At 45.9% G+C, this 109,030-nt stretch overlaps 3 protein-coding genes across 10 annotated transcripts; all 3 read left to right on the plus strand.

Annotated features, from left to right (window-relative positions):
• The first annotated feature begins 3,366 nt into the window (after positions 1–3,366).
• On the plus strand, positions 3,367–27,502 carry RAPGEF3 (Rap guanine nucleotide exchange factor 3). Of its 4 annotated transcripts, none has more exons than XM_047741702.1 (28): positions 3,367–4,553; positions 4,893–5,240; positions 10,945–10,998; positions 11,084–11,190; positions 11,355–11,476; positions 11,630–11,798; positions 12,344–12,428; positions 12,763–12,823; positions 12,934–13,010; positions 13,185–13,331; positions 13,866–13,978; positions 14,219–14,343; positions 14,645–14,723; positions 14,932–15,082; positions 15,168–15,250; positions 16,076–16,115; positions 18,624–18,705; positions 19,006–19,152; positions 21,081–21,178; positions 21,640–21,765; positions 21,859–22,040; positions 22,302–22,392; positions 22,495–22,545; positions 23,435–23,522; positions 23,869–23,933; positions 24,330–24,384; positions 24,510–24,581; positions 25,393–27,502. In XM_047741702.1, the coding sequence occupies exons 2-28, from the start codon at positions 5,148–5,150 to the stop codon at positions 25,509–25,511; spliced, it is 2,682 nt and encodes an 893-aa protein (XP_047597658.1). In that variant the 5' UTR covers positions 3,367–4,553; positions 4,893–5,147; the 3' UTR covers positions 25,512–27,502. The 4 variants fall into 4 exon arrangements, with proteins under 4 accessions (XP_047597658.1, XP_047597655.1, XP_047597657.1 ...); XM_047741699.1 differs by having other exon boundaries at positions 5,028–5,240; XM_047741701.1 differs by having other exon boundaries at positions 3,370–4,553; positions 5,028–5,240; positions 14,255–14,343.
• A 9,903-nt stretch (positions 27,503–37,405) lies between these two features.
• Positions 37,406–53,958, plus strand: ENDOU (endonuclease, poly(U) specific). 2 transcript variants are annotated; one of them, XM_047741708.1, is made up of 10 exons: positions 37,406–37,670; positions 42,211–42,333; positions 44,656–44,727; positions 45,172–45,306; positions 45,744–45,915; positions 46,312–46,511; positions 48,696–48,809; positions 49,435–49,541; positions 50,343–50,485; positions 51,108–53,958. In XM_047741708.1, the coding sequence occupies exons 1-10, from the start codon at positions 37,616–37,618 to the stop codon at positions 51,226–51,228; spliced, it is 1,242 nt and encodes a 413-aa protein (XP_047597664.1). In that variant the 5' UTR covers positions 37,406–37,615; the 3' UTR covers positions 51,229–53,958. The 2 variants fall into 2 exon arrangements, with proteins under 2 accessions (XP_047597664.1, XP_047597665.1); XM_047741709.1 differs by lacking the exon at positions 42,211–42,333 and having other exon boundaries at positions 37,411–37,670; positions 51,108–53,957.
• A 5,560-nt stretch (positions 53,959–59,518) lies between these two features.
• On the plus strand, positions 59,519–105,468 carry RPAP3 (RNA polymerase II associated protein 3). 4 transcript variants are annotated; one of them, XM_047741705.1, is made up of 17 exons: positions 59,519–59,605; positions 62,476–62,659; positions 63,823–63,963; positions 66,857–66,979; positions 67,811–67,938; positions 78,240–78,361; positions 79,325–79,395; positions 80,757–80,882; positions 81,865–81,992; positions 84,690–84,811; positions 86,530–86,600; positions 86,720–86,821; positions 92,402–92,637; positions 100,757–100,943; positions 101,748–101,845; positions 102,460–102,560; positions 105,163–105,468. In XM_047741705.1, the coding sequence occupies exons 2-17, from the start codon at positions 62,507–62,509 to the stop codon at positions 105,246–105,248; spliced, it is 1,995 nt and encodes a 664-aa protein (XP_047597661.1). In that variant the 5' UTR covers positions 59,519–59,605; positions 62,476–62,506; the 3' UTR covers positions 105,249–105,468. The 4 variants fall into 4 exon arrangements, with proteins under 4 accessions (XP_047597661.1, XP_047597663.1, XP_047597660.1 ...); XM_047741707.1 differs by lacking the exon at positions 59,519–59,605 and adding an exon at positions 59,676–59,819 and having other exon boundaries at positions 102,460–102,564; XM_047741704.1 differs by lacking the exon at positions 59,519–59,605 and adding an exon at positions 59,676–59,819.
• Positions 105,469–109,030: the final 3,562 nt, after the last annotated feature.

The following is a 109,030-nucleotide window of genomic DNA, read 5'->3' on the forward strand; positions in this document are numbered from 1 at the left end:
AAGTTCCTCTCCCTTGTCAATCAGCCACGGCCCAGGTAGAATCCCAGCGATGCGGAGGGAGGCTGCCGCAGGCCCAGGGTCCCAGGCAGAGCCCTTCCATCCCCTGGTTTCCAACCTGGCCCTTTCCTGCAGTCCCACGGAGGGCCATTAGTTAAAACTTCCTCTAACCTCCCGCTGCCCATCCCCCCCACCAACCTCAGATGACAGAGCTGAGCCTGTGAGTGAAGTCTGCTGCACAGGACAGGAGGACAGAGTAGATGGCAGGGAAGCAGTGAGGAGGGAGGGAGATGGAACTAGATGCCCCGGAAGCTAGACCACTGGCAGGGGAGAAAAGCAGCCCCTCCCCCTGCCCTGGCCCCAGGGATTGGGGGGGGGGTACAGGCCCTTGGTGGGCACCAGCTGGTCTCCCACAGTTCCCATTCATTTCATTTCCACTGTTAATCTCTACATCAGATACTGTGCTGGGCGAGGGAGGCCTGACCAGATGGGTGTGTTAAGGAGATAAAGAAAATTCGACTTGGCCCTGTGCCCCCACAACCCAGGGGCCTTGTGCCCTGCAGCCTGGGGTCTGCTCCCTTCTGGGTTCCTAGCTTAGAGCAGCGTTCCTGGCCCTTGGGTAAATGTGGCAGAATGATCTGAGGATTCGCAGCCCGGCACAGGACAGTGAGGAGGGTGAGGCTGAGAGCCACAGTGGGGAGGCAGTCCCCAAGAGTGGTGGAGTGAACGCTCGGCAGTCTGGCTGCCTGGGTCTGGCTCTACAGAACTCCGCTGTGGGGCTGCAGGTGGCTTACTGCACCTCTCTCAGTGTCCTCAGTGTCCTCACTTGCAAGTAGAGAGTGCTCTGATGATGAAAAATGACCTAGCACCCTGCATGTAGTGAGTGCTGGAAGAGGCCACTCTGGGCCAGAACACTAGTAGCAGGCCCCAGGGCAAAAGGGCTGAATGTAACAGAGTAGTCTTCCCTTGGCTCAGCCAGAGCTGGTAGCATGGCTGATTGGATGTGGAAGCAGAGAGGGAGGAATCTAGTTGGTGGCTTAGGCAGTGGTGGGGCTCTCGGAGCAGGGAGCTATGGGGGGAGATGCAGAGCAGGAGGAAGGAGTCCAGACATGCCTACCATGAGGCACCTGGGAAGATCCAGGAAGCTGTGGGCTCAGAGAGTAGACAGCTCAGCAGAGAAACCTCGGTGGGTGGGAGAGAGCCAAGTCCAAACCAGGGGGCCAGAAGCTCTCCTGACCCGTGCACCCTCCTCCATTATTCCTGGGGGCCTCTGCAGCCCTCTGCCATCCTCCTGAAGGGAACCGGGGCAGAGCTGGAGGAGGCTCAGACCCCGGAGGAGAGTTCCTTATATGGGGAGACTGCGACAAGGGGCCTGCCCTTCAGCTTCCATCATATGCCTCTCCTTCCCCTTCCCTCTGGAGCCCATGCACCCAGCTATGTGGGGAGTGACTCTGGGTAAAGGCTTTTCCCCCATTGTGGGAACTGGCAATGTATTTGAGAGGCAGGATTGCAGAATGACAGAGCATACAGGATTCCTGCTGGCTTGGGTAGAACCCACTGCTCTCCATTTTCCTAGTCAGGGGGGAGCTTGGGTAGGCCATCTAACCTTCTTGTGTCTCAACTTCCTCATCTGTGAAATGGGATGACAATAAGACCTATCTCATAGGTCTGTTGTAATGATTAAAAATGTGCATGTATATAATGGATCAAGAGCAGGGCCTGAGGTAGGGCAACTGTTATCATTTATCTGTCCTAACACACCTCCAGGCATCTGATGACAGTCAGGGGAGGGTGAAGGCTGCCCCGGGGCGGGGCACGATGGTTCCCCAAGATGTCTCACTGTCTGTCTTGGGATGTCTTCCTCAGACACACTCCCCTTGTCCCCTGCCCCCTGCAGGCCTCAGTCCTGATTAAACATCTGTTGAGTGGTCATTCTACCAGGCAGCCCTCACTCAGGAATCCGGAGAAGGAAAAACCAGGAAAAACCTGGGCCCATCAGTTGCCTGGGGGTGGGGCAGGAGGGGGCAGGAGGCTTTGCCTTCAGGTAATGAGAATGGGACCAGTGGGAGGTCCAGTGAACAGGCAATCACCCCAGCCATCCTCTAGGTCTCCCAGGAGAGGGGAAATGAGAAAGAACCCAGAGAAAAGAAAAACAAGGAAAGAGTAGTGTTGAAGGAGAACATAGCTAGGGGGAAAGTGGGTCTGAGACACTTCCATTTGCATCCATCTGAATGACTTTCTTTGGACCTCGCATCCCCCACCCCAACTCCTGCAGACATGCTCAATTTCTCCTTCCATAGCTTTCTCTTTTAGGCATAGAGTCCAGATTAGGAGAACGAATATAATGGATACACAATGCAGAACAACATGGGGGTCACGTGGGTTCTGGCAACCTGGATTGAAGCCCCAGCTCATCATTTGCTAGCTGTGTCACCTTGGCCAGTCACTTAATACCTCGGAGCCTCAGTTTCCCCATGCATATAAAGTGGGAATAAGGGTAGTGTGGGTTCACAGGGTAGCGAGTGGCAGAGATTATGTACATGAAGCACTTGGAAGGCTTCCAGGCACCTACAGGCTCTCATGGCTTCCTGAAAGGTCTGCAGCTACGTAGATGTCCAGCTCCACTTCCCAGCTCCTTTTCCACCTGCCCATATAAGGGCAGGTATAAAGACAAAATGGGGGACCCCTTTCTGACCTCACTGCCAATCCCTTGGAACTCCTCTGTAAGACCTTCTAGATCAGGTCACTAGCCCCAGCAACCTAAAACTTCCACTCCCCTCAACTCACTTCAGCATGCACCCCTGTTCCCCCGGCCTATTATTCTTTCCTGCCAACAGCTAAGCTGTTCTCCCTTCTCTCAAATTCCCAGAACATGACGGGGATGCCAGGGGTGGTGGTGGTGGTGGTGGTGGTGGTGGTGGTGGTGGTGGTGGCTGGGTTTCAGTGTGGGGCAAAACTTATTCTCAGGCTCCCCACATTCCCTGAAAAACTCCACCATCATTTCTGAAAATGTGAACCCAGCAGACAACCTTGGGGTATTTGCTCAAAATACAGATTTTCCACTTCATGCCAATAGAACGGAATCTGAATGGGGGGAGGTGGGGAGGATAAAACTTACATTTTGATAAGCTCCTGGGTGGATTTTAAAATACATACTAAAATTGAGATTTTAATCACCATTATAAACTGTCTTCGAGAAAATAATCGCGGGTGGGAGATGGGAGCTCAGCATTCCAAACAGGAGGGATGGCTAGCGTCTTCCCCAATTCAGGCAGGCTCAGCAGCAAAGTGCAAAGGACAGAGACTGGGCCAAAAACCTGAGTCCTAGGAGGCTGGGGGCGGGGTGTGAGACTCCTTTCAAAACCCTCATCCCTGTCCTGACCAATTACTGGACGCTGCGGGTGTCGCGGTGAGTGGCCACTGTCTCCCCTCCCTCTCCGAAGCTGGAGTGGGGCGAAGAGGGCGGCTCTGGGCCATCTGCGCGGTGGTGGACACTGAAGCCCAGGAAGGCGACGGGCCTCTAGTCCAGAGCCTGCAGAGGACTCTGGAATCCCGAGGCTCAGCCTCCAGCCGCCCGGCAGCAGCCGGGGAGAGCGCTGCGGGCGTGGTTCTCGAAAATCCCCTCTTTTCCACAGCTCTGCCACACCTCTGGCCCCCATCCCTCCTGGAGAGCAGCCCTTCTTCTCCGGCCTCAATTTCCCCACCCGCGTCCGTGCGTGTGTGTGCGTGTGTGTGTCTTGGGGAGGGGAGGCTCGGCAGCGGGATTCCCCCACGGGAAAGCAGCCCAGTCCCTCCCCCGGGCTGTTCGAGACCCTGAACCGAAACAGGAGCCAGGACGCCCCTGGCCGGGAAGCGGCCCCAGCCCGGATTTCCCTCCCGGGTGGGGCCGCAATGACTCACTCCCCTCCCCCTTCACCCCGGTTTCCTTGTTTGCATTTCTCCTCCCGGCCACGTGGCGGCCGGTGCCGCCACTCACGACCCGTACCCCGGCACCGCGGCCGCGGCGGCCCTGGCACACAAGCCCGGGCCGCTCCTGCCCCCTGGGGTTTCTCGGGTCTCTGGCTGGCCCCCGCCCTACTACCCCCGAGTCCTGACTCCACCCCCGGCCCATGCCCGCTCCCTTCCCTGCACCCTCCCCCACCGTCAGTCCCCGCGCCTCCTCCCTGCCCTCTCAGCCGGTCCCGGGGAGGGGAAGGGGGCGGGGAGCGCAGGGGGGTGTGACAGCTCCCGCCCGGACCAGTGCCAGCTGCAGCCTCGCTTCAGTGCCCGGTGCCAGCTGGCTCATTCGTCTGGGACGGAGGTGGAGGTTTGGGGCTCCTTGACGCAGGGGGGGGCTCCCCCCCACGCCCCCTGCCCTCTACGCACCTAAAAGGAGCTTCTCCACCCCGCCCGTTGCCCTGGCGGCGGGTCCAGCTAGGAATTACCCTGGTCACTTCGCCTGGGGCTTCCAACCCACACCCTTCTAGGAGCAATCGGGGTCTCGCTGAGGGTCTCCCCCCGCCCCAGCCTTTCGCTAGAGCCTGCAGGGCTGTGCGAGCTTGAGCAGGAACATGAAGGTGGGTAAGGTGGGGGTCAGGGTGGGGAGGAACAGAAGAGGAAGCTGACGGTGCGTGGGGTGTTTGGGTGGGAGAGAGAGGGCTGGCCAGGGGTGAAGGAGAAGGGGAGAAGAAGGGTTTGAGCTAGAGCTGTGTTTCTGGGGGATCCAGTGAGTCCGTAGCCTCATACTGGGAGGTGGCGGAGATCCCTTCAGGGCCATGGGCTGTGGGGTGGGGCAGAAGTCCAAAGGAGACAGGGAAGAAAGGCCTGATCTCCGGCCGCCAGCTGGAGACCCCGAAGCGCGCCAGACCGGCAGGCCCCAGTGAAGGTCTTCCTGTCCCTCCCCCGGCTCCTGGCAGGGTTGCAGCACCTCCGCCTGACCAGTCCAGAGGACTCAAAGGAAGTGGTTCTGCCTGGGGCAATTGCGCCCTGGTCCAGCTGCCCCGGTCCCAGCCCCAGTCCCATGGCTCTCTGCCTTCCTCCCTGCGTCACAGGTGGGCTGGCCAGGTGAGAGCCGCTGGCAGGTGGGCCTGGCTGTGGACGACACCCCCTCTCTAGGAGCGGCACAGGTGGGAGGCCTCCCGGACGTGGTGCCGGAGGGGACCCTGTTCAACATGGTACTGAAGAGGGTGCACCGGCCCCGAAGCTGTTCTTACCAGCTGCTGCTGGAGCACCAGCGTCCCAGCCGCATCCAGGGGCTCCGCTGGGTGAGTGCCTATCAGCTGCTGAGCTAGGGCCGGGCGGTGGGACCGGAGGGCCTGGACTTCGAGAAGGAGTACGCCACGGGGGGTGGAGGGGGCTGCACGGTGCGGTGAACAGCTGGGCTGCTGTGCGTGTGGGTGGCGTACACAGCCGCCCCATGTGTGTCTGCGTGCGAGTGGTACTCACCCCTGCCCGTGCTGGCGTGGCGGAAGGGGATTTGTCATCTACCTGTCACTTCTGTGCACCCCGAGTTAGGCAGCTCGTGTGTTCCCCAGGTGGTGGTGGGAGGCATGTGGGAGATGCGGGCAGGTCAAGGGGGAGGGTTAGGTAAGCTTCGTTGCTCTTCTGGATCTCTCACCGTGGCAACATTCTCCTATGGCGAGCCGCCGAACTGCGCCAATTCTGCTGGATCTTGGGGTGAAGTGGTCATGTGAACACTGCCTGGTGTCTGGCTCTGAGGTCTCAAGGGAGGCTTTGGTGAAGTTTGGAGACAGGAGCTGGAGTCTGCCTTTGCTAAGGAGCCTCCTGGAGCTGTAAGAATGAAGGAGAGGGCAGGAGTGGGCAGAGCTGTGGGGCGCAGGGTGGGCGACGGAATTCAGATCAGCAGAGAAGCTCTCTCCGACCACCCAGAGTCCCTAGAGTTCCTTCCCCTGAGATTTCGCGTGTGTCTATTGTGTGGGTCACGGGACAGCTTTGGTGGGGGGTGTGGGATGCCAGGAGGGTAACCTGGGCGAAGGGGTAGAGGGAAAGCAGGAGCAGGTGACAGAATTGGGAGAGCTTGTCACCTACGTCTTTTATCAGCAAGTCCCTTTGAGTAGGATGACCACCACCTTCTGCCTCTTTTCCTCCTACCACTTGCCCAACTGCCACTTATATTTATCAAAATATGAGGCTGAGTGAGAAAAAATGAGGTCTGCCAAGGTGATGGGACCTCCTCCCCCAAAACGGAATTGAGAGGATAATCTAGGTGCCAGTCCCTAGCTCTCCCCCAACCCCTCCCTCCCTCCCTGGGTCTTCCTGATCAGTTGTCTCTTGGGCCTGGGTCCAGGTCAAGCTGGGGCTCCAGAGGGAGCAGGGGAGCGGCCCCTTCTGGGCCAAGCCGCCTCCCTACCCCTCCAGGTCACTGGCGGTAGCTAAGCTTGGAGCCTGAGGGCTAGAACCCTCCCTCCTTCCTTCTCAGGCTATAATTACTTGTGCATTTCCGGTCCCCTTCCCAGCTAGTAGAGGCAAGATGGGGAGTGGGGGAAAGGGCAGGTGCCTGGGACAGTGAGGTCACTGGAGGATCCCTGGGGACTCAAAGACTCAGGAGGGGGAATGGGGGGGCGGGGGAAGTGGAAGAGGCCACAGGCTGTCTCCTGACTCTCCCAGCCCCCAGAATTGAAGAACTGGGGTGTGTGGGGAGGCCAGAAGGGTGTTGTGAGGGTTGCTGGAGTAGAAATGGGGTGAAAGTCACTGAAACACAGCCCCCACCCCCCCACCGCCAGGTGTGTGGGGGGTAGGTGGGAATGGGTGATTAAAGGGAACTTAGATTTTTAGGGCTGGGGCAAGGGCTACACCCTCTCCTGATGACTGCCTCTGGGCAATGGGGGGATGGTGGTCTCAGCCCACTGCCACTGTGTTTAAGAAGCCACACCTCTCACCTGTAGATGATGCATTTGGCCTAGGAGGGGCTCACCTGAAGGAACCAGGGGCTGCTTACAGTGGGTAAAGGGTGGATGTTTTAAAGGAGTGGAGGCTAGGAGGACAGTGCTGGCAGTCATTCAGGCAGTGACAGCCTCTTAGAAAACCAGGGGGAAACCCATCAACCTCCTGAGGCCTGAAGAGAGCACTTTGTGTTGTGACAAAATCAGGACAAGAGAAAATGAAAGCAAGAGCAGAACGGCCTGAGGTTAGATAGAGACCAGACTTACCAACTATAGCGAAAGTGACACTGGAATGGGATGGAAGGACATCTCCTTTGGAACACTGGAGAGGGAGAGGAGATCTTGTCTGATGTCTGGGAGCCAGAGAAGGATCAATTTATCTAGAGGCAGAGGCAAGGTCAGGATACATCTGGTGGGTCTCACAAGCTCAGAGAAGCCTGGGATGCTTCCCTTTGAGTGGTTGTTTTGGGGGAGGTGGCTCTGTTCTCTAATTCTGAAAACATGCTTTCATCCAACCTGTCGAAACAATGGTAGTAGCTAATAGTTGTTTAATACTTAGGTCCCAGGCACAATTTTTTTTTTTTAAAGATCTTATTTATTTGTTTGAGAGAGAGAGGAAGCACAAGCCAGGGGGAGAGGCAGAGGGAGAAGCCATCTCCCTGCTGAGCAGGAGGAGCCCGATGTGGGGCTCTATCCCAAGATCCTGGGATCATGACCTGAGCGGAAGACAGAGGCTTCACTGACTGAACCACCCAGCTGCCCAGGTCCTAGGCACTATTATAAGAGCTTTCCCTTATCATATCAGATAATCTGACAATAGCCCTGCGAGACGGATACTAATGTCGTCATCTCATTTTATAGAGAGGAAAACAGAGGCACGGGGTGGCTAAGTGACAAATCCAAGAGGCTCGGATTCGTCTCTGCTAAGAGACAAAGTGAGGCTTCTGTCCCAGGTGGTCTGGCTATGATGGCCGTACATGGCGTGCTTTCTTTGGCTACAGATGGTAACACTGACCCCCAAAGCATCACCCCTCCCCTTGCGTCCTCCCCTGTCCCAACACACACAGCCCTGGCCTGAGACCCTAGCCATGGCCTAAGGGAACTGGTCTGACAGGTCTCCACGAGGCTCTCTGGCTCAGTACTGGCCTCTCCAGTGTGGCTCTGACACCAAGTGACAGGGAGGGAGGGTGGAGCTGGCTTGTGGTGCTGGTGCCCGGAAGCTCCTCTTCTACCCTAAGTCCCTCCTGTCTGGGCAGGAGGGTATGCCGTGGGCAAGGGCCTTTACCCCTACCCAGACCAGCCACTTCTTTCCAACTGAGAACCCCTATGGTGACACTCAGGGTTATCAGATCAGGGACAGGGTTGGCCAAGGTACACAATATTTTTTGCATTGTGTCCGGGTAATAGACGCCCATCGTGAAATAATGGTTTAATCAAGTTACTTAACACTTACTAAGCAGTTACCATAAGCCAAGCATCACTTCGAGTGTTTTACGTTATTAACTCATTTGACCCTCATAATTCCCTTATAAGATGAGTACTATTATCACAAACTCTATTTACAGATGAGGAACCTAAAGCCCACAGAGTTTAATAAGCAGCCAAGATCACACAACTGGCTGGTACTGGGGATCCGAGATTTGACCTGGGCGTCTAAATTGGGAGACCCTAGCCTTAATCGTATCTCCTGAATAGTACCGCCGCTAGCCCACCCCTATCCTAAGATGTTCCCAGAGCACAGGCACAGGGTAGGGACCCAGAGGGACTATGATAACAAACCCGGGCAACTTCATTTAACGCAAGGTTTTCTAAATTTACTTGCCCATGGAATATTCCTGAGGGCCGAATTTATCTGTCCATAACACAAGGTGGGGGAAGCCCCAGGCCGTGGAGGTGCCTGGGAGACAGTGGTGTGGAGGTGGTGTGGAGGGGCTGAGGACCTGTGCTTTGGAACCAGACAAGTACAGCGTGAATCCCAGAGCCCCTCTTCACCAACTCTCAAGTGAGGTTGTGTCACCTCTGAGCCTCCTCCTCCCCAGCTGCTAAGCAGGAGACAGACACCTCCCTCCAGGCTTAGCTCAGGCTGTTCAGTATGCTCTTGAATTTCTGAGCAGCTGTGAAACTCTGGGTCCATCACCTCGTCTCTCTGGGCTCCTTTTGTCCTTGGCAGACTGAGAGGGAGGTCTTCAGGAACCTTCCTCAGCTCTGATGGGCCAGAGCCCACTTCTCCTGACCCTCGTGCTTATTCCCTGAGGCTGGGCTGGAAATGGCTTCAACAAGGCTTGGGGATCTGGGATCTGGGGTGTGCCCTGCCTGGCCCTACAGGAGCGGACACATCCCTTCCTAACGTGCCCTCCAGGGTCAGAATAATACCAGGAAGGGAGCACAGGCTAGGGCACAGAGGAGAGCTGGGGCAGGGACAGGGCCACCTGGGCATTTTGACATGAACAACAAGTCATTAGCACTCAGCACTGTTTGTTCCGACACAGGGGGGTGGCTTGGTAGCATTCCTGCCCTTCCTCCTTCCCCGACTCCTCCTCCTCCTCCTCCTCCTCATTTCCTGTTGCTAAGTCTCCAAGGCTCTGTGTCTGGCACCAGGCTGGGCCCCATGACCCGGGCAGGGATACCCTAGGGACACCTAGCGACTTCTACCCAGCCCCAGACCAGGCGCCTGTGCTTGCCAGACCTCGGGCCTCTGCATGGCACACAGTGGGAAGATGCCAGGACCAGGCCAGGGGGTTCTGGCCCTGGGCCTGCTTGCTCCCCAGGTCCCCAGCCAGGTCCTTTTCAGGGTCCTGAGGGCATCTGGGAAAGCAGGAGACAGAGCTGGTGAGAAGGGGGAAGAGGGGAAGGGGAAGGAGCCAGGCAGGTGCGGTGGGTGGGGTGAGACCAAGAATGTGAGCACTTTGGAGCTTATGCACAGCTGTCTGGCTAAGTAGTCACTCATACTTGAGTGACTGAGTTACACCGGCTCTTCACCCCGACTTCCGAAGTCAGAGAGGACAGACCATCCCTGCTCCGCCTACTTTCCGTCTGGTCCTCTTCTGTGTAGGATCAGAGGAAATCATGAAGCAAGACGTGCTTTGTAAACTGTAAAGTATTCTGCCTTTGGGAGGGCCCATGGAGGGTCAGGAATCCTGTCCAGAGATGTCCACAAATTCCAGTTTTCCCTTTGACAGAGAAAGAAGGGTTGTAAGGGGCTATTGTAGCCCACGTCCCGGGACCTATGGGCCCTGGGGTCCTGGATGGCTCAGGTGACACCAAAGGCATGGAAGCCTTGTTAACCAGTGTTTCTACATAAATCCCGTCTTCCAGAGCCGGTGGGGCCCCGCCAAGACTTCCTCCCTCTTGCAGAGTTATGGGCTAGCAGCTGCATCTCAGAGAGCATAGGGCCTTTCCAGCAAGGAGCCTGCCCTCTGCTTCACAGATGAGTAATAATAGCCAACATGTACGTACAGCCCTGTGTGAAGCTGGGCTTCAAACATTCAATCCACACTAACTCACAGGACCCTGCCCAGAGCCTCTGTACTGCTATTATGAGTGTTTCATAGGTTTTATAGACAAGGAAACCGAGGCAGGGAGGAGTTAGGCCATATATTTAGGGTCATACTGCTAGTACACGGAGGAGCAGGGATTTGAATCCAGGAGTCCCCAGGTCTTGTGGCTGGGGACGAACCCCGGCTCGGGATTAGGCTTGTGTGACCCCAGGCTAGGAGCAAAGATGCTCACTTCCTGACCTGTCATGGGCCTTTCTTCCCTCCCATCCTCACGCTCTCTCAGCAATGTCCCCCACACGGGTGTGGTTCACCTGGGAGCCTGGGCACACCTGGGCCCTGCGTAAGCAGAACAGGGATCACATCTCTTGGGGTGCAGTGCTCGTGTCGAGAAGGAAGACAAGGGTCTGGTTGTAGGGTGGGGAGAGGTGGATGCCTGGTGGACGGGGGTGGCCGAGTAGCTCAGGTGCATGTGTTTAGAGCTGGGGATGGCGCAAGGGGTGCGAGAGAAATGGGGAGGGCTGAGGTCCATGAGCTGGCATTGACACGCAGACCCTCCCCCCTGCCCTTAGACGCCACTCACTGACAGTGAGGAGTCCCTGGATTTCAGCGTGAGCCTGGAGCAGGTACCACCCGCAGGGGGTGGAGCCGGGAGGGGACAGCAAGCCAGGGCTTCAGGGCCTGAGCCAGCTGTGGCCCTCCCCGTACTAGGCGTCCACGGAACGGGTGCTCAGGGCTGGGAAGCAGCTGCATCGACATCTCCTCGTCACCTGCCCGACCCTTATCCGAGACCGAAAGTACCACCTTCGGCTTTATCGGTGAGTGGAGGCCTGGGCTGTCTCCTTGCCCGCCCCCTGTGTCTCTCCCTGTTGCTCTGTTTCTGGCCTCTGGGCCTCACCCTGCTGCCAGCCTAGTTCCCCCATCTGCCCTCTACCCTCCTGCCTTTTCATTCTCCCTCTTCCTCTCCCCTTACCTCTCATAGGCAATGCTGCTCTGGCCGGGAGCTGGTGGATGGCATTTTGGCCCTGGGCCTGGGGGTCCAATCCCGGAGCCAAGCTGTGGGAATCTGCCAGGTGCTGCTGGATGAAGGTGCCCTTTGCCATGGTGAGCCTGAACCCAGGGTGGGGCCCTCCGGGCTGGGCAGTCCTGGGGGGCAGGCATCTGGGGGCGGAGCCTCGGCGGGCCTTACTGTGAGGGCCTCATACCCACGTGGCCTCAATTTGTTGCCTCCCTCACACCTGGGCCTCTGCCCTGCAGTGAAACACGACTGGACCTTCCAGGACCGAGATACCCAATTCTACCGTTTCCCCGGGCCGGAGCCAGAGCCCGCAGGTGTCCGGGAGTTGGAAGAGGAGCTGGTGGAGGCCGTGGCCCTGCTGTCCCAGCGGGGGCCTGACGCCCTGCTCACTGTGGCACTCCGCAAGCCGTGAGTCGGGTGCCCTGCCGCCCGCACCCGGCCTCGCATGGCTCTAAGACTCTCTAGTCTCTCCGTTTCATCTCTGAGAGGTTCCCTTTCCTTTCGCTGTGTGATCTGGAGCCCCCCTTCTCCACCTCTGAACCTGTTTCTTCCTTTGTAACTGGGGTGGGAGGCATGGGGTCTACAAGGAGCAGGTGCGCTCAGGGGCGGTGGTGGCTGGGAGGGGGTGGGCAGGCAGGTCCTGGTTCAGGTTCCAGTTCCGCGGGCGACTTTCTGGGTAGCCTTGGACCTCTCCACGCCGGCTTCCTCCTCTGTCAAAGGAGGAGCGCCGTGCCCACATCACAGGGTTGTCATGAGGGCAGGTGGGATTGACACATGCGAAGCACTTGCCCCTTGTCCAGCACGTGGTGCACACGCAGTAGTGGCCGGCCTGGTCCGGTCACCACCACTGCTGCGGCCAGCTGGCCCCGGGCCCGAGCTTGGTGGGCGGAGTGGCTCCCATGCGCTGAGGCCCGCAGTCCATTGTTTGCTTCTCTACCATCTTATGCCTGCAGCCCTGGTCAGCGCACAGACGAGGAGCTGGACATCATCTTTGAGGAGCTCCTGCACATCAAGGCTGTGGCCCACCTCTCCAACTCGGTCAGTACGCCTGCCTCCACCCTTCCCCCAGCACCTCCTCTCCCTGCAAACCCCTGTGGCCCCTATGGCTGGGCCAGCAGGTGCTTCCCTCCCCTTCAGCCTCTGGCTTGGAAATGTCCATCAAATTTCTGGCTCCCAACATCCTTGTCCAAAAATCCCTCTGCTCCTCCTGGCTTGTTTCCTTCCCTTGCGTTGTCTCCTGCTGAATCCCCGGCACCTGACCTAGCCCCATCTCTGCCCCCAGGTGCTTGTGTCCTTGAACCTAACCTCCCCGCTAACCTGGCCTTTCTTACCCTGGACTCGCTCCACTGACCCTCCTCTCCCCGCCTCATAGGTAAAGCGGGAATTAGCAGCAGTTCTTCTCTTTGAACCACACAGCAAAGCGGGGACCGTGTGTAAGTCAGATGGGGTGCAGGACATTGGGACCAGGGGTCTGGACGTGGCAGAGGCCATGGTCCAGAAGTGGAGGGTGACCCCAGGTGTGTCTAATGGGTTCTTCTCTCAGTGTTCAGCCAGGGAGACAAGGGCACCTCATGGTACATTATCTGGAAAGGATCTGTCAATGTGGTGACCCATGGCAAGGTGAGTTCTCCCTCTCTCTCCAGCCTCCTTGGTGGTATCTGCTTCCCTGGCCCTAGCCCTCGAGGCAAGACCTTGAATGGACCCAAGATTACCAATCTCCCGGGTCTCCTCCTGCCCAGAGGTTCTCCCACCATGGATCTGCTCTGACAAGGGTTGGGGGGGCGCTGGCTGCAGGGGCTGGTGACCACACTGCATGAGGGAGATGACTTTGGACAGCTGGCGCTGGTCAATGACGCACCCCGGGCAGCCACTATCATCCTGAGAGAAGACAACTGTCATTTTCTCCGCGTGGACAAGCAGGACTTCAACCGTATCATCAAGGTGCCGTTACTGGGGGTGGTAAGGGCAGGGGACGTGGCAAAGACCCTCCTCTGGAGAAGTGGTAGGGGGTAAGGGGCAGGGACCAGAGAAGGCCTATAAGGAGCATGGAGAGGTAGGAGCTGGAGAAGCTTAGAGGTGATGGCTGGTGCATGGGAGAGGTCCATAGCACGCTGAGGAGGCTCCGTGAAACTGGAGAACCCCAGCTCAGTGTGGGAGACCGTGGGGGTGGGTGGCTACAGAGGGGTGGCAGGGCACAGAAGGGTGGGAGACTAGGGCATGAGGGGAGGCAGCGTAATGGAGAGTGGGAGCCACAGAAGGAGGTGGGGGAGGGAAGGGTGGAAGAGGTGGCTCAGGCTGCATGATGAGGACTGGGAGTAGGGAAGATCCAAGGTCATGGGCATTGAATGGGGTGGGAGAAGGGCTGAATGACCTTGTGGGAGCCTGGTGGGGCCCAGGGAGGTGGAGAGAGATGTCCTGGAACAGGGGAAAGGACCTGCGGTGTGTACTGAGCACTGGGTGTGGCTTGTTCTCCAGGATGTAGAGGCGAAGACCATGAGGCTAGAAGAACATGGCAAAGTGGTGTTGGTCCTGGAGAGAGCCTCTCAGGGAGCTGGCCCTTCTCGCCCTCCAACCCCAGGCAGGAACCGGTAACACATCTGCCATACTCCTTCTGCACACCTTCTCTCTTGCCCACCTTCTCTCCTTCCATTTTCCAGGCTTTACTCCCTTCCCCCATGTCTTACCCCTGCTCGCTGGCCTCCCCGGGGTGGGAGGGGAGGGGCATTCGGGGATCAGATGCACCCCCAGAGCCAGCTTTTCCTTAAACTCCAAGGTGGGGCAGAGCTGGCGGATAGGGAAGGGTGATGTGATTCTTGATGTCTGTCCAGATGTGGGAAGTGCTATGGATTGGCTGTTTCTGCTAGGTATACCGTGATGTCTGGCACCCCAGAGAAGATCCTGGAACTACTGTTGGAGGCCATGCGACCTGATTCCAGCGCTCATGACCCAACAGGTAGGGGCAAGAGACGCCCCGTCTACTGTGTGACTCATTGGGTGGTCAGCATTGTCTGGGAGAGGGCCAGGCACCCTGAGTGTGATGTCAGTGGGTGCTGGGTTGGCCCATTTGGACAGTCAGCAGGAAGTCCTCATTCCTGTGCTCTTGGCTTGGGTGGGGAATGCCATCACAGGGGCTGGGCCTTGCTGGGACACTGACGCTATGGGACTAGGAGAAGGGAACCCCAGTTCTGTCTGTATCTGTGCTTGGCAGACTTGATCTCTGAGGTTCCTCCTGTTCCCCTGTTCCTGCCCTACAGAGACTTTCCTCAGTGACTTCCTCCTGACCTACAGCGTCTTCATGCCCAGTGCCCAGCTCTGTGCCGCCCTCCTGCACCAATATCCTTCCAGCCCCAGGGGGGATAAGGAGGTTGTACAGAACAGGGAGAAGGGGTCTCTCCCCACAGGGCTGCGCTGAGCTCTCCGAAGGACCAGGCTGGTGCCGAGACCAGCTTGTCCGCGGGCCCCGGACGTCCTTGCCCGTCCTTTGCCTGAGCTGTGGTGGGTGGCCTGGCCAGCCGTTGTGGTTCCCTTGACTGGCACCCACCTTCCACGCGGAGCCCTCGGTGGGCAGTGAGCAGGAGCACAGCACCTACATCTGTAACAAGAGGCAGCAGATCCTGCGGCTGGTCAGCCAGTGGATGGCCCTCTATGGCCCCATGCTCCACGCAGACCCGGTGGCCACCAGCTTTCTCCAGGTACCTGGGGGTGAGGCAGGGCCAGAGTGGGCAGCCGGGGGGAGGCGAGACTACCTCTGAGCCAATGCATCTTGGCTCCTCCCAGAAACTCTCAGACCTGGTGAGCAGAGACACGCGGCTTTGCCTCCTGCTGCGGGAGCAGTGGCCGGAGAGGCGGCGACACCACAGGTGATGCTCAGGCTCTAAGTTAACTTTCCACATGTGTGGCGGGTGGTGCATGGGGAATGGAGAACCCCACGCTGATTCTGGACACTGACACAAACACGTCGCTTGCCATCCAGGCTGCACTGCCTGTGGCTCTGTTGTTCTAGGCATGGTCCCCATCTCAGGGCTTCGGGCTCTCGTCCCTAACACCGGGACGGCGCCCATCTACTGAGGATGGCGTGTTCCCATGCCTTAGCTGAGCAGCACCTGCAGGTGCCGTGAGCCCTGGGAGTGTCAGCTGGGATTGCTCATTTGACTCCTTATTACAGTTAGCCCTTCCTACCAGTGGCTTGCTGTTCACCCTCACGCCATGCCTGCGCATTCTCCCTCGCACCTTCTCCCAAGTGCACCTGCCATTCCCACTTCCTCCATTCTGCACGTACTTACCCCAGAGCATCCTCAGTGCCCAGTCCTGCCGGCCCCACCCGGTGCATTTCCTAGAGCTTCTCTTGGTCTTCCCAGACATTCCCGTGGGACCAGGTGAGATTTAGGGAGGGTTCACCTGCCCAGATGGACCCCTGGGGCACATTGCTTCCTGGAACTCTCTTTCCTTCCTGTGCTAGCCTGCGAAAATCCCAGCATACAGGGGCTGAGTTTCAAGCCCTGGCTTTGCCCCCTCTGGCTGGAACTTAGCAAGTCTGCAAAGCTCTGAGCCTCTGCTGAGGGCAGATGGAATCCAGAGCCAGGCCCCCTACCCCCACTCCTTGCCCCTACCCTCCTGTCTCACCCACAGGGGTCCGTTGCTCCGTCCCTCGCCACATCTCACTGCCCTTCTCACTTGCTCCCCAGGTTGGAAAATGGCTGTGGGAATGCATCTCCTCAGATGAAGGTGTCTGCATGGACCAGCTCCTCTCACCTCTGTCTGGCCCCAGCTTCTTCCCTCTGCCCCTCCTTCAGCCCCCACCCCAGGGGCTCAGCCTGGGAAGGATTCCCACGCACAGACACACCCCTGGGGCCGGGATAGGTGTTCACAGAGCAGGAACTCCCCAATGGGCCTGGAGAGGCACAGAGGTCTAGGGCCACCCCTCCACCCCTACCTCACCCCAAGGGGTTTCTGTTGCATTTGGGAGGTAATCCGTGTTCATAGAACCAGTTAGCAGTTCTGGGGATGGGGGGACGGTGCCTGAAGGCAGCCTCTGAAGCGTGAAGGTTCCTGGGAATCAGAGGTGGCCAGTGCCATCCCCGGCAGGGGACCACAGGCAGCAAAGGGGGATGAGAACGTGTGGCTGGAGCTGAGATTTCTTGAGGAATAGTAGGAGATAGGGCTGGAAAGGTAGGATGGGGCCAGTTCTAGGGAGTGCTGCCCTGGGAAAATAAACACCAGGCTCTCTGTGCCCGGTGGCCTGTCTTCCCCCTGCCCCCAGACTCTCACAGGCTCCTTCTCTTCTATAGGCAAAGTTTGTTTCTACCTCAGGGCCTGGAAATTTTTATCTCTGGCTCTGGGCCCACCTAGATCCTTATCTTTATGATCTCAGCGAAAATGTTGGGTTCTCAGAGAGGCTCCCCCATCTCCTTATTCAGAGCACCCCCACCCTCTCCCTTGCCAAGGTGTCTTCTGTGATTCTCCTCAAAGCCTTAGCACCATGTGGGGTACTTCTTTATCATCTGTTAGTGCCTGTCCCACCAAGCTGGAGTGCTGGCTTTGAGAGTGAGGGGCCCGGACCTCTGCTTCCCCAGGGCTCCCAGGCTGCCTTGCTCATGGCGGGTGCTCAGGAACTAGTGTGGAATTGCCCTCACAGGCCCTCTGCTAGGTGCTGTTGCTGCAGAAGTGGGGGTGGTCATGTGGGGCTCACATCACAGACAGGCGAGGGACAGAGCGGCTGAACAGTGTCGTGATGCCTAACAGCAAAGGCAGGAGTCTCTGGAGACAGAGAAGGGACGGGCTGATTCGGGGTCAGAATCGGGGAGCGTGACCGCAGGAGCTGAGAGCTACAGAGCAGGAGGGTCAAGGCAGAAGAGGCCCCACAGTCCGGTTTGACGGGGAGGGAAATCTACCTGTTTGGGACCCTGCAGGAGGGAGTGTGAGAGGGAGCCACCAGAGGAGGCCATGCTGAGGGGTTTGGTCCTTGTCCTCTGAACAGTGTGATGCCTTGGAGGTGTGGGAACCATGGGTTGACAAGGCCAAGTGTGTGTTTTGAGTAGGTCAGCTAAAGAGCTGGTGATTTATCCAGCAGACAGTGATGGCCTTGAAGCTGCATTAGGAAGCTTGATCTGGCTCTGGTCAGGCAGACGGGTTGGGGGGTAGGTGGGGGCTGTGGGGGGAGGGGCAGGAGGCACCCAAGGGCTGATGGAGGAGAATAATCCTGCCACTGTAGCACATGAGGAGGGAAGCAACTGAGCAGGTGGATCTGAGGTTTGGCCTGGGCTGGGAGGAGGGGCTCAGAGGAACCCCCAGAACAAGATGATAAGCTTTAGGGAAACCAGAGTGGGGCGGCAGGTCAAGGGCTGGAGAAAGGTTGGGAGGCAGGATGAGAGCGTCTGGGGGGGATGGAGCACAGATATGGAAGGATCCAGGAGGTGTTTGGAAGAGAAGGTGATGCTAGAGGCTGCGACCTCCCCATGTAGGTGGTGCGAGACGGTGTGGAACTCTGGGGAGAGCTCTGAGACGTGAAACATAGAGAAGACCCGCAGGCCAGGGTCTGAGCTCAGAGGATTGGCCCCATTCAGAGCTGGGAGGGGAAGAGTCAGTACAGGAGTGGGAAGAACAGTCCGGTGGACGGAGGCACTGTGTGGTGGAAGCCTCCACTCCTTGCCCTGTGCTGGGGCCACATGAAGAAGGGCTGTGGGGCCTGATAGGGCAGTAGCGTGTGGGGAGGTAACAGCGCAAAGGGAGGGAGGAGCAGGTTAAGATTCTGGCTGTGCTACTTAGCAGCTGTGTGGCCTTGGGCCCGTAATTAATCTCTCTGAGCCTCATTTCTATTACCTATAAAATGGGAATAATATGAATATTTTTGTTAAAGGGCTACTGTGACTATTTAGATATTTAGAATAATCCTGTCCTTAGCGTGGCACACAGCAAACAGCCAGCTAGCAAATGGTCGCCAGAGGAGGAAGAGGAGGAGAAAACCAGGGCCAAGGGCTGAGGTGTGCTCATATTAGGATCACTCGGGGCCCATTTGGCAAAAGGGGTGACACGCAGGCACAGGAGCACTGACTTGTCTCTCCTCGGGGAGCCTTGGTGCCTCATGCCTACCCGGCTCAGGTCCACGCAGCAAGCAGAGCCTGCCGGTGGTGTGCGTCCAGTGCAGGTCTCACGCTCCCGGGGACAGAAGCCTCTGCTCTGCCTGTTCTCCCCTGTGCCCCCTGTGACCCAGGGCTTACTTTCTCTCCCTCTCAGACCAGGAACATGCCCGTTTGGCTCCCCGCACAGGACCAGCCCCTCCCCAGCAGGAACTGTGCCATTCGAGCTGGGGACAAAGGTTGGTGGTCCCTGCCAGCCTGCACCCTGCTGTCGTTATCCTGGACCTTAGTATGCCTGGCCGAGGAGGGCACACTGTACTCCTCAGGGTCTCTGTTCCAGGCTGCCAGACAGGGTGTGTCCCCCCAACTCAGGACCTCCCTACCGCCCCCTCCCAGGGCAGCATATCCACCCAGGCTTCCCCTCACCACCCACCCTGCCTCCTCGGGACCCTCCCACTGCTGCATCTGCTGCACGCTCACTTCTGGCTGGGGGGACCAAGAAGCCTCTTCCTCCAGCTCAGCCTGGTCTTCCTCTCCAGTCCCCTATGACATTTGCCGACCGGACCACTCCGTGCTGACCCTGAAGCTGCCTGTGACGGCCTCCGTGAGAGAGGTGATGGCAGCGTTGGCCCAGGAGGATGGCTGGACCAAGGGGCAGGTGCTGGTGAAGGTCAACTCTGCGGGTGGTGAGTTTGTGTCTCTGGGCGGGATGGCCCTGAGGGAGGGACCCCTCTGTCCGTGCCTGCCCAGATTCCTGCCCTTGAATTAAGATAATCATTTTGATCACCTTCATCAATGTTAGTGATGGTTAGCATTTAAGGGCGGTTTATTAGGTCTCCAAAGGGCTTCGCGCGTCATGCTTGAGAGCATGTGCTTGGGGCCAGCTGTCTGCAGTTGGGCCCAGCCCTTTAGCTCCCTGTCTGTGTGTCCTTGGGCAGGATTCTTCTTGATCTTTCTGTGCTCTTTTCAGCATCTGTAAAATGGGGCTGATAGGAGTGCCGACTTCACAGAGGAACTGTGAGGACTGAATGAGCCTATTTTAGGGTTTAGAACGGTGGCTGGCCCAGCACTTTGTACATTAATTTTATTATTATCGTCCTCATATATTCATGGAATTCTAATAACCACCTTATGAGATAGGTACTTTCATCCTATTTTCATTCAAGGAAACTGAAGCTCAAGGGGATGAGGCAATTTCCCCGAGTCATTGAGAGTGTCTGGCTTTTGAATTTAGGTAGTCTTCATTCATTATGTCAGTTGGCACACATATTTGAGAGGCAGCTATGGGGCAGCAATGTGTTAGGAGCTGGAGACAGCGTGGCAGGTGAGGCAGAGAAGCTTGGTGGTTAAGAGCATCCACAGAACCCCCGGGCCTGTGTTGGGACCCCAGGACCCACTGCCGACGAACTGTGTGATCCTGATCTGAACAGAGTGCTTAACCTCTCTGAGCCTCTGATTCCTCACCTGTCCCATGAGCTCTAAAACTGTACCCATCACACAGGACGGCTGTGGCCATTAAATGAGGTCACATTAAGAAAACACTTAGCCCGGGGCTGGCACAAAGTTAGTGCTTGGAACATGGAAGCATGAGAATTACTTAGACCTCCTTTCAGGGACCTTGGGCCATCAGAAACCCCTCTTCAGTCTCTGTGAAGGACACAGCCCAGGCCTGACATCTGGAGTCTAGAGTAGACAAGAATTAGGGGCACCCAGGGAAAAATGGCAAGGAGCGGGGGCCAGAAAAGCAAACACTTCTCCTCCTTCAGGAAGTGGGGCTTCAGGATGAAGTCCCGCGCACCTGTGTTCTGCTCTGGGAAGCACCTCCCCCTGGTGGCGACTCAGAGAGTTGCAGCTGCCCCGGAACCAGAGACCCTACTATGTGACAGGAACTGTTCAGAGCACTGACCTTCCTTCAGATCTTTTAGATCCCCTCCCATGTCAGTAAACGCTATTTTTACTACAAACCCGCTGTTATCTGTGTATTTGCTCAGAAGTCATATACATATACTCCCACACTAACATTATATAATTCTAAAGCTACCCACAAAGTAAAACTGCAAAACAGATGAGAAAAATAAATATAAGGAGAAGAGTTGATATTTTTTGGACACATGATGGTCTTACTTTGGAGGCTACCGGCCTAGAGAGTGGGGATTCACACATGACTAAGAACACGGGCTCGTTCAGTAGTTGCTGATGAAAATCAACACTAAGTAAGGCCCACTTTCCACTTTTCAAAGGCCATTACATGCCTCATCTACTTATTGCCATTGCTTACATAAATTAACTTGTTGGACCTGTGAGTTGTCAGGGTTGGTCTTGCTGTCTCCATTTGACAACAGAGGAAACTCTCGGAGACTTCAGTGTTGCCCGAATATTGCCTATGTCACTGACAATCCTTTCTTGTCTTCCTCGGTGTGCTGACCTGTCCACAACCTGGGCAGTGTGGATGTTGTGGGCAAGAGCACCTGCCCAGGACTCTAGCCTGGCCACTGGGAGAAGGGGCCTCCAAGCCTCCCAACTGGGGCCCCGACACTGCCTTTGGTGGCTCCCAGGCCTCCGTCTTTGTCCACCACTTCCCCACCCCCCAGCCCAGCCTCTGCTTTCTTTGCAGATGCCATTGGCCTGCAGCCAGAGGCCCGTGGTGTGGCCACATCCCTGGGGCTCAATGAGCGGCTCTTTGTCGTCAACCCACAGGAAGTACACGAGCTGGTAGGAACAGACAGGGGGGCAGGGAGGAGCTGGGTTTTGGGAGTGGCAGAGATGGGTGCAGGGGAGGGTCACAAAGAGGGGAGACGAGGCCCTGGCTCTGACTGCTGCTGGGTCTTAAGGATGAAGTGGAAGGAGTGGGCCTCAGCTGATGGAAGGTTCCAGAAGCAGGGGAAGGGAGAGAGCTGGTTGAGAGCTTTCAAGGAGAAAGAAGACCTCCTCCCACTGGAGATTCCCCAGGAGATAGGAGCCCTACAAGGAGGGGGGGTCTCAGCACTGGGGAGCTGGCAGAAGGATAGACGTCTCCTTGGGAAGCCTTATCCTTCAGAGGCCTACTCCTGGTAGCACCCTTCTCCTCCCCGACATCCCTTTGACCATAGGCATGGAGTCTTTGCCCCAAACTCTCTCCTCCTACCCCGCATCTGTCCCCTGGATTCCCCTCCTGAGCTCTCTTGTACCCACAGACCCCACACCCCGAGCAGCTGGGGCCTACTGTGGGCTCTGCGGAGGGGCTGGACCTGGTGAGTGCCAAGGACCTGGCGGGCCAGCTGACAGACCACGACTGGAGCCTCTTCAACAGTATCCACCAGGTGCGGGGAGCAGAGCTGAGGGGAGGCATGCAGCCGGCTGGCAGGGGCACCCCACCTTGTGTGGGCTCATCTCTCCTGCTCTCTCCTCCCCAGGTAGAGCTGATCCACTACGTGCTGGGCCCCCAGCACCTGCGGGACGTCACCACGGCCAACCTGGAGCGTTTCATGCGCCGCTTCAACGAGCTCCAGTATTGGGTGGCTACGGAGTTGTGTCTCTGCCCTGTGCCGGGCCTGCGGGCCCAGCTGCTCAGGAAGTTCATCAAGCTGGCCGCCCAGTGAGTGTCTGTGGGCTGGAGCGGGGGTGTGTGTGGCCGAGTCCTGAGGCGTCTCTGTCCCCAGTTGCCTAATCTGCCATCCCCTTGCTTCCCTGGGTCTCCTAGAGTCTTTGCCTCCCCAACCCCATTTGGCCCCAGGCCCCACAGAGGCAGCGCTGGCCTGGCCGGGCCTGATCCTGGGCCCCAGGCTTGCTGTTGTCTGGGTAGGAACTTTGTGGGCATGGCTGTTTCCCCTGAGATCTCTGGATCTTCTATCCATAGCCTCAAGGAGCAAAAGAATCTCAATTCCTTCTTTGCCGTCATGTTTGGCCTCAGCAACTCGGCCATCAGCCGCCTGGCCCACACCTGGGAGGTAGGTGTGATCTGGAGGGCCTGTGCCCATCCTGGGAGTGTGGGTTGGGGCTAGGGCTCCCATCCCGGAGCAGTGAGAGCTCCATCTGCCTCTCCTCTATAGCGGCTGCCCCACAAAGTCCGGAAGCTGTACTCTGCCCTCGAGAGGTTGCTGGTGAGTGCTGGGCCTTGGCTCCTCTTTCCAGAAACCCTGATTCTGAGCTTCCCAGCAGTCCCTCTACCTTTCCCTGGCCACTTCCAGAGTTCCCAGCCCTGGACCAGAGTCGGATTCCTTCTGGGCTGTGTGTTTGGGGTGCTGGCTGCGGCATGAAGTGTTAGCAGAATGAGGGGGGCACAGAGCGTATTGTGTCCTGTGTGGCAGGGGTGGGAGAACCTTAGCTGTGGCCGTGAGGTCCTGTGTGAGGACCAGGACAGGACACATGTGGTGTCTGGCCTTGGGCTCTGAAGCACCAGGGGGGAACATCCGGGGAACACGGGTCTCCTGCCGACCTGTCCCAGGCCCAGGAAGCAGGTCCTGGCACCAGACCCATGGTGGGCCAGAGTCTGTCAGTGGCCCCTCAGGAGATGCTAGAGGAGGCCAGAGACGAGGGAAGAGTTGAGGAGCTGGCTGCCCTTCCCACCCCCCTGCCAGGAATTCTTGGCGGTTAAGAGGTCTTGGGAGTGTTCAAGAGAGCTCACACAAAGGGTTTTTATCAGCCTGGCTATGAGCGCTCAAGAAAAAAATGTACCTTGCGGCCTCAAGAGATTCAGAGGAATTTACCCACTAGAGAGGGACAGACAGAGACAAAACAAGAGGAGGGACAGAGAGAGAGAGGGTTTTCCATAAAACCCCTGGGCCCCTGAAGTGTGTTTGAGGGGCTAAGACCAGGAAGCCTCACACACAGATGACCGACGGTGCTTCAGGTCCCCTCCTGCCTGCTGCAGAGCCCGCCACGGGGAGACCTGGGGCCCAGAGGAAGCTGAGCTCCGAGCAGGTGGTGTTTGGTTGTGTCATGGTGTGTTGTGGTCAGGTCCCTCCCTCACTGAGGCTTCTCCCCTCTCAGGACCCTTCATGGAACCACCGAGTCTATCGCTTGGCCCTCACCAAGCTCTCTCCTCCCATCATCCCCTTCATGCCTCTTCTTCTCAAAGGTAATTGGACCAGTGCTTACCTTCTCACCTCCACCCATCCGTTCCCGCGTCTGTCCGCATCTGTCTGTATGTCCACCTGACCCTTGGGGTGCTGATGCCTTGGGGGACACAGATGAATCAGGAGTTCTCAGGCTAAAAGCAGCGTTGAGACAAGTGCTGGTGACATCAGATGGCCTCTGATACGAGGCCTGAGAGATACAAGGAAATTGCTCCGAGGGGTCAGAGGAAGAGGGCAGTGTGGGGCTGGGACAGGCCCAAGGCTCCCATGATTGGCCCGTCACCTTTCCTGGGCTGTAGGAGGGGGTAAGAGTTTGGGGATCTTGAAGCAAAACCCATCTCTCTGCAGACATGACCTTCATCCATGAAGGAAACCACACATTGGTAGAGAATCTCATCAACTTTGAAAAGATGGTGAGTTCAAGGAGAGTGGGCATCTGCTCCTAGAGTGGGTTTGAGATATGGCTGTGTCCTTGGAAGGGAGTGGGGGGCGGGAGGTGACCTAAAGTCATTATTAATAATACAAGGATGAATACTTCTTTTAACGTATTCACTCCCTTGCGTGCTGGGGAAGACAGCCTTAATGACCTCACCCGGCAAACAGAGCCCGAAGCCCTCCCTGATCTCTGTTCTTTCTCCCACTGCCTGGTCACCTGGCAGTTAGGGTTAGGATCAGGGCAAAGCAGATACAGCCCCATCTAGTTCCTAGGAACACCCCCACTCAAAGGGGTCTTGGTTTGCAGCCGCCCCATTGGCCATGCCAGGGTCCTGCCCCTCAGGCCTGGTCTTGTGTCCTTACTTTGCCCACAGAGAATGATGGCCAGAGCCGTGCGGATGTTGCAACACTGCCGAAGCCACAGCAATGGTGAGGGGCTGGTCCCCTGCCCCCGCCCCTCTGGAATCCACATTCCCACCCCCCACCCCCACCCCTGCCCCTCCAGGCTCTGGTTGGGCCCTGTCTCCCTGACTCCTGCCTCTCGCCCCGCCCAGTGCCACTGTCGCCTCTCAGAAGCCGAGTATCCCACCTCCACGAGGACAGCCAGGTGGCGAGGATGTCCACGTGTAAGTGGGGCAGGGCTGGGCGCTGATAGGGTAGCCTTGGCTGGTGTTTCCCTGCACCTGCGTGTAGGATGCTGTGAAATCTTCACCCCACCGCTCTGAGGAAGCTAGAACCTTCTCCCAACTTAAAGACACGTGAACAGGCTTGAGCCCTGAAGTCACCTGTGGAAGGCTGGGGCAGAGTGATAGAGCTGGGCCCCAGACCAGGGGTCCGCTTACCCCAGACCCGATTTTTTTTTTTTTAATTGGTCTGCAGTCGCGTGAAGTGGGATTAATCAGAGTCCATGGTTTATCCAGCGCTGTCATTGTTTGCCCTTTATTTTATGTATGTATCTATTGGGATCATAGAACGAACACTGCTGGACCCATGCCAAGCGTGTGCACAGACGATAGCTCCCTCTCCCTACGTACTCCTCTGTCCTCGTGGGCCGCCATAATACAGTGACACAGCTAAATTTATATGGACAGACACGCATACACCTAGAGCTTTTAAAATGCTTCATAGATTTATGATGACCACAAAATTCTTCAGTTGCCGTTGCTTTTGAATTCAGTGAAAGGGGTGTTATGCAGTACGAAATCTTGGGGACCTGTTTTTCGGAGTCTGAGCCCTTCCCCACACCTCTGCCCCAGACCGGAGGGCAGACTGGCCACTAGCTGGGCTGTGGGAACTGGCAGGGTGGGGGGGCGGAGGGTGGCAAGGCTCATCTGCTCCTTTTTGCCGGGGAGTGGGGGTGGGGGGGTGGGCAGGCATGGGCGCTACAAAGCGGCGGCTGTCCTCCCCTGACCACTCTCCCTCCCATCTTCCCAGCAGGCTCTGAGCAGTCCCTGAGCACCCGCAGTCCGGCCAGCCCCTGGGCTTATGTCCAGCAGCTGAAGGTCATCGACAACCAGCGGGAACTGTCCCGCCTCTCCCGGGAGCTGGAGCCGTGAGGCAGCTGGGGCTGGAGCAGGCACTTCCGGTCAGGAAAGCCAGGGCCCGCCCGGGGCCAGGAGGCCCGCAGGCCGGTGGCAGCTGGGCAGGGCTCTCCCGAGTGGACTCACGGCCCTGGAGTGGGCGGCATGGAGGCGGCTGTCCCCCGTGATGACAGACGGCCAAGGAGGACCTCGGAGTGGAATGAGCTGGGGCCCAAGGCCAAGGAATGGGGGGCAGAGATGCCCTGGAGCGGGCGGGAGAGCAGAGCAGGCGCTGGAACTCGGTTCAATAGAGAGCTCTCCACACCACGTTTTTCCCAGATTCTGTGCATCTGTGGCTTTGTCCTCAGGCCATCTCCAGGCGCTTTGTTTTCATGGTGGACAGAGGGAGCAGGTCCCATCTGTATGGCGGGTGTGCAGGCCCGGGGCAGGGCCGGTGTGGCCCGGGGAGGGGTGAGGGAGGAGGGCCCCTGCTGGTCTTCCCAGAGCACAGGAACAGGAGATAAACAGTTGGGTGTGGCAGGGCCTGTTTGTATGGGAGGGGTGGCCCCTGAGGAGCCTTACCGTTAACAGAAATGACCGGGGATGCTGTGTTCTGAGGCCAGCCCTGTGGGGTGTGTCAGTGAAGAGCTGGGGCGGAGGTGTTGTCTCTGGAGTGGACCCAGGGAGGCTGACAAGCGTTCCCACTGCTGTAGGGGGCTCTGGGAACCAGGCGGAGCGCCAAGACCGCTGACGGCCGGCCCCTGGCCGCAGCAGCTGCTGGGGCCTGGAGCCCCCGTCAGTGGCCAGCAGGGGTGACCCTCGGTTCTCCACTGTGGCCTGAGAGCTCCATTACAGACCAGCCGCCACTGGCTCCTTCCACCCTCCCCTCCTGGCTGCGCTTGCTATCCCTCTGCCTGCAGCGCGCCTCAGCCTGGTGGGTGGTCCTCTCCACAAACCCGAGGCCTCTAAGAAATGGCCACTTTGTGGACGGTGAGAGAAAGAGCACTGAGGCGGAGGCCTCTGAGGGGAGCCATCCCTTTCCCAGGCCTAGCAGGCTCCCAGGAAATCCAGTTTCTTGAGAATGGTCCCAGCCAGCTCTGCCCACATTCAGTCCTTCCTCCCCTGCCCCTTCAGCACTCCTGTCCCACCCAGGGAGCTCCTCTGACGAAGTCCCAGGCAGGGCTTCCCTCCTCTCTCAGCTTCCTATGGTCCTGAACGTGGTAGGGGGAGGTTCACTGTCTGGTCTAGAGAGAGGGAAACCTCTTGGTCTTGGGGAATGACCTCAGAGTAGGCATTGAGCGTCAGGGCCTGAGGGCTTCTGGAGGAAGTGGGCCCCTTCCTGGAGGCCAAGGAGGTAGCTGGTATGACCCCGTACCGGCTCAAGTCCACCTCCTCTAACCCCTGCTTTGCCAGACCTCTTATCCTAGTGGTCAGGGACACACATACAAACTATTCCCAGAGAGAATTAGAGCCTTTTGCAGGAAGCAGCACAGCTGGGATTACACCTCAGGTTTCTGAGAATCCCAGCAAGTTAAGGAACAGTTCCCTGCCTCCATTTCTCTATCTGTAAAATGGGTATGATGATCTCAGTCCAGCCCTTTGTGACAAGTCAAACCATAGCTCGGCCTCCAGAGCCACAGAGACAGTCTTGGCAGTCTGGTGTCCTCGGCCTGTCGGGGTGGGTAGAGAGCACCCAAACCCAGCCTTGAGTGAAGCTGGGCAGAACCCACTCCTCCAGGGAGAGCCTGAGTAGAGCAGATGACAGGGTAACCAAGCCAGTTCCCTTGCCTATGGGTGGAGATGCAAGGCCACGGGGCATGGAAGCTTCCAGAGCTGAGCAATCATGACATGAGGCCCAAGCCTTGGTGAGTCAGGACTCCCAGGGGCTCTCTTCCGTCTGAAACCCATTGTCTGATGAGGTTTTGGCCAAGAGCAGACCAGCCCGCCGGCCATAGCCCTTCACCATCCTTTCAGACTCCAGAGTGAGACATGCCTTCCAACAATAAAATGGAAGCCAAGCGTGGTCAGGACCGGTATCCTCCGTCAGCATTTCCATTTTCCTTCTCTGTGGTCACACCTATGTCCTGAAGGAACTTTGGCAGCACACACACCTTCCTTGTGCCTTGGACCGCCCTACAACCTCCCAGCTGCCTCAGTCTCTGGGGTATAGCTTCTGAGCCTACTGGGAGAGGCCCGGCCAGGAAAACAGTGCCCAGGACGGGCAGGAGGACACAGGTTGGGCACCGGAGACGCTGCTGACTGGGCTGGGTCACCACAGAGGAGGGAAAGGTTCTGGGTCATGGTGGCTTCTTGCTCTGAGGGCCACGTCAGCTTCTATCTGCCTGACAGCCGAGGCATGGGGTGGGTGGGAGGCATCTTCCCGTGCCATGTCCCAGCAGCCCAGGCTGCCTGTAGGGGACTCCCAGTTAGTGTCCCAACTTCAGGACAGCTGTGACGGGAGAAGGAACTCATGGCACTGCTGGGAGAAGAAAGTGTAAGATGAGGCCTTAAATAAGTCTCTTACCTAAGAAGAGGGAAAGCAGGGAAGAAAGTATGTGTGTGTGTGCGTGAATGTGCGTGAGTGTGCGTGGGCACCTGTGCCCCACGCACGAGGGATAACAGAACGGAGCAGGTGATTCCTCCTCTCAGATACACACACATACTTACTCATCCCTACTCCCCTACCCCTTGTCCTTAGCTTCCCTGGGAAAGCCAGGATGCTAATTGTGAGGTAGACACCAGGGAGGGTCATGCCTCTCCAGCAGGCTGAGCAGGATCTGGTGAGAGGGGAGGGCAGCCTGGGAGCCCGACTGTCTGACCCTCTGGCTGCCCCAGCTCTCTCCTCCCTGGGAGCCAGCCTCCCCCACCAGCCCTGGGCCTCTGGCCGCCAGGCTTCCCAAGCTGCAAAGATAAGTCTTTTTAATATTGCTGTTATTCATAGTACTTATCATGCTGATAGGCTTCGATGTGAATAGTTTCCATCCTTTCCAGCATACTTCAGCCTCTATTATTTTTATATGGAGAGTAGCGCACATATTTTTACCCCCGTCCCCATTTTATAGTCAAACTGAGGCCCAAAATGATTTGCCTGAGGTGGCGTAGCTGGCTAATAAGCAGGTGGACTGGTGAGGACTGGGGTGTGTACCCGCTGGTCCCGTGCTGTGGTCCTTTGCTCACCCCTGCCCTTTCCTCGTGCCCCCGGCGCTCCAGGTACAATCTCCCCGAACCCAGGCATTTTCTTCTCTTAGAGAAATAGGTCCAGGCATGTACGTTCCCCCACAACTGCACACCCCCACAACTTCATTCTCAAAATCTTATGTAGTAGGGGCTCTGTGAATGGGACAGGACAGGTCCAGGCTCTGTGAATGAGATCCTGGCCTTCCTGGAGCAGACCTCCCCGCCTCGCAGACAGGTCCAGAGCCAGGCTGTCAGAGGGAGCGGATGCCACAGAGCACAAGCCCACGGAGGAGTGGATCCCCACGGGATCTTACTGCTCGCCCCTAAACATTTAGGCATCGCTCGGCCTCCCGGTGTTGGGACTGCTCTCCCCTCAGCAGGGGTGCAAGCCCCCTGAGGATCCTGAGTATCAGACAGCTAGCGTGGCCAGCGGCTGGGCAGACTCTGACGGGGCAGTTGGCTCCCCCTTCCCTTCCATGGATGGATAGGCCAGAGCGTAAATGCATTTCCAAAATGTATCCTGGTACCCTGCCTCATACAGGAGTGCTAGGCTTCTCACACAGTGGCCAGGGCCGGGGGATGGACCCAAGGTCCCAGCCTGTCCAGTTGCCCCACCCAATCCAGGCACCCCTCTCTGAGATTCTGAACTCTCCAAGCCCCAAGCCCCAAGCCCCGCTGGACAGGACACCTGAGGACAAAGGGGCTTGTAGCCCTGGTGATGAGTGACTATCGGTTCCTCCCAGTGATGATGAAAGCTGATCCTCTGAGAAGCCAAGTCTGACTCAGCTATGCTTTGAGAGTATCTTCTTGGCCATGCTGGGGGCCTTCCTGGAGCAGGTGGCCTTGCCGGGGCCAGAAGGACTGCTGTTGCTGGTGGTAGGTGGCACACTGGGGAAGAGGCATGGACCCAGTGACCCCCAGAGGAAGAGGAAGTCTGAGCTCAGAGCCCAGATCCACTTTCTTTTTTTTTTTTTTTAAGATTTTTAATTTATTTATTTGACAGAGAGAGATCACAAGTAGACAGAGAGGCAGGCAGAGAGAGAGAGGGAAGCAGGCTTCTTGCTGAGCAGAGAGCCCGATGCGGGACTCGATCCCAGGACCCTGAGATCATGACCTGAGCCAAAGGCAGCGGCTTAACCCACTGAGCCACCCAGGCGCCCCCCAGATCCACTTTCTATTGGAAAGTGTGGAATTTCAGTTGTTCGTTCAGTTGTTCAGCCTTTGACCCATGTGGACCCTGGGTGAAGAGCCCTATGCTTACGGCCTCGTCTGACTCTGCCTGACACATTCTTGGCCCTTGGGGAGAACTCAGGGCCTCTGTTTTCTTGCTGGTGTGAGTCGTGGGCAGACAGAGCCTTCTCTGGGTTGCCAAGTGGAGGAGAATGCAGGCTTTCCTGGCACTGAGGGGGACTGTAGCCAGCAGGGGGTGGAGAGAGTGTGACTTTTTGCTGGGGTCATGATAGCAAGGCATTTTTAGCTTACTCGGCCTCCCAGAAAAGCGCCCCATCAAGTCGAGTGGGAGGCGTGCAGGTGTGGGTCAGGGCCGTCCTCTGTGAGGGGCAGTGGGTCGAGCCCCCAGGAGCCTGGGCCTCAGCAGCCACATGGCCTCAACCTCGGGCAAGCCTCTTCCTCAAGGGTTTGGGGTGTTCTCCCACTCTCAGTGTCTTGGCGTAAGCTCAAGTCAACCAAAGAGAGGAGGGGGCACCGACCTCTCTCGGTCATAGAGCTGCTGACCCTCGGAGCATCTTCCCAGGACCTCCTGAGGGAGGGAGCGCCAGCTGCAAGTCATTTTATTAGAAGGATTTCCAGAGAGTCCCCTACCCCTAAATATTACAGCCTACAGCCTCTCTGAATTCTAGTTGTCTCTACGCAGTCCTGTTATGTAAGTACGTACTTTGGGAAGATGCTAATGGTCTCATGGCCAAGATCCTCATCCTTCTAATGGCCACTTTAAGGGAGAAAAAGGAAAGGAAAAGCTCGAGACAATGCATTAGGGGAATTTTGTTCCTCACTGAGGCTCCTAGCTCCCCTCTAGATCTGGCTTAGTCCTCTAGGCAGTGGCCCCACTCCCCAAAAATAAGTGGTCCCCTTTGGCAACCAAACCCGGTGAGCCAGACAGTGTGACTCACTGAGAGTCACCCCCCCAAACTGGGAAATACTCAAAAGTGAAATGCTTGAACATACTCAGAAGCACATTATATTCTTAAAATACAAATTTGGTTTTGCACTTATAAAAAGGAATCACATTATGAAGAGTTTAGAGAAACTGCCACTTTCTCATCCTTTGTGTTTGTCTTAAATGTCATTTTTTCACAGAGGCTTCCCTAACCATCCTATCCAAATTAGGTCTTTTGTGGCCCTGCCTTTTTATTTTTAATTGAAGTATAATTAACGTAGAGGGTTATATTAGTTTCAAGTGCACAGTATGATTCAGCAGTTCTATACATTACTCAGTGCTCATGATGGCAAATGTGCTCTTGAGTCCCCATCCTCCACTCTCCCCTTTGCCCCACCCACCTCCCCTCTGGTAACCATCAGTTTGTTCTCTGTATTTAAGAGTCTGGTTTTTTTTTTGTTTGTCTCTTTTTCTTTTGTTTGTTCATTTGCTTTGTTTCTTAAATTCCACCCATGAGTGAAATCATATGGTATTTGTCTTTCTCTGACTTATTTCACTTAACACTAGAGCCTCTAGATCTATCCATGTTGTTGCAAATGGCAGGATTTCATTCTTTTTTCTTTTATGGCTGAGTAATAGTCCACTGCAAACATATGTGTATGTTTATATATGTATATATGTGAGTACTGTGTGTGTGTATATATATATATATATATATATATATATATTAGCGCTGCTTCTTTCTTTATGCATTCATCTCTCAATGGACACTTAGGTTGCTTCCATATGTTGACTATTAAAAACAATACTCCAATAAGCATAAGGGTGCATATATCTTTTTGGGTTAGTTTTTGTTTTCTTTGGGTAGGTACCTCCAGTAGTGGAGCTACTAGAGCACGTGGTAATTTTATTTTAAAAATTTTTCTGAAAACGCTCCACATTGTTTTCCATAGCGACTGCCCCAGATTGCATTCCTACCAACAGTGTACGAAGGTTCCTTTTTCTCCACGATCTTCACCAACACTTATTTCTGGTCATTTTGAGTCTAGACATTCTGACAAGTGTGAGATGATATGTCATTGTGATTTCAGTACGCACTTCCTTGATGATGAGTGATGCTAAGCGTCTTTTCATGTGCCTGTTGGCCATTTTTATGTCTTCTTTGAAAATATGTCTATTTGGGCTCTGCCCATTTTTTTAGTTGGATTTATTTTTATTTTATTTTATTTTTTTTTACAGTATCGAGTTGTAGAAGTTCTTTATATAGTTTGGATGTTAACCCTTTATCAGACATATCACTTGCACATGTCTTCTCTAATGGTTTCCTTCGCTCTGCAAAATCTTTTTATTTTGGCGTAGTCCCAACAGTGTAATTTTGCTTTTGAATCCTTGCCAAGGTCTGGAAAAATGTTCCTATGGCTGATGTCAAAGAGAGCACTGCCTGTGTTTTTTTCTAAGAATTTTATGGTCTCAGGTCTCACATTTAGGTCCTTAACCCATGTTTTAATTTATTTTTGTGTATGGTGTAAGTAGTCCAGTTTCATTCTTTTGCATGTAGCTGACCCGTTTGTCCCAATACCATTTATTGAAGAGACGGTCTATTCCCCATTGTATTTTCTTAGCTCCTTTGTCATAGATTAACTGACCATAGATTTCTGGTTCTCTATTCCTTTCCATTATGTGTCTATTTTGATTACCACAGCTTTGTAGTATATCTTGAAATCTGGGAGTGTGATACCTCCAGCTTTGATCTTCTTTCTCAAGGTTGTCTTGGCTGGCCCTGGTTTTTTTTTTTTTTTTTTTTAAACACACAGTATTCTGTCTTGTTATGTGCCGGGAACTGTTCTAAGAGCTTCACAAGTATTAACTCATTCAATTTTCACAAGAGCCTTGTCAGGTACTCTTACTTGCTCTATTTTACAGTGATGGGGGAAACTAAGGCCCAGAGAGATCAGAAAACCTTCCCCGGGGTTGTAGAGCTGGTGAGTGGTAGAATTGGGATTCGAACTCAGTAGTCTCAGCATTGGGTTCTGCTCCCCCAATCCCAGCTCTCCCTATGCTTTGTCCATTGTCTCCCTTCCCCTTTGGAGGCTGAACTTCTCGTCCTTGCATCCATTCTGCTTAGCAAAGTCAGGCAAATGAATAAAGGCTGAGAAAGAGGGAAATTGGCCATAAGCCAACTACCTTAGACACTAATTATGACAGTTTTGAAAGATGGTAGATCTTCACACCCTGGGTAGGAACCGCTCCTGCCAGTTCCACTGTTGTCTTTGGGAAGCCAGAGCGGCTATAGCTGTGCCGACACACCTGGGGCAAGAGGCTGGTGGGGTGCCTGGTGCCAGTGCCCGGCTCCTGCTTGGCAGCTCCCGGCCCTCCCTCCTGACCTTGCCCTTGCTCACTCCCTCGCTGTCTCTCTGAACCTCCTTATCTTGGTCTGCCTGTCTCACCTGCTTCTTTTTGTTCCCAGCTGTGCCTCCAGAGCCTCCCCCAAAACTATTGGGGTTTGAGGACACGAGACAGAAACTTTATTTTATAAACACCATTGGGTAGTGTAAAACAAACATTAGCACAGCAGCCAAAGCGGGGGAAAAGTGTAGGCAGGTGGTTACTTTGGGATCCTAAAAAGTGGGATAAGGTCGAGTTATCTGTTACATTGTGGATTCAGAAGCTGCTGGAGTCCTAGGTCCTGTCTGATCCCTGTGTTGGTTGCCCCTAGCCATGGTGATGCCAAGGGGTGGCTTGTGGGGAGGGGCATTAGATTTCTATGAGTTCCAAGCAAACCTGCAATATTGCCACAAACGGTGTGTTTGCTATGAAAACATTACACAATGAGTCCCTAGACCCCATTTCCACCCACTGCCCATAAGGCCCCCGAGGAAGCTTCCAGATCTCAAAGAGGGCCCCGTCTGCTCTCTCTGGCTCACCATCTTCCGTCAAGACTTTGTAACAAGTGGGGCTGAAAGGCTCAGTTTGCTCCTTCATTCATTCTTGGCCCCTTGTCCGTGTTGGTGGTTATTTAACAACATTCAATGAAAATACAAGAAAGTAGAGGGGACCCAGGAAGCAGAGGTGAAGAAGCAGCCTGTATGGATGAAAAGTTAAATGGCAGTGCGGGGGTTAACCGATGCCATGCTGGCCACACCACCGGAGGGGCTGGGATATCTCAATGGCGCCCAGGACAAATATCAAGAACTGAGTCCACAGGCAGGAGCGATTCCTCTGGTTGGAGGGCAGAAGTCCGGCTTCGCAGGAGGGTGGGTTTGCCCTGGGCCTGGAGGAGAGTAGGAGGTGGACAGCCCAGGGGAAGGCAATGCAGGCAGAGGACTGGCCTGTGGTTTGGCCAGCAGAACCAGAAGCACAGCCCGGGACTCTGGTGAGTGCCCTCAGTGGCACACGTCTGTCTGACTCATGCATCCACGGAACTTGGGGGGGTGGTGAGTGTGATGCTGAGTATCAGGGCTGCCACAAACTTAAAAAGAAAGGCCTGGAAACCCAACGGTGGGACACAACCTACAAGCCAGTGTGAAAGCAAACCCCACTTGGAGCTATTCTAGAACATGTTCAGCGAGAGGGGACTTCAGACTGAGCTGGGTCACAAGTGACCAGATGTGGGTGACTGTCCAGGTCTCTATCCTGGGGCACTTCCCGGGCCACAGTAGGATGGAACCTGGAGGTCTAGCATCTTCAGGGGCCAGGGGTCTGCTTGGGAGGGGTCTCTAGGCCTCCCCTGAGCTGGGCTAGCTGCAGGACCCATCCAGTTCTGGTCTTGTGCTGAAGTGACTGAGCCTTGGTTTCACAGAGGACAAGGCTGACCTTGGTGTATATCCCCTGGGCCATAGCCTCTGGGTCCTGACGACCCCTCACCACCCCGGTAGCCCAGAGATGTGTGGGATCTAGTTCAAACAGCCATCTAATGCTGAGGCTTCTCTGTGCTCTGTCCCATGGGAAACCAATAGGTTCTAAGAGCTGGTTTTCCAGCCTGGCCTGAATCCTGCCGGTCCGGAAACAGCACAGCATGGGCACCCTAGTGAGTGCTCAGCAAATATTTGCTCATGGAATTCCCATTCCCTATACTGCTGACCGCCTGACCTGCCTGCCTCCTGGATCCTTGCCCACGTGCCTTCACCCTTCGCACCTGGCCTCACTTCCTGATAAGGCATCTCTGTGTGTGCTCTCGCCATGGGAATACCATCCACCATTCACCTGTCACCATCCCCTCCAGGCCCGAGTCTCCAGGACCCCACCTCCTATGACTCCCACCTTGCTGGCTGGCCCCCTGGGAAGAGCTTTGAATGGAGGGTGGAAAGCCCACGTGAGAACCTAACTGGGGGAGAACTTGGAAAGCCAGCCAGGCCAGCCAGCCGACTGGAACACCCTTTCCTGCATTTATCTCTATATACGCATATGTAATCTGATATATGCATCTCTACATACGCATAGATAAATCGGATTTATCTATGAGGCATCTTTGCTGGAGTGTACAGAGGTGTGTTCATACACTGGCTTGCTGGATTGTTCCCAACTGTCCTATCTACTTTCCTCCACGTCAGCATGCATTGGCTTATACAGTCCCGGGGTTGCCCGAGAGGCACAGAGGCATCTGAGTGGAGGCAGGACAGCCTCTTAGGATTGTGCCAGGCTTGCAACTTCATAGGAGCGGAGCCACGTGGCTGCTGAGGTCCCTTTCATTCCACATAATCTGAGTGCAGACCACTGTGCTTTGTAACCCAGACGTGGTTAAGTGGTGTTGATGCATTCTGCGGGACAATGTGGCATCAGAGCTCATTAGGACGGTGTCTGGTTGGAAGTCCTGCCGCATAACTTACCGATGTGCTCCTGGGGATACCTGCCAACCTTTCTGTGCCTCAGTTTCCTCCCCCGTGAATGAGGATAACAATAATACTCTGAAGGGTTGTAGAAGAGGGAAGGAGGGAGGGCGTAGGAGGTTCTGGCATGGGACTCCCCGGCACGTGCTCGGTCAGTGTTGGCTGTTGTCCTTAAAGCTGACATTGTGGTTCTTGTTTCAGACCTGGGTCCTCAGATGGGCCCTCTGGCTCTATGGGGTCAGTGTCGACCACCCCTAAGCTCCCAGCCTTGCTCCTGCCCTAAAATTCCCGTGTTGGAGGGAGGAGGTGCTCCTGCCCGGAAGTTCCTTCCGACAGGCTGCTCAGCTGGACGGTAGGGCTGCCCGGGCCGGACGGACTCCACACCGTCAGTCTCAGTGGGGTGCCTCCAGCCGGGCCCTTGGAAGGCACCGTCCACCCCAAATTCTGAGGGGTTGTTCTCCTGGCCCAGCCAGTGACCATCTCCTTTATTCCCTAAACTAACCAGAGTCTGAAATCCAGGTGTGTGCCGCCACCTGGCACGACCACTGGCCGTGGTTGCAGCCCGCTCTCTACTTGGACTTGGACTTGACTACTGGAGCAGTCCAGGCAGACTTTCTGCTTCTACTCCCTCAACCACCCTCCCTGCTCCATGAAAGGGCCAGGCTGATGTGTCAGTTGTGCTTCTGCTGTGAGTCTCTTGCAAGGCAGCTTGTCACAGCTGTCCTGTGCACCCCTGAGCACCACGTGGGGTCTCATCTCCGCACTGAGGATTCTCCCCACCCCACCACAGCGGCCCACCCTGGGTGTGGGAGGGAAGCCCCGAAATGAACTTGGCAGGGCTCATCAGGTTCGACCCTGTCATTCCAGAGATGGGGAAACTGAGGTCAGAGGGAGGAAGCATCCCATATTTCAAGCATGCTGGCAGAGGAGGATGTGTCCCCTTACTTCACCCCTGGAGAAAAGTCACTATAGAATAGTCTGAATGGTTCATCAGTTTTGCCTTCTTATATGAGGCTTTTCTTTTATTAAGAGGGCAGAATCTCCATGTAGCACTGGAAAGAACAATTTACTTAACAGATTTTGCCTTTAATAGGAGGGGGAACTTGGCAGTCCCACATTGCTGCTCCTGGGACTTGGGGAGGAAGGATTTGGAGAAGCCTCACCTCCCTGGGGAGGGCCCACGGGAAGACGAGTGTAAGTAGGGGATGAAAGGAGTTAGCTCCTAGGCCCCCAGGAGAGGAAGGATGGGTCCTCTGGCTGTCTCTGAACCTCTCGCCCACCACTGACCTCGTAAAGCTGGAACCTGTGAGAACCTGAACTGTGAGAAGTTGAGGTGCTGACTCAGTCAGAGTTAGAGACTATTTGCATATTATTTCTGGGGTCCTTGGGCTACGTGTGGTTTGATGCTAATAAGAGCAGCCCTTATTTCTGACCCACACCTCCTGTATCTCTCCTTGGACTGACCCTAACACTTCCTTGAGCTTCACTGCCGGTCAAATTTGGAACAATCATCTCACTAGGTTTCTCATATTAGCATCAGGAACTCAAAGGTGAAGCCAGCCTGTAGCTCCCTGGAAGGCCAGGACAGTGGCTTGCCAATAGGTGGGTGTTTGGAGGGTATCAGCCATGGACCAGGCCATCAGTCTCCCACTTGGGATGGAGAACTGCACCCTCCCTTCCCCCAAACTAGGCCCATCTTGCTGTGTCTGCTTACATGACCTATTTTCTGGCCACAGCTAGTATTACCTGTTCTAAACATCTGGAATTACCTGCCTGCTTAGTCACCTTCCCTCTGGCTTCAAACAGCTGTCGGGCCCCACCCCCTCTCCACCTCTTGTCCATCTAGGGTCCCTCCCTCCCCTTTTTCTTCCTGGAAGGATCTGGAGGTACCAGATCCACAAGTTCTGATGTCTTTAAAAGGATCAACCTGGGCAATAAGGCTCATTTGAGAGCTGTGACATTCACCTTGACTCTAGTGAAAGCCCAACAGCCCATCCCCTTTTGGCTTCCAACTGGGCACCATGAGGGCTTGTGTGCCCCTAATCGTGGCCGTACTCTTCAGCCTGGCCTGGGCTGGTAAGTCATTATCTGGTGAGGATGCAACGGTCCTGCGTAAAGAAGCGGAGAGTTGGGGAACTTGGTAGAGGTATGAGCAGAGCGGGACGAGGGAAGGTCAGCTCTGTCCTAGAGCCGTGGAGCGCCTTAGAATCCGTCCCTGTCAGAGTATAGGAGTTGTCTTTGGGGTGGAGGGGACTGAGGAGCAGGGCTGAGGGACAAATGTCATGGAAACCCCTTCATGAGTCCTTGGAGGACCAGACCCAGACATCCCTTGCTCCAGTCTGACTTTTGATCTCACCAAGGTTTGTCTGCGGGTTTGCTGTGTGATGTAAAGCTTGCTGGGTTTGAGTGGCCTGGCTGCCCTTGGTCACTCTCTCCACTGCCTGTGGGTGGGTGAGGTTGTTTGGGGTAGGACCCTGCTCTGGGTAAAACCTCAGGAGATGGGCAGTCTCAGCGGGAAACTGGAAAAGGCCCTGGTCCAGAGGTGGGCCATGTGCTCTTAAGGCTATACAAATGGTCAATGGAATGGGCCTCCGACCCAGTGACTGAAGAACTAGAGCACGGAACTGGCCTATAGTTACTAGCGGTGCAGGGAATGGGATTGGCAGAAGGACAGCAATGTTTTCCTTGGTAACTGGGCAGAGTGCTGGTGCTGATGTGTTCATTGGCAGTTGGTTAATGGGTGCGGAGGAACGGCGGCCAAGGGAGGGGCCTGAGCTGAGAGGTGTGGGGAGAACCTTCCTCTGCCCAGAGGAGAAAGAATCAGAGCTTGATGCCCACCCCACCCGACCCAGGTGGTTTCTTAAATTGGACTGTCGTAAGGATGAATTAAGATACTGTATAAAAAGCATCTTATGTGGAGTGAGAGCTCAACCAGCTGAGGTTTGGGTTATGAGTATGCTTGTACCTATTCCTGGCAGAAACCCTCGTTTCCAGTCAGGTTATATATGGAGACCCATGATGGGATTCCCAAACAGAAAAACCTTGGAGGAGAAAGCTGCTCCCAGGCCCCCCTGCACTGGGAGGGATAGGGGACCTCTACTCAGGCACCCGTGGCAGAGCAGCTGGGAATCAGCTCTGTCAGGGGCCCTGGATGGTGGACAGCCAATGGGGAGGGCATGAGAACTTCTAGCTTAGTGTGAGCCAGTGGCCACTCGGTTAGCCCATCCCAGTCTCAGGAGAGGAGAGCAACTTTAGACATTGGGTCCCTGGGCAGCCATCCTCAAGGACAGAGGCCACAGTGGCTTTAGAAACGCAGGTGGAGCCCTTGCTTCTGGGGGAGGAGGGCAATCTGATCTGGATGTGGGATGGACGGGGAGGTGTGAGTCCAATAGGCAATGCTGCCTTCTTTCCTAAGGTGGGCAGGAAGAGGCTTGGCTCTCCTTCCTACTTCCTACATCTCAGAACTTAGATGCAAGACAATGAATCATATGGAGGAGTCACCATCAGCCTTAGGAGCCTGGTTGTTTTGGGTGAACTGGGGCAGGAAGCTGGTCCTGGAAATGAATCTTCTTGGTTGGCTAGGTCTCCAGGAAAATAGCCTCTGGGGCTCCTGGACAGGCACGGATGGAGGATGATGTCCCGATCCTCAGAGCAGCTAAGTGCTGATGTAATAGCGACACCCAGGTTTAGGACCAGGCTCTCTGGGCAGGCAGCATGGATAGGGAGTGGAACTTCTGGCATATTGAAGTTTTGGAGAGTGCAGAGAAATTTAGCATCTCATGAGACAGGGGAGGCCCTAAGCCCTTCCAGGGGAATGGAGGGAAAGTCTGGGTCTGAGTCAGACAAGGCCAGTGTGAAGAAGGCCATGGCTCAGAGAGATGAGGCAGAAGGGCAAGGGGCTGATGGCTGCCGAAGCACTGACTCAGTGCCTGGCCAGGGAGTGAGGCTCGCACAGGGCCCTGTGTGGCCCGCAGGCACAGGGTGGGGACACTGGAGTGAGGAGTTGGAGTGACTTGGTCCATTGAGTGTCCCCAGGACAGCCCAGCAAGGTACCTATGAGGAAAAGAAGTCCCTGCTACCTCTCCTATCCCCCCTCAAATCCCAGGATCGTCTCAAAGCAGACCAAGTTTATGGGGAAGGGAGTTCTCACTGGGGACAAAGTTCTTGAACAGAGATGACAAAGTCCACTCGGCCAGGGCCGTGGGGGGTGTTCTCCTGAGCTCCAGAGAGCTGACTAGTCACGTGGAGCCCTTCTCAGCCTGTGCCAGCTACTGGAATGAAGTGAATTCTTTCCTGGGACTCTGCTGATCGGGCCCATTGTGAATGTTGCCTTGATTTGTCTGAATTTTCTCCCTTTGGATTCTGGGTGTTCTGCCAGGCTGACTGGGCAGGCAGCTGACTGAGTCTTCCTCCTGCCTAAAAATTTCTCCTTAAGGTCTTTGCATTTAGGTTCCAAAGAAGCAACATTTAAGATTCAGAAAGAGTTCCACTGAGCCTGAAAGGACAAGTGGCCTTGGGCCTGGTTGTTTTCAAGGACAGTCCACTGGATCAAAGGCCTGCCACATGGGAGGCCCTGGATCCAACTTGAGGCTGCCTCAGGATGTGGTTAACCTTGACCTGACACCTCTTTGATGTAGAGAATACAGGCTCACAGCAATGACATCAGCTAGGAAACTGTCAGCGACATAAATGCACGGACACCCTGGTCCAGGGGCTGGCCCAGCTGAAAGCCAGGGAGGGAGTCAGCTAGATGACGTGCGTCCACAGGGAGGACTGCTCTAGCCAGTCTGAGCACTTGCCACGTTGGAGCTGGGCGTGGAGTATTATCGCTGTTTATTTATCTAAGCAGCCCATGTTGCTAGTAAGGATAATGTACTGTACTAAGTGCTTTACAAATATCAACTCATTTAATGCTTATAAATATTCTATGAGATGGACTCCATTGTCATGACACTTTCACAGATAAGGAAACCGGGTCACAGAAGGTCAAATAACTTGCCCAAGAGTTTATAGCTCGAAAGCAGCCGAACCAGAATTCCAACCCCATGAAGTTTTGGCCCCAGGGTCCAGGTCAAGTTCTTTGCTCTGCCACCGGCATGAACACCATATAAACCCTAATCCCAGAATCCAAAGTAGTAAATAAACCCACAACCTTCATATTCGCCTCCCACCCAATCCAGGCTTAAATCGAGATACGGTACCTATGTGGAGTCACCACTAGAACCAAAGCCCAAATCTAATCTAAGGCAAAAGTGGGATAATTTCTCTTCTCCTAGTCTTGACACACTCTTCAACCCTGGAGTCGCATTAAACCTATCCCCTTATTCCTCAGCCAAACAGCAATACAAAACTGTTACTTTATCGATAAATTTAACTCAAGCCCAAATCCTGACAGTAGCTTTTAATCCGAACCTAATGCACCGTAACTCTGGTCCAAATTAGGTTTCGGTTTCCACATTCATACAAATTCCGATGCTAATGGCGACTCTGACCCTGATCTTGACATCCTTCCTAGCCCACAGCCGGGCCCCTAAACCCAGCATTCATGAAATCCAAACCTCAGGAACCCCAAGTAGAAACAAAGACCCTGTAATTACCCTTAAGTCTCAGAATGGAAGGAAAGGGCCCCCGAAGCCAGCTGTCACCAAAGACACCTCCCGACACTGTCTTTGTTGGGGTGGGCATGGCGGGGGTTGTGTTTTTAAGAGTGGTAGTGAGCTTGTACCATTTCTTCCAACATTTTTTTGTCTATGCCCCTTGTGACCAAAAATTTGCTTCTGCAGGCCATGTGGCTGGAGTAAAGGATGTGGTCTGTGGTTACACAGCAGATCCTGTTCCAGAATCCAATTCTCACGTATACTTGTTCCCCACATGAGCATAAACTAATTCAAACCCTTTCCAAAGACTAGAAGAAACCGAAAGATGGGACCTGGGAGAAACAGGGTGCAGGGGAGACCAGGTGAAGGGGAGCAAAGAACAAAGGAGCAGAAGACATAAAAGGGGCAGGATGAGAGGAAGGGGATGCCTGGGGAGAAGGCAGGTGAGATCACTGGAGCAGTAGTGACCACCTTCACCTATGTGACAGGTGAATGATGACCTGTGGGTCATGACCAGTCCACAGATCTCTTTCGTTGGTCTGTGGAAATTTTTTAAAAATTGGAAAACTTCACATGAAAAGGAAGGCTTCTCTTAAAAAACTAGAGGCTCTGGCAGCACTGAGCCTGCACCCAGACATAGCAGAAGGGGCTGGAGCTGGGAGTGGCTGTCAATTTCAGGCCGAGCGTCAGTTCCAAGTTTGTTACGGTCCCCACCGATTCCTACTGCCTCCTTGCTTCTTTACTTGCTTCTCTTAGAGGTCTAGCCTCGCTCAGCATTCAAGTCTGTGATCCTCATGTATATTATGAGCCCTTCAATACAGGGTGGGTGGGGGGTGGTGGGGATGAGGCTTCTGCTGGGGCGTGGGAGGCTGCCCATGTATTTCTCTGCAGCAGATGGCAATGATCTTCCCTGCTAGGTGGGCCCCATGCCCCTGTCTGCAAACCCTACCGCAGGGGGCACCTTGAGAGGGAGAATACGACCCTCACAGAGCTGAGTTTGTGACCTTTACTGCCCGTAGGAAAATTAGAGTCCTGTGTATCTCGCTGTAATGAGAAATTTCACCGGGACGCTGCCTGCCAGTGTGACCGCCAGTGTCCCCGGCATGGGGACTGCTGTGAAGACTATGAGCACGTGTGTACTGGTGAGGCTCCTTGTCGGGGGAAGGGTCTGGGAGGCACAGTGGGCCAGGCTATGCCCACGCCAAGACTGCCTGCAGGGGCGCTGGCTCAGGTGTCTGGCAGTTCAGAGCTGGGATCCGTGATGGATGACAGGGCTCCAGGAGCCCAAATGAGGACATCGATGAGCAGTGCAAGTCAGGATTTGTCAACTGCTTGTCCCAGCTATTCTAGGCTGTCCCCAGTCTAAAACCGCAACTTAATAGATGTTATTTATCTGGAATATCTATCTGAACTATCAGGATTAGCAATACTATTTTGGAAGTTTAAGTAATTCCAAATGCAGAAGAACAGTAACAAACATTAACATAGCATGTATCTCATGACCAACTGTAATTCAACACTTTACATCACCAAAGTGTAAAAAGGGAGTCGAACTCTCCAACCTCTGTGCCCCCAGGGAGCCTGCGTGGTGTCACTGTGACTGTTGGGATTCACACACACCACTCTCCTGGTAATGAGTGGACTGAGCGGCTGGAACACCTTCAATCTGTCATTCCCTGTCCAGTGATTAAATGGGACACACACTACTCTCAGAGGCCAATTGTTTCTCTGTTACTCTAACATAGTTTTAAAGGTCATTTGAAAAAAATTATTTTGAATAATCCCCTTGTTTGGATGTTTTCAGTGTTTTAGACCGCCAGATAAATGGTCTTCTGCTTTAGGACATGAAGCCTCATTAAGTTCACTGTCAAACCAGGTGCCCTGACTCTCAGTTTGGAAAACATGATCGCTAGAGCCATGGTAGGTAATGGCTAGCAAGACCATGGCATACGGTTGTGCAGGTTGTACACTGCACAGGGGGACCTGGCTGAGAAGCCAAGTTGAACAAAATTGAGTCCATTCTTGCTAACCCATGTGCCTTGCTTGGTGAAGAGCTGTGTCTGCTGAGAGAAAGGAGTACCTTTTCCTAATTTTCCCAAAGGGGATATCTGCTGACCCAGCCATGTGCCCACTGAGCTGCTTCTACCAGAAAGAACCCTCATTCCATTTACATGAAAACACCATCTATACCAGCAGGAGTTCTGTTGATCAAGCCCAGGGGGGAAACCCAGGTCCAGAGCTCAGTGCCAGAATCAGAGCCTGCCCCTTTCCCTTCGTCTTGTGCCCTATTCAGCAGACACAGGAGAGCCCATTCAGCTTGGACCATCGGGCTGGCATTTCACAGCACAGACAAGACTTAGCTTGGGAGCCAGTCCATCTCCAAGCCTCTGATTTGCACTTCAGAATCCTTTTCCCACAGAAAAAATATGGATGACGCTTGAGACCCTAAATCAGCCCTTGAAAGTCTGTTTAGCATAACATTGGCGGAGTTAAGAACCAGTGGATGGTCAGGACTTAGAACACAGCCTGTCACCAAGGAAGTGATCAGAACACGTGTGTTGGCTGAACACATAGTCTGGCCTGTGGTTCTGATAACACAACACCATCCAGCAAGCTCACTAACGGATTCGAAATAACTTTGTAACAGTGTTGCTTCTCTGGGGGAAATTACCCCCACCACGTGCTGGAGAGGAGCTCCTTGCTTCTCTGGGGGAAATTACCCCCACCATGTGCTGGAGAGGAGCTCCGAGTCTCCAGGAGCATCCTTCCTCTTCCTCCCCACCCCCACTCCACCCAGCCTGCAGGCCAAGGGAACAGGGCGGCAATATGAACGTCCTTTTCTGAACTCACCTCCCCCACCCGCTTCTCTGTGGCCATTGCCAAGTGTTGTAAAGAAAGAAGGGAAGTTGGTATCTCAGGAAACAGTTCTTAGAGTTCTTAGTCCCGGAGGGCCTGGGTGGAGTTCACCCTTGACTGTGACTGGGAGTTATTATAGTAAGGGATGTTCCTAAGCGAGGCCTTGTCATTTGGAGAGGGGCAAGCCTGTCCTCTATCAACGTATCTTGAAGAAAAGTCATACCCGAATCAGGGTTTTCAATCCAGAGGGCACCCCTTCCTGCCTCCCCTCCTCTACGTACAGATGAACACACTGAGCGCCAGAATGCTGAAGTGGCAAGGAGCGTTGTCGCCTGGGGAAATATTTTTCACTTTTTAGAACAGTTTCCAGTCATCTGTTCCCTTCTGTATTCCGTTTTTATTTATTTATTTAGGGCACTTTAAAAGCACTGCATTTATTTCCATATTAATCAAACTGTCTTCCGTTTTTAGTTTGTTTCCTTGTTCATTGTGCCTCAGCCTTTCTTCCATTGCACGGCTTGTCCTGGAGGCTGGGGGAACTGGGAATCGGACATAAGGGGAAGGGAGACCTTGGGGGTGGCTGGTGACTCTACTTCTCTGACCTACAGGAGAAGAGGGCCCCGAAGAGCCAGAGCCATTCCTGGAGCTGGAGGAAGAGCCAGTGGAGGCCCCAGCTGGCCGTGAGTCTGCCTTTCTAAAGGGGAGCCTGCAGGCTAAAGGCGGAGGGACATGAGAGGTGACAAGGAGGAGGCAGCCATCCCAGCAGCAGCAGGCACAGTCCTGAGCTAGAGGGACCCCAAACCCAGCACCCGGAGGTGGAATGAGGGCTGGCCTCTGCAGCCTGGGGTTTAGGCAGGAAAGGGGAAAGGGAAGTGGAAGAGATTTTATTTTTAGGGTGGGAAGATTATAAAAACAACAGGCCAGAAAGTAGAGTTTGGCCTCTCCGCAAGGCAAGGGCTTCCTGACGGTGGAGGGTGTGTACCAATTCAGCTTGTTTGTTTTCCTTCCCTGGAGATCTTCAATAGGAGTGGGAGGGCGAGGCTGGAGGAAGAGGGGGCGCGTCGGGCTGGCCCGAAGCGACCTCTAAGGGTCTGCCACCCACACACTTCTCCCTGTGCTCTCAGACCTGTACTCAGCACCCAGCTCCTGCCGGGACCGCTGCCACGAGGCCTTCGACAGGCACCAACCATGCCACTGCAATGCCCGCTGCCCAGAGTTTGGGAACTGCTGCACGGATTTCGAGAGCCTGTGTGGCCACGGTCAGTCTCCTGCTCCCTTTAGCACAGCCTCAGAGATGGAGGAACTCTCCAGAGCGATAGTTCTGCAGGTGCGCTCACTGGAGCAGCGTATCAGTATCCTCTGGGCATAGATTAGAAAGGGAGACTCTAGGAATTCCCCCCAGACCCACTGATTGGACACTCTGGGGGCAGGACCCCCAAAACTGTTTTAACAAGCCCTCCAGGTGATTCTGGGGCATGCCCACATTTGAGAACTTCCCAGAGGTGGGGGCAGTGTGGGCATTTTGTAGGCAATGCTATGTGCCTATTTTAAGGAGCCTTTGGGCCCGAGGTCCCTGCCTTCCAACCACTAGGGTGATGGACTGCAGCTTCCTTCCCTGGCTGTCTGCTTCTGGAAGGTGCCCAGGGGAGGCCCCGGGCCTTCCTTGGGCTGAGAACCCCCTCCCCACTCCTCCTAGAGGGCTTCTCCTACAGCAGTGATGCCATAACCAAGGAGGAGCTACAGAGCATCTCTGAGAAGATCTACAGGGCGGATGTCAACAAAGCCCAGAAGGAAGACATCATTCTCAACAGCCAAAACCGCATTTCGCCCTCGGAGACCAGAGACCAAGTGGACCGCTGCCCAGAGCCGTGAGTCCCCTTCACTCTCCCTGCACAGTGTCCCCCCACCTCCAGCTTCGCTTCTTGGCCTGCCTCAGCTCTTTTCTCCTCAGGCAGGATGGAAGGGAGAGAAGGAAATAGGTCTCCAGGGACAAAGAAAACCATCTTGAGGGGCTGTGGGTATCCAGTTGGGAGGGTTTCTGTGACTGATTGGGCTGAGAAGAGAGCTGAGCTTCCAAGAGCTGGAGTGGGAGAAGAGAGCTGCCTCGTGCACACCCTTCAAGAGGAGCTGAGGTCCTGACTCTGCTCCGGACCTCCACCTTCTCGTGCCTGCCCTGACCTGTCTGGCTGCCCCTGCAGGGGCCGGGTGGGGGTGGTCCTGTCCCATGTTCAGGCCTCCCTCACGCCTCCCTCCACCTCCCGCAGGCTCTTCACCTATGTCAACGAGAAGCTGTTCTCCAAGCCCACCTACGCGGCCTTCATTAACCTCCTCAACAACTACCAGCGGGCCACGGGCCGTGGGGAGCACTTCAGTGCCCAGCAGCTGGCTGAGCAGGACGCCTTCCTCAGAGAGGTCATGAGGACGGCGGTCATGGAGGAACTCTACGGCTTCCTCCGTCACCAGAGTGAGTGAGCGACCCCAAGCCCCACAAGGCAGTGCTCAGGACAGGAGAGCCTGGCAGCCCTGGGCCTCCATGGTGGGGAGGTGGAGCGAGCAGGGGGCAGAGTTGTGTAGTGGCCAGCAGGCCTCTGGGAGGGCCAGGAGGGACCCTGGGCCTAAGTAGTGGAAGCAATCTCTGGCTCACAAGTCACCTCTGCTCTGATTTACTCCGAGCGGCCTCGTGGATGCCCACCATGCACTGTTCCAGTCTCAGGCTCTCTGCAAGCAGGGGAGTCATCCCTGTACCTCCCCCAACTCAGCTGATCCCACAGGCACGTCGGGTCCCTGATTCTCCTTCCTCCTGCTCCAGGTCCAGGAAGGCTTGCTGGCTTGTCCCACATTTTTGCTGGGGAAACAGCAACAGAAAATCACCAAAAGCTTTTACCGGGAGGGGTTCTGGCTACCTCGGCTCGGCTCGGAATAGGGACACATTTGAATCAGACCAAAAAAGGTTTGAGCCGCAGGAGTTCTTGGCAGGGGGCTGTGTCGGTTCGTGTCCTGCAGATTCCTCTTCTGAACTCCAGGCAGCTGGGCTGGGCCTCATGGGCAGCTCTGTCCGGGTCTCCCCTCTGCTCACAGCGGCTGCCTTCCATCCGCCCGCCTTCCCTTACGTGTGAGTCACCCGCGGCTTTTAGGTGAAGCCAGTGACGCCCGAGCACCCGGGTGAAGAGGGCGCGATCCCGCACCGCCCCCTGGCGGTCCTCTGCCGCAAACATGAGCGAGAGTCTTGGCAGTCAGGGCAGCCCTCCAGCTTTCCAGAGAGAAGCTGGGGGCCCACAACAGGCTGATGACTTGTCTGAGCGGGGCGAAGTCGTGAGCAGAGCCCTGTCTGGGACCCAGGGATCCCATACTGAGGCCGGGCTGTTCCATCACGTCTCTCCCTGTCCAAACCCAGATTGTCCTTCAAGTTGCAGCTCACATCCCACAAGGCTGGGTCTGCACCTGCCCCAGCTCCCCGCTGCCTTTCAGCATCTCCGCAGCATGTCATCAGAGGTCAAGGGTTGGGGGGGTGGGTAGCCCAAAATAGCTTTGGGCCCGAGGGGACCACTTGTTAGTGGTGCAATCCTGGGCAAATGACCTTACCTGTCAACGCCTTATCTGTGAAATGGGATCTTTGTGGATTAACGCACGTGAAGCACTGGGGAAATGGTATGAGCCATTCAGCCTGTGAACCCATTCTGTTATTGTGTGTACATTTTGTCTCATTTTCTGACTGTGTTTTAAGTCCTAGAAAGGCTAGCAGATGTCTGGTGTCTCTTTGGTGTCCTCCACACACAGTTCTGAGCGGCAGTCGGTATCTGATGGCTCCCTGAATTAGAGCTCCAGCCCCAGCCTTCCCACTGGGGCCCAGCTGCCTCGTTTCTAAACTGGGCATAATTGGTATCAACTCTATGTGAAGATTCAATGTGAGGACTGAAAGCACTTAAAACAGTTGAGGTCCATAGAACGTAGACAGTAAATTGAAATATTTTTGTATTGTTACTTTTTGACTGATGCCCAACTCTCTGGCCATGGCTTGTGAGGCCTGGTGGCTGCCTACCTCTCGGACCTCCTGTCCAACCCCTCCCGACTACGCTCACTGTGCTCCAGCCACCCTGCATTTCCCTTAGCTCATTGAATACGGAGCCCAGGTTGTCTTAGAGCCTTGCCCCTGTTGTCCCTTCCACATGGAAGACCATTTCCCCCAGATTTATCCTGCAGGTCTCTGATTAGGGCTACCTTCTCAGAAAGGTCTTTCTTTTTTTTTTTTTTTTTTTTAATTTTTATTTCAGAAAGGTCTTTCTGATCTTCCTTTCTAGAAGAGCCCAGCCCCATCCCAACCCCACCTCCAGCCGTCATGGGACACTCAGTTTTATCTTCTTCATAGCGCTTATCTGCAATCATATTGTTTATTATTTGTCTTTTCCGCTGGAATGAAACTGTGAAAGCAGGGATCTTGTCCTTGCTGTTCCCTGCTGACTCCTCAGCCTGCGGATCGGGCTTGGCACAGAACAGGTGCACTGTGGGTAGTTACAGAATGGACAACTGAATATCTTTGTTTGTTGAACCCCTGTGTCTCTTAATGTGCTGGAGCAGGTGGCTCTTCCCCGCTTCCCAGGACCTGGTCCCGCCTTCCCCTCTCTTAGGTCCTCTGTGTTCCTCCCCGCAGACCGCTATGGCTCCGAACAAGAGTTTGTCGATGACTTGAAGAACATGTGGTTTGGGCTCTATTCAAGAGGCAATGAAGAGGAGGACTCGAGTGGCTTTGAACATGTTTTCTCAGGTGGGATCATTATGCCTGGAAAGAAAGAGTTGGAGGAATGAAGAGAGACTGCTTCCCTCAGGAGGAGGGCGGCATCAGGCACTGAAGAACTTGCAGCCAAGCCTGTTAGCAGGGATGGACCTGTTCACCCCCAAGCCAAGAGGAAGGGGTCTGAGGAGCTGTTTTTGAGGGATAGTCTCCCATGGAGTATCTAAAGGGGAAAGGAGACCAGACACTAGGGTTCCCAAGGGCACACATAGGAAAGGAGCTGGGTTCGGGGGCAGGGCTGGCTACTTCTGAATGGTCCTCTGCTTTCCAAGAGGCCCATGGTCTTTCTCCCCACTGTCCCACCCCATAAAGCTCCCACCAAGTTTGGCTTGCTACTGGAGAAATGGCTGAGAGGAGATTGGTTGCCCAGGCCAACCAGGAGGAGGAATTCTCCCAAGGCCTTTCTGAAAGGGGGCAGGGAGGGCTTTCTTGGGTGAGAGTTAGGGATGTGTGGCATGCTGGGGAGTGTGGGCAAGGGGCTAAGCAGGTGTGCATTCTATGAGCCAAAGTCTCAAAAAGGGGGACAGCCTTGGCAGGGAAGGGGTGCAAGAGGTTGGAGGGGAGGCCCAGATCACCCACCTTGAACTCTTCATTATAGGTGAAATCAAAAAAGGCAAGGTCACTGGCTTCCATAACTGGATCCGCTTCTATATGCAGGAGAAGGAGGGCCTGGTTGACTATTACAGTCACATCTACGACGGCCCAGTGAGTACTGGGTGCTGACCCGTGGGCTGGAGAAGCTTATTAGTACCCAGACTTCCTGCCCTCACTCTGCGCTCCCAGCAGCCAGACAGGCCTCTCGCCCTGCCTCTTGTTGGCTGCCTAGCAGGGATGGTGAAGATGACTTCCTGATCTGGTGGCGGTGGGTTTAGGCAGCGAGGACCCTGAGATTCCCTTCCAAACAGTGAAGGCTCCAGACCTGCAGAGGGCAGGAGGCAGAGAGCACTATCCCTGGATGGGAGGCTGGGGGCAGGGGAAGATCTTCAGAGGGAACAAGTCTCAAAGGTATGTAATGGTCTACGGCCATACCACCCTGAACGCGCCCGATCTTGTCAAAGGTATGTAATGACCTCCTACCTGAACTTCTTTAGAATGTGGCCTTGGCTGGAAATTTCAGCCTGGCTAGTCAGAGTTCAACTCCTTACATTTTAGAAAAAAGAAACCTTTGCTGCCCTGTGCCAGGAAATAATTGGGGGACAATAAATTGTCTTTCTCCTCCACATGTGATAGCTACAAAGGAAGCATTATGGTCCCCGCTACCCTGGCGTCAGTCACAGGAAAGCGGGCTCTGGCCTCTTCGGGAGACTCATGCTGGCAGCTCCGGACAGTGGGTCCAAGTAGGGCTCAGACCCCTTAGCCGGGGAGACCGTTTCCTTGGTCGATGTAAAGAATCCAGCCTCCCCAGAAAACTCATGCAGGCCCCTCCTGGGGGCTGCTACTATGTGCCACCTGTCTGGCAGACTCCACTCATGGTATTCACCAGGTCTCCTTTATTACTCTCTGCAGTGGGATTCTTACCCCGACGTGTTAGCCATGCAGTTCAACTGGGACGGCTACTACAAGGAGGTGGGCTCAGCTTTCATCGGCAGCAGCCCTGAATTTGAGTTTGCGCTCTACTCCCTGTGCTTCATTGCGAGGCCTGGCAAAGTGTAAGTACTGGGCCAGCCAGGCCTGGGGAGCAGGCTGGAGCCACAGGCTGTCTTCAGCCAGGACAATTAGGAGAGCTGGATTCTGCAACTCCGTGGCTTGGATAGACCACCCCTTGCACCTCAAGTTTTCTCACTTGGGAAATAAGGTTGTTAGATAAGGCTGGTGGTTGCCAACCTTTACCTCAGCGGCAGAACCATCACCTGAAATCTTATGCAGAACCGTCATAGGTCAAACAGTTAGAGATGCACTTGCCCTGGTGCTCCAGGCCTCTCTCTTCGGTCCCCAAGGCTGCTGGGGGAACCCCGGAGCCCCAGAGAGTATAGCTTGAAACCACTGGGCTTCATCTCTTCTAACGTTTGAGGACTTTGGGTCCTACTATGTCTGAAACCCTAAGCAGACATTTAATTTCTGGGGGTTCAGCTCTAGAATCTGAGATTTTAGATTACTGCTCTGGGAAAAAGGAGCCCTTCTGAAGGGCTGCCTGTGCATGGGGAGTGGGAGGTAATGGCTAAAGAAAGCTGGGGCAGTTCTCTGCATGGGTTGGGCTTGACCTCCCTAGTCAGGGGATGGGCATGGGGAGACATGATGGGCCCCTATGACTTGGCCATCTTTCCTCCACAGATGCCAGTTAAGCCTGGGTGGCTATCCCTTGGCCATCCAGACCTATCCCTGGGACAAGTCCACCTATGGAAATGGCAAGAAATACATCGCCACGGCCTATGTGGTATCTTCTACTCAATAGAGCTTGGAGCCCTATGGGGCATGAGAGCAGTGAGAGTTTCTGCAGGATGCAGGGGCTATCTGCTCTGGGCTGGAGGAAGCTAGAGGAGACTGAGAGGGATTCCCAAGTCTAGAAATGCCCTTATGGTTAACAGAGAAAAGTACAAATAAGAAAAATGGAGAGGAACAGTCAAATCTTTGTGCTCCAGCATTTTGGAAAGAGAGTCCAGACAGAGAAGGTGTGAGCCCTCTGTGGCCCTTGGTCCTGATGGGAGGTGAAACCATAGACAAGTCCTTGACCTCTCTAAGCCTCATATTTCCTTTGAATGTAAAGGGAAGGGGTTTGCCCCCTTTCTTCTTTTTGGAGTTGGTGAGAGGGCAAACCTGATGATATCATTACTGTGAAGGTGTTCTCAATTGTTCTTAAAAAGAACAGCAGATAAGAATTCAAGGTCACTATAATGGCTGTTATCATACACAGCTTTGCAAACTGCAATTCAGCCCTATGTTGGGGCCTCAAAGAACTCTGACCACGGAAATCAAGCAGTGGGTAGTTGGTCTTTTCTTGGGTTATAGCCTCTCAGGACAGGGTCTGGGAGAACTCTGATGCTTGATGGAGAGGAGAGTGGGTTGACACAGTGAGTGAGCTTGGGAGGGAGTGAAATTCTCCAGGCTAGCTCAGCAACTGCATCAAGAAGCTTTCTACTTGTAGATGTTAGTGTGGTACAGAGGTGTATTTTGATCCCACATAGTTTGTGAGAGAGTTCCCCAAATAGGAGGAAGAAAGGAACTTGGAGTTTGGTGACATTAACAATTATTTTAAGGCTAATCCAGAGGCCATAATTTGCTGGAATTACTCCAGATTTAAAGACCAAGGAGAGTGGAGCTCCCTGTTCCAACCTCAATTATGCATTTCTCCTCCTGTGGCCTTAGGGAGAACCAGACACTGTCCCACAGAACTAGGCTTGACCTATGGTTTACAGGGTTCGAGTCTCCAATTAAAGTCATTAAGGAAAGTTGAAATCAATCTCCTCTTTGTATATGACCCCCCCTCAACTGTCTGTCCCCCTCCCTGCCTTTTCCCCGGAGTGGAGAGTGATGTTGCTGGCTTCTGTGGCTCTTCAGGATGGTGTGAAGAATGTGGTATCTCAAATCCCAGAGGACTGACTCATCAAGTCTCTCTAGCCAAGAGAGGAAGAGAAGCCTCCTGGTTGATTTGTAACGTGAAGAGTAGAAGGAGGGAGGGCACTTAAGACTTCTGGTTCCACATATAAGGAGCTTGGAAGTCACTATTCCATCCTAACAACAAGTGAAAAACTGAACAGACTGAAAAATCAACAACTCTTCTTGGATCTGTAGGAGAAGAGAGGACTCAAGCAAACCAGGGCCCTCAAGATTAGAAAGTCAGGCAAATATAGATTGGAATAAGCTTGGAAAGATAAGCTTACTGGAGCAGAGACTCTCGTGCAGAAAGGCATTGCAGAAACCAGTGCCAGGATAGGAAAATGTGAAAGGGAAAGATGAATTGCCTGTAGGAGAGGCAGTGCAGACTACTCTGAGTTCAAAACCCCAGGCGAGCCAGGGTTAGGGGAATGCCACAGGATTTTGAGATTTACCTCTGGGAGCTCCACCAGGTTCCCATAGTGTGTACCAGAGAAAAACCCTCCCGGGCTTCTGGCACAGGGAGGAGAAGTGGAACCATTTTGAAATAGCAAGAGCACTCTGTCCTTGTTAACAAAGCCTGCCCTTGGGGGAGACTTGTTAGCTGTTGGCTGACCTGTTAGAATATTACCAGAGTTTAACTCACCAGGGGAAGGGAAAAACCCAACTCCACCCACGTTAGCCATCCTCTTCCACACAAAGGGGGCAAAAACCTGAGAAACGCTTGTGAAGTTCACAATCCAGAGGTATAGGCTCACTAAAACACTGAGACCCAAACACAGGACTGTAGAATGCTACCGCCCCCGACCCCCAACATTACCAAAGGCCGATTTACCATGCCTGGCAACCGAGAAAAAATTACAAAGCATATCAAAAGGTAAAATAAGATAATTTCAAGAGCTAGAGCAAATATCAGAAACAGACATGGCAGGGATGTTATAATTTTCAGATAGGAAATTAAAGCAACTGTTATCAATACGTTAAGGGTTATAATGAGTAAAGTAGATAGCATGTAAGAACTGATGGGCAGTGTAAGCAGAGAGATGGAAATCCCAAGAAGAACCAAAAAGAAATGCTAGAGATGAAAACACCGTAACAGAAATGAAGCATACTTCGATGGGCTTATTAGTAGACTGGGACACATTTGAGGAGAGAATCTCTGAGCTTGAGGATATCTCAATAGAATTCTCAAAAAACAAAAATCAAAGAGAATAAAGACCACAAAACAATGAAAAGAGAATAGCCAAAGACTGTGGGACAACTACAAAAGTATAATATACACATAATGAGAATGCCAGAAGGAGAAGAAAGGGAGAAAGGAACAGAAGAAATATTTGAAACGATGATGACTGAGAATTTCCCCAAATTAATGTCAGACATCAAACCAGAGATCCAGGAAGCTCGGAAAACACCAAGCAGAATAAATGTAAAAAAACCCCACTATATTTTGATGTATCATTTTCAAATTACTGAAAATCAAAGATAAAGAGTAATTGTGAAAGAAGCCAGAGTTGTGTGTGGGGGGGAATCTTACCTACAGAGGAGCAAAGAAAAGAAATACATCTGACTTCTCCTCATAAACCATGCAAGCAGGAAGAGAATGGCACGAAATATTTAAAATGTTAAAAGAGGGCCCCTGGGTGGCTCAGTTGAATGTCCAACTCTTGATTTCAGCTCAGGTCATGATCTTGGGGTCATAAGACTGAACCCTGCATCAGGCTCTGTGCTAAGCACAGAGTTGTATACTAATATGTATTATGGACATATACATATATATTTATTCTCATATATAAGTGAAATGAATAGCAGGTACAAGGGATGAGAGAGAGGAATTAGGATTATTTTGTTATTATAAGGCACTCACATTACCCTTGATGTGGTAAGAGTGTTATCTGAAAGTGGACATGGACTGATGTTGTAAATGTGTATTGCAAACTCTAGGGCAATGACTAAAAAAAGTAAAAAGTATAACAGATTTGCTAAGAAAGGAAAAAAAAGGAATCATATGAAATCCTCAATTAAAAACAGAAAAGCCAGAAAAAGAAGGGAAGACAAAAATAGGAACAAAGACCTAGGGCAACAAATAGAAGATAGTAATGAGTATGACAGATATTAATTCAACTATCTCAATAGTTACTTTTTTTTTTAAAAGATTTTATTTATTTATTTGACAGAGAGAGATCACAAGTAGACGGAGAGGCAGGCAGAGAGAGAGAGAGAGAGAGGGAAGCAGGCTCCCTGCTGAGCAGAGAGTCCGATGCGGGACTTGATCCCAGGACCCTGAGACCATGACCTGAGCCGAAGGCAGCGGCTTAACCCACTGAGCCACCCAGGCGCCCTCAATAGTTACTTTGAATGTCAATGGTCTAAATGCAAAAAATGAAAAAGAGATTGTCATAGTGGATCAAAACCAAGAACCAACTATATGCTGTCTACAAGAAACGCACTTTAAATATAAAGACACACATAGATGAAAAGTAAATGGACAGAGAAAAACACACCATGCTAGCACTAATCAAAAGAAAGCAGGTAGAGCTTCAATTTCATACAGACCAGACTTCAAAGTAAGGAAAGTTATCAGGGAAGAAGAAGGGCATTACATAATGTTAAATGGGTCAACTGTCCAAGAAGATGTAACAATTCTTAATGTGTATGCATCTAACAGCACAGCATGAAACTACATGAGACAAAAACTGATAAAACAGAAGGAAGAAATAGATGAATCCACTATCATAGTTGGAGATGCCAATATCCTTTTCTCAGAAATGGATCCGGTAGGCGGAAAATCAGTAAGGATACAGTTAAACTCAGCCACATCATCAATCAACTGAATATAATTGACATTTGTAGACTATTTCATCGAATAAGATAGATTGCACATTTTTCTCAAAGTCATATGGATCATTCACCAAGATAGACCACATTCTGGGCCACAAAATACCCCTTAACAAATTCCAAAGAATAGAATCCTATAATGTCTGCTCTCAGCTCACAATGGGGTTAAACTAGACATCAGTAACAAAAGATAATTGGAAAACCATAAAATACGTGGACATTAAACAATACACTTCTAAATAACATGAGTCAAGGAAAAAAAATCTCAAGACAAATTTTAATATATTTTGAACTAAATGAAAATTAAAATATAACTTATCAAAATTTGTGATGTACATTGTTTAGAGGAAAATTTATAGCACTGAATGTATATATTAGAAAAGGAGAAGAATCTAAAATCAATCATCTAAGTTTCTACCTTAGGAAACTAGAAAAAGCGGAGAAAAATAAAACCTAAGTAGAAGAAAAGAAATAATAAGAATTAGAGCAGAAATGAATGAAGTTGAAAACAGGAAATCAATAGAGAAAATGAACGAAAGTAAAAACTAGTTCTTTGAAAAGATGAATAAAGTTGATATGCCTCTACTCAAGCTAACTAAGAAAATAGGAGAGGATACAAATTACTTACATCAAAATGAAAGAAGAACAGCACTGCAGACTCTATGGCAGTTAACAGGATAATAAAAGAATACTGTGAACAGCTCTATGCTCTTAAACTTGATAACCTAGATGAATGAATTCCTTGAAGGACACAAGAGGAAATAGATGATCTGGATAGGCCTATATCTATTAAAGAAATAAGTAATATTAATAACCTTCTAAAAGAGAAAACACCAGTCCCAGATGGGTTCCCTGGTAAATTCTACCAAATAGTTAGGAAGAAATTTAACCAATTTTCTACAATCTCTTTTAGAGGATAGAAAAAGAGGGAATGCTTCGTAACTAATTTTATTAGGTCAGCATTATGCTAATACCGAAACTAGACAAAGGCATTACAAGAAAAGAAAACTACAGACCAATAGATCTCATGAACATAGATGTAAAAATCCTCAACAAAATTTTGTTAAATAGCATCCAAAAAGGTATAAAAAGAATCATGTACCCCAGCCAAGTGGGATTTATGCTAGGTCTGCAAAGCTGGCTCGCTATGCAAAAATCAATTAATGTCATCTAGCACATCAACAGACTAAAAACAAGAAACTGCACAATCATATCAATAAATGCAGAAAAAGCATTTGACAAAAGTCCAACACCCATTCATAATAAAAACTCTCAGTAAACATAAGAACAGAAGGAAACTTCCAAAGAATACTTATGAAGGCCTGTGGTCGAAGTGACTGGTTTCCCTTCAATACCTGCTCTCCTCTTGTTTTCCCTTAATCATTGAATTCTTAGTTTTCGGATGAGCACCATGACTTCCAAGAGTAAAAACCTCCCCTGCAGCCAGGAGTGGCCATGTGTCTAAGTCCTGGCCAGTGGCAGGCAAAAGGGAGTTCTTAAAGGCCAGGGGGTACATTATAGACAATTTACATCCTACTCTGCCCCCGCCTGCTTTCTGGATTGAAGACAAGATTGGTGGGAGCTCGAGCATCCAGCCACCAGGGAAGCCAGGTACTGAAGATGGTGGGAACAGCAAGGTAGAAGGGCCATGGGTCTGACCCTGGAATGATCATACCAACCCTGGACTGCTTATAGTCAGTCTTCTTTTACTTGAAAGAGAAATATTATTCTTTCACGTTGAAGCCACTCTTATACTGGGGTTTATCTTACATGCAATCAAACCTCACACAGTTTGTAACAGGAAGTCCCAAGGTACATAAATGTTCTTGCTAAATAAAGCTACTTAGCTCATATTCCCTTTCTTAAGATTCATATTAACTGCCAGAATGTTCCCTTATTTAGCTGCTTGAAAGATCTCAATAATTGTTTGGGACATTAACACAAAATTAACATCATTCAGAATCATTAATTGTAGCATTTTACTCTTCACATATATTTCCACTCTGAGAAGACATATATTTTCAACAGTGACTATAGAGATACTAACAATAAATGCAAATGAGATGACTGGAGTTCATTCACACTAAGAGAAGAAATTAATAAAAGAGACATAAAAGAAAGGCACAATTTATCAATCTTGGTGAGAACTATTTGAAGATGTGTCAACGGAAGTGGGAAGGTCTGTAATCCAGAAAAGAATGGCCCATGTCTGAGCTCACAACAGCGAAGGCTATCATCGAGGCATAGTTTTTGGTTTTTGGGTTTTTTTTTTTTTTTTTAGAACAATGCAAGTCTCAGAATTAAGTAACAATGGCCATCAAGACCATTCAACTGGTCCTTTCACTTTGCTTCTGAACTCACTAAGAAACTATCTATTATGTGATTTAAGAGGGAGACAGAGAAGGGAGGATTCACCCAAGCGTCTATGAGGTCTTACCAGAGCAGCTGGCTGCCCCCTTCTCTCTCATCTCAACTGACTCTGACAGAATTCATTAAAAAAAAAAAAAATACAGTTGCGGGCTCCTGGGTGGCTCAGTTGGTTGAGCAACTGCCTTCGGCTCAGGTCATGATCCCGGACTTCCAGGATCGAGTCCCACATCGGGCTCCCAGTTCCCTGGGGAGTCTGCTTCTCCCTCTGATCTTCTCCTCTCTCATGCTCTCTCTCACTCATTTTCCCTCAAATAAATAAATAAAATCCTTAAAAAAAATACAGTTGCTTTTGTTAAGAACATCCATAAATATCCATAAAATTATTATTAATTTTAAAACACAAAATAACTCTGAAAATTCAGTTTTCCAACACAAAACCAAAAAAGGCATTCCCATGCCTCATATACCTAATGATTTGACTACTATTATGTTAAAATACAAAGATACCGTATAATTTTATAGTTGGAAAGATGACCTAATAGTATGCCCTTGTAAGAGAGGACCCCAGGGTGTTTTTTCATTGACCATTAACTGGATTAGTGATTCCCAGCTTCAAAGGCACAGTTGTATCTTTGTGCTTTAAAATTAATGATGCCTACGCTGCACTAATGAAATCAGAATCTTTAGGGACAAAACCTAGACATCAGTATTTTTTTAAAAGATTTATTTATTTATCTTGGCGAGAGAGAGAGAGAGAGAGGGAAAGCATGCAGGAGGGAAAGGCAGAGGGAGAGAGAGAGAATCCCAAGCAGACTCCCTGCTGAGCATGGGGCCTAACTGGGGCTCCATCCCAGGACCCCAAGGTCATGACCTGAGCTGAAAACAGAGGCAGGAGCCTTAATGGACTGAGTTGCCCAGGTGCTCCTATTTTATTTTTTTTTTTTGATGTCACATAGATGATTCCAAAGTTCAGCCAAGACTGAGAGTCACTGAACTGGATTTTGGGGCTAATGTTTGAGATCATCGAATTGTTTCAAACTGACAGGTTTGTTTGCTTCTGTTTGTTTTCATGGACTGTTGACATTGTTTTTGTTTTACAGGGTTTTTTTGTTTTTGTTTTTGTTTTTTGGTAAAGATTTTATTTATTTATTTGAGAGAGAGATAGAGAACATGAGAGGGGAGAGATCAGAGGAAGAAGCAGATTCCCCTCCAAGCTGGGAGCCTGATGTGGGACACGATCCCAGGACTCCAGGATCATGACCTGAGCCAAAGGCAGTTGCTTAACTAACTGAGCCACCCAGGCGCCCTATTTTACAATTTTAGCGTTGTCATGAAAAGGAAAGAAAGCTCACTCATACGGTAAGCGGAAGCAAGAAGCACTAAAAACTTCACATTCTTTCTTCTTTGTAAGCCAGGGCATTTCTAAAGACAGACCTTAATACTGACACACGTCCAAGAAAGACTCAGATGTAGATACACTTAGAAAAAGGAGAGTTTACTTGCAAAGAGGAAAAGAGACAGAAGAACTGATTTGCCAAGTACTTAAAGGAAAAGAAAAAAAACAAAAACCTTCATAATTGTCAGAGTTCCAAGATTACACAGTCTGTTTGAAACAGTACCTTTCTGAGATGATCATGCTTACAAAGGTCGTGACCTAGAGAAACGACCCGCAAGGAAACTATTCGGGCCAAAATTGTTCTGAGGGGATTCCTAGTTAACACTCAAGGCGTTATTATTTTGGAAATCAGAACGAGTCAGGATGACTCTGCAGCTTTGGGTTGTCTCCTGTGAAGTTTAGCCATATTGGAAGCAGGCAAGGCGTCAGATTTGGCTTTAATACACCTGTCAATTCTCTAATTGTTCCCCCAGAAGAGGGGCGTACCTTATCTGCCCTTCTGCGCACGCTCCGCCCGGACGCCAAGGGGCGGGGCGAGGGCACGCGGGGACTTGTGGGAAAGCTCGGGAAGGCGGGGCTCGGCGTGAGACGCTGCGGGCTTGGGGTCCGGCCCTGCGGGCAGTAACGGCCTAGTGAGGTGAGCCGGCTTTACCTTTATCGCTGGCTGCAGTAGCCGTCGAGGCTTTGAGGGTGGCCTGTCGCAAAGAGGGTGCGCGGCCGTAGTCCCCGGGAGAGGCGAGGGTAGGAAGGCGTGAACCGGGAGGCGAGGACGCGGCGGCACGGCGGTGTCCAGGGTAGCGGCGTCCCGGGTGAGCGTTCCGTTCCGGAAGGGGCTCGCCCTGCGCGCCCAGGTATGGAGGATCTGCTCCGCCGACCGTCCCTCCACTCCGGCTGCCCGGGGTATTGGGCCGATTGGCGGTGATTCGATCGCAGATCCACCCTCCTTGGAGAACTGCGGGGCGCCCGCCCCCTTTCGGCGTGGGGGTGCTGTGTTCGCCCGGATACCCAGGGTGAAAGCGATACCCCCCCGGCACTGGAAGTTTCTGGTTCCCTGCTCGGACTCCATCTCCGTCGTAGGTTCCGTGGGACCAGTTGTACCTTTGGGAGCAGAAGAGGTGATGAGTGAAATGGAAAAGGGGTTCGACCCTTTGCAGCATCTCAGGGGCTTGCTGCGTTTATTCCTATTTTTGAGTTCCCAGCAAAGTACTTCACTGATTTCGTTTATTGAGATACACATGTGTGATCAAACTTGGGCACTTTCTGAAAAGAAGGTTAAAGTTAGGTTGTAAGTCAAAGCAAGGGTTCAGAAGACCTATCTGCATTTGCAACCATTAGGAAAGTGATGTTTCTAATTTCCGCTCTCTCTCCCGTGCTACTCCCCCACTCCTCTTAAGCGTTGAGTCCCTTCCCACCTTTTTGCGGACTTTCCCCTATCAGTCATCCCTTTTCCTAGATCTTCTTTTACCTTGATTCTCTTCGTCCTCTTCTGCCAGACTCTACTCGTGAGTAATCTTAGATTATTAAAGACAGAATTATGCTAATCCCCATATAATCTCATTTACTCCATAGCTCATTTTATGTCCATCCTTTTCTTAAATTTCATCGAAACTCTCAATAAATCTTTATATGTCTAAGTACAGTGCACCTTCTTTCCCCTTATGCTACCTATGTGTCATTAGGCATTGCCAGCCTTTGTTCAAAGTGAGAACTCTTTTTTGGAAATTCTTTTCTGTGGCAGTACGCTGCAAGTTTTCCTCCAAGCTCTCTAGATGTTGCTGCCTAGTTTTCCTGTATTGGCATCTCCTCCTCAGTTTGTTCACTAAATGGTAGTGTTTTGCAGGCTCCACCCCCTCCCTACCCAACCCAGTAGTCACAGTGATGAAGCAGGTCTATATCCCTGATTGTAGTTTCCACCTTTATGCTACTGACACCCAAATTTATAAATTTATATCTCTATCCTATGTAACTATCTACTGGATATGTCGTCCTCATGTCCCATAAGTACCCAATTCAGCATACCCCAAACTGCAATATTTGTCTTTCTTCTTGTCCTCCAATTCTGAAACCTCTTTTTCTTTCCTTTAAAAAAAAAAGGTGTGTTTTTTTGGTTTTTTTTTTTTTTTTTAAAGTAATCTCTATGCCCAACCTGGGGCTTGAACTCATAACCCCAGATTAAGAGTGGCACTTTCACCTGACTGACTGAGCGGGCCAGGTGCTCCCCTCTTTTCTTTTTAAAATTGTGACTCTGACTCAAATACCACTACTAATTTCTCCAGGCTTCCAAGGTGGGCATCTAAGACTGGTTAGGTCCTTCTCTGGTCCCCCGCTCCTCAACTGAATCAGTCATCAGGTACTTTTTATTTTACCTCCAGGATACTTTTCATAGCTTTCAGACCTCACGGCCTGGAGTCTTGAGATCTGTCCATAGCCACCTCAGCCATCTCTTCCATCATCTCTTTCTTAGTCTTTTGGTATGCCTGCCCACTCCTCCATGGTTAATCACTTTGGCTGGCCACTTTGAAACTTGGCTAGTTATAGCACCTCTGGAGACTCTTTCCTGGAACCCACCACCCTTTCCACCATCTGATTTATGCCTGTCATTTGTGGTCAGCCCCACAGCATCTGTATGTACTTCTAGCACATTTGTTCTCAACCAGGAGTTAATATGCCTTCTAGGTCACATTTGACAATGTCTGGAGACATTTTTGATGGTCACAGTCTGGAGGGGAGGAAGAATACTGCCACGTAGTTGGAACACACCAGGGGTGTTGCCATCTATCTTACAGTGCATAGGGACAGACCCTCTACCACAAAGAATTAATCTGGCCCAAAATGTCAATAGTCCAAAGGCTGAAAAACCCTGTCTAGCATAATATTTTGTGGCTCAGTACTTGATTATTTTGTTTCCTTCTCCACTAGACCTGGGACCTTGTCTTACTTGTGTGTGAGTGTGTGTTTTAAACATATAAGTATTATTTGTTTCATCAGTCCTACACAATTCACAGCACTCACCATAGCACATACCCTCCCCAATGTCCATCACCCAGCCACACCTTCCCTCCCACCCCCACCCCTCCAGACACCCCCAGTCTGTTTCCTGAGATTGAGAGTCTCTTATGGTTTGTCTCCCCCTCTTACTTGCTTTTACATGGCCTGTCACATAGCAGAAGTTGAATAAATTTTGAAAAGGAGTAAAGGAGATAATTCGGATTAATTTATAAATGGGATATGAGCAGAGTCTGCTACCATAGGCTACTTGCAAATTTCAGGGATTTCCCCCTCATTGCCTTTCATTGGTATTGCATTGCAGTGATGTCCAGACTTGTCTATTTTTCATTTGTTCATTCAGCAAACATTGACTCATTTAAATAATAAACTGATGTTTTCTTTCTTCATCATCACTTTAGGCTCCCCCCCCCATGCATGTGTTTTTGCCATTTATGAAGTGGTAAAAACTCATTAATTAGCTATGCTTCAAAAACAAATAATTCTTTTCATTCATGTCAGAGATTGGTTGGCCAAAACTCTGCAGGCCACAATGACTTCGACAAATAAAGCAATTGAATTACAGCTACAAGTGAAGCAAAATGCAGAAGAATTACAGGACTTTATGAGGGATTTAGAAAACTGGGAAAAAGATATTAAACAGAAGGATATGGAACTAAGAAGACAGAATGGTGTTCCTGAAGAGGTAAGTTTCTTAATCAAGTCCTACTTCAGAATCCAGCAAAACTATTTAATTTAAAATAAAGCACAACCTTTTAAAATGTTCTGAAAATACTGAAACTGAAGTGATTTGCCAGCTGTCAACATTTTGAAAAATTCTGCTTCTTAAGTCTTTGTAATAATTGTTTTAACTCTATTAAGACATTTTAAGGCTTAGCCAATAGTTACAGAAAGGAAGTCCATATGATAATTCTTAATTTGATATTTAAGTATATATATGATACAGATCATGTATATAGTTATATATTTAATGATATCTTAACATACAGTATTAACATAACATGTAGATTACGTAGGTTCAACCAAATGTTTTTCTTTTTTTTTTTAAATATTTTATTTATTTGACAGAGAGATCACAAGTAGACAGAGAGGCAGGCAGAGAGAGAGAGAGAGAGAGAGAGAGGGAAGCAGGCTCCCTGCTGAGCAGAGAGCCCGATGCGGGGCTCGATCCCAGGACCCCAAGACCATGACCTGAGCTGAAGGCAGCGGCTTAACCCACTGAGCCACCCAGGTGCCCCCAAACGTTTTTCTTAAGACTGCATTTAAATATGGATAATTTTTTCATACTGATGATGTAGAGGCAGTTCAATTTGCTGTTGCACTGCTGCTAATTCATTGTAGTAAGGCTGAAAATCAGTCAATTTTGGAAGTGTGAATTTAGGTTTGCAAATTAAATGTATAATTAAAATTTCTAGATAATACTTTCCTTGTGACTAAACAATATTCAACATTTGTCAAAGCATGAATTAAACTTTTCAAGCATGAATTAAGTGAAGATGGTAAATTGGTATATTTAAGCCCTTAAAAAAATAAAAGTACTTCTTGAAAATATAATTTAGTGAGCATTTTAAACATTGGTAGTTATAGGGGCACCTGGGTGGCTCAGTGAGTTAAAGCCTCTGCCTTCGGCTCAGCCCTGCATTGGGCTCTCTGCTCCGCAGGGAGCCTGCTTCCTCCAATCTCTCTCTCTCTCTGCCTGCGTCTCTGCCTACTGTGATCTCTGTCTGTCAAATAAATAAGTAAAAATCTTAAAAAACAACAACAACAAAAAGCATTGGTAGTTATACAGAAAAGTAATAGGAAAGCAGTGCTCAAACATTGTGTGTTTATTTTTTTTCCCATCCCTAGAATTTACCTCCTATTCGAAATGGGAATTTTAGGAAAAAGAAGAAAGGCAAGCCTAAAGAGTCTTCTAAAAAAACCAAAGATGAAAACACAAAAAACAGGATAAAATCTTATGATTATGAGGCATGGGCAAAACTTGATGTGGTGAGTTAATCTCCTTATGTGCTTCTTAGTATTTGAATAAAACTGTCTTGGAGTTAGCTAAGAGTGATGGGTTAAATGAAAAATAAAGTTCTTACCTTTGTGTCTTTCACTTAAAGATTATTTTATGTGAATCCAAATTTAATTACAGTGCTTTTCAGTTAACTAGATTATTTTTTCTCCGGAAGCCCCCTTTCAATGAGTTGGCTAAAACAGCCAGGATTCCTTTCTTTTTTTTTCAATTTTTTTTTCTTCTTTGTTTTTGCAAAAATAGTACGTGGACGTCCAGCATACTCCCCGCCCAGTTTACCCCAGTGGTTATATCTTCCTTAATTATAGTATAGTGTCAAAACCAGGAAATTGATAATGGCACAGTATATGTACAGTTCGATGCCATTTTTTGACATGTAGATTTGGGTAACCACCATTGCATCCAGAGTTCAAAAATACTGCATCCCCATCCCATCTTTTCTTCCCTCTACTCCCATAGCTAACCACTCTTCTGATTTTTATGTTTATTTGGACTTTTCTGTTTTAAAATTTTTATTTGAGGTTCTTAAACTCATACAGTAGAGGGCAAAAATCTTAAGTGTATAGCTTCCTGAATTTTTTTCTCCTGTATATACCTGAGAATCCACCATCCGCATCAAGATAGAAGACATTTCCAGCATCCCAGAAGCCTGCCTTTTCATTTGATTACCTCCCAAAGGTAGCCACTATTGTGATCTCTCATAGATCAGTTTTGTCAGTTTTGGAATTTCATATAAATGTATCATACAGTATGCACTCTTTTATGTCTGGTTTTGTTTGCTAGCATTGTCTGAGATTGATTCATATTATTAAGTAGCAATAATTTGTTCTTTTTCCTTGATGATTGGAATTCCATTGTGTGAATATATCACAATTTGTGTATTCATTCTCCTATAAACATACATTTGGGTTGTTTCCAGTTTGGGGCTATTATGAATAAACCTGCTATGAACATTCTTTGTCTTTTGATGGATATAAGCACCTGGGAGGGAATTTGCCAGGTCATAGTTTATATATATATTTAGTTTTAGAAGACACTGCTCAAAGTTTTCCAGATGAGTTGTATTTTTCTTAATGAAGCCAAGGCTAATTGACTTAAGTTAGAGCTGGGACTACTAACTAAATAGTTTGCCATCTGCTTCAGTATTGTTGCGATGTAAGAGAAGTATGATTTTAGTCTTGGATTTATTGCTGTGGGAAATGATACTTTCTGAACATATTTTTTCTGCTGAGTATTATGTAGTCTACCTTCATTTTTTGGTGACCTTATCCCTCATTATATAGCTTTTTCCTTTTCTTAAGGTGGTATCTTCCTATAAGCTTTTTCCTGAGAGCCATCGTCCTTAGATCATTTCTGAGAGAGGTGCTTTCTACACAGTCATTTACTCATTCAACAGATATCGATTGAACTCCTTTGTGTGGCCATTGCCATCATGATGTACTGCATTGCTTGACGTCATTTTCGTTTATCTATACAAGATGTAGGTGTTTACTTACCTTTCCACTCGAGTTGAGATCTGAGCAGCTGCTTTAGTGTGCTGCTGCTGCTGCTAGTGGTCTACACATGCAAGCATAACAGCGTTGGGTAATCTTGGCTCTTTAATGTTGGGAGGCTGGTGGGATTTGTAGAATCTTCATACTAAAACACTTAGCTGAGTTTCAGTCTCTTAATGTTCATTCAGTGAAACTAAGCATAGATTTTATTTTATTTCTCAGTTTACCAATGATTTGGGGTTTTTTGACATGAAATAGTATGGTATTAAATGCAAGAAATTTTGTTTATATAATCAAGATTTTTGTTTAAATGAGTTTTAATGAACTTTTTAACACTTACTGGTTTTAAAGTCTCTTACTAAAAACCATTCTTTTATCATATATGATAAACATGATTTAAAAATCCTGATGGGATTTATGAGATGATTCATTACCATTAGAAGAATAGGTGATCCAAAAGAGATTGGGAATTGTTGGATTAGTATATTATGTATTTTCTTTGATAGAGTCAGCTGGAATTTTGGAATTCATTGAGAGACAATATAACATAGTCACTGAGAGCTCTTCAGAGGATGCAGATTTGCCTCGATTCAAATCCTGACTTGGCCACTCATTAGCCGAGTGTTCTTGAGTTAACAAACCTCTGAGTCTTGGTTCCTTTCAGTAAAAAAAAACATGGGGAATTATACTTACCTCATAGGTTTTTGTGACGATTAGGAGTTAATGTGCTTTACAGGTAGTTTTTCATGTTTTGAGAATAAGGAAGAAAAAAGGTTTTTAGTAAAAACCCTTTCTTGGCTATTGGTTCTTTATTACATTAGTTTGGGGTTATTTCCAAACTTTGTGTATGTCAAGCCATAAATACCTCACTACCAATAGTTTGTAATTTAGGGATGGTATAGACTCTGTTGACTTAGATATTACTTCATGACTTCAAAGCTAGATTCTTCAAGTGGTTTGGATCTTGGCTTTCTTTTTCCTTTTTTTTTTTTTTTTTTAAAGATTTTATTTATTTATTTGACAGAGATAGGTCACAAGTAGGCAGAGAGGCAGGCAGAGAGAGAGAGGGAAGCAGGCTCCTTGCTGAGCAGAGAGCCCGATGCGGGACTCGATCCCAGGACCCTGAGATCATGACCTGAGCCGAAGGCAGCAGCTTAACCCACTGAGCCACCCAGGTGCCCCTGGATCTTGGTTTTCTAAACAAGGGTACATTTTTCTCTGGAGATAATCCTAACAATTAAAGGCTACTTGGATTGAAAGCAACTGTAGGCCTTCAGGTCCTTAGATCATTACAACCTAAGTTCTGTTCAGTCTACTTTTTCTTTTTTTAATGGTCATGTAATTATGAGCACTGTTCTACTTATAATTTCAGGACAGTATCCTTGATGAGCTTGATAAAGAAGAAAATACCCATGATTCTGTGTCTCAAGAATCAGAGTCAGAAGAAGATGGGATTCACGTAGATTCACAAAAGGCTCTTGCTCTAAAAGAAAAGGTATTCCTTAGGCTAGCATTGTTTCCTTCGTGTAAGCAGGATATGTAGAAAATTATGTGGATCTCAGTATCTCTTCAATGTAGTTTAGGGGGTGTTCAAACTTGTTACTGGCTGTATCTATATCAAGAGACAGTATAACTTGCTGGTTATGAGTATATGCTTTGAAACCAGATTGTATGGGTTCAGATCCTGTGACAAGTTCTTTAATTACCTGTACTTCAGTTTTCTTAACTGTAAAAATAAGATTAATAGTATTACTAAACTTCAGTGGATTGTTATGAATGTTAAATGAATTATATGTAAACTGCATGGACTGTATGAGTCCTTTTAGGTTTTTGGTTTTTTTTTTGTAGTAGACTAAAGTAACTTAAAATCAGAGTGTGAATCTTGACATGAATATTAAATTCCACTCCTCCATATCACAGGTCATCTTTGGTTACTTTTTAGAAATGTTAAACATCTCTCTTTAGAAAGCCTCATTATAAAACTATATTGCTTTTTAAGAAGGTGGAATTCTTATTTATTTATTATTCTTATTTAAACCTCATCTTGATGTCTTTCTTTTGTTACATTTCTGTGGGTTATTGTCAAATCAAAAGTGCATAATGCTAGGTATGTTACTCATTTTTCTGCCAACGCTTTTTTGGCTTATGCTCATACAGTGACTAGTGAATTTCAGCATTTGTTGAAAGACCATTCTGCTTAATTTTTTTTTCTTACCTATTATCCTTGAACACAGAGCTAATGAGTTAGAAAGAGATGCATAATATTGAAAGAAAATGGTTCTGCAATTCTCTGCCGGTATATATCTGATCCCATATGCTTTTTCAGGGCAATAAATACTTCAAACAAGGAAAATATGATGAAGCAATTGAATGCTACACCAAAGGCATGGATGCTGATCCGTATAATCCTGTGTTGCCAACAAACAGAGCGTCAGCATACTTTAGGTTGAAAAAGTAAGGGATTCACATAATGTGTGTGACTCTTTTAACTGTGTATGGAGGCTGATTTTTTAAAAAAATCTTTCAGACGTCCAGGCAGTGACATAATATGAACGATAAAAAGGCCTGAGTTACTAAGCTGTGAAAATTCATGAAGGAACCTTAGATGCCTTTTTTTTTTTTTTTTAAAGATTTTATTTATTTATTTGAGAGAGAGAGAGAGACAGTGAGAGAGAGCACAAGCGAGGAGAAGGTCAGAGAGAGAAGCAGACTCCCCGTGGAGCTGGGAGCCCAATGCGGGACTCGATCCCAGCACTCCGGGATCATGACCTGAGCCAGAGGCAGTCGTCCAACCAACTGAGCCACCCAGGCGTCCCCTTAGATGCCTTTTTTTAGTGTTACTTTTTATTCTCATAACTAAGCCTAGTAAAACAAACATATGGTCATTAGCTGTCATTATAATTTCTTGAACAAAAGGCTGTTTGGCAGTATTATTTTTTATTTTTATTTTTTAAAAAGATTTTATTTATTTATTTGACAGAGAGAGACACAGCAAGAGAGGGAACAATAGCAGGGAGAGTGGGAGAGGAAGAAGCAGGCTTCCCGCCGAGCAGGCAGCCCAACGTGGGGCTTGATCCCCGGACCCTGGGATCATGACCTAAGCTGAAGGCAGATGTTTAATGACTGAGCCACCCAGGTGCCCCTGGAAAGGTCTTTTAATGAAATCATTTGACATTTTAAGAATTTACTGTATGGCCTGTCTTTTCCCAGTTTTCATCATAACGTAGTAAAAACTTGTCCCAAATTCTGGAACTTGCCTGCAGACTAGCATTTGGGAATCATAAATCATAAAAAGATTATTTCTTCTTTCCTTGAAAATGGAGGTAGAATCTTCATTTTTTCCCCCTCCAAATTGTTATTTAAATTCCAGTTAACACACAGAGTAATACTAGTTTCAGGTGTAAAATTTAGTGATTCGTTGCTTACATGTAAGACTCAGTGCTTATCACAAGTGCCCTCCTTAATATCCACCACTTAACCCATTCCCTCGCCTACCTCCTCTCCAGTAAATCTCAGTTTGTGTCTATAGTTAAGAGTCTGCTTCTTGGTTTGTTCCCCCCTGGCCCATGTTCATTTGTGGTGTTTCTTGAATTCCACATGAGTGAAGTCCTGTGGTATTTGTCTTTCTCTGACTGATTTTGTTTAGCATAATACACTAGCTCCACTTGCATCATTGCAAATGGCAAGGTTTCGTTCTTGATGGGTAATATTCTGTTGTGTATATACTACATCTTCTTTACCCATTTTATGGTAGACTTTTGGACTCTTTCCATAATTTGGCTATTGTTGGTATGCTATAAGCATAGGGGTGCATGTACCCTTTGAATCAGTATTTTTGTAACCTTTAGGTAACTAGATAATACTGCAGTTGCTGGAATGTAGGGTAGTTCTGTTTTTAACTTTTTGAGGAACCTCCATACTGTTTTCCAGAGTAGCTGCACCAGTTTGCATTCCCACTGTCAGAGTAAGAGGGTTCCCTTTTCTGCCCATCCTCAACCAATACCTGTTATTTCCTGTGTTGTTAATTTTAGCCATTCTGACAGGTGTGAGGCAATACCTCATTGTAGTTTTAATGTGTGATGATGAGTGATGTTGAGCATCTTGTCATGTGTCTATTGGCCATTTGTATGTCTTCTTTGGCGAAATGTCTACTCATATCTTCTGCCCATTTCTTAACTGGATTATGTGCTTTATGAGTTTTATAAGTTCTTTATAGATTTTTGGATACCAGTCCTCTATCAGATGTGTCATTTGCAAATATCTTCTCCCATTCTTTGGGTTGCCTTTTAGTTTTGTTGATGGCCTCCTTTGCTGTGCAGAAGCTTTTTATTTTGATGAAGTCCCTGTAGTTTATTTTTGCTTTTGTTTTGCTTGCCTCTGGAGACATATCTAGTAAGAAGTTGCTACAGCCAATGTCAGAGAGGTTACTGCGTGTGTTCTCCTCTAGGCATTTGATGGTTTCCTGTCTCACATTTAGGTCTTTTGTCCATTTTGACTTTTATTTTTGTGTATGGTCTAAGAAAGTGGTCCAGTTTCTTTCTTTCTTTTTTTTTTTTTCATGTTACTGTTTCATTTTCCCAACACCATTTGTTGAAGAGACTATCTTTTTCCATTGGATATTCTTTCCTGGCTTGTCAGAGATTAATTGACCATAGAATTGTGGATCCATTTCTGGGTTTTCTATTCTATTACATTGATCTATATGACTGTTTTTATGCCAGTGTCATACTGTCTTGAAGACTATAGCTTTGAAATATAGCTTGAAGTCTGGAATTGTGATGCCTCCAGCCTTATTGTTCTTTTTCAAGATTTCCTTGGCTGTTTGGGGTCTTTTGTGATTCCATACAGATTTTAGGATTGTTTGTTTTAGCTCTGTGAAAGATGCTGTTGGTATTTTGATAGGGATTGTGTTAAATGTGTGAATTGCTTTGGGTGGTGTAGACATTTTAACAATATTTGTTTTTCCAATCCATGAGTGTGGAATGTTTTTCCCTTCTTTGTGTCCTCTTCAGTTTCTTTCTTAAGTGTTCAACAGTTTTCAGAGTACAGATCTTTCACCTCTTTGGTTAGGTTTATTCCCGGGTACCTTATGGTTTTTGGTGCAATTGTAAATGCGATTAATTTCTTGATTTCTCTTTCTGCTGCTTCATTATTGATGTATGGAAATGCAACAGTATTCTGTACATTGATTTTGTATCCTGTAACTTTACTGAAATTGTGTGTCAGTTCTAGCAATTTTTTGGTAGAGTTGTTTAGGTTTTCTATATAGTGTATCATGTCATATGCATAAGTGAATGTTTGACTTCTTCCTTGCTGATTTGGATCCTGTTTATTTCTTTTTGTAGTCTTGATTGTTGAGGCTAGGACTTCTAGTACTATGTTACATAACTGGTGAGAGTGAACATCCCTGACTTCTTCCTGACTGTAGAGGAAAAGCTCTCAGTGTTTTCCCATGGAGGATGTTAGCTGTGGGTTTTTCATAGATGGCCTTTGTGATGTTGAGGTATGTTTCCTCTGTTCTCACTTTGTTGAGGGATTTTATTATGAATGGATGTTGTGCTTTATCAAATGTTTTTCTGCATCTGTTGAGAGGATCATATGTTTCTTATCCTTTCTTTTATTAATGTGGTCTATCATGCTGATTGATTTGCAAATACGGAAATATTTGCAGCCTAGGAATAAATCCCACTTGGTTGTGGTGAGTGACTCTTTTAATGTGCTGTTAGATTTGATTTGCCAGTATTTTGTTGAGAATTTTTGCATCCATATTCTTCAGGGTTATTGGCCTGTAGTTCTCTTTTTTAGTGGACTTTTTGGTTTTGGAATCAGGGTAATGCTGGGTTCGTAGAATGAATTTGGAAGTTTTCCTTCCATTGCTATTTTTTTGGAAGAGTTTGAGAAGAGTAGGTATTAACTCTTCTTTATATGTTTGGTAGAATTCCCCTGGGAAGCTGTCTGGTCCTGGACTTTTGTTGGGAGATTTTTGATTATTGATTCTGTTTCTTTGCTGGTTATCAGTCTGTTCAAGTTTTTTGTTTCTTCCTGTTTCAGTTTTGGTAGTTTATATGTTTCTGTGAAATTTACCCATTTCTTCCCGGTTGTCCAATTTGTTGGCATGTAAGTTTTCATAATGTCCTCTTATAATTGTATTTCTGTGGTCTTGCTTGTTAATGTCTCCTTGCTCTTTTGTGATTTTATTTATTTGGGTCCTTTCTCTTTTCTTTTTTGATAAGTCTGGCCAGGGGTTTATCGATTTTATTAATTCTTTCAAAGAACCAGCTCCTGGTTTCATTGATCTGTTCTACTGTTTTTGTTGTTGTTTCTGTATCATTTATTCCTTCTCTGATCTTTATTATTTCCCTTCTTCTGCTGGTTTTAAGCTTTGTTTGTTGTTCTTTTTCTAGCTCCTTTCTAGGTGTAAGGTTAGGTAGTATAGTTGAGATTTTTATTGCTTTTTAAGGTAGGCCTGCATAGCTGAATACTTCCCTTTTAGGACCGCTTTTGCTGTATCCCAAAGCTTTTGAACCATTATGTTTTCATTTTCATTTGTTTCCTTGTATTCTCTTATTTCTTCATTATATCCTGGTTGATCCATTCAGTCTTTACTAGGGTGTTGTTTATAACATCCATGTATTTGTGCTCCTTCGTTTTCTTGTGGTTGACTTCAAGGTTAATAGTGTTGTTGTCAGAAAATATGTATGATATGATCTCATTCTTTTTGTACTTGTTGAGGCCTGATTTGTGACGTAGTATGTGATCTGTTCTGGAGAATGTCCCCTGTGCCCTTGTAAAGAACGTGTATTCTGCTTTAGGATGAAATGTTCTGCGTATATCTATTGAGTCCATCTGGTCTGTGTGTCATTCAAAGCCATTGTTTCCTTGTTGATTTTCTGCTTAGGTGATCTGTCCATTGCTGTAAGTGCTGTGTTAAAGTCCCCTACTATTATTGTATTATTATTGAGTTCCTTTATGTTATTATTTTATATTTTTGGGTGCTCCCACATTGGGGCCATAAATATTTAATAGTTGTTAGATCTCCTTTTTGGATAATTCACTTTATTATGATATAGTGCCCTTCTTCATCTCTTATTGCAGTCTTTGGTGTAAAATGTAGTTTGTCTGATATAAGTGTTGCTATTCCAGCTTTCTTTTGACTTCTATTTGCATGATAGATGGTTGTCCATCCCCTCACTTTCAATCTTTCAATCAAGTGTCTTTAGGTCTAAAATGAATCTCTTGTAAGCCGCATATAGATGGGTCTTTTTTTTTTTTTTAAATGCATTCTGACACCCTATGTCTTTTGATTGGAACATTTAGCCCATTTACATTCAGAGTACTTACTGATAGATATGAATTTAGTGTCATTTTATTACTTCTGTTGTTGTTTCTGGAGATTTTCTCTGTTACTTTTTAGTCTTTGTCCCTTTTGGTCTTTTTTTCCCACTCAGAGGTCCACTTAATATCTCTTGCAAGGCTGGTTTAGTGGTCATGAACTCCTTTAGTTTTTGTTTGTGTGGGAAACTCTTTAATCTCTCCTTCAATTCTGAATGACGGCCTTGCTGTATAGAATATTCTTGGTTGCGTATTTTTCCCGTTCAGCATGTTGAATGTATCTATCATTCCATTCCCTTTTGGCTTGCCAGGTTTTTGTGGCGAGATCTCCACTTAGCCTTATGGGTCTCCTGTGTAAGTTAGGTGCTTCTTTCGTTCTGCCTGCTTTTAGGATTTTTTCTTTCTCACTAGGTTTTGCACATTTAACTGCAATATGTCTTGGTGTTGGCCTATTTCATTTGATTTTGGTGGGAGTTCTTTGTGCCTCCTGGTTCTGATGTCTGCTTCCTTCCCCAGATTAGGAAAGTTTTCAGTGATTATTTACTCAAATAAATCTGCCTCCTTTTCTCTCTTTTCTTCATCTAGGACTCCTATGGTATGAATGTTATGTGTGATGGAGTCACTGAGTTCTCTAAGTCTATTCTTGTGATCCATAATTCTTTTCTTTTGTTCAGCTTCTTTATTTTCCATTATTTTATCTTCTGTATCCCTTATTTGTTCCTCTGCATCTTCCGTCTCTGGGGTCATTACGTCCAGTCTGTTTCGAATCTCAGTTACTACATTTTTTATTCTGATTGTTTTTTAACTCTTATCTCTGTGGCAAGGGTCTCCCTGATGTCTTCTATACTTTTCTCAAGCCCAGTGAGTATCCTTGATTGTTGTTTTATATTCTCCGTCAGGCATATTACTTATCTGTTTTGATTAGATCTCTGGCCGTGACCTTTTCTCATTCTCTTTTGGGATGAATTCCTCTGTGTTGGCATTTTGTCTGAGTCTCTGTCTTCTGTGTTTTAGAAAAGCCTGTGATGTTTCCTAGCTTTCTGGAGAAGAGGTCACATAGTGTCCAGGGCGTGGTGCTCCGGGAGTGTCCGGTGTGTGCTGCGTGGACTCTGCTGCTGTGTTTGGCTGTTCTGTCCCTCAGGTCAGGTATCAGCAGAGGTTCTTCTTGCCTGCTGTGGGCAGTGTTTGAACCTTGGCCAGAGTATGGCAAGTTTTAACTAGGTGTGCTCTGGTCTGCTTGTTAAATGAGACCTGCTGCTGCTACTACCACTAGAACTGAAACCTTGCAGAAAACTCTCTGGTCAGTAGACGTGGTGCGTGTGGGGGTTTCTGCTGGTGGTCTGGGGAAAGGGCCTGCTGCGCTGGGACTTAGGCACACTTGCCTGAGAAAAGCCATACACTGGGGCGCAGGAGGCTGGGACTTGGTGTAGTAAGCAGGTTAGGCAGCCAGTGTTGGTGCTGTGCTGTTGACTGAAGTTGGTTTATGCTAAGGGGGGTTGGAGGGACGGTTCCTTTGTACCCGGAAAGGGGTCTCCACTTGCTGCTCTCAGGGAAACACTCCCAGAAGAGCAGTTTCCCAGGTGTTCAGGTCGCTGTTTCCAGGCTGTGTGTCTCCCGGTTGCTTTCTTGCTGGAAACAGTGCAGTGTACTTTGCATTCTGTCCTAGCCAAGCCTGCTGACTTCTAAAACTCTAAACTTTAAAGGAGACCTGAGCTGGTTTTCTGGGGGAGGCTCTTGCTGCACAGGGACGAATGCAGGTTTGACCAAGAAGGGCAGTGGTGCCACAGCGCAGGGGTGTGGGATTTGCAGCAAAGCCGGCTAAACAGCCAGTGTATCTGGACTAGCCGGGTTAGCTGCCCTCAGCAGGTGTCTCTGCACCTCTGCTGGGGGGCAGGGGTGGGAAATGGCACCTGCTGGCTTTTTCGTCCCTCAAAAGGTGTCTTTGTGGATGCTACCTCTCCAAGAAGAGTCAACAGTCTTCCCGTGTGCCATAGGCGAACCTCAGATCACTTCTTCTGCCCCAGGTAGCTTGCCTGCCTTCTCCCCAGGAGCAGGGCAGCAGCCTCAGGCCTCTATCCCAGCCAAGCCGAACCTCTAAAACTCCAGTTGTCAAGTCCTACTGGCTGCAAAAACTCCTGAAAATCAGCTGCTCTCATTTTCCAAGCCAGTGACTTTGGGGACTTGCTGTGCCTGTCCCTGAGCACTCTACTCTATCACCGTTCTTCTCGATCAGGATCAGGGCTCCCTCCACTCCACAGCACCTGAGATCCGTTTCTCTCCCAAACCACATTTCTGCACTCTCTACCTTCCTTGATAGGGTCTCCTCTCCCTCGAGTTGTATAGTTCGTTTTGTCAGTCCTCAGGTCAAGTACTTGGCTATTTAGAATGATTTGATATTTGATATTTATCTAGCTGAGTTGGAGGAATGAGGCAAGCCAACAGTTTTCCTGCTACACCACCATCTTAGCTCCCCTTTAAGATGCATATTTCTGTGTGAAAGAAACTAATCTGAAAAATCTATATGCTGTACGATTTCATACTTTTCAACTCTGTGACATTTTGGAAAAGGCAAAACGATGGAGACCATAAAAAGATAAGTGTTTATCAGGGGTTGGGGGTGGTGAAGGAATGAGTAGGCAGTGCACAGGAGATTTTTAGGGCAATGAAAATACTCTGTAATAATGTAATGATAGATACATGCCATTTTATATTTTTTCAAAACCATAGAATGTTCAGCACCGAGAATAAGCTGTAATGTAAACTGTGGACTTTGGAGGATAATGGTATGCCAATGTGGGTTCATCTCTTGTCCAGATGTACCACTCTCATATGGGATACTGATCATGATAGCCCTGCACATGTGGAGGCAGGGAATATACAGATGAGAAGTGTCTGTACCTTCAGCTCAGTACCGCTCTGAGCCTAAAACTGCTCTAGAAAATTTGTCTTAATAAAAAAAATTAGAATAAAAAAAAATCTTTCGTGATAAAGTGTCTGTGAAGAGATGAACCCATACTATATTTCTTTTCAGCTGTAAATTCTTATGGCTCGCTTCTTTTTATTGAGTTATTTTATTCAAACCATTTTAAATGGTTTAAATGGTTTTAGATGTTCAGACCGTGCTCCTGTAGTTCACGTTACCAAGGTGTTCCTCCAATAAAAATTTGAGTAATGACATCTTTACCCAATTCACAAAAGAAAGTTAGCTGGGTAAATATTGTATAGAAATTAATATCCTTATTTTTTTTTTAAAGATTTTATTTATTTATTTGACAGAGAGAGATCACAAGTAGACAAAGAGGCAGGCGGAGAGGGAGAGAGGGAGAGAGGGAAGCAGGCTCTCTGCTCTGCTGAGCAAAGAGCCAGGCGCCCCTAATATCCTTATTTTGAAAAATCATTTATCCACTCTTTAACCTAGAGACCTTTCATTATGGAAAACTTAACATATGTTCTAATCTTTATCTTTAAGTCATACTGACCCTTTAAAAATACATATTTATGTTGAAGAACATGAATGTATTATAATTTTATCATAAGCAGAGAATGGACTTACTTAAGAATTTAAAAAAAAACAAATACCATCAAGATATTTCTTGAATATTAAAAATTTTAACTGCTAAATAATTATTTGGAAATACAAATTATATGGGTATCTGAGTTTTTTAATAGCTTAAATGGCATATTTAGGTCTCTGAAACTTGTTAATAGCCTGTCAAATTATAATATTTACATTTTATAATATAACTATAATTTAGTATGTGAAAGTTATGGAAAATAATTTTACATAAACCTACATGCACGCAGTGTTTCTTGGGGCTGGGTCACAGGATGTATATATGTTCAACTTTTCATGGTGATGACCAATTGTATAAGTAGTACAAAGGTGGTTGTATGAATTTGTATTCCCCTTAGGAGCATGTAAGAATGCTTGCTCCATTATCTTTACCAGCACTGGTAGAATCGGGCCTCTTAATTGTTTTCAATCTAGTGGATGTAAAATGGTAATTCACTGTGGTCTTAATTTGCATTTCCACAGTTGCTAGTAATGTGGAACATTGTCTTATATATTTATTTACCACTTGTATTTTTTTTTCCCCCTGTGAAATGCCTGTTTTGTCTCTTGGCCACTTTTCTGTTAGGCTGTTTTTCTGTTGATTTTTAAAAATTCTTTATTTTGGATACTAATCCTTCAGTGTTTTTTTATAATTATTTTCTCCTAATTTGCTTTTTTAATTTTCTCCCAATTTGCTTTTTTTCTTTCTCTGTGAAGTCTCAGTGAACAGAAATTCTTAATTTTAGTATATTTCAATTTATTGACTTTTTTTTAAAGGTTAGCACTTCTAAAAATATGATTTGTTAAAAAAAAAAAGTAATTTCCTTCCCTGAGCTCATATAGTCTTCTGTATTTTATTTCAAAAGGTTTTATGTTCTGCTTTTCACGTTTAAGTCTTAATATATGCTGAAGGTAGAATTCCAGTTTCATATCTTTTCATATGAATATTTCAGTCTTTTAGTCTTATTTATTGACTATCCATGCTTTCTCCATGGATCTGCAATGCCACCATTATTCTGTGTCAAGTTTGTACTGATCTCTTTTATGTCACTGTATTTTCCAGTTGATCTGCTGCTTATCCTTCTCCCCGTTCCATACCATCTTTAATTGCTGTAGTATTATAAGTCTTGGTATATGGCATTGGGCATGTTTTCTTACCTTATTTTTGAGGAATGTCTTTGGTATTCTTGGACTTTTGCTTATCAGTGTGAATATTAGAATCATCTTGTCAAATTCCTTAAAAAATTATGTTGGGGTTTTGATTATAATTGCTTTGGATTTAGAGCTCAGTTTGGAGAGAATTATATTGCCATGTGTCTGTGACTTATTATAGATCATGAATGTGCTATATCTCCCCTTAAGTCTTCTTTAATGTTTTTCAAGACAGTCTTCAAATTTTCTGCATATGGGTCTTTAAATATCTTTTGTTAGATTTATTTCTGTTTTTTGTTGCTTATCTCTAGTAAAGCAGCCACCTTGCAAACTTTGATTATTTCTAACAGTGTCTCGAGATTGTTTTGAGTGATTTAGGTAGACCATCATATCATGTGAGAATGTCAGTTTTATTCGTTTATTTTCCAGTCTTTTTACCTATTTTTCTTCCTTATGAAACTCTGTTAGTCAGTACCTCTAGTACAATAATGACAAAAAGTGGTGATAGTGGGCATTCTTGTTCCTTGCTTTAAAGGGAACATTACTTACATCTCACCATCACAAATTAATGCTTTTCAGTAGCCTTAAGTAAATAAAAGAAGGTGGGAAACACACCTTTAATTGTGAGCTAAATCCCCTTCTTGGGGATTTCAGAAACAAATTTTGAGGTTTGGGTTAACAAATGAATTTAATTAACCTTAATTTTTTTAAATTGCAGATTTGCTGTTGCTGAGTCTGATTGTAATTTAGCAATTGCCTTGAATAGAAGTTATACAAAGGCTTATGCAAGGCGAGGTGCTGCTCGAGTTGCTTTGCAAAAATTAGAGGATGCCAAAAAAGGTATTAATGTATTTCAGTTCCTTAATATCTAAAAAATTCCTTAATGATTTAATTTAACAGATGCTGTACGAAGAATACTAGATAGTCACAGTTCTTACCTTTGGAGAGCATTCTGTATTTGAATAAAGCTCATTTTTGCTTTTTAAAAGAATCTTGATACTTGGGAAAGAATGCATTATTTGCCTCCAATTAGACTTTGGTTCAAATTCTCATTCCACTAATGTGGAGTGAGACACCGATCACATTAGGTGGGTGACCAAAGGGAAGGTTATGGATGGATCTCCTATGATTTTCAGTTTATCTGTAAAGTAAGGATTAAAACATCTTGTTGGATAATTTGAGGCAGAGGCACTGCATATAAAATTCTTTTTTTTTTTTAAAGATTTTATTTATTTATTTGACAGAGATCACAAGTAGGCATAGAGGCAGGCAGAGAGAGAGAGGGGGAGAAGCAGGCTCCCCGCTGAGCAGAGAGCCTGATGTGGGGCTCGATCCCAGGACCCTGGGATCATCACCTGAGCTGAAGGCAGAGGCTTTAACCCACTGAGCCACCCAAGCGCCCCTGCATATAAAATTCTTAACACATTTTTCTTTATTTGTAAATTCTAGGGCTTGTATTAGTCCATAAAATAGGTTTATGTACTATAAATAACAAAATCTGAATAAAGTTGATAATCTGATAATTCTGCTGCTCCTTGGTTTTATGATATACAACTTAATGATAGCAAGTATCCTTTCTGGGGTTGGTGGAAGAAGGTGATATGTCACGGGATTCTGTCAGGGTTTTGTCTTAGGGGAGGGAGAATGGAGAAAGTCTAGTAGCCTGCTGTTGTTAATATTTCTTACTCCTCTTAATTTTGCCGCAGAACACTTGACTGTTTGGCACATGTAGCAAATGATTATTGTTTTGTAGAATTTTTAAAATATGCTATCTTTCAAATATTAATCTTCTAATTTACCTAGATTATGAAAAAGTATTAGAACTGGAACCAAATAACTTTGAAGCAACGAATGAACTCAGGAAAATTAATCAGGTAAATCCTAGTTACTTAAATTAAGTGCATTACTTACCTTTATTTGATGAAGTGTAAAGGTTTTGGCATAGTCTTTGTACTGTAGATTATTTAATATAGACTTTTTCTGATTTTAGTTCTTTGTACTGTATAGTTTTACTAAACAGATTTGCAAGCTAGAGGAAGTACAATGAATGATATTTAAAGATCCATAGGAGTCATCATCTTAAAAAGTTGTCTGAGGGGCACCTGGCTGGCTTAGTCGGTAGAGCACTCGACTCTTGATCTCGGGGTTGTGAGTTTGGGTGTGGCGATTACTTAAAATAAAATCTTAAAAAAAAAAAAAAAAAAGTTACCTGATGTCTGTGAACCACCGCTGCTTTTTTCTTTCCCAGATGATAGAATTACTTCTCCTTATCCCACTAATTTTTCTTTATTGGCTTGTGCTTTGACTTCTATATTAAACTTCTGCATATTTCTTTGATATAAGCTCCATCCTTATAGTTTATATATTAGCAAAAACAATACTAGTTTTTTAACAGTGAGAAAATAGTTATTACTTAGCTAAAAAAATTGCTGTCAAATGATACTGCACAGTTATATATTCTTTTCATTTTGCTGTTTGGTCAGTTATAGTTATTGTACCATCTGTTAAAACTTGGAGGAAAAAGTGTTTTGGGAAAATCTGCTTTTATTTTTTATTTTTTATTTATTTTTAAAGATTTTATTTATTTGACAGAGTGAGACACAGCAAGAGAGGAAACACAAGTAGGGGGAGTGGGAGAAGGAAAAGCAGGCTTACCGCCAAGCAGGGAGCCTGATGTGGGGCTTGATCCCAGGATCCCAGGATCATGATCTAAGCCAAAGGCAGATGCTTAACGACTAAGCCACCCAGGCGCCCCCAAAATCTGCTTTTAAATATTGCTATTACTTATTGCTCATAATCTGGTAAATTTATCAACTTGCTTATAATTGTGAATTATGTTATATATTTTTGTATTTTGTCTGAGGTTAAATAATGACTGAATATTAAATATGAGAAATTTGGATGTGTGGTCTTAATTATCTATTTTATTTTTGAAAATAGTTCCTAGAATGGTGCCTGGCCTGTGTAGAAATTCAATAAATAATTCTTGAATAAATAAATGAACAACTACTATTAGTGGATATGGCTTATTTTCATTGGAATAAGATGTATATTAAATTCACTATTTTGTTTTTTAATTTGAATTAGACTTTGGATTAGAGTAAAAACTTATTTCAATATTAATTTGAAATGTGTCAAAAATTCTAATACATTTGAGTGATTTACTATTTTAAAGTCAAATATATATGTATCTTGCGTTACTTGTTTTATTTTAGCTGACTACTGTGTCTCCTAGGCTTTAACATCCAAAGAAAATTCATATCCAAAGGGAGCTGATACAATGATTAAATCATCTGAAGGAGAGAAGAAACAAATTGAAGAGCAACAGAATAAGCAGCAGGCCATTTCAGAGAAAGATCTGGTAATCCAGAGGGATTTTAACATACATGTTTTGCTGAGTTTACTCTTCGTTTCTTGTGTATTTGTTTCTGTCTTCTCTAACGTTAAAATTCTTCAATAAGAGCTGAAAATTATACTAAAAAAACCCTGGAGCTTACTAATTCAGAATTTGAGTAATTGATGACTTAGTACATAATTAAAAATATAACATAGTTTAAGGAGCAAACTACTTTTGAGGATTTTAACATACTTATGTATAGGTGGTTATAAATTTAACATAGAAATAAGTTACAATTCATTCTTAGATAGAATTTTTTTTCATTAATTCATACTGGACTGTTTCTGATCAAAATTCCTTTAGAATCTTGAGTTGAGATTAGTTTAACATATTTGTAGTTTTTTTTGGAAAAATACCTATGGAATGATAAATACATATGGAATGATATTGATTGTGAGAAACCTGACTGATTATAAATAAGTTTGCTTATAGTGATGTCTGGTATATACATTCCAGTATGGTTTAATTTATCCTGTGTTAAGACATGTTAGTGTTACCAAAGAATGAGGTATACAATTCTGGTACTCTGTTCTTTCACAAAAATTATTTGAGTTAATGAAATTCTATTGTACAGCTTCTAATATTGAAGAGTATAATATTTGGGCCTATATTTATTAAAGTGTTTTTTTAGATTTAAGTTTTGTGTAATATTTAACTAGTAGAATAATGGTTAATGGTGTAAAGTAGCATAGTAGTATACTTTTTTCTTTTTAGTACTGAAAAGAGAATAATGCCACTATAAAACATAACCTAAATTAACAGATTCTAGAACATGTATCATGGATTGGATATTTAACATTAACATATACTTTAATAACTGATAGAGTATTGATGAGTATTCTCATAGTGTTTACTTAAGATTTGAATTCAGCTAATTTTTTATTCTTTTTGCATATTTTGAATTTTTTTTTTTAATTCTTCTTTATACTTCTCTCCAAAATGATAGGGGAATGGATTTTTCAAAGAAGGGAAATATGAAAGAGCAATTGAATGCTATACTCGGGGGATAGCAGCAGATGGCACTAATGCCCTTCTTCCAGCTAACAGAGCAATGGCCTATCTGAAGATTCAGAAGTAAGGATTGGTTATACTTAATACTTTTCAGGATGAAAAAGAAATTTACCATAAATTGGCACATTAGATAAATAGTAATAAAATAAAATTTATTTATTCTTGAGCGTTAAATTTAAATGAGAGAGATTGAGTGTGTATCAGTACATATTCAGTAAATGTTTGCTCTTACTATTTTCCCACTTGTAATAGTGTGGCATTACACAATTTAACATTTCTTTGTTTTATGCATGTTATTCTGAATTAGTGATTTAAAAATTATTTTTAACCTCAGAACCTTTTGGGCAAGTTCTTATCTGGCAATGTTTTATACATAAGAGAATTGTTGCCATTGAGATCATCTGATTGATTATATATACGGCAAAAACTTGGTCCTCTGATACTAACAGTTATTTCTGGATGCACTCAGGTGTTCCAAGTTGAACAATCAGGAGGATAATATCTGCTGGTAAAAACTGTGTCTCATAGTTCTTTATATCTGTTGTAATCACCTTTTATACTTTAGTGACAGAATTTAAGAAAAAACCTGTGAATACTTAAAATGGGGATTCTGAAGTTTTTTTGGTACCGTGGACCCATTTGGCTGCATGGGGAACCTTTCTCAGAATATTTTTGAATGCATAAGTATACATTTGAGGTTACAAAGGCATCCAATTATATTGAAATATAGTTTTTAAAATACTGCGATTTTTGTCATAGTGGTATATATACATTTTTATTGACACAACGAAATAAGAAACTACATTAAAAATACAGGCAGATATAAAGCAAAAATTTGTTTTGAAGACATAATATGAAAATTTAAATTCGGGCTGATCTGTGACATCTTCCACATACTGATGAACTAATAAGTGTGAATAGGAAATAAAAAAGTAACACAAATGATTATGTTACCAGTGTGGTAACATGAGACTTTGCTCTTTGGTATCTGATGACTACTAAGGGCAGAGTTCTTAGTTGCCTACTAGTTGGCCACTTAGGTCCTAGGAGCATTTATAGACTAGGATGCTGTGGTCACATACAAATAGGTTTAATTACTACTGTAATTCTGAAACAGTGGTGAACATAAGTAATACTTTGAGATATCTGTAACAGTTATAATGTGATATGAAAGTATCTATGATATTTATTGGGGCAAAGTTAAAGCTACTGCTTTTGCTATTGTGGTTTCTTGTTTATAGTCATAATTGAAAGAAAAGCCAAATCCCATATAAAAGTTAGTGAAAATAAGGATGTAATATTTTTCCCATCCCACTTTTCAGATCTCTCAAAGGACCTCAGGTTAGGAAACTCCTGTCATAGAAGTAAATTTTGTTTGTATATTTATTGTCATTTAAACCAATAGACACAATTAGAGATACATTATTTTGGTTAGAGTAAGTGAAGTGAAAAACAGGTTGAGTGTCCCAGTACAGGTTTAAAGGCATGAGAGTGAAAAAGTTAATGTAACTTCCAGAAAGGGCAAGTGGTCCATATTATGGCTGTTAACATAGCTGGAGAGTCAGTCAGGCCTTTGACTTTGATCTTTAAAGTACCTTACCCTGAAAACTGGGGTGGGGGGAACAAGGGGGCATGCATGTGTCTGAATGAGAGAATGATACAATCAGCAAAGTAGAGAATATATTAGTGGGCCATGGGCACGTGCACTTACTTGCATAGACACAGATATATTCTTTCTTCCATTGAAAAGTGAAGTAAAGAACTAGAAGATGTTTAAGTTCACTCAAAATTTTGATTGTGTTCTTATGAGGTCTTGTTTCAAGGGTAGGTTGGCATTCATTTTAGGCTTTGGGGAGAATGTCATTGCAGGAGATTTCCTTTTTTTGGAATTTTTTATTATGAAACTTTTATAGCTTTCATATAAGTAATATAATAAATCCCATGTACCAAATCATCTAGGGTTAACAAGCCATACCTTTGTCATTATATTTAGTTAGCTTTTTTTCCCTCTGAATTATTATAAAACAAATTAGAGACATTATGACATCTTATCCCTAAAGGATCTTTTATACATAATTGCAATGCCATTATCATGTCAAGTAAATTCACAGTAATTGATTAATGTCATTTTTACATATACGAGGTCTTCAGTTTTTCTGTTCTTTTTTGTTTTGTTTTGTTTTTAGCTCTCCTTAACTTTTTGTTTATTAGAGCACTACCCAGTCTGACTGAATTGATGGCCAGTTGCATGGTTGAATAGAATTTAGGAAAGGTGTTAGATGATATGCCATCACACATGTAACAGGTCCTGAGTTTTGTGTAGATTGGTTTTCCTTAGTTGATGTATAACTTAGGTGATCCTTAGATGGGTAAATACTAAGTTTTATTAGAAAATGAATGCCAGTTTTAATTGTCAGTGTAGTACCTGTGTGTATTGAGTGTTGGCGGGGTGCAGGACGGGTTCCAGCCAGTGGTATTCTTTTGTCTGCTTGGCTTGTATTTTACCACCATTTTTTACATTCTTCCGGCACTTCCTATCCTGACTTTCCTTTAACCTTGTACCTTTTCCCTCCTTCCTAGATGTTTCCAAGATTTGGTGAGAGTGAACAATTAAAAAAAAATAGTCTTTCCTCTGAAAGACAGATTTGGAAGTTTTTAATTAAAATAAATATGCCTGCATTTTACATTAGAAACTCCGTTTATGTTAAGTTTTACCTATAAGCTGCATTTTCCAGTTGGTAATTTTGTCATATTAAATAGATATGAAGAAGCCGAAAAAGACTGCACACAAGCTATTTTATTAGATGGCTCATACTCTAAAGCTTTTGCCAGAAGAGGAACGGCAAGAACATTTTTGGGAAAGTTAAATGAGGCCAAACAAGGTATGACTATCTTTCTAACAACTATCACTCACTCATTCTTATGAGACTCCCATGTTATAGAAGCAGAGATTTGTGTAGCTTTTCCATTGTTCAAGGGTACAGAACTTACAGAAGTAAATTTTCTTTCACAGCTCAGATCGTGAATAGTTTGCAGATTTGAAGGAATACAGCTTTCATAGTGGACCAGATTATCTTTTACTTTAAGAGTGTCCAGTCTGATCTGGCTAATTGCCAATCATAGTTAATTAATAATTTGAATTATAGGTGAGAAGGAAAAGGCAAAAAGAAAGGGAATCAGCTGTTAAAGGTTAGAGGATAATGTGAGATCTGCAGTGATGCTCCTTTTTATTCTTGGTACTAGTTATTTTGTTTTTCCAGGATCTTTTAAGTATTCAGTCTGTTAGCCTTCTTGAAGAACTAACTGGGTTTTATAGCATATGTTTTCTGTTTCACATATTTCTGCTCTTTCTTTCCTTCAATTTTGTTTAAGCTTATGTTATTTTATTTTAAAGATTTTATTTACTTGAGAGAGGGCGGCCTTGAGTGGGGAAGGGGCAGAAGGAGAGGGAGAAGCAGGCCCCCTGCTGCTCAGGGAGCCTGATGCAGGCTTGATCCGGGGATCCCAGGATCATGACCTGAGCTGAAGGCAGACACTTAACAGACTGAGCCACCCAGGTGCCCCTATTTTGTTTAGGTTTCATTTGCTGTTTTTCTAATATCTTGACATCAATACTTAGATTATTGATTTTCAACCTGCCTTCTTTTCTGGTATGTGCATTTATCTCTCTAAGCTTGGCTTCAGCTGTAGCTCATGCATTTAAAAAAATGGTAGTATGGGCGCCTGGGTGGCTCAGTGGGTTAAGCCGCTGCCTTCGGCTCAGGTCATGATCTCAGGGTCCTGGGATCGAGTCCCGCATCAGGCTCTCTGCTCGGCAGGGAGCCTGCTTCCCTCCCTCTCTCTGCCTGCCTCTCTGTCTACTTGTGATCTCTCTCTGTCAAATAAATAAATAAAATCTTAAAAAAAAATAAATAAAAAATTAAAAAATGGTAGTAAAATATACATAACATAAAATTTACCATCTTAATTATTTTTAAGTGTATGATTCAGTGGCATTAAGTACATTCACACTGTTGAGCAGCCATCACCATCACCACCAAACATCTTCAGCGCTCTTTCATCATCCAGTCCTGAAAATCTACCCATTAACAAAAACTCCCCATTCCTTCCTCCTTTAGCCCCTGGTAACTATCATTCTACTTTCTGTCTCTATGAATTTAATTGTTCTAGGTACCTCATATAAGTAGAATCATGCAGTATTTGTCCCTTTGTGTCTGGCTTCTTTAACTTAGCTAATGTCTTGCAAGGTTTAAGGCCAAATAATATTCCATTATATGGAATTTTCTTAGATTCTGTCTTAACATTTAGTGAGTAATCCTGTCATTTTTTAATAATGTGAGCTTTGGTAAGTTAGATGGCCTCTAGACCTCAGTTGTATCATCTGAAAAGTGGGGTTGTGATGGGGGTCACACGAGAATTCACGTAAAGTAACTAGAAGAGCACCTGGTCAATGTTTAGCTCTTATTATTGCTCAACCTGTTTCCTAGCGCCCTAAGTAAAACTTCTAGAGAGAAGCCTGGGTTATTAACTAAATGTATCATGTCTTGAACTCTGTAAATATTTTCACTAATTTATTCTGTTTCTTAAAAATTCACTTTAGATTTTGAAACTGTTTTGCTTTTGGAACCTGGGAATAAGCAAGCAGTTACTGAACTTTCCAAAATTAAAAAGGTAATGTATTCTTTTTACTAAAATATGGTCTTGTCTTCTGAAACAGAAACACATTACTATTATATAACTAACTTGAGAATATATATTTTGGTAGTCATGCTTACAAATTTATTTTCAAGGACTTAATTGAGAAAGGACATTGGGATGATGTTTTTCTCGATTCTACACAAAGGCAAAATGTGATAAAACCTATTGATAATCCATCTCATCTTGGGTCAACTGTAAGTGAAACACTTTTCTTTCATTTTTTCCTTCCATTTTAAATACCAGTGTTATATTAATAAGAGTTGGAGACAAAGTGTTGAATAAATAAACTCTTTTTAGAATCTTTAAAAAGCACTCTTAGGATTATTGATATAATAAAAATGGGGAAAATTCAGCTGTTTAGAATTCTGGGATAACTTTTTCGTTGACTTAACACTACAAATTTAAATATTTCTACATATTTTCTTTTTAAAAATTTTTTAAAGATATTTATTTATTTGACAGACAGAGATCACAAGTAGGCAGAGAGGCAGGCAGAGAGAGAGGGGGAAAGCAGGCTCCCCACTGAGCAGAGAGCCCGATGTGGGGCTCAGTCCCAGGACCCCGAGATCATGACCTGAGCTGAAGGCAGAGGCTTAACCCACTGAGCCACCCAGGCGCCCCTGTGATTTTATTATAAAAATAGCTTTGCATCTTCTGTGGGGTTAGATCTAAAATCAGCACTTAAGCTCAACAACAACAAAAGTAAGATGAATGTGCTTTACAAGTCCACTCACACTGCTCAGATCATTTATCAGGTGGTGCGGGTGGGGCGGTGTGGGTGGTTCCCGGGGCCACCGAGGTGCAGGAGGTAGAGGTGGTTCAGAGCCCTGGGTGGTGATAAAGGGGGTGCCCACGGAGTAGCACATGCAGGATGGTCCTGGTAAAGGGGGGGTCCTCTGGTCACCATACTGACTTACAGAGCAGAAGTGAAAGCTGTGTTGATATGACAGACAAAAGAGCCAATATCAACAACAGCTGAACCCCAGAAAAGCAGGCATCTGCACCTGCCATCTCTCCTACGCCAGGTTCCCAGAGAGCAGCATCAGTGCCAGAAAACTCTGTCCCCCCACTGGGTGCCACCTGTAGCTTGGGGGAAAAGAGGCCAGGAGGTTAAATTACTGTCACCACATGTCACTGCCCATGTCTGCCAGTGTGGAACAGCTGGGGTTCTATCCTAGAGGATTACCAGAAGTAATTTCAAACTAACAAAGTCACATACTCTAGTCGGGCAGGCGTCTGTGTCCAGGATAACACTGCGTCCCTCCTCTGTGGCTACAGGAGATGGTTCTTTGTGCATTGAGAACAGAGAATGAGTGAGATTAAAAAGTCCATTCCACACATGGAATCATAGCCACTCCTATGGAAAAATTCTGCTTGCCAGCGCACGACCTTCTTCCTTTGCTTCCCTCCCTGACAAAAGGGGTCTTCTCTCTGCGAGTTCTGTCAGTGGCCTCAGGGACCTCTCGGAGGTGGGGATGCCTGGAGACTTGGAGAGGAGCTGAGAGGGTGTTTTCTGGGAGGAACCTGTTACTTATAAATGTTAACTAAGCTCAGCTCTGTTTATCTTATCAATTCATAGGTAGTTCTGATTTAAGTACACTGTGAGACACATAGTAATTATGTTGTATGGAAAAAGGCAAAAATTGTAAATAACAACATGGATGTGTTTGGATGTGTGCTATAGAATTCCCATGATGTATCACGAGAGGCAGGATAAGTTCTAACAGTGACTCAGGACACAGCAGAACCTGCTCATATGAACATAGCAGAAGGACTTTATGTGGAACTGGCTCTGCAAATAGTAACTGATTTTTCTCTCTTCATGACTTCACTGCTAGTGTACATTTTCTACTACAAATCTGTTACCTCCTATAATTCAGAATATTTTTACCCAGGGTACAACTGGAGGGATTCTGCATATAGCATATTTACCAACAGAGATGGAGCAGTGATGAGTTAGGAAGTTGACCTTCTCTAAGACCATTCAAAATTGCACAAAGCACACAATGTAAAGTTGGAGGGACGGCATTTCACATTTACCAGTTGAGAGGATTATTGGAGATATTCTGAATAGGTTAGTTGCCTAACTGGAAACAGGAAAGGAGGAAACAACAATGATTCCACCTAGAGGCGTTCTGGAAGGAGTAAGCCGGCCCAGGAGGATTCAGCGTGGAGTGTGGTGTCATCCCCTCCATGTTATTCCCAGAAATATACAGTCACAGCCCTAAGGTCCTCAGCCTTTAAGTACTTTGGCTTCTGGAGGCACAGCCAAGATGACACAGTGAAAACAGAGAAGCCTATAGGCTCTTGGGTTGAGAGTTTGCACTTTGAAAATAAGTAACACAGCAGACATCTTGCACCACACACAAAACAGAGGTAAGGCCAGGGAGAGTGCTGTACACTGGCCATGATCCTCTTGCTGCCTCCTGGAAGTAGCTGTTCTGCATGGTGGATGCTTTGAGAGCCTTAATTTTATAAGGAAGTCAGAGCAGGTATTTTTATCTTCCTTTTACAAAGGAAGAAAATGAAGCAAAGAAAATTTGTTTTGTCGAGGTCATATTTCAGGTAACAGTGAATTTCTGTTAAATGCTTTTCTAGTGTTGTTTTTTTTTTTTTCTTTTCTTTCTTTCTTTCTTTCTTTCTTTTTTTTTTTTAAATTAATTAAGTAGGCTCCACACCCAGCGTAGGCACTCCAACTCATGACTCTGATATCTGGAGTCCTGTGCTCTACTGAGATCCAGCCAGGCGCCCCCCCACTCCCAGTGTTCTTATTATGACTTTATTCTTGGATTTTCTAAGACAAGACTTGTTTCGGGACAGGCGTAAATCTAGTTGCTTCCATACATTGTATTCATTTTCATACATTATGTTAATGTGCTGCTATTCTTTTCAATTAAGGTGATCAAATGTTTAATGAAAAGTGGTTTTAAAAAAGTGGTTTAAACTTTTACATCTTTGTAAGACATTTTCACAAAAAATTGATAAGGTTTAAAAAAACATTTGTCAGACTTTGTTGTCCATAATTATAAAAACATGGTCGTGTGGTAGATCAAATGTCCCATGGCCAGTATATAAGGACTTTTATACATTTGTGGGGTTCTCTTCTCCCTCACTTTAAAAACCAGTTTATGTTAATAGTTTGAAAATGCGACATGCATTTAAGTCTTTTGTGGCAAGATCTTAAACACCTCTGTGAAATGAAAGATCTGGGGTGGACTATTCTGTAAATGTTCCCAAACAAAATACACCAGTATCTAGCAGGAAGAGGAAAAATTGCTGTTTATTTTTGTAGTAGGTCTTCATAATAAAAATGTGGGCATTAATTGAAAGATAGAAGATGCTGTTTGGTGTACTGTTTTTAAGAGTTGATTTGAGCCCCCTTGGGCAAGTTACCTAATCCCTGTGTGATCCTTACTTTTTCTCCCTGAGGATAACTCACAGGTTAGTTTCGATCGAAGGAAATAATATCCATTAATGCTAAGGCAGTTTTAGGTGAAATGGATATTAATTTCTTTCTCAGTCACATATTTGTGAGAGAACCATACCACTGGGGAAGAGGTCAGGGAAGAGAGGAAGGTCCAGGAAGTAGAGGGAGAGTCCTAGCATTACTTGAGTCAAATGAGAGCCTAGGCCAGGGAAGTCTGCGTTTTCATGGGCTGACAGCCTGGGGGTACTTTTGGCGAATCTTCTCCAGAGAGCATCTAGGAGAGCAGTGATATAGATCTCTTGGTACTCAGGGTTCCTGGATAGGTGGTAGTAAATGAAGGGTCTCCTGATCTCATAGTCTATGCTGAAATACTTTATTTTGTTTTATTTTCATTTTTCTGTTTTCCTATAGCAAAACTTCATCTTTCTACTTGGCCCTTCCCCTTCTTTCTCCTTTCTGTTTATTTATATATATATTTATTTATTTATTTATTTTTTAAGATTTTATTTATTTATTTGACAGAGATCACAAGCAGGCAGAGAGGCAGGCAGGCAGAGAAGTGGGGGGGAAGCAGGCTCCCCACTGAGCAGGGAGCCCCATGTGGGGCTTGATCCCAGGACCCTGAGACCATGACCAGAGCTGAAGGCAGAGGCTTAATCCACTGAGCCACCCAAGCGCCCCCCTTTCTGTTTATTTTTACTTTTCTCTTCCTTTTCTTGAAATGGCCATAGCATAGAGCTAAATAAAATGCATCTAAATCTTAGTTTTGAGAAAGTGTTAGTTGAACCTTTCATATTTTCTTAAATCTTTCTGTAGTGATATCTTTTGTGTTTCACTCCTGTTAACCAGCATACTGTCATCCCCCGTGTCGCTCCCAACCATCAGTAGCCTTCAGCACTAGTAGTAGCTCCTAGTACCCACTCATAGGTCTACACTTCACAGAGACTACTGATTAAGGAATTTTAAAATTAGGATCATGTTTACACATCTGTTGTTAGTTTTGAAAGGATTTTGTTTTAAATGGGACTGTATTGATTTAGTCCAGTGATTTATTGCCTGTCAGAAATCATAGTCCTTTGTGCAGCGCTGACACATGCCCATTCTTGGTTAATATCTTCAGAGAAAACTGTTGCTGTTCAGAGTTCTCAGCGAGGCAAAGGATTCAGTTTAACATGATTGTACTTTAAATAGAACGGCTGCTGGGATTCTGTTAACAGTTTTGCTAATAGCTTTTAAAATTTATGCTTTTTCATCCAGTAACAGTTGTAACTGTTAGAGGTCTTATCTTGGCTATGTTAATAGAATGTCTGGGTTTAATACTAACTTTAATATGTATATCTAAAGTTTTTATATTTAAAACTTTTTGATTTAAAATTCACCCATACAGTTGAAATGAACACTTAGAATAAATTGAGGGTTTTTTAAATTAAAAATAACAGTATTATAGGTAAACTTAAGAAGAAATTGAACATGTTTGACATTTGTAATGATTGAAATAAACAGTGAATCCTACTTATTTTGTTACATTAGAAACTAATTATGGTCAAGTCTTACCGACTTTATAGACATATTTGGCAGATCTTTAATCCTGGACTGGTTTTGTCCAGCAGCTGCATGTTTAGAAAATCTACTTAGGTGTTTTTTATTTTTTATTTATTTATTTTTTAAATCTACTTAGAGTTTAATGTTAGTCTCTTTCATACAGAGTGCTGGTTATTGTCTGATCTTGTTCTGCTTGCCTTCAGTTAGTTCACTGTAGATTTGGCCATACTTTGTCTTGGCATTTTTGCCTCTCGGGTCAAGTCCAAACTCCTGGACATGGCACACAATTCCTTTATAAGCTGTCTTTAAACAGCCTTTCAGGCTTCGTTCCCCCCAACTCCTCCCCTTGCTCTAGCCCTTTTGGACTTCTCGTCTTTCCACTGACCATGCTGTGCCCTTCTACATTGCCACTCATGTGTACTTTTCTGTGATGACTCCCCTGACGCCACTGTTTGTCTTCCTTCCCTCTGTTCTCTTAGCATGTGGTGCTTTCCCCTTTCACAGCATGTGTCCCATTGCCTTGGAATTATGTATACGTACAGCTCTTCTTTCTCCCATTCAGACTTACATACTCTAGGTGCTGTGCATCTTTTTTTATTCTTTGTATTCTCAGAGTATGACCCCTGTCTATCTTGCCATCAGAGTGAACTGACTTAAAACCGTTAGTCTGTGAACTTAAAATCTAAGTACGTTCTCTAAATAGGGAGCTGATGCTAGTTATAAGAACACTGCAGCCTTTTAATTGGTGACCCTAAAATAGGAAACCTTTAATGTTGATTTAAAGAATTGATTTTAATCGTTGTAGAAACCACTCAAGAAAGTTACTATTGAAGAGACCGGTAATTTGATCCAGACCATTGACGTGCTGGGTAGCACTACTGCCGCTCCACAGAACAACCCTAGTCACCTGGCAGACGGAATAGCAAGTGCAGGCACTGCGAGTAAGAAGAATTCAAGCCAAGATGATCTTTTGCCCACCAGTGATATTCCGAAAGCAAAAGTATTGAAAATAGAAGAAATCAGTGATACTTCAGCCCTGCCGTGAGTAGAAGAAATACTCTTTAAAAAAAAAAAAAAAATTATTTTGAGGGGCGGGGGGAGTGAGAGCGAGGGGAGAGTGAGGGAATCTTATGTAGACTCCGGGCAGAGCATAAACCTCATGTGGAGCTTGGTCTCATGACCCTGAGATCATGACCTGAGCTGAAATGAGAGTTGGACACTTAACTAATGGCGCCACCCAGGCTTCCCAGAAGAAATACTCTTGATACTCATCTAGAGTGGTAATAATGCATTAGAAAATTGGTATTATTATTATTATTTTTTTGATTATTTTAAATTTTATTTTTTTATAAACATATATTTTTATCCCCAGGGGTACAGGTCTGCGAATCGCCAGGTTTACACACTTCACAGCACTCACCATAGCACATACCCTCCCCGATATCCATAACCCCACCCCCCCTCTCCCAAACCCCCTCCCCCCATCAACCCTCAGTTTGTTTTGTGAGATTAAGAGTCACTTATGGTTTGTCTCCCTCCCAATCCCATCTTGTTTCATTTACTTTTCTCCTACCCCCTTAACCCCCCATGTTGCATCTCCTATCCCTCATATCAGGGAGATCATATGATAGTTGTCTTTCTCCTATTGACTTATTTCGCTAAGCATGATACCCTCTAGTTCCATCCATGTCGTCGCAAATGGCAAGATTTCATTTCTTTTGATGGCTGCATAGTATTCCATTGTGTATATATACCACATCTTCTTTATCCATTCGTCTGTTGATGGACATCTAGGTTCTTTCCATAGTTTGGCTATTGTAGACATGGCTGCTATAAACATTCGGGTGCATGTGCCCCTTCGGATCACTACGTTCGTATCTTTAGGGTAAATACCCAGCAGTGCAATTGCTGGGTCATAGGGTAGTTCTATTTTCAACATTTTGAGGAACCTCCATGCTGTTTTCCAGAGTGGTTGCACCAGCTTGCATTCCCACCAACAGTGTAGGAGGGTTCCCCTTTCTCCGCATCCTCGCCAGCATCTGTCATTTCCTGACTTGTTAATTTTAGCCATTCTGACTGGTGTGAGGTGATATCTCATGGTGGTTTTGATTTGTATTTCCCTGATGCCGAGTGACGTGGAGCACTTTTTCATGTGTCTGTTGGCCATCTGGATGTCTTCTTTGCAGAAATGTCTGTTCATGTCCTCTGCCCATTTCTTGATTGGATTATTTGTTTTTGGGTGTTGAGTTTGCTAAGTTCTTTATAGATTTTGGACACTAGCCCTTTATCTGATATGTCATTTGCAAATATCTTCTCCATTCTGTCAGTTGTCTTTTGGTTTTGTTAACTGTTTCCTTTGCTGTGCAAAAGCTTTTGATCTTGATAAAATCCCAATAGTTCATTTTTGCCCTTGCTTCCCTTGCCTTTGGTGATGTTCCTAGGAAGATGTTGCTGCGGCTGAGGTCGAAGAGGTTGCTGCCTGTGTTCTCCTCAAGGATTTTGATGGATTCCTTTCTCACATTGAGATCCTTCATCCATTTTGAGTTTATTTTCGTGTGTGGTGTAAGGAAATGATCCAATTTCATTTTTCTGCATGTGGCTGTCCAATTGTCCCAACACCATTTATTGAAGAGGCTGTCTTTTTTCCATTGGACATTCTTTCCTGCTTTGTCGAAGATGAGTTGACCATAGAGTTCAGGGTCCATTTCTGGGCTCTCTATTCTGTTCCATTGATCTATGTGTCTGTTTTTGTGCCAGTACCATGCTGTCTTGATGATGACAGCTTTGTAATAGAGCTTGAAGTCCGGAATTGTGATGCCACCAACTTTGGCTTTCTTTTTCAATATTCCTTTGGCTATTCGAGGTCTTTTCTGGTTCCATATAAATTTGAGGATTATTTGTTCCATTTCTTTGAAAAAAATGGATGGTACTTTGATAGGAATTGCATTAAATGTGTAGATTGCTTTAGGTAGCATAGACATTTTCACAATATTTATTCTTCTAATCCAGGAGCATGGAACATTTTTCCATTTCTTTGTGTCTTCCTCAGTTTCATTCATGAGTACTTTATAGTTTTCTGTGAGTAGATTCTTAGTCTCTTTGGTTAGGTTTATTCCTAGGTATCTTATAGTTTTGGGTGCAATTGTAAATGGGATGGACTCCTTAATTTCTCTTTCTTCTGTCTTGTTGTTGGTGTAGAGAAATGCAACTGATTTCTGTGCATTGATTTTATATCCTGACACTTTACTGAATTCCTGTACAAGTTCTAGCAGTTTTGGAGTGGAGTCTTTTGGGTTTTCACATATAGTATCATATCATCTGCAAAGAGTGATAGTTTGACGACTTCTTTGCCGATTTGGATGCCTTTAATTTCCTTTTGTTGTCTGATTGCTGAGGCTAGGACTTCTAGTACTATGTTGAATAGCAGTGGTGATAACGGACATCCCTGCCGTGTTCCTGACCTTAGCGGAAAAGCTTTGAGTTTTTCTCCATTGAGAATGATATTTGCGGTGGGTTTTTCATAGATGGCTTTGATAATATTGAGGTATGTGCCGTCTATCCCTACACTTTGAAGAGTTTTGATCAGGAAGGGATGCTGTACTTTGTCAAATGCTTTTTCAGCATCTATGGAGAGTATCATATGGTTCTTGTTCTTTCTTTTATTAATGTGTTGTATCACATTGATTGATTTGCGGATGTTGAACCAACCTTGCAGCCCTGGAATAAATCCCACTTGGTCGTGGTGAATAATCCTTTTAATGTACTGTGGAATCCTATTGGCTAGTATTTTGGCGAGAATTTTTGCATCTGTGTTCATCAAGGATATTGGTCTGTAGTTCTCTTTTTTTATGGGATCCTTGTCTGGTTTTGGGATCAAGGTGATGCTGGCCTCATAGAATGAGTTTGGAAGTTTTCCTTCTATTTCTATTTTTTGGAACAGTTTCAGGAGAATAGGAATTAGTTCTTCTTTAAATGTTTGGTAGAATTCCCCCGGGAGGCCATCTGGCCCTGGGCTTTTGTTTGTTTGGAGATTTTTGATGACTGTTTCAATATCCTTACTGATTATGGGTCTGCTCAGGCTTTCTATTTCTTCCTGGTTCAGTTTTGGTAGTTTATATGTCTCTAGGAATGCATCCATTTCTTCCAGATTGTCAAATTTGTTGGCGTAGAGTTGCTCATAGTATGTTCTTATGATTGTCTGTATTTCTTTGGTGTTCGTTGTGACCTCTCCTCTTTCATTCATGATTTTATTTATTTGGGTCCTTTCTCTTTTCTTTTTGATAAGTCTGGCCAGGGGTTTATCAATCTTATTAATTCTTTCAAAGAACCAGCTCCTAGTTTCGTTGATTTGTTCTATTGTTTTTTTGGTTTCTATTTCATTGATTTCTGCTCTGATCTTTATGATTTCTCTTCTCCTGCTGGGTTTAGGGTTTCTTTCTTGTTCTTTCTCCAGCTCCTTTAGGTGTAGGGTTAGGTTGTGTACCTGAGACCTTTCTTGTTTCTTGAGAAAGGCTTGTACCACTATATATTTTCCTCTCAGGACTGCCTTTGTTGTGTCCCACAGATTCTGAACCGTTGTGTTTTCATTATCATTTGTTTCCATAAATTTTTTCAGTTCTTCTTTAATTTCCTGGTTGACCCATTCATTCTTTAGAAGGATGCTGTTTAGTCTCCATGTACTTGGGTTCTTTCCAAATTTCCTCTTGTGATTGAGTTCTAGCTTCAGAGCATTGTGGTCTGAAAATATGCAGGGAATGATCCCAATCTTTTGATACCAGTTGAGATTTGATTTAGGACCAAGAATGTGATCTATTCTGGAGAATGTTCCATGTGCACTAGAGAAGAATGTGTATTCTGTTGCTTTGGGATGAAATGTTCTGAATATATCTGTGATGTCCATCTGGTCCAGTGTGTCATTTAAGGCCTTGATTTCCTTGTTGATCTTTTGCTTGGATGATCTGTCCATTTCAGTGAGGGGAGTGTTAAAATCCCCTACTATTATTGTATTATTGTCCATGTATTTCTTTGATTTTGTTATTAATTGGTTTATATAGTTGGCTGCTCCCACGTTTAGGGGCATAGATATTTAAAATTGTTAGATCTTCTTGTTGGATAGTTCCTTTGAGTATGATATAGTGTTCTTCCTCATCTCTTATTATAGTCTTTGGCTTAAAATCTAATTGATCTGCTATAAGGATTGCCACTCCTGCTTTCTTCTGATGTCCATTAGCATGGTAAATTCTTTTCCACCCCCTCACTTTAAACCTGGAGGTGTCTTCGGGTTTAAGATGAGTTTCTTGTAGGCAACATATAGATGGGTTTTGTTTTTTTTATCCATTCTGATACCCTGTGTCTTTTGATTGGGGCATTTAGCCCATTAACATTCAGGGTAAGTATTGAGAGATATGAATTTAGTGCCATTGTATTGCCTGTAAGGTGACTGTTATTGTATATTGTCTCTGTTTCTTTCTGATCTACTACTTTTAGGGTCTCTCTTTGCTTAGAGGACCCCTTTCAATATTTCCTGTAGAGCTGGTTTGGTATTTGCAAATTCTTTCAGTTTTTGTTTGTCCTGGAAGCTTTTAATCTCTCCTTCTATTTTCAATGATAGCCTAGCTGGATATAGTATTCTTGGCTGCATGTTTTTCTCATTTAGTACTCTGAATATATCATGCCAGCTCTTTCTGGCCTGCCAGGTCTCTGTGGATAAGTCTGCTGCCAATCTGATATTTTTACCATTGTACGTTACAGACTTCTTTTCCCGGGCTGCTTTCAGGATCTTTTCTTTGTCACTAAGACTTGTAAATTTTATTATTAGGTGACGGGGTGTGGACCTATTCTTATTGATTTTGAGGGGGGTTCTCTGAACCTCCTGGATTTTGATGCTTGTTCCCTTTGCCATATTGGGGAAATTCTCTCCAATAATTCTCTCCAACATACCTTCTGCTCCCCTCTCTGTTTCCTCTTCTTCTGAAATCCCAATTATTCTAATGTTGTTTCGTCTTATGGTGTCACTTATCTCTCGAATTCTCCCCTCGTGGTCCAGTAGCTGTTTGTCCCTCTTTTGCTCAGCTGCTTTATTCTCTGTCATTTGGTCTTCTATATCGCTAATTCTTTCTTCTGCCTCATTTATCCTAGCAGTGAGAGCCTCCATTTTTGATTGCACCTCATTAATAGCTTTTTTGATTTCAACTTGGTTAGATTTTAGTTCTTTTATTTCTCCAGAAAGGGCTTTTATATCTCCCGAGAGGGTTGCTTTAATATCTTCCATGCCTTTTTCAAGCCCGGCTAGAACCTTGAGAATCGTCATTCTGAACTCTATATCTGACATATTACCAATGTCCGTATTGATTAGGTCCCTAGCCTTTGGTACTGCTTCTTGTTCTTTTTTTTGTTGTGAATTTTTCTGCCTTGTCATTTTGTCCAGATAAGAGTATATGTAGGAGCAAGTAAAATACTAAAAGGGTGGCAACAACCCCAGGAAAATATGCTTTAGCCAAATCAGAAGAGATCCCAAATCGTGAGGGGGGACAAAGGGGATAAAAAGGGATTCAGAAAGAAAAAAAAAAAGAAAAAAACTATTAAAAAAAGAAAGCTGATAAAGAAAAAATATAAAAAGGAAAAATATATATATATATATTAGATAAACTATTTAAAAAATGTTAAAAAAGAAAACGGTAAAAGTTAAAAAAATTTAGCAGAAGAAGAGAAAAAAAAAATTGAAAAAGAAAAAAAAATTAAATTAACTGCAAGGCTAAAGAATCATGGGGAGAAAGCCATGAGTTCCGTGCTTTGCTCTCTTCTCCTCTGGAATTCCACCGCTCTCCTTGGTATTGAAACTGCGTTCCTCGGTAGGTGAACTTGGTCCTGGCTGGGTTTCTCGTTGATCTTCTGGGGGAGGGGCCTGTTGTAGTGATTCTCAAGCGTCTTTGCTCCAGGCGGAGTTGCACCGCCCTTACCCGAGGCCGGGCTGAGTAATCCGCTCGGGTTTGCTGGGTTTGCTGGGTTTGCTGGGTTTGCTTTCGGGAGCTTTTGTTCCCTGAGCACTTTCCGTAGAGTTCTAGAAGACGGGAATGAAGATGGTGGCCTCCGGGTCTCCGGCCCGGAGGAGCCGAGAGCCCGGGGCCCCACTCCTCAGTGTGCCCTCAGAGAACAGCGCCCAGTTACTCCCGTCACCCTGCCTCCGGCCACGCTCCGAGCTGACCGAGCCTGCGACCGGTTCAAGGTAACCCCGAGTTTAGAGCTTACTCCTTGGTTCTGTCTCTGTAGCCGGCTTCCCTGTTCTAATACCGGCAAGCTCTGCGACACTCAGACACCCCCGATCCTTCTGTGACCCTGTGGGACCTGAGGCCGTGCTGACCCCGCCTGGGCTTCACCCCAGTTAAGCCTCTGGAGCGATGTCCCTCAGCGGAACAGACTTTTAAAAGTCCCGATTTTGTGCTCCGTTGCTCCGCCGCTCGCTGGGAGCCGGCCCCTCCCCCCGCGGTCTATCTTCCCATCGCTTTGGATTCACTTCTCCGCCAGTCCTACCTTTTAGAAAGTGGTTGATTTTCTGTTTCTAGAATTGCTGTTCTTCTTCTCTTCAATCTCCCATTGGATTTGTAGGTGTTTGCAATCTTTAGATAAGCTATTTAGCTGATCTCCCGCTACCTGAAGTAGTCTCAGCCTGCTACTTCTCCGCCATCTTGACTCCTCCGAAAATTGGTATTATTGATGAGACTTCTGGTATGTGCTTATCACCATAGTGCTTTGAACTGTCCAACTTCACATTCTAGATTTTTATTTGTACTTAAATCGTAAGAGAGGTTTTGCTTAAGGTGTGATCACTATTCCTGTACCATAGTGGGAAATTCAGAGGTAAGAAAATATCTTGACAAATTGATTCTCTGCATTTTTATTCTAGAACTTTAGTATTTGTATTTCACTTTGTAATTCAGCGAAAAAAGTTTTTAAAAGGAAGCTTCAGGGGCACCTGAGTGGCTCAGTGGGCTAAAGCCTCTGCCTTCAGCTCAGGTCATGATCCCATGGTCCCGGGATCGAGCCCCGCATCAGGGTCTCTGCTCAGCGAGGAGCCTGCTTCCCCTTCCCTCTCTGCCTGCCTCTCTGCCTACTTGTGATCTCTGTCTGTCAAAAAAAATTTTTTAAAGGAAGCTTCATAAAAAATGTAGAAATTAGTCATCATTATTCTAGCCATTAATATCTAAGATTATTTGTGGGCTCTTTAAATTATGTGTGGAATTTTAAAAAATAGTCATGTGTCTGCTTAATGGTGAGAATATGAAAGATCTAGATTAATTAGGTTTATTTGGGGATGTTGAAACTTTTTTAAGATTTTTAATTTATTTGGCAGAAAGAGATACAGTAAGAGAGGGAATATAAGCAGGAGAAGTGGGAGAGGGAGAAGCAGGCTTCTCGCTGAGCGGGGAGCCCGTTATGGGGCTCAATCCCAGGACCCTGGGACCATGACCTGAGCTGAAGGCAGACATTTAAGGACTGACCCACCCAGTCACCCCAGGGCATGTTGAAACTTTATTCATACATTCTTGTATTGCCACTCAGCAATCCTATTAAAAGTTTTTTTTTGAGGGGGGGCACCTGGGTGGCTCAGTGGGTTAAGCCTCTGCCTTCGGCTCAGGTCATGATCCCAGGGTGCTGGGATCGAGCCCCGCATCGGGCTCTCTGCTCAGCAGGGAGTCTGCTTCCCTTCCTCTCTCTCTCTGCCTGCCTCTCTGCCTGCTTGTGATGTCTGTGTGTCAAATAAATAAATAAAATCTTTTAAAAAAAAAAAGTTGTTTTTTTTTAAATGTTGAATTTTAGTGGTTTTATTTAAAGTGATAGTGATTATTTAGTGATTTGGGGAAAACACTGAACAGACTGATTTTTTTTTTTTTTTAAGATCTGCATCAGGGACTAATTATGTACTACACAGTGGCTAACTGAACATAAATAAATAAATATTTAAAAAATTGGCAAAAGCATTATCTGCCTTGCCAAAAATATAGGTGTGTTTTTATTAGCCAGAAGAGTTCACTACGTGTGGAATATAAATAGTTACAATATTATATTAATAAAGTCAGGAATTGAAAATCTCCATTGACATTTCCTTGTATAAGCTTTTGTGGTTCTTTTCTAATTGTTTGATGCCTCTGAAATATTTCAGACCTCCAGTCAACTTGAAACAGGATGTATGTCAGTCTTTCAGTGAGAAGATTTCTGTAGAGATAGATAAGACACTTGCGCAGTTTGTCACAACTGTTCTTCCTCCAGTTCCTGCAAACTCATTTCAGCTTGAATCTGATTTCAGACAACTAAAAAATTCTCCGGATATGTTGTATCGGTATTTGAAGGTAAGAAAGGAAGCTAGTCGTTGTAGTTTAAGTAGAAGGTCATAGGAATTATTTTGTCACTAGTACTGTACAATAGTACTGTATCTGCTTTTTGTAGAATATGTTTGTAGAACCCTTCCTTGCCTGCGTGTATTACCTCAGCCAGACTGTTTTAAATGTTTGCGACTGGGAAACCTTTGGAAATAGGTTCTGTGTTAAGTTCTGTGGTTTAAAATAACTTGATCTTATTTCAGAAATCCTAACTTAAACTTAATTCTTCATTCTTCAAGATGGGGAAAGATGTTAAAACACATTGAGTGCCTTCCATGTGCCCCAAGCACTGCTTGCAATATTTAGACAATCATTTTCTTATGTGAGCTCTTATTTGCTCCAAGAAAAAGGATCAGATCTTAGGAGGTTTACCAAATAATGGATTTTAGCATTGTCTTTTCAAGTGTGGTTATAGTAATAATCCCTTACAGTTTTCTAGTATACAATTACTTCTAAGTGCATTATCTCATGTAATTCTGTTTTTTAAACTAGTTATTTTTATTGCTTCTTGAGAGCTTCTCTTCAAGTTTCCTGTCTTTGGGAACATCTCTCTGTTCATGGATTTTTCTCTGCCTCGAACAGAGTGATTTATCCAACATTTCCTCCGACTTTTGTTTTTCACTCATAGTTACATTGTGCTGTGACCCCATTACTCAGTCAGCACTAGTGCATAAACAGTATTCTTCCCTATATTCATGTAAGCAGTTGTTATATACATAATTTGTGATATATAAATGTTACTGTGATATAATTTTCTCTTTTTATCTTTCCAAGCAAATTGAACCATCCATGTATCCTAAGTTGTTTCAGAAAAATCTGGATCCTGATGTATTCAACCAGATCATTAAAATTCTGCATGACTTTTATATTGAGTAAGTGGAATTTTTTTTGTTATACCTGCATATTGTAATGTTAGGCTATTTGTAGTGGTTTGGGAAAGTCATTCTCCTTGATGTCGTATTACTTACTGCCTTCTGTATAGCAAAACTAGCTCTCTGGTAAATTTCACCATTGCAGAAGTTGTGAAGAGATGACAAGTGCAAACAATAATATGGGAAATGTTTAGGTAGGAGGAAAAAGGACTTTAAAACTTTTTTTTAAAGAAGGGGAGGTGTAGAAGTGATAAATGTGATAGCAATTTAATAAAGTCTGTGCTATGAGATATAATGAGCACTGGGTGTTATATGCAACTGATGAATCACTGAACTCTACCCCTGAAACTATTAATATACTATGTTAATTAACTGAATTTAAATAAAAAAATAAATTTTTAAAAAGTCTGTGCTAAGCCTCACATTTAAGAAAATTATAATTTCTTCAGTTACTTGATAAATCTCTTCATTTGGGCACTTAAAATGTAGACCACATCCAGGGAAAAAAGATAAATGGAGACCTTATTTATGTATAATTAGAAATACTGTTAGAAAAACAGAATTACATGAGCTACTTTTAATTAATCATTTGTTTTATATTTGGATTGTTTCAGGAAAGAAGAGCCATCACTCATCTTTGAAATCTTACAAAAACTTTCTGAACTAAAAAGGTTTGATATGGCAGTGATGTTTATGTCAGAACCTGAGAAAAAAAGTAAGTCTGTGAAGAAAGCTTTTCCAGATCTTTATTCTGACATGTTCCTTCATTTATTCAACAAATATAGTGGACATTTATTAAATACTTACTCTAAGATACATATAGTTAAATTTAAATTAATCACAAGTTAAATTGAATTACACTTAAGTAAAATAAAATCTTTTAACCCCCAATAACAGCATTGTGAGCTTTAAGTGTGATTATTAATTACTTTTTACAGAGATAGAAACTGAGGCATAGAGAGGTAAGGAACCTGACCAAGGTCATCCGGGTAGGAAGCCAGACCCAGGACTGATTGATTTTTATTCTTTTTTTTTTTTTTTTTTTCAGATTTAAAGTTAGGCTTTATGTCTGGACTCTTCTACTTGAAAACTCAGTAAAGCGTAATGGTTGAGAGCTTGCTTTGGTGGGACTCGTTAAGGGTTCCTACCACAGATGCATGTCACCGGGCATGGGTGCAAGGGAGGTCCAGTCCCTTCTGTGAGAGCCAGTTTCTTTGTGTTTGTTTGATGGAACCTGAATCCTCAAAGACGTGCGGGAGTCAATCGGATGAAAGGGCTGGGGAAGAGTGTTAGACCCGGAGAATGATGTATGTGGAAGTTCTGAGGCAGGAAAGAGCAAATTGTCTTCAGAAAATTAAAAGAAGTACAGTGCGGACTGTTGAGTCAGGGGGACAGTTGGCAGGTGATGAGCCTGCAGAATTCTATTCCTTATTTATTTTTACATCTCTGTTCTTCCCATGAAGTGTCAGTTTAGGGAAATCTTAAGTAAAATCAGACTGTGCAGGAACTTCAGTTAGGTAAGAGTTTTGGGTTTTCCTTAAGTTTTCGGAAAAAGAAAAATTATTAGAATGCAGCAGTATCAGGTTTTTAGTTTTAAAAATAACAGAAACTCTATGTACCATTTTCATATATCTTCTGGATTAAATATACCTTGGGCTCCTTTTCTTGTTTCTTTATGTTTCTAGCAGCAACATTGAATGAGTCTGAATCACTAAGAAAAATACTCTTTGTATTGTACTTAAAGAAGTGGACATGTCATTTACGTGTGATTTTTAAATAGGGTTTAAGCTAAAAGACATTTCTGTTTTATCTTTACTCAAAAACAGTCCCTAAAGTTCCCTGAAAAATACTAACTTTTCTTACTACTGACTGTTATAACCTCTTCCACTACTTTTTTCGATTACTCTGCTCCACCATACTAACTTTATATTTATTTATTTATTTATTTTTATTTATTTTTTTTTTTAAAGATTTTATTTATTTATTTGACACAGAGAGAGAGATCACAAGTAGGCAGAGAGGCAGGCAGAGAGAGAAGGTGAAGCAGGCTCCCGGCTGAGCAGAGAGCCTGATGTGGGGCTCGATCCCAGGACCCTGAGATCATGACCTGAGCTGAATGAAGGCAGAGGCTTAACCCACTGAGCCACCCAGGTGCCCCTAACTTTATATTTTTTGATATACCAAGCTGGTAAACTTATTTTGGCCTTGGGCTCTTCGCAATTGGCCATTTCCGCAGCCCAGAATATCTCCCCCTTGCCAACTTCTTCACTTCATTCAGTTTCCACCAGAGTTACCACTTCAGAGACCCCTTTCCTCAGCAGACCTACTCAAAGTAACGGTCTGTCTCCCTTTATCATCCTCTGGCTTCTTACCCTCCTTTATTTTTCTTCATAATGTGTAACTAGCTGAAAATATTTCATTTATTTGTTTATGATGTCTCTCTCCCTAATAGAGTGAAAGCTCCACGAGAGCAGGAACTGTGTATACCTTGTTCTCTAGGCCTCAGGGCATAGAGTAGTGCTTAGAACGTAACAGTCTGTCTGTATAAATGCATTGAGGAAGTGAATTTCTTGCTACTGTAATGTGATAAGTAGAAGTGTACTCAAAGAATGCGAGTTGGTTCTTTACACTGGCCTACCAACAGTACTGTCTTGGTTGGGTCACCATTGTCAGCTGAGCTAAACATGGGGAGCACCTGGAATGGTTCCTAGAGTGTACCTAATAAGCATTTGATCAATATTAGCTGGTGTTACCTTTTTTTTAATCAGTAACAACCGGTAGCCAGTGTTAATGTTGCACTATACAGAGTTTTCCAAAGTGTTGATTGTGGACCATTCAGTGGTATAAAAGATGATTTTATATGATTTATAGGCAAGTTTTGTTTTAATTTTTAATAGTTATGTATTTTATTGCATATTATAAAAATGTATGGCTAACATTTTGTAGATGTTACTGCTAAGTTTCAATTTACAGTAGTGGATACAAAATTTTCTTTTAAAATAGTTTCAGTTTGAAAAAGTTAATTAAAATATTAAGTAAATAAATTGTGCTCATTACAGAGGGCAAAATGTTTGAAGTAGGACAGAGTGCGTTAAGTTTAAGTTAGTATTTTTTACAAAATATTCTGGTAAGAAACATTAGATTCCTGTATAACTTTCTCAGATTAGCTTTTTAAATATCTGGATTAGAATTTACAAATATAATGGTTATTGCTTTAAAATATGAGAAGTTTTATTTGATAAATCAGATTACTCTCTCTAATTTTGTCTCAGTTTTTAAAAAATGGAGATTAAAATGAATTATTTTTCTTTTTTCAGTTGCACATGTATTGTTCAATCACATAGACAAATCAGGATTGAAGGATAAGTCTGTTGAAGAACTCAAGAAAAGATATGGTGGTTGATTTTCATTTTTACTGAAATTACTGTCTTTGACTTTCATATGTAAAATTTTTTATTGAAAATAAAGTATTTTGCTTTTTAAGAAAATGAAATCATACAAGAACAGATTATCTTTAGACATAAGTTAATTAACTATATAGTGAATTGTGACTTAAGTAATGAGAATGTACTCAGGTAAGCTATTTATAAGACATTTTCCAAAAATAAAAATATAATGATGTATTGTATTGTAAAGATTGGTATTTTATGTCATTTGAAATTCTAAATCTAGATGCATTCTTCAGTGCCCCATAATTTTAACATTACATTTTCATAAGTTTTTGTAGCCACGTGCTAAGGTTGCTTCGTTAGCATACAAATAAAGTTATGGTTGTATAGAGGGTGTTAAGTAGATAAATAAATTGTTTCTTTATAGTTTTAATATTGTGCTGGTTCACTAACAAAGATACTTATTTACAGGATGTGCATTTTTAATATTTACAGTGAAAGGAGACTCTTACTAGGCTCTTTAAGTAGGTTACTTGAAGAGTCACAACATCCTTAAATTTTCATGCTGCAGTTTTTTTCCCTCATGATATCCACATTATATATCATCTAAAGGCAGATAATAAGCTAAAGCAAAGTGTAAAAATTTTAAAAACTAGGAATGTCTAAAGTAGTAATTAGCATGTATCTTGTGTATATGTGTTGTGTATGAGTGTGGTGTCTGTACGTTTTGAAAGCAGGGCTGGTATTCCCGGTTTTGCATAGTACCTGGCACAGGCCTTTGCACGTAGTTAGGTGCTCATTTGATGTTTATACAACTTAATTGAATTTTACCATAGGGATCAACTTTAGCAAATGTCTAAAATAGCACCCTAGCAAATTTTGGGCGTGCTGTAAACATTGTTAAAACCAAGTGAATTTTAGAGGCTAACAGGTTGTTAAAATATTAAGTCACTATCCTTTAGCTGTTATCAGCATCAGTAAGACTGACCAATTTAAGACTTTCATACTGTTATTTCTGTTGTATCATACATATGCTTAAAATTGAGTAATAATCATAATCTGTTTACAAAGATAATTTCCCCAGTTCACGGTATAAATTACTGAAATGGTCATAACTTGTATAGCCTCAGTATTTTATAGTACACTTAGGATAGAGTTTGTTAGTGTTATACATTGCTAAATGTATTGTATTGTGGCATATGAAAAGGTAATGAAATTGAGCCTTTTATGTATAGCTTTTACATGAGCTATAAGTATTGAATTTTGAATGACTTGAATTTTTCTCAAGACATTAAATAAGTTGATTTTGATGTACAGAAAAACCTTCTAAAGGCAAAAATGTTCTTTCATATATTTTCTTATGTGATCCTTAGAAGAAACTTACAAAGTAGTCAGGGCATGTAGTATGATTGCCATTTTTTTTTAAGTTTTTTATTTTAATTCCAGTATAGTCAACGTACAGCATTATATTAGTTTCAAGTGTTCAATATAGTAGTTCATCTCTTCCATACATTACTCAGTGCTCATCATGATAGGTGTACTCTTAATCCCCTTCACCCATCCTCCAACCCTCCTCCCCTCTGGTAACCATCAGTTTGTTCTCTATAGTTAATTCTTGGTTTGTCTCTCTCTCTTTTTGCCTTTGCTCATTTATTTAGTTTCTTAAATTCCACACATGAGTGAGATCATAGGACATTTGTCTTTCTCTGACTTCCTTGCTTATTAAGCACAATGCTCTCTTGCTCCATCCATGTCATTGCAAATGGCAAGATTCCATTCTTTTTGATGGCTGAGTAATATTCCATTGTAGACATGTACCACTTATCTATTCATCTGTTGCTGGCTGATTGCCTTTTCTTTTCTTTCTTTCTTTTTTCTTTTTTTTTTTTAAGATTTTACTTATTTATTTGACAGAGAGAGAGACAGTGAAAGAGAGAATACAAGCAGGGGGAGTGGGAAAGAGAGAAATAGGCTTCCTGCTGAGCAAGGAGCCTGATATGGGTCTCCATCCAGGACCCAGGAATCATGACCTGAATCACCCATGTGCCCCTGATTGCCCTTTTTAACATAAGACTAGGAGATTGAGAGAGTAAATGGTTTCATGATTACAGAGGTAAAAAATAGCAGAACAGGTTCAGGATCTTCTGTCTTCTGCTTATAATCTACAGCTCTTGAACTACTACCTACTGCAGTATTTATGTTGCATTACTTCTGTAGCGACTGGGTTGAAGCGGTATAGATCCCAAAATTTACTTTAGAATTTGCATTAATTATTATTATTATTTTTAAATTTTAACGTGTTTTTTCCCCAGAGACAATTTCACATAGTGGTTAAGACAAAAAGGCTTTGGAATCAGACTTCTCATATTTGAATTCTGGCTTCATCTGGCTTTCGGGCCTTGGACCAGTCACTTTTCTGTGCTTTGGTTTCCTAAGCTGTGGGTGGGCATCCTGATAGTTTCTACCTCATTGGGCGACTGCTAGGATTAAAGGAATGGACACGTTTGTGTTTGCAGCAGTGCCCAGATACGTAGTAAGCACTTACTGAGTTACTGGTATTATTATTACTGGAATTACCCTCCTGTCCTAAAAGTTGTTGAGTAAAGTATAGTCTTTAGGGAATGTCATATTGTCGCCTTACTGCAAAATAGCATGGTGGTAAATAGAGGCATTTTGTATAGTCTCATGACCTGAGTGGACATCCTGTTTGCACTTAACTAGCTTGTGACTTTGGGCTCATTGCTGAACCTCCTTAAGCCTCAGTTTCCTATTACATAAAATTAGAAAAATAGTAAGTGCCTACTTCAAACATTCTTGGACATTATCTAAATGTGCTAATACATAAAAGCATTTAATACAGTGCCCGCCATGTAGTGCTGAATTATTTTTGTTAATAATAGTAATATCATTAATTGACATAAGGACACAAAAGCAGAAGTTTCCCAAGTGATTTCTTTCTAAAAATGTATTTCTTCACTGTTAATGGTATCTTCTTACTTGATAGCATCACTTAAATCATAGTCTTGTATTATTGATAGAAATACCATGCCTACCATTTATTTGTTGTCTTCTCCCAGTCTTTTTTTATTTGCACTAATTTCAACGAATGAGTAGAGTTGCACAAATCCTATTTCAGTAATTTGTGCTTATGCATTTGAGAAAGATTTTACTCCTGACCTATAAATCTATTATCTGTGTTAACAGAAGGCATTTCTGAACACAGTACCAAACCTCAGATTACCTTTTTGCAATTTCTTAATGTTTGACCTTTATCAGAGAATTCTGTTTAAAGTGACATTAAAAAATTTAATGTTAATGAAACATTGGTTTGATTGATTCATTCATTCATTTATTAATTTAACAAGTATTTATTGAGTGTGCATATAATGCCAAGCACTAAAAATGGATTTTGCCTCTACAAAGCTGAAAGTGGCATGGGGGATATGTACAAATAAACAGTATGATAAATACGATGACAGGTAATACCGGGGGGGGTCATGGGAAATAGTAGATGCGAAATGTAAGACGTGTTTGGCAAATGAATTTGGAGGATGGAGTGGGAGCCAGATAATGGTAAGAAATGAAGCTAGAGAAGAAAGCAGGGCCAAGGTCATAGGAGACATTGGGCTTTTATCATGAGGTAGCTGGGGACCTAGTGATGATCGATAGAGAGTAGTGACCGTCAGGTTTGTATTTTGTGACTAGTTTACTTTGGCTGCTGTTGGAAGAACAGTCGCATGGGGACGCTGCAGTCAGGGACACTTGTTGGAAGACTTTTTAGGTAATTAAAGCAAAT

The sequence above is a fragment of the Lutra lutra genome, chromosome 8 (genome assembly GCF_902655055.1).
Source record: "Lutra lutra chromosome 8, mLutLut1.2, whole genome shotgun sequence".
NCBI lineage: Eukaryota > Metazoa > Chordata > Mammalia > Carnivora > Mustelidae > Lutra > Lutra lutra.

Bases quoted from the DNA above. Each gene is read 5' to 3' on its own strand.
- ENDOU (XM_047741708.1), top strand. From the start codon at position 37,616: ATGAGGGCTTGTGTGCCCCTAATCGTGGCCGTACTCTTCAGCCTGGCC. The intron at 42,334-44,655 runs GTGAGGCTCCTT...TCTGACCTACAG, and splicing joins CTATGAGCACGTGTGTACTG to GAGAAGAGGGCCCCGAAGAG. The intron at 45,307-45,743 runs GTCAGTCTCCTG...CACTCCTCCTAG, and splicing joins CGAGAGCCTGTGTGGCCACG to AGGGCTTCTCCTACAGCAGT.
- RPAP3 (XM_047741705.1), top strand. From the start codon at position 62,507: ATGACTTCGACAAATAAAGCAATTGAATTACAGCTACAAGTGAAGCAA. The intron at 79,396-80,756 runs GTAAATCCTAGT...TGTGTCTCCTAG, and splicing joins AACTCAGGAAAATTAATCAG to GCTTTAACATCCAAAGAAAA. The intron at 80,883-81,864 runs GTAATCCAGAGG...CCAAAATGATAG, and splicing joins CCATTTCAGAGAAAGATCTG to GGGAATGGATTTTTCAAAGA.
- RAPGEF3 (XM_047741699.1), top strand. The intron at 18,706-19,005 runs GTTGGTGGTCCC...CTTCCTCTCCAG, and splicing joins CATTCGAGCTGGGGACAAAG to TCCCCTATGACATTTGCCGA. The intron at 23,523-23,868 runs GTAATTGGACCA...ATCTCTCTGCAG, and splicing joins CATGCCTCTTCTTCTCAAAG to ACATGACCTTCATCCATGAA.